The sequence below is a fragment of the Rhinopithecus roxellana genome, chromosome 5, assembly GCF_007565055.1.
Source record: "Rhinopithecus roxellana isolate Shanxi Qingling chromosome 5, ASM756505v1, whole genome shotgun sequence".
Classification (NCBI taxonomy): Eukaryota; Metazoa; Chordata; class Mammalia; order Primates; family Cercopithecidae; genus Rhinopithecus; species Rhinopithecus roxellana.
This window is the reverse complement of record NC_044553.1, coordinates 1,322,620-1,466,798: the sequence shown is the minus strand read 5'-3', so window position 1 is coordinate 1,466,798 and position 144,179 is coordinate 1,322,620. Positions and strand designations below refer to the sequence as shown.

Genomic DNA, 144,179 nt, shown 5'->3' with positions numbered 1-144,179 from the left:
TACCTTAGAGTTTGCGGGATTGCATCTTGGGCATTTGGTGAATTATATAATAAATAATCTATCTCCATGGATGTGGGTAACAGGAGAGTCATCAGAAGTTGGGTGTGTTTTAACATCAGGACAAACCTGGGCTGTCTTGTTAGGACCTGAACAAGTGAGCTGATCTGTAGGACAACAGAGGAAAAGACACAGAGCCAACATCCAGAGCCAGGTGAGCTCCTGACCTACCAGGTGGTCTCTGGACATTTTGTTTAAACAGATCCAGAAAGACCTTCCTCACCTTCAGGAGAATTATGGACATTGAAGGAAATTGAGATAAATTTTTATTTACAGAGAATAATTCATAGGTTTGTAGACATCTATGTGGGTGTGTGCAGGATTGCTAGGATATGCTCATACACAGAACAGAAGAAATAATTCTATTTAATGGAAAGAAAACCAAAGAGCTTCTGAATCGGTAGGTATTCTTTGCCACAAATATGTCAGGTCACTAGATCATGTTATGATGCTGGAGGTAACACTTCCCAACCTTGTCCTGGAGACAAAATGCAAAAGAGTAAAGATTCAAGTGAGATTCCTTTGAAAAATACAAGTAATGAACAGACCAAAACAAATGAACCATTATGTAAAGAGTGCTAATGAAATGAAACAATACATTCCATGTGGAGGTGATGGGGAAGTTCCATCTGACAGCTCATTTTCACCTTTATGGCTACCGAGTGCCCCCTGCAGCCCAGCTCCCACCCTGAAGGGAGGATTCTGTCTGAGCTCTGTGAGTGAGCTGGAGTCATTGTGAGCCACTCAGAAAAGTAGTTGATTCTACTTCTTCAAACGGGAATTTAAACAATCAACTCCTGACCTTTCCCAGTCTATTTTTGTAACTGTGCATGACCCTTGGGAATGCAGTCACCATTTCTTTCATAATGGAAGTTGACTGTGTCATGAAGGTAACAGGAAGATGGGTAAGTTTAAAGTCTGGGTACATAAACTGCTGAATTATCAAAGCCTGGAGCCAATCACATTCTGTCATCTTGCTTAATTAGTTGTGAATTTGTTTTCAGTTGTTTAGTTGCAGTTCCCATAACTCACTTTCTGATAAAATAGTCACATATGATAATCTTGAGATATTAAAATGAAAATAATCACTAATTCCAAAATGAACCCAACTTCCAGGAGAGATGAAAATTCCTTTGTGGTGAAGGGTGTGAAGGGTGTGAAGGGTGGAGACATGGTTGAATACTGAGGTTGTGTTCACAATTGTATTATTTTAATTAGGGAACTTCTGTACATCCCTTATACTTATTAGAAACTCCCATTGAGAACCTTGATGTAATGTAATTAGTTGGTGGGTCACACAAAAACAATGAAGCTGAAGGTTACTGAGCAGGACTTGCTATTGCAACTTCAGCTTTCCTTTAGAACACATTCCTCTACCTGATGTGAAATTAGCCCAGGTGCACTGATGAGCGTTTTACAGTTAACCAAAGACCAGGAAATGGGCACTCATGTGTGTGGAGCAGAGCATGGCTCTGGGATGCTTTGCAAACAAAGTGGCTTCTCACATCTTCTGGAAAACCCATCAAAATGGGCAAGTTATGGATCTCTTAGGAGCACCCGTCTATCCCACATTCATGGCTAATATAAAAGTGGAAATTGACTTTACATTTTGACATGTTTTTGCAATGGCTGGTACCTGTTGTTCCTTTCCATGTTTAGTGCTTCCTTTAGGATCTCTTGTAGGGCAGGCCTGATGGTGACAAAATCTCTAAGCATTTGCTTGTCTGTAAAGTATTTTATTTCTCCTTCACTTATGAAACTTAGTTTGGTTTGATGTGAAATTCTGTGTTGAAAATCCTTTTCTTTAAGAATGTTGAATATTGGCCCCCACTCTCTTCTGACTTGTAGAGTTTCTGCCGAGACATCTGCTGTTAGTCTGATGGGCTTCCCTTTATGTGTAACCCAACCTTTCCCTCTGGCTGCCCTTAAGATTTTTTCCTTCATTTCAGCTTTGGTAAATCTGACAATTATGTGTCTTGGAGTTGTTCTTCTCGAGGAGTATCGTTGTGGCTTTGTTCCATTGTACATACATTGTACAATGGAACATTGTGGCATACTTGAACATATTGTTTTATTCTAAACATCACTCTTCCTTAAATAAAGTCATTTTTATTTCAGGATAAATGTTATCATACAAGATTCTTTCTCATATAATTGTTTTAACTTTCCTTATTGAAAATACTCCTCTATTTCTGTAACTTTCTTTAAATCTCTCTTATTTACTGGTTATGTTTATGATGTTTTATAAGAAATCTTTGAATTAAATAAGTTCTTTTTGTAAGAACAAATTTTTTTTTTTTTTTTTTTTTTTTTTTTTTTTTTTTTTCGAGACGGAGTCTCGCTCTATCGCCCAGGCTGGAGTGCAGTGGCCGGATCTCAGCTCACTGCAAGCTCCGCCTCCCGGGTCCACGCCATTCTCCTGCCTCAGCCTCCCGAGTAGCTGGGACTACAGGCGCCGCCATCTCGCCCGGCTAATTTTTTGTATTTTTTAAGTGGAGACGGGGTTTCACTGTGTTAGCCAGGATGGTCTCGACCTCCTGACCTTGTGATCCGCCCGCCTCGGCCTCCCAAAGTGCTGGGATTACAGGCTTGAGCCACCGCGCCCGGCCAATTTTTTTAAAAAATAAGTTTTTATAGCAATATTTTTTAAAACAATGAGTAATGACTTAAACATTTAGTCAATATTTATTACTTAATTAAACTTCACATTTTTAAATTGTAGAACAAGTTTATGCAAAAGGTTTACTTTATTACATTTACCTAGTTTATTTTTAAGCAGTTTACCTAGATTATTTACGAAAGTTATAATACTCACACTTTAAAGTCTTTTCCTTGTTAACCATGTTATAACCCATGAACTTCATGTATTTACCTAAGTAAAAATCTTATGTTTAATTAAATGATTGTTTTTCTAATAACTATTTACCTGTTTTTTATAAAAACAACAATATTAAACATACTATTTGCCAAATAACAAAAATCATTCTGGCTTTAACTAGGTTTATAATTTTATAATCTTTATAAAAAATTTGCACACCATATAATAGCTAGCTGTGATTTTAAATAGAAAATCACTTGATCAATTAATATAAACAATAAGGTGAGCTGATAATTCTGAAAATATCTCTAATTTTGCTTTAACAATGATTTTAAAGGCAGCTCATTTATTAAATATTAATTTATGTCACAGGTACTTAAAATGTATTTAGGGCTCCTTTATTTAAAAATAGTTACTTATTTTATGGCCGGGCACGGTGGCTCAAGCCTGTAATCCCAGCGCTTTGGGAGGCCGAGACAGGTGGATCACGAGGTCAGGAGATAGAGACCTTCCTGGCGAACACGGTGAAACCTCGTCTCTACTAAAAAATACAAAAAACTAGCCGGGCGAGGTGGCGGCGCCTGTAGTCCCAGCTACTCAGGAGGCTGAGGCAGGAGAATGGCGTAAACCCAGGAGGCGGAGCTTGCAGTCAGCTGAGATCCGGCCACTGCACTCCAGCCTGGGCGACAGAGCGAGACTCCATCTCAAAAAAGAAAAAAAAAAAAGTTACTTATTTTAAAGGCAATTTTGTACCTTGTAGCCACAACGCATAACAACATATATATACATACATATTAACACATACATATCAGCACACATTCACAGTAATATGAAGATACTAGAGGTTTTACTTCAAAACTCCAGCTATGGAATATTAATAAAATCTCAGCAGTTGGTTTTAAAAAGGCATAAGACGTAAACAGTGGTTGTTAATTTAAAACCAGTAGAAATGCCCTGTAAACTGGAAAACAAAATATTTTAAAGCAAAAAACATATCCTCATCTTTCTTTATAAACTTCACAAAAATTTCATTATACTCTCTTACTATTCTAATGTTTAGAAACCTTAATTCACAGTGAGAAACCTCAGATTACTTAATATGACATGGCTTTGAGATTTTAAATTACTGAAGATAATTATGAGATTATATTTACCAAATTAATATTTGTAAAGCAATGTAAAATTTAAAGCTGACTCTAATAAAAGATGCATATTTTCTTTACAAAGTTTCGTTAAACAGACTTCACTTGATTGGTGGTCTTTGAAACCCAGCTTGATTAGATTATTGGCCTTAGAGTGGAGCCATGTAAGAAAAAGGGACAAGAAAGTATGCAGCTTTTAGTGCATTAACTGCAATTGTTTATGCAAATGTGCAAAGAAATGAGTAGCCTTCTATAGTAATGACCATTTCCTGTAAACTGTCCTCAGCCACTCCTAACAGCTTTCAAAGCCACCCTAACATCGCAGCTTTCACTCACTTGTGCACACACCAAGAATAAATCCTCTCACAATACTATGTAATTCTGGCAGCCTCCAAAGCTAAAAACATTACATAATACAAGAAAGCAGAGTTTTATACCTGAGAAGAATCTGCCAATGATTGAATCCACAAAGGAAGCAGGAAAACTCCCAACAGGTTAGTGTCCAGATCCAAAAGGAACCCTCATCCTCCTCCCTGCCCTAACCCAGGGACCTGATGTGGAGCTGCCTCCTAAGGGAGCAGTGTTGTCCTCAGTGCCTCCAGCCACCCCTCCCCCCCACCATCGTGTCCTCAGTGTTCCCTGGTGTTCTGAGCCCCCCCTTCCCTGGTGACCTAAGCTCCCCCTGGTGTCCTGAGAGCCCCCTGCTGTCCTGAACACACCCTGGTGTTCTGAGTCCCCTGGTGTCCTGAGCGCCTCCTGAGGACTCTTTCTGAGATGCCCCTGGTTTCCTGATTGCCCCCTGTAGCTCTTGTGCACAAGCACTCCCTGGTATCCTGAGCACCTCCTGGAGGTCGTGAGAATCCCCTGGTGACCTGAGCCCTCCCTGGTGGTTTGGAGAGCCCCCAGGTGTCCTGAGTGCCCCCTCATGTCCTGAGCACCCCCTGGTGTGCTGAGTGCCCCCTGGTGGTTTTGAGTGTCTTCTGATGTCTTGCGTGCCCCCTGGTGATTTGGAGCGCCCCCTGGTGTCCTGGGTGCCCCCTGGTGGTTTTGAGTGCCCCCTGCTGTCCCGAGCGCCCCCTGGTGTCCTGACTGACCCCTGGTTGTTCTGAGGACCCCCTAGTGTCCTGAGCTCCCCCTGGTGTCCTGAGTGCTCCCTAGTGGTTCTGAGCCCCTCAGGTCCTGAGCACCCCCTGGTGATTCTAAGCGCCCCCTGGTGTCCTGAGCGTCCCCTGGTGGTTTTGAGTGTCCCCTGGTGTTCTGAGCGCCCCCTGGTGGTTCTGAGCACCCCATGGTGTCCTGAGAGCTCCCTGGTTTCCTGAGCAACCCCTGGTGATGCTGAGCAGCATCTACCATGCTGTCCCCTCCTGTTTCCCTGCAGAGAGGTTTGGGTCTGCTCTCACGCAGATGTTTCCTCACTGTGTCCCTCACAGTAATACAGGGACTTTTCCTGAGCTCTCAGGTTAATTATCTTTTTTTTTTTTATATACATTATGTTGTAGGGTACATGTGCAGAATGTGCAGGTTTGTTACATACGTATACATATGCCATGTTGGTGTGCTGCACCCATTAACTCGTCATTTACATTAGGTATATTTCCTAATGCTATCCCACCCCCCTCCCCCCACCCCACAATAGGCCTTGGTGTGTGATATTCCCCTTCCTGTGTCCAAGTGATCTCATTGTTCAATTCCCACCTATGAGTGAGAACATGCAGTGTATGATTTTCTGTTCTTGCAATAGTTTGCTGAGAATGATGGTTTCCAGCTGCATCCATGTCCCTACAAAGGACATGAACTCATCCTGTTTATGGCTGCATAGTATTCCATGGTGTATATGTACCACATTTTCTTAATCCAGTCTGTCATTGATGGACATTTGGGTTGATTCCAAGTCTTTGCTATTGTGAATAGTGCCGCAATAAACACACGTGTGCATGTGTCTTTATAGGAGCATGATTTATACTCCTTTGGGTATATAACCAGTAATGGGATGGCTGGGTCAAATGGTATTTCTAGTTCTAGATCCTTGAGGAATTGCCACACTGTCTTCCACAATGGTTGAACTAGTTTACAGTCCCACCAACAGTGTAAAAGTGTTCCTATTTCTCCACTTCCTCTCCAGCACCTGTTATTTCCAGACTTTTTAATGATTGCCATTCTAACTGCTGTGAGATGGTATCTCATTGTGGTTTTGATTTGCATTTCTCTGATGGATAGTGATGATGAGCATTTTTTCAGGTATCTTTTGGCTGCATAAATATCTTCTTTTGAGAAGTGTCTGTTCATATCCTTTGCCCACTTTTTGATGGGTTTGTTTGTTTTTTTGTTGTTGTAAATTTGTTTGAGTTCCTTGTAGGTTCTGGATATCAGTCCTTTATCCGATGAGTAGATTGCAAAAAATTTCTCCCATTCTGTAGGTTGCCTTGTTCACTCTGATGGTAGTTTCTTTTGCTGTGCAGAAGCTCTTTAGTTTAATTAGATCCCATTTGTCAATTTTGGCTTTTGTTAACATTGCTTTTGGTGTTTTAGATATGAAGTACTTGCCCATGCCTATGTCCTGAATGGTATTACCTAGGTTTTCTTCTAGGGTTTTTATGGTTTTAGGTCTAACATTTAAGTCTCTAATCCATCTTCAATTAATTTTTGTATAAGGAGTAACGAAGGCATCCCATTTTGGCTTTCTACTTATGGTTGCCAGTTTTCCCAGCACCATTTCTTAAATAGGGAGTCCTTTCCCCATTTCTTGTTTCTGTCAGGTTTGTCAAAGATCAGATGGTTGTAGATGTGCGGTATTATTTCTGAGTACTCTGTTCTGTTCCATTGGTCTATATACCTGTTTTCGTACCAGTACCATGCTGTTTTGGTTACTGTAGCTTTGTAGTATAGTTTGAAGTCAGGTAGTGTGATGCCTCCACTGTGTCCCTCACAGTAATGCAGGGGCTTTTCCTGAGCTCTCAGATTAATCATCTTAAAAGAGATTTTCTGATAAGAGCATCTCTGAGGAATGTTAATCTTCTTTGTACTCAAGGAGAGTCTCAGTGGGAACTTCCACTAAAATTACTTATGTTATTACCCACACGAATTGCTCTCATGAAGACTGCTGGACCAAGCTTATGCTGTTTTCATTGAAAGCGAATCCAGAGGCTTTGCAGAAAGGTCTGAGAATTCTTGGTCTATAGTATTTCTCTGTGTGACTCCACCAGTTAACTTCACAGGGGACTTCTGCACACACAGAGGCAACAGCTGAGCCTGATCCATGGGGAATATGAATATTGAGAGTGATGACAAGGGAAGCTCAGATCAGCACACACCCCATTGTGTGGACACTGAGGAAGAGCACAGATGTGGGGTGGCTCGTCACCAGGGCCTGCAGGAACAGGGGATGAGCTGCTTTTCATTTGCAGGGGAGGGACCTCATTGCCATGTCTTTCTCCCTGGGGACATGAGTGCACTAGTCAGCAGGGCTCATCCCGTCTCTGTCTCTGGATTCCAGGGAGGGCAGGGTCAAAGGATTCCTGGGACTGGATTTTCAGGGTTGATCTGCCCATTACTCTTTTTCTCATATGTGGACCCCATTAGCGTATCTTTATAGTATCAACGTTTATCAACAGTACAGTAAAAATAAATAAATAAACCTTACCCACAGGAAATAGAATCCTGCCTGTAGGCTGTGTAATTAGAGCTGTAAGCCCATGTTGTCTTCAGTTAGAGTTTTAAAATGACAATTTCTACAAATTGTCAGAGCTGGAGTCCATAATTACCTCTATCCTGAGCTCATTTTAAAACACAGTTTTTCAGTGTCCAATATTTGTGCTTGCCTGAGGAAAATTCAATGTGTATGCTTGCTTATCTGAGGGAAGAGTTCACATGAGGAAAGGTGTGCTTGTCTGAGGGAAGAGTTAACATGAGGATACATATGTTTGTCCAAGGGAAAGGTCCTCGTGGGGACAGGTGTGTGTATTAACTGATAGTAAATGCCCATTCAGAGACAGTGTGTGCCTGAACCGAGCTGAAGTTTAAGGGAAATCTTTCTTGGCCAAGGGAAGATGCTAATCATCTGGATTATTTGCTTGTCAGGAGGGAAACTTGACTGCACGTCAACCTGATTAAAGTCTCATGTGAATGGAAACATATGCAAATGGAGAAAGTTACTTCATTCTTTGTTGCCTGCATCTCATGCAATTCCCTCCCCACACTATGTAAAGTTATTACGTATTTTGCTTTTATACTCTCTGCATTTTACCCTCGGGTTCATGATGTGCTAAATAATTCTGTAAGTTGTATATATTTCGATTCACACTTTACATCATAAAATTGCGAGACGTAACAAATTGTGTCATGTGTTCACTACTGCAGATCATAAAAACGTTTCACTTTTTGTAAAAAGTGCCTGTTTCTCATAATGCATACCCTCTCTCTAAATTTCTAGAAAACCCTCGTATACTTATATGATCTACAGTTTTGTCTTTTACAAAATGTCAAATAAAAAGTGCACAGCGTATTTGAAATAACCTCACTGAAGAAAGTGGCACATAAAATTTCTCACCTAGATAACTTGGGAAATTAAGGTGCTTTGTAAATCAAAGTATAAAGAAACTGCACTTAAATACTGTATTCTAGTTGATAAACATGCTTCAAACAGGGGTACCAGTTAACAATTCTAATACCACTGTGCAGATATCCTGAACTTGTACAACTAATGAAATGAATGGCATATGGTGGGAGGGGGTTCCTCACTTTGCAGTTGGTGGTTATGCACAGGCAAGGAAGGAAGGCTAGAAACATCCGTGTGGCATCATAGTAGATTGTTGATTCCAGTGCTTTCTAAAGTTTGATGTAATAAAGGTATAGAAGATAAGGCACATAAATAGTTCAGATGTACATATACACATGGGTTAATATACACATGCACATTTTCCAGGGCTGTTAGCTTAGAGATCCTAAAAACACTGAAACCACATTAACAACACACACACCCAATATCACAATTTTGTATTTTAATCTAATTATTTAATATGAGGAACCAGAAATCCTTGGAGAAATAACCGATTCTATGTACACAGAAGATAATAAAGAAAATGAGCTTGGAATTTCTTGTAAGACCAGGACAAAGGAACATGTTCAAACACAAAAGGATGGGGTGTGCTGTGAGGAAACAGAATCCAAACTAAATGAGCTCACAGGACCTAAAAATGCTGTGGTGATTTGAGCAATAAAATGAATAATGTAGCATCAAATTTTCTCCATAGTAAAAAATAAATGTCAGTGAACCAACACTGATATTAACAGATAATTAAACTTTTAAAAAGTTGAAAAAAAGACATTTTTCATGCAGAGAATTCCAAACATCTTAAGTTAATAATCCTCCCATAAAGTAGCTGAAATTTAAAGAATTATGCAGTGATTGTGGCCAGAGATTAGAGACACAAGTTTTTCTCTTAGAGTTGATTTCGTAATTAGTTTTAGAATAATACCAGAAGTATAATATATGGAAAAATAAAATTATTTTATCCAAGTTTATATATGCATGCACACACACACATAAGTGTGTATATGTGTGTATATGAACATTTTTCTGCCACAGACACTGATAAAGCAGTGAAAAAACAACTACAGACTTGGAGAATACACTTCCAAATCACATATTTGTTAAATGGCTTTATGTTAACTTGGAAAATGAATTTTATATTGGGTATGTAAGGAAGTATACAACTGATCAAAAGAAAACAGTTACATTAAAAATGAGCAGAATATCAAAATAGACACTTCATCATAATTATATAAAAATAATTAAATATAAAATTTTAATTAGAGACGTGCATTTAAACAACAATGGGATACCACTAATAATCTAGTAGAATGGTTAAAATACACAATATTCATAGTGCTAAATGGCAATAAGAATGAGGAAGAACCGATATCTATCATGCATTACTGGCATGAGCCCGAAATCATAACTGCACACTATGGAAAACATTAAAACATTTTGATATTTCATATAATGGAGGTAAACAGAGAGATAAAATGTGATCTCGCAGCTGTGTTCCAAAATATTGACAACATGGATTCAAAAACTCATGCTCACACTAATATCTTCAGAGCAATTCCTATAACAGTTTTATTAATTTGATTGTTTTCTACTCCTTGAATTTCACTTACAGAGTAAATATTGTACGGAAAATTTCTCAAATAATTAGAGTGCATACACATTTCTCTTGTTCCTTTTCTTCAATGACTTAACCTCACTTTCTAAGAAAGTCTGCAATCAAATACTCCCTGTCATCTCTTCATGCCCAGCACAACTTTCCCCTCCCTCAGGCCCTCAGACTCTCTCAGGCTGTGGGTTTTCACACTGTGTGTTGTGCAGAGTAATACACGGCCGTGTCCTCAGATCTCAGGCTGCTCAGCTCCGTGTAGTCTGTGCTCCTGGACGTGTCCCTGGTCATAGTGAGTCTGCCCTTAAACTTCTGTGTGTAGACTCTGTTACCATTGCTAGGGTTGTTCCATCCCATCCACTTAAGCCCTTGTCCAGGGGCCTGTCGTGCCCAGTGTATACTGTAGCTCGTGATGATGAACCCAGAAAAATTACAGGAGACCTTCACTGAGGCCCAGGCTTCCTCACCTCAACCTCAGACTGCACCAGCTGCACCTGGGAGTGGGCACCTGTGGAGAGGACACAGAAGAGCGGATAAAATTCTTTTTGACTGAAAAGAGTTCCCCTCTCATCCCAGGGAATAGGCGTTTCTTTACCTGTAGTTACTGCCACCAAAAAAACGATCCTTCCGGCCCAGTCCATGGTGAGAAGCTGAGCTCTCAGGGGATTCTCTAGAGGAGGGATTAGTTGTTGGGTGATGGTCTCAGGGCACAGACATCCAGTGGATGTCAGATTATTTACTTCAGTGGATCTCAGCTTATTTGCATATTCATGAGGCAGAACATTTCGTAGCTCAAAGCCTGATCCATGATAAGAAAGGGAAGGTAAATGACACATTAGCCTTATGAGAGTGAGATGCAGATGGTCTGAGCCCTAATCCTGTTTGATGAAATGCATGTCCTGCTCCATTTATGAATGTTTGTGGACAGAGGTCCTTTCACTGAAGAATAAGCCCCCTCAGAACACGCTCCTCATTGTGAACTTTCATTTTATAAGCACAGAGACTGCCTGGAAGATTTCTGGAACCATCCCTCTCCATGACACTGAGAAGAGGCCTTGGCCCTATTCTGGACCTGTCAGGCACCAGCACAGCTCACTGGTGATCTGAGACAGTGACTGCTGATCTCCTATATGAGCGTCCAGCAGGTCCCTCTGAGATTCGCTGGGTACTCCTGATCCAGTGTCTCTAGCACCTGCCCCACGTCTGATTCCCCAGCATCTTCAATGGAAGCACTCTTGGTTTAGAGATTTGCCCTGTGATGTGTAATCAGAGCTTATTTTCTCATCTCAGGAACAGTAGGAATCAGAAGTTGAAACAGTAGTTTGGAGTTCTTTATGAACTCACTGCTCCCAATATAATTGTCAAGGAATTTGTGTTTTTAATAATTTTGGGTTAATTTTGAACTCCACTTGTTAGTATTTTATGAATTATTTATATACTTTCAGTTCATATCCATTGATCCTCATTTTTGCATATTGATTTCTGACTCACTTGTTAAATGTCCCTGCCACACTCCAAGATCCACCACTGCCCTGTCACTCACACAATGTAGGCAACATTACTTAACACTGAAATCTGAATTTCTTATTCATAGAAATATAGTGGCTACCACAATTCTGTATTCATTGAATTAGCAAAACCATCCCTAATCTTCATATTCTCACTATTAAGACATTAATAATCCCAGAAGCCTACTTTAAAAATAGTTCTCAATGCCTTAAATTGTACGAATGGTTCGGATATCTACTGGGGTCCGTGCCGGGGGTGGTGGAGAATGAACAGACACAAGAGACAAAGACAAATAGAGAACATGGCGGCCGCGCCTAGAGCCTCCACCTCACTTTATTTATACTCCATAAATCCCACGTCAGCAAAAATAACACAATGTAAAACAAACTTTCTGCACCCAGATGTAACCTTTTGCTTAGTTCTTTGTCTCTAAGTTCTTTCTTATTTTGTCTGCCTTCTTGGCGCCTACTAGAGTTCATTAAAAGTTCAACTAGAGATACTGTCCTTGACTACTGGAGTTCATGGAAAGTGCAACTAGCTAGAGATACTGTCCTTGAGCCTTATCTATTCTCAGCATATTATTTTCAATGGCTCCTGCATTTCCCCCTTTTTGTTTTGTCTCAATCCTAGAAAGGTGGCCCATATTTGTTTTTGTGTTTTTCTTTGTTTTTGGATGCGATGGAGGGCGCATCGGATCACCATGAGAAGTAAACCCAATCCCAGCACCCAAAGCAAGATACTTCCAGAGATGGTAGAAATCCATGTTTTCGTCTGGGTCCATGGGTTAAGGGCAGCAAAACTTTGACCAGCTCCTGCAAGGTAGCGGCCCCGGACAATACATGGAATTGTTGTCGAAATGTTTCGGAAATGTTTTGAGTGAGTTTTTGGATGTCCAAACTAATATTTTTATGGCCTATTAATAATCTTCGGATTTCGGTCCAATTCTGAGAAACATTAAAAGGCACAGGTGTTACGCAAAATTGAGTGGAGTTCCAATCACATTGTAATATTATTTGAGTACTGAGGACAGTGAGCTGATTTCCAAGCCACGTTAAGGCTTGCTCTACGTTGTCTAATCTTTCAGCGAGTTGAGAGTCAATGTTTCGTTGTTGAAGTCACAACCGATGAGATTGCTCATGCCATTGCTGCACAAATTCAGCATTTTGTATGCTTTGATGTAGAGTGAGTCCTGTTACAGCTGCGGTGGAGGTGATGGCGACAAGACCCATTATCGAGGCGACTATAAGTCCAAGGGCATGACGGGTCTGCTGGAGGGAAGTCCAAATATAAGTTTCAAGAGGTGATGCCCCCCACGGTCGCGTAAGGTTGACAGGTAGCCAAATTTCCTTACGAGTCCTGAGGATATAAATATCCCCAGTAAAGTTGTGTCACCAGGAATGATTGAGGCAAGACAAAAATGTACATGTATCTGTATAATTAACAATTCCCATATCATTATCCCATGTTAAATTCCCCGCTAACAATAGGTAAGGCTTTTGGACACAAGCAATAATATATCGGGAGATATTCCGATGTATTTTAATATGAAAGGGGTTATTCGGGTTAGAAAGATTAAGGGACATATTCCCCACAAAAGTACTAATGGCATCACCTGCAGCTAATAACTTCCAAAGATGACTTTGTATTTGTAAAGAGCATCTAAGATGAGGCATAGGTGGCGACAAGCCTCCTTCACGCCATACCAAAGTTTCATTATCATCAGCAGTAATACTTTTATTTACCCGGTGCCATTGTAAAGGTATGTGACTAAATTTTGTTTGAAAATCTCCGTGTACACTCCAATCAATTATTTGCAGCCCATTATATTCTAATAAAATCCGGGGCTTAGTTCCCCAACAATGTTGCCACTCCAATACCTCAATATTAGGAGAAACCTCTGGAATAGGACAAAAAGGTAAGGAACTAGGAATAGTCTCATTAATATATACAGTATGATTATAATGAAAACTTCTAGTTACAATAATAACAGTATTGGCAGCTACATGGCTATGATTATAGCGAACAGCCCAAGCTTCATGCGATTTCCGGAGACAATGAGGACTATTTCCCATGCAAATTGGAAGTCCTTCCACTCCAAATTGGTATGTGCTGTTTATTATTCCCGTTTCCCGTTCTATGTTGTCCTTGTCCATATAGGGGGATGGCATCCAAGTAGTGTCATTGGTGAAAACCTTAACTTCTGCCTCCCCCCAGGTGACTCCCTGATACAAGGGTGGAAAGGGAATATAAGTTTAATATTCATACAAAGCCTCACTAAGGGAAATAAGTCTCCCGCTGAGGCACATCCAACAAAGGAAGACATGCATGCTGAGTCCAGTTTTCTTTTCAACAGGGTTTCAATCGCCTTGTAGGAAACCACTCAGGTCCGCTCCCTGTAAGGACAAGAGTATAGCCCCGTCCCTGTTTTAGAACTTGCCCCTGAGCATACTTACCTTCTTCATTAGGATACCAAACCTTTAAATTGTCGGTGGGGACTATCGCCAAGGGAGGTGAGGAAAGATGAGTTACGGCAGCGGAGTCCTGCAATTGTCTCCATTGATTCAAAAAATTTAAGGTAAACAAAACCTTTAAAATCTGATTTCTGGGGGACTCATTTCCCCCTTTTTGTTTTAGCAGTTGAGTTTTTAAGGTTAAATTTGCGCGCTCAATGATGGCTTGACCTTGACTGTTGTCTGGGATACCGGTGAGATGTTGAATATTGCATTGCTGTAAGAAAACTTGTAACTTACAAGAAACATAGGCAGGGGCATTATCAGTTTTAAGTATTAGAGGAATGCCCATGATGGTGAAACAAGCTAAGAGATGAGTAATAACAGAATCAGCTTTTTCAGATGGCAAAGGAGTTGCCCATTGAAAATGAGAGAAAGTATCAATGGTATGATGAACATATTTTAATCGTCCAAAAGAAGGGACGTGTGTGATATCCATTTGTCAAATCTGATTAACTTGAGTACCTCACGGATTAACCCCAGGATGGAAAGATGGAATGCTCAAAGGAGCACAAGAAGGACAAGCTCGAATAAGAGAATGAGCTTGTTTACGAGTTAAATGAAATCGTCGTTGAAGGCCAGAACTATTAGTGTGATGTAGAGCATGTTCTTGTTCTGCAGCCTGCAGGTGGCCGATTAAAAGTGAATCAATTTGAGCATTACCATGAACTAACGGTCTAGGAAGTTGAGAATGAGAACGAAGATGAGTGATGAATAAAGGAGCTCGACGTTGGCTCAAAGTAGAGGACAACAAAGAAAAGAGTTTCGGAAGAGAAGAAGTAGCACAAAGAGGTAGAGTGGCTTGAGAAATATAAGAAGTAACATATACGGTGTATTGAGAATCACTAACAATGTTACAACTGGTGGAAGGGAAATCAAGCAAGACCATGAGAATAGCAAACAGTTCTCTCTGTTGCACCGAGGGATAAGGATAAACTGTAACTCGAGACTGATGAACACTCCAATATCCAGCTTTACCATTGCTATTAGCATCAGTAAAAAAGGTAGGGCCTTGAACAGGAAATAAAGATATTGGTGAGAAAGGCAACACAGAATGCTGTCTAAAAAATGAAAAGATCGGAGACTTAGGATATTGGGTAGAAAATTGTCCGACAAATGAGGCACAAGCAACTTGTCAAGAATTAGAAGTGGCAAGAAGATAAGTAATCTGACTATGAGTGAATTGAGAGATAATGAAGGAAGGATCTCCTCCCCAGAGTTGTCGACAGCGATGTCGTCCTTTGATGATCAATTCAGCTAAACGGTCGATATAAGTAGTCAAGCGTTTAGATGTTTTGTTGGATAAAAAAATCCATTCTAACGGCTGATTTGTTTGATGAATCATACCTGTAGGAGAATGTAAAGTATGAAATAAACAAAAGGAAAGGGGAACGTCGGGAAGGATATAATGTAGATGGGCCTTTTGAAGTTGTTCTTCTACAAGCTGGAGTTCCTGTAAAGCCAAAGGAGTTAAATGACGTGAGCTGTCCAAGTGACTGCCTTCTTCTAGAATAGAAAAAAGATGTTGTAACTGATACGTTGGTATTCCTAAAACAGGACGCATCCAATTAATATCTCCTAAAAGTTTTTGAAAGTCATTTAATGTTTTTAAATGATAGCGTCGAATTTGAATTTTTTCGGGTCGAATATTTCGCGCTCCCAAGCTATAACCTAAATATTGAATAGGAAAATCTATTTGAATTTTTTCTGGGGCAATATTAAGTGAGTATAAAGAGAGCTGCGTTTGTAAGGATATAAAAGCATCTTGCTGCTCTTTTTTGGTGGGTGCAGCAAGAAGAATATCATCCATATAATGATATAAAAGAACAGAAGGATGACATTTTTGAACAGGATTCAGAGCTCGATGGACAAATTCTTGACACAAGGTAGGGCTGTTTAACATACCTTGAGGTTCCACTTCCACTGATATCGAGAAAGTGGCTGAGAATTATTAAAAACAGGGACAGAGAAGGCAAAACGCTCACAATCTTTTTGATCCAAAGGAATAGAAAAAAAACAATCTTTTAAATCAATAACCATAAGTAACCAATCTTGAGGAATCATAGAACGGTTAGGAAGGCCAGGTTGTAAGGATCCCATGGGTTGAATACATGCATTAATAGCACAAAGATCTGTCAATAGTCTCCATTTACCGTTTTTGTTTTTTTTTTTTTAATCACAAAGACAGGGGAATTCCATGGAGAAGTACTAGGTTCTATATGACCTAGGGATAATTGTTTTTGAACTAAGTTTTTCAAGGCCTCAAGCTTCTCACGTGTTAAAGGCCACCGTTCAACCCACACAGGAATATTAGTTTTTCATGTCAAGGGAAGGGCTTGAGGCTGCTGAACAGTGGCTACATGTTTAAAGATTTTTCAAGGGGATTGTAGCCCATGCGGAACATCATATTCTTGGCAGAATTAGAGACATGAGGAATAGAAACAAAAGCTCCAAATTGTTGCAATAAATCTCGCCCCCATAAATTTAGGGCAATAGGAACAATATAAAACTGAACTTGGGCCATTTGACCATCCGGCCCTCAACAATTCAAAGATTGAGAACTTTGATACACCTCAGAGGCAGAACCTAATCCTGTAAGAGAAACAGCAACAGGCTGTTTAGGCCACTGCAAAGGCCATTGATCAGAGGCAATAATGGAAACGTCAGCTCCAGTGTCGACCAAGCCCTGAAAAATTTGTCCCTCTACTTTGAGGGGAAACAAAGGTTTTTGTTGAGTTACTAAAATTTTCCAAAAAATATGTTTACTCGTGTTTCTAAAACCTCCGGTTCTTTCTTGCCTCCGTGAAGGAAATTGAAAATAGGGTAGTACAAGGAGTTGTGCAATTCGCTGCCCCTCTTTCAGGGATATAGGTTTATGAGCCTGAGCCATAATTTGAATTTCCCCTTTATAATCAGAATCTATAACACCCAAATGAACTTGTAAACCCTGTAAAATGTTACTATTGCGTCCTATAAGTAATCCAACAGTATGTGGAGGTAATGGCCCAAAAACACCTGTAGCCAATTTAACAACTTCCATTTCTGGGGTGAGTTCAACAGCCTGTAAAATCGCCACATCAGCAGCGGCGCTACCGGAAGTAGCAGAGAAAAGCTGAGCTAATGAAAATTGGGGGTTAACATTGGCTGACTGGCCTGCTGATGCTGGACCCCTGAGCTGACTGGAAATTGCAAATGAAGAGGGCTTGTATTGTTGTTGAGGCCCCAAGCTGAAGGGCCCCTCTGCAAGTTTCCCGATCCGGAGGTGAGAGAATTACCGTTTTTGTCCACTTTAGAGTGACATTCATTAGTCCAGTGTCGCCCTTTGCCGCAACGACGACAGGGCTCAGTAGGAAGCTTTTTAAATTCTACTTTGGAGGAGTCATTCCTATTAGATAACTTACGGCACTCCTTTTTAAAATGACCGGTCTTTCCACATTGGAAGCAAACTTGCTTTTTTCCCATGAATGCCTTAGATAAAGCTCCAGCAAACAACTGAGCATTGTAGGCAGCCCCTCCCACTCCTGCACAGGCTCTAATAAAATCTTCTATTTGTAAGTTTCCAGCAGCCTTTAGAGGACACAACAACCTCTGACATTCCTGATTAGCATTCTCAAAACCTAGTGTGGTTACCAGGATTTGGCCTGCAGCCCCACTACCCACAGTCTTTATTACAGTATCTTGGAGCCGAGCCACAAAGTCAGGATAAGGTTCGTTTGTGCCCTGCAAAATCTTAACAAAAGACAAGGCAGTTTTTCCTGATGGTTCTACTTTACACCAAGCCTTTAAAAAAAGTGCTTTAACTTGTGATAATGTCACGTCCTCAAGTCCAGATTGAGCCGCTACGGTTGCAAACTGACCAGTGCCTGTTAATTGCTCCTCTGTTGGTCCTGGAGGATTTCTAGCGGCATTGCAGCGGGCCTGCTCTTTGGCATCTTCCAGCCACCAACTGCGTAGCTGAAGCCACTGAGAGCGGTCCAAAACAGCCTTCCTCAAAGTCTCCCAATCAAGAGGCAAAAACAAATTCTTAGAGGAGAAAGAATCTAGAAGCCCCATGACAAAAGGAGATTGAGGGCCATAATTAGCAACAGCTGCCTTCATTTCTTTAAGAAATTTAAATTGAAGAACATTATACTGCACATTTATACCCCCTTGAGGAAATTGGTCATTAGGACCAAAAGGTTGCCTAATAATGGGGAACAATTGTAGAGGATCCTTATCCTCTTGAGAATCCAATACCTTAATTACAGCTTTAGCAGTAGAAGCGGGAACAGCAAAAACCGTGCCTGAACGAGGCAGCATTTCCACCTGCGGTGGTGGTGGTGGAAAACTATCCTCCTCCTCCGCCTTAGGTGTTGATGGGGGTGGATGAACCACGGGAAAAGTAAAAACAGGAGTGGGTGGAGGAGAAGGTTGAGGGGGAGAAAACTGCAATTGTAAAATTTGTTGTAACAATTGAACAACTGGCTGAAGCTCCTTTTGAATTTTTGATTCCTTTTCATGAGACACATTATCACATAAAGGACCTTCTCCTTCAGTTACAGGATTATCTAAAGGAGGGGAAATGGCTATCGGAGACTTCAAAGACGCCTCATCCCCGCCTTCCCCCTTTTCAGAGTCTGTCTCTAAGAGCTCCAAAGCCTGAGTAATAGAGGCACAAAGGGCCCACAAAGGTGCTGATGTTACATCGCCGCGCTGATGCGCTTGACGAAGGGTCTTAACAACCTGTTGCCACTCTCGCTTATTTAATTGTACTTCAGTCTGATATTGAAACCAAGAGCAATGTTGTTCCACATGAGCAAACAATTTCCGCAAAGTTCTCTCTTTTGCATCAACCCCAATCGAAAGTAAAAGCCCTTGTAATAATCTTAAATATTCTGAGGCCAAGGAACTGGAATTCCCCATAATGAAAGCTTAAGAAGGTTCCCCCTAACAATTCCCGGGTTTTACCCGCTCCTAGGGGGTTCCCCTTCTTGTTCCCCACTACTCACCCTGTGCACCGTGCTCGCTGCGCCACTTATTGGGGCCCGTGCCGGGGGTGGTGGAGAATGAACAGACACAAGAGACAAAGACAAACAGAGAACATGGCGGCCGCGCCTAGAGCCTCCGCCTCACTTTATTTATACTCCATAAATCCCACGTCAGCAAAAATAACACAATGCAAAACAAACTTTCTGCACCCAGATGTAACCTTCTGCTTAGTTCCTTGTCTCTAAGTTCTTTCTTATTTGTCTGCCTTCTTGGCGCCTACTAGAGTTCATTAAAAGTTCAACTAGAGATACTGTCCTTGACTACTGGAGTTCATTGAAAGTGCAACTAGCTAGAGATACTGTCCTTGAGCCTTATCTATTCTTAGCATATTATTTTCAATGGCCCCTGCAGATATCAGCAACTTGTTGAACTCATCTTATGGCTTTTTTTTCTGACAAAGGAAGACTCAGTCCTTCAGAAGAAAACTTCTCAGCAGCCTCCTGTGCACCTGCTCCAGGGCTGGAACCTGTGTTGTGTGGCTCCTGAGTGACTCTCCAGACCAGCCCTTGCCTTGCAAGGAGGTTCCTCTTGGGACTCAGAAACATTTACCCCCAGCTTCTCTAGGCCAACATGAAATGGCTTTGTTCTGGTTTAGAATACTCTCTCAGTGACACCATATGATGCTGACACCATTTCTTGAAACAATTGATTAGCCTTACTAAATCTGTTGAACTCTGCAGGGGGAACCAAAGCAAGGATTATATGATGAAAGAGGAAGTTCCTTCTCTGAAGCTCTGGATTCACTTCATTAGTGGATCCAAAATGAATACAGAAACTTACAGGAGTTTGGGGAGCGATGTGTTTCTTCAATGGGCTCCTGCAGTTGAATGTTGCACCTGAGAATACCGGCAGGTCCAGATACATTCAGATGACACCCCACTCCATATCCACTATTCCAGTAACACACATTTTCCCTCCTTCCCATTTTGTAGCTTATAGGAAGTGCCACCTACACTGACACTAGGCCCATGTATCTGACATTTTCCCTAGAAGTCTAAAGCAAACAGGATACAAGGGGAGACTTGGGAAGTGAATGCAGGTTGTTCTTTTCATTTTCTCAGCTAGGAATCCAGCAAAGGCTTCATGATAACAGAAGCTGAGGTCAGTCAGGGAGTTTTCAAGACCTTGGTCTTAAAAATGGTGATAGCAGAGGCTTCGGATTCCTCTGCTGTCTTGTCTCACTCTCTGCCATTTTCCATTAGTTTCCCTATGTTCTCCTCAGATAGAGTCTGTGCATTGCTACACTTGCATCTTTAATTCAGAGCCATCATCCTTGTGAGAATAGATTGTGCAATGTGGGTAAGCACTGCCTGTTCTGACCATGAAAACCTAGAGACGCGATCGGCATCCTCTTCTGGGCGGTGACCTTGACCAAGCATCACCGGGGGAAAAGCTCATTTTTGGCAGTTAATCCCTTTGGTGGTTTTAGCGTCCCTGGACTATTTACTTTCCGGTAAGAGCCAGTGATGATCAGAATTCTTATCACTGTTGTTGCCCGACCCCTTAAATATCATAAAAATACCTGTGTGACCCCTCGTCTCAGACCTCAGATGACCACCTCGCAGAGAGCACACTTGCTTTGTTTCTGTCACAAACGTGGTATTAGAACTGGAAAGTATGTGTACCTTGTTATAGAATTTATATCTTAGTGATGTTACATTGGATGAAGTTAGAATTAGTAAGTGACAGAATTTTAGGGGGTCTGATGTCTAAGCAAACTGTCGATGGTGTGTCTTCATTTCTCCTTGCTTATTATAGATAATGTGAGAGGAGAGAGAAAAATTAAAGAGAAAACTATTGACCAATAGTCAGGTGTTTGATAAACAAAGGAGATTTTCACATCTTCTGGAAACCCCATTAAATTAAATAAATTAAAGAACTTTAAGACACTTTTCCACATTCTAGATGCGTGTCTAATACAGATTTAGATTTAAATGCACAGAGATAACGCAGAAAATGGAAATTCAGCAACAGATCAGTTTGCCAAATAGGCAGATTTAAATTAGTTTGTAATTTTACCTAAATACTCAAAGAATAAATCCCAGATTCAAATAAGAAATGATAAAATTTCAATGTTTAGTGACTGGTTGAGAGAAGCTTGAACTAACATTATTTTGATTAATCATACATCAATAACAAAACTTTGTCCAGTGGTCCAAATTTTCAAGGGGCTGCTTGAGTAAATAGTTTCTACCTCCCCACCTGTGATTTCTGGCAGAATCTATCATCCTCTAAAACCCGGGGACCATTAAGAACAGAGACAGAAGGTTGAATACTATGAAGTTTTGAGAGACCCAAATTGCTGCCTGGACTGCTTGATGAGGATGATCTCTATAAGCCTCGTCTTTGAAGAGTGTATGGTGGCTTTTGTTGTAATGAACAGGTAGCAGCAAAGACAGTCAAGGACAATGAAGGAGGAGGGGCACATGGTCCAAACAGAAGAACAACACAAAGATCTAGAAACTGATATCAATGAAAACGAAGCATATGGATTATCTGGCAGAAAATTTAAAGTAAATGTTAGAAACATGTTCAATGAGCTAGTGGCATCATGCAAGAACAATGTGAGAATTTTAATAGAGATAAAACATTTAAAAGATGACTAAACAAAAATATTGATGCTGAGGAATACAATAAGTCAGACAAAATTTTTAAGAGGATTTTAGACCAGACTAGATCAAGTCATAGAAGAAACAGTAAACTCAAAGAAAGATCATTTGAAATAGTAGAGACAGAGAAGAAAAACTTAAATGAAAGAAATAAAAAAGAGTTAAAGACTTATGAGTCAGGAAGCGCAGTGAAAATGAAATTATGCATTGAGGAGTTATGCAGAGATAAGACAAAAGGGGTAGTGAAGGAAGAGGGTGAGAGACAGAGAGAGAGACAGAGAGAGAGAGACAGAGCAAGAGAGACAGAGCTAGAGAGGCAGAAAGGTTTTTAAAGAAGTGATAGCATAGAAACTGTCTAAATCTGGAGAAGCAAATATTTGTCCACATCCATGAAGCTCTATACATCTTAAATAAGAAACCAAATGAGAAAAATCAGAGATAGTTTGAAACCACATTGCTAAAGGAAAGGTTTTTGAAAACAGAAAGTAAAAGAGCAGATTTAGCAGATTTCTCAGCAGATTTTCAGTTCCGAATGGAGAGGAATTATATTTGATAATGTATAGTTTATTGATAGAGATTATTTCTGAGAAATGTATTTCTAGTCAATGTCATCATTGTGCAAGTATCATAGGGAGAACCTACACAAACCTACAAGGAATATCCTAGTACACATAGAGTATGTGGAATAGCACAATGTTTCCAGACAAGTAACCTGTATAGCATGTTACTGCACCAAACACTGCAGGGAACTGAAATGCCGTGGTAAGTATCTCTCTATCTAAACACATCTAAATATGGAACATCCTTAGGGAAAATATGGTATTACAATGTTATGTGGCCACAAACATATATGTGGTCTATTGTTGACTGAAACATTGTTAGGTGGCCCATGACTGTATTCAAATTGCTGGGGGAAAAAAACTGAAAAACAAACAAAATTCTGCCAACCAAGAAACTTTAACATGTAAATCTTTTTGTAAAATAAAGGATAGGTAAGACCTTTCCTAGAGAAGCCAAAACTAAAGGAATTCTTCAACACTGGGCCTGCCTTAAATACCAAAGGGTCTCAACTAGGGCTGCAGAATAATGACATAGCTGCATCAGCTCCATTCTGGCCTCTGCCATGTGACAGTTTTGTGTGAATTTTCTTTCTGCTCTCTCAGGACTTTTTTTCTCTCTCATCTTCTAAGTCCATTCTCCTTTTAATTCTCAGTTTGTTGAAAAGATTCATATTTAGCTAAGAACATTAAAAACTTCAGAAACAAATTTCATCTTAAACTCAACAAATTTAATTACCTGTCTTCACGGATGCCCACCTGTTCTTTTCTTGTTTTCCTATGGGATATGGCCCTTGTTTCTAATTCAGTCCAGTCCTTAATTCCATATGCATGAGGCATCCAACCATCACACACCCAGGAACATCTTGGAGGAAGGGACCCTACCATTTGCCTCATCCGCCTTCAGGTGCACAGCGGCCATTCCTTCAACTGTTGTATGTGCTTTAGGGCTTTCCATTTAAAAGTGTATTTCACTATCCCCCAAATAAATTTCCTGGACCTTAAAAAGTGATGTGCTGTTGGGGGCATTGACAGCCAAATTTCCTTGAAAGCCTCTTCTGCCCTTGGTAATTGAGGAAGACTGGGAAGAAGGGGAAAAAACTCAGACCTCACGTAGCTCCTCATTTAGCACTAGATTCAGTGCAAATTTAGAAAGTTGAAGACATTGAGTAATGTTGGTGTGGTTTTCTGTGGCATACTGAGGAGACAGCAGAAGATGGTCAGTGGTCAGTCTCCATCCAGCTGGTACCCATTGTCCACTAGTTAGGTCATAAGAAAAGATAAAAGACAACTTTTGTGACAAAGCCCCAGGGGCTTTATTAAAACACTTTGCCCAGAAATTGGTCAACAGGGACATGACAAGTTTTTATATCACAGCTACAATTTTTGCCTACTTTATGTAGAAATCTGAGCGATGTGCCCAGCCTCAGGGGGCTGATTCTCCATCCAGGGGACAGCGCTAACAGAGTTATGAGTTATGTGGTATTAGTCTGTGGGTATTCCTAAGAAGACAACACGGAGTGGGTGGCTTAAACAACAAATATTGATTTTCTTACAGTTCTGAAGTCTGAATGTTGAAGATCAAGGTGCTGGCAGGGTTGGTTCTTGGTGCAGCTTCTTCCTGGCATGCACTGGGGCACCTTCTAATACACTGCGTCTCCACATGGCCTCTTCTCTGCGTGCACGTGAAAAGTGAGAGGTCTCCGGTGTCTCTACCTCTTCTTATAAAGACAGCACATCTATTGCATTAGGTTCTGACACTTATGACCACATTTAACCTTAATTGTATCATTAAAATTCCAATATAGATCCATTGAATTTAAGGGTTCAGCATATGAATTTCAAAGAGGGCAAAATTCAGTTGATGACACAAACCAAGAGGTGGTGAGAAGCATTAGAATATATATATTTTTAATCACTAAGGAATAATGGGCCATGCAGGAACTCGTAGGAAAGTTCCTAGTAATCGGTGAAACTTCAGTTGTAAGAGGAAAATGAGCCTTCCTCATTTCTTTTCTGGCACAAGAATGTGAGGAAGCAGAACCACAGATATCAAAGAAAGAGGAGCCCTGGGGACAGCTGAGGTGCTGGCGAGGAGGGAGAGCACTGAGCAGATGAGGAAGCCCCGCCCTCCCTGCACCTGCTCCTGACCCGGCCTCGGGGTCTGTGGTCCCTGCGCGCCCCCTGCTGGTCCTGAGCGGCACCTGCGCCCGCCCCCTCCGCCGCCCTGCAGGGAGGTTTGTATCTGGGCTCACACTCACCTCCCCTCACTGTGTCTCTCGCACAGTAATACACGGCCGTGTCCGCGGCGGTCACAGAGCTCAGCTTCAGGGAGAACTGGTTCTTGGACGTGTCTTTTGAAATGGTGACTCGACTCTTGAGGGAGGGGTTGTAGTTGGTGCTCGCACTATTACCATAGATATGCCCAATCCACTCCAGCCCCTTCCCTGGGGGCTGGCGGATCCAGCTCCAGTAGTTGTAACTGCTGATGGAGCCACCAGAGACAGCGCAGGTGAGGGACAGGGTCTCCGAAGGCTTCACCAGTCCTTCGCCCCACTGCTGCAGCTGCACCTGGGACAGGACCCCTGTGAACAGAGAGACCCACAGTGAGCCCTGGGATCAGAGACAGCCTCCCATATCGTCATATCTGCATCCCCAAGACACTCACATCTGGGAGCTGCTACCAGGAGGAGGAAGAACCACAGGTGCTTCATGTTCTTGCACAGGAGGTCCATGACTCTCAGAGAGCATTTCCCATGTGAGCTGGTCCCTGAATTTAAAGAAGTGTGTGGTGGTTTCCTGTGGGTGCCTAAGTGAGGATTTGCATGTGGGTGGTGCCTTTGTATGGAGTGGTGAAAAGGGATGAGGGAGGTCCAGTCTTTGGGACTCACCCTGAGAGGAGGATGCTGGCTGTGCCCTCTGAGAACTCAGTTCTCTTCCTGGGGCCTCCCCTCACCAAGCCCAGAGTCCTCTTCTTCCAGGTAGGGAGATGTGCTGAAGGAACTGGTCTGGGAGATGAGTGTGATCATGGATCAGGGACAGATTTTGGAATAGGTTCAATGCTGTTCTACCCGTGAAGATTTATATGAAACCAACCAAACATCCAGGTTATCTAAATTGTCAAATCTCCATTCAAAGCATTAGGGCAGCAGCTAAATATATTTGTCACAGTGAATTTATACAAACCTACATCCATGCAATGTTTATTGTAATTCAGAATATCCACCATGGTTAGAGGGAATGTATCTGTCCCAGAGAGTGAGTCATAAAAAAAAAAAAATCTGAGACCTTCCCTTTTGTGAACGTTTGAAGTTTGGGATTCTGTCTGCAATCTCAGGAGAAGGTAGTGGGACATATCTCCAACCATCTCAATGTGTGATGCTGAGAATGTGGCCTGACCTTTATATACTTCTCTGTGAATAGATGCAGATTGGGGATCACAGTGACAATTTCAGTCAAAAACGATAATAGGTCAGCACAGGAGCATAGTCTCATCATCAAGATTAGTGCAATTGCCTTTCCTGGGAACAAGGGAGGACATCTGCGAGCCCTCCCCTCTGAGTGCACAAGGAACTCTGGTTCTTCTCTGACAGGTCACACTTCTGAAACTTGGCTGGCTGGAAAATGACACTCAAGCCCAGAGTCCTTACCCACATATTTATCATTTCAGGTAGTCCGGTGTCTGAAAGACTTTCTCCTTCATTGAATTGCATGAACATAGCTTAGAGTTTGCGGTATTGCATCTTGGGTATTTGGTGAAGTATATAATAAATAATCTATCTCCATGGATGTGGGTAACAGGAGAGTCATCAGAAGTTGGGTGTGTTTCAACATCAGGACAAACCTGGGCTCTCTGGTTAGGACTGAACAAGTGTGCTGACCTGTGGGACACAGAGGGAAAGAGATAGAGCCAACATCCAGAGCCAGGTGAGCTCCTGACCTACCAGGTGGTCTCTGGACATTTTGTTTAAAAAGATCCAGAAAGACCTTCCTCACCTTCAGGAGAATTATGGACATTGAGGGAAATTGAGATAAATTTTTATTTACAGAGAATAATTCATAGGCTTGTAGACATCTATGTGGGTGTGTACAGGATTGCTGGGATATGCTCATACACAGAACAGAAGAAATAATTCTATTTCATGGAAAGAAAACTAAAGAGCTTCTGAATCGGTAGGTATTCTTTGCCGCAAATGTGTCAGGTCACGAGATCATGTTATGACGCTGGAGGTAACACTTCCCAACATTGTCCTGGAGACAAAATGCAAAAGAGTAAAGATTCAAGTGAGATTCCTTTGAAAAATACCAGTAATGAAGAGACCAAAACAAATGAACCATTATGTAAAGAGTGCTAATGCAATGAAATAATAAATTCCATGTTGAGGTGACGGAGAAGTTCCATCTGACAGCTCATTTTCACCTTTGTGGGCACCGAGTGCCCCTTGCAGCCCAGCTCCCACCCTCAAGTGAGGTTTCTGTCTGAGCTCTGTGAGTTAGCTGGAGTCCTTGTGAGCCATTCAAAAAATAGTTGATTCTACCTCTTCAAACGGGAATTTAAACCATCAACTCCTCACCTTACCCAGTCCATTTTTGTAACTGTGCGTGACCCTTGGGGGAATGCAGTCACCATTTCTTTCATAATGGAAGTTGACTGTGTCATGAAGGTACAGGAAGATGTGTAAGTTTAAAGTCTGGATACATAAACTGCTGAATTATCAAAGCCTGGAGCCAATCACATTCTGTCATCTTGCTTAATTAGTTGTGAATTTGTTTTCAGTTGTTTAGTTCAAGTTCCCATACTCACTTTCTGATAAAATAGTCACATACGATAATCTTGAGATATTAAAATGAAAAACAATCACTAATTTCAAAATGAACCCAACTTCCAGGAGAGATGAAAATTCCTTTGTGGTGAAGGGTGTGAAGGGTGGAGACATGGTTGAATACTGAGGTTGTGTTCACAATTGTATTATTTTAATTAGGGAACTTCAATACATCCCTTATACTTATTAGAAACTCCCATTGAGAACCTTGATGTAATGTAATTAGTTGATGGGTCACACAAAAACAATGAAGCTGAAGGTTACTGAGCAGAACTTGCTATTGCAACTTTAGCTTTCCTTTAGAACACATTCCTCTACCTGATGTGAAATTAGCCCAGGTGCGCTGATGAGCATTTTACAGTTAACCAAAGACCAGGAAATGAGCACTCATGTGTGTGGAGCAGAGCATGGCCTGGGATGCTTTGCAAACAAAGTGGCTTCTCACATCTTCTGGAAAACCCATCAAAATGGGCAAGTTATGGATCTCTTAGGAGCACCCACCTATCCCACATTCATGGCTAATATAAAAGTGGAAATTGACGTTACATTTTGACATGTTTTTGCAATAGCTGGTACCTGTTGTTCCTTTCCATGTTTAGGGCTTCCTTTAGGATTTCTTGTAGGGCAGGCCTGTGACAAAATCTCTAAGCATTTGCTTGTCTGTAAAGAATTTTATTTCTCCTTCACTTATGAAACTTAGTTTGGTTGGATATGAAATTCTGGGTTGAAAATCCTTTTCTTTAAGAATGTTGAATATTGGCCCCCACTCTCTTCTGGCTTGTAGAGTTTCTGCCGAGAGATCTGCTGTTAGTCTGATGGGCTTCCCTTTATGTGTAACCCGACCTTTCTCTCTGGCTGCCCTTAACATTTTTTCCTTCATTTTAACTTTGGTGAATCTGACGATTATGTGTCTTGGAGGTGTTCTTCTCGAGGAGTATCGTTGTGGCGTTGTTCCATTGTACATACATTGTACAATGGTTTGTGGCATACTTGAACATATTGTTTTATTCCAAACATCACTCTCCCTTAAATAAAGTCATTTTTATTTCAGGATAAATGTTATGATACAAGATTCTTTCTCATATAATTTTTTTAACTTTCCTTATCGAAAATACTTCTCTATTTCTGTAACTTTCTTTAAATTTCTCTTATTTACTGGTTATGTTTATGATGTTTTATAAGAAATCTTTGAATTAAGTTCTTTTTGTAAGAACAAATTTTTTTAAAAAATAAGTTTTTATAGTATATATTTTTTAAAACAATTGGTAATGACTTAAACATTTAGTCAATATTTATTACTTAATTAAACTTTACATTTTGAAATTGTAGAACAAGTTTATGCAAAAGGTTTACTTTATTACATTTACCTAGTTTATTTTTAAGCAGTTTACCTAGATTATTTACGAAAGTTATAATACTCACACTTTAAAGTCTTTTCCTTGTTAACCATGTTATAACCCATGAACTTCATGTATTTACCTAAGTAAAAATCTTATGTTTAATTAAATGATTGTTTTTCTGATAGCTATTTACCTGTTTTTTATTAAAACAACAATATTAAACATACTATTTGCCAAATAACAAAAATCATTCTGGCTTTAACTAGGTTTATAATTTTATAATCTTTATAAAAAATTTGCACACCATATTATATCTAGCTGTGATTTTAAATAGAAAATCACTTGATCAATTAATATAAACAATAAGGTAAGCTGATAATTCTGAAAATATCTCTAATTTTGCTTTAACAATGATTTTAAAGCCAACTCATTTATTAAATGTTAATTTATGTCACAGGTACTTAAAATGTATCTAGGGCTCCTTTATTTAAAAATAGTTACTTATTTTAAAGGCAAGTTTGTACCTTGTAGCCACAACGCATAACAACATATATATACATACATATTAACACATACATACCAGCACACATTCACACTAATACAAAGATACTAGAGCTTTTACTTCAAAACTCCAGCTATGGAATATTAATAAAAACTCAGCAGCTGTTTTTAAAAAGGGTTAAGATGTAAGCAGTGGTTGTTAATTTAAAACCAGTAGAAATGCCTTGTAAACTGGAAAACAAAACATTTTAAAGCAAAAAACATATCCTCATCTTTCTTTATAAACTTCAGAAAAATTTCATTATACTCTCTTACTATTCTAATGTTTAGAAACCTTAATTCACATTGAGAAACCTCGGATTACTTAATATGACATGGCTTTGAGATTTTAAATTACTGAAGATAATGATGAGATTATATTTACCAAATTAATATTTGTAAAGCAATATAAAATTTAAAGCTGACTAATAAAAGATGCATATTTTCTTTACAAAGTGTTTCATTAAACAGACTTCACTTGATTGGTGGTCTTTGAAACCCAGCTTGATTAGATTATTGGCCTTAGAGTGGAGCCATTTAAGAAAAAGGGACGAGAAAGTATGCAGCTTTTAGTGCATTAACTGCAATTGTTTATGCAAATGTGCAAAGAAATGAGTAGCCTTCTATAGTAATGACCATTTCCTGTAAACTGTCCTCAGCCACTCCTAACATAGCTTTCAAAGCCACCCTAACATCGCAGCTTTCACTCACTTGTGCACACACCAAGAATAAATCCTCTCACAATACTATGTAATTCTGGCAGCCTCCAAAGCCAAAAACATTACATAATACAAGAAAGCAGAGTTTTATACCTGAGAAAAATCTGCCAATGATTGAATCCACAAAGGAAGCAGGAAAACTCCCAACAGGTTAGTGTCCAGATCCAAAAGGAACCCTCATCCTCCTCCCTGCCCTAACCCAGGGACCTGATGTGGAGCTGCCTCCTAAGGGAGCAGTGTTCTCCTCAGTGCCTCCAGCCACCCTTCCCCCCCACCATCGTGTCCTCAGTGTTCCCTGGTGTTCTGAGCCCCCCCTGGTGTCCTAAGCTCCCCTTGGTGTCCTGAGAGCCCCCTGCTGTCCTGAACACACCCTGGTGTTCTGAGTTCCCTGGTGTCCTGAGCACCTCCTGGTTTTCTGAGATTCCCCTGGTTTTCTGATTGCCCCCTGTAGCTCTTATGCACAAGCACTCCCTGGTATCCTGAGCACCTCCTGGAGGTCGTGAGAATCCCCTGGTGACCTGAGGCCTCCCTGGTGGTTTGGAGAGCCCCCAGGTGTCCTGAGTGCCCCCAATGTCCTGAGCACCCCCTGGTGTGCTGAGTGCCCCCTGGTGGTTCTGAGTGTCTTCTGATGTCTTGCGTGCTCCCTGGTGATTTGGAGCGCCCCCTGGTGTCCTGGGTGCCCCTTGGTGTCCTGGGTGCCCCCTGGTGGTTTTGAGTGCCCCCTGCTGTCCTGAGCGCCCCCTGGTGTCCTGACTGACCCCTCGTTGTTCTGAGGACCCTCTAGTGTCCTGAGCTCCCCCTGGTGTCCTGAGTGCTCCCTAGTGGTTCTGAGCCCCTGAGGTCCTGAGCACCCCCTGGTGATTCTAAGCGCCCCCTGGTGTCCTGAGCGTCCCCTGGTGGTTTTGAGTGTCCCCTGGTGTTCTGAGCGCCCCCTGGTGGTTCTGAGCACCCCATGGTGTCCTGAGAGCTCCCTGGTTTCCTGAGCAACCCCTGGTGATGCTGAGCAGCATCTACCATGCTGTCCCCTCCTGTTTCCCTGCAGAGAGGTTTGGGTCTGCTCTCACGCAGATGTTTCCTCACTGTGTCCCTCACAGTAATACAGGGACTTTTCCTGAGCTCTCAGCTTAATTATCTTTTTTTAAAAAATATATATATACATTATGTTGTAGGGTACATGTGCAGAATGTGCAGGTTTGTTACATACGTATACATATGCCATGTTGGTGTGCTGCACCCAGTAATTCGTCATTTACATTAGGTATATTTCCTAATGCTATCCCACCCCCTCCCCCCACCCCACAATAGGCCCTGGTGTGTGATATTCCCCTTCCTGTGTCCAAGTGATCTCATTGTTCAATTCCCACCTATGAGTGAGAACATGCAGTGTATGATTTTCTGTTCTTGCAATAGTTTGCTGAGAATGATGGTTTCCAGCTGCATCCATGTCCCTACAAAGGACATGAACTCATCCTGTTTATGGCTGCATAGTATTCCATGGTGTATATGTACCACATTTTCTTAATCCAGTCTGTCATTGATGGACATTTGGGTTGATTCCAAGTCTTTGCTATTGTGAATAGTGCCGCAATAAACACACGTGTGCATGTGTCTTTATAGGAGCATGATTTATACTCCTTTGGGTATATAACCAGTAATGGGATGGCTGGGTCAAATGGTATTTCTAGTTCTAGATCCTTGAGGAATTGCCACACTGTCTTCCACAATGGTTGAACTAGTTTACAGTCCCACCAACAGTGTAAAAGTGTTCCTATTTCTCCACTTCCTCTCCAGCACCTGTTATTTCCAGACTTTTTAATGATTGCCATTCTAACTGCTGTGAGATGGTATCTCATTGTGGTTTTGATTTGCATTTCTCTGATGGATAGTGATGATGAGCATTTTTTCAGGTATCTTTTGGCTGCATAAATATCTTCTTTTGAGAAGTGTCTGTTCATATCCTTTGCCCACTTTTTGATGGGTTTGTTTGTTTTTTTGTTGTTGTAAATTTGTTTGAGTTCCTTGTAGGTTCTGGATATCAGTCCTTTATCAGATGAGTAGATTGCAAAAAATTTCTCCCATTCTGTAGGTTGCCTTGTTCACTCTGATGGTAGTTTCTTTTGCTGTGCAGAAGCTCTTTAGTTTAATTAGATCCCATTTGTCACTTTTGGCTTTTGTTACCATTGCTTTTGGTGTTTTAGATATGAAGTACTTGCCCATGCCTATGTCCTGAATGGTATTACCTAGGTTTTCTTCTAGGGTTTTTATGGTTTTAGGTCTAACATTTAAGTCTCTAATCCATCTTGAATTAATTTTTGTATAAGGAGTAACGAAGGCATCCCGTTTTGGCTTTCTACTTATGGTTGCCAGTTTTCCCAGCACCATTTCTTAAATAGTGAATCCTTTCCCCATTTCTTGTTTCTGTCAGGTTTGTCAAAGATCAGATGGTTGTAGATGTGCGGTATTACTTCTGAGGACTCTGTTCTATTCCATTGGTCTATATACCTGTTTTCATACCAGTACCATGCTGTTTTGGTTACTGTAGCTTTGTAGTATAGTTTGAAGTCAGGTAGCATGATGCCTCTACTGTGTCCCTCACAGTAATGCAGGGGCTTTTCCTGAGCTCTCAGATTAATCATCTTAAAAGAGATTTTCTGATAAGAGCATCTCTGAGGAATGTTAATCTTCTTTGTACTCAAGGAGAGTCTCATTGGGAACTTCCACTAAAATTACTTATGTTATTACCCACACGAATTGCTCTCATGAAGACTGCTGGACCAAGCTTATGCTGTTTTCATTGAAAGCGAATCCAGAGGCTTTGCAGAAAGGTCTGAGAATTCTTGGTCTATAGTATTTCTCTGTGTGACTCCACCAGTTAACTTCACAGGGGACTTCTGCACACACAGAGGCAACAGCTGAGCCTGATCCATGGGGAATATGAATATTGAGAGTGATGACAAGAGAAGCTCAGATCAGCACACACCCCATTGTTTGGACACTGAGGAAGAGCACAGATGTGGGGTGGCTCATCACCAGGGCCTGCAGGAACAGGGGATGAGCTGCTTTTCATTTGCAGGGGAGGGACCTCATTTCCATGTCTTTCTCCCTGGGGACATGAGTGCATTAGTCAGCAGGGCTCATCCCGTCTCTGTCTCTGGATTCCAGGGAGGGCAGGGTCAAAGGATTCCTGGGACTGGATTTTCAGGGTTGATCTGCCCATTACTCTTTTTCTCATATGTGGACCCCATTAGGGTATCTTTATAGTATCAATGTTTATAACACAGAAGAGTGGATAAAATTCTTTTTGACTGAAAAGAGTTCCCCTCTCATCCCAGGGAATAGGTGTTCCTTTACCTGTAGTTGCTGCCACCAAAAAAACGATCCTCCCGGCCCAGTCCATGATGAGAAGCTGAGCTCTCAGGGGATTCTCTAGAGGAGGGATTGGTTGTTGGATGATGCTCTCAGGGCACAGACATCCAGTGGATGTCAGGTTATTTACTTCAGTGGATCTCAGCTTATTTGCATATTCATGAGGCAGAACATTTGCTACCTCAGAGCCTGATCCATGATAAGAAAGGGAAGGTAAATGACACACTGGCCTTATGAGAGTGAGATGCAGATGGTCTGAGCCCTAATCCTGTTTGATGAAATGCATGTCCTGCTCCATTTATGAATGTTTGTGGACAGAGGTCCTTTCACTGAAGAATAAGCCCCCTCAGAGCATGCTCCTCATTGTGAACTTTCATTTTATAAGCGTAGAGACCGCCTGGAAGATTTCTGGAACCATCCCTCTCCATGACACTGAGAAGAGGCCTTGGCCCTATTCTGGACCTGTCAGGCACTGGCACAGCTCACTGGTGATCTGAGACAGTGACTGCTGATCTCCTATATGAGCGTCCAGCAGGTCCCTCTGAGATCCGCTGGGTACTCCTGGTCCAGTGTCTCTAGCACCTGCCCTGTGTCTGATTCCCCAGCATCTTCAATGGAAGCACTCTTGGTTTAGAGATTTGCCCTGTGATGTGTAATTAGAGCTGATTTTCTCATCTCAGGAACAATAGGAATCAGAAGTTGAAACAGTAGTTTGGAATTCTTTATGAACTCACTGCTCCCAATATAATTGTCAAGGAATTTGTGTTTGTAATAATTTTGGGCTAATTTTGAACTCCATTTGTTAGTATTTTATGAAGTATTTACATACTTTCAGTTCATATCCATAGATCCTCATTTTTACATATTGATTTCTGACTCACTTGGTAAGTGCCACTGCCACACTCCAAGATCCACCACTGCCCTGTCACTCACACAATGTAGGCAACATTACTTAACACTGAAATCTGAATTTCTTATTCATAGAAATATAGTGGCTACCACAATTCTGTATCCACTGAGTTAGTAAAACCATCCGTATTCTTCATATTCTCACTATTACGATACTAATAATCCCAGAAGCCCACTTTAAAAATAGTTCTCATTGCCTTAAATTGTATGAATGGTTCAGATATCAGCAACTTGTTGAACTCCTATTTTAGCTTTTTTTTCTGACAAAGGAAGACTCAGGCCTTCAGAGGAAACCTTCTCAGCAGCCTCCTGTGCACCTGCTCCAGGGCTTGAACCTGTGTTGTGTGGCTCCTGAGGGACTCTCCAGCCCAGCCCTTGCCTTGCAAGGAGGTTCCAGTTGGGGCTCACAAACATTTACCCCCAGCTTCTCTAGGCCAACATGAAATGGCTTTGTTCTGGTTTAGAATACTCTTTCAGTGACACCATATGCTGCTGACACCATTTCTTGAAACAAGTTATTAGCCTTACTAAATCTGTTGAACTCTGCAGGGGGAACCAAAGCAAGGATTATATGATGAAGGAGGAAGCTCCTTCTCTGAAGCTCTGGATTCACTTCATTAGTGAATCCAAAATGAATACAGAAACTTACAGGAGTTTGGGGAGCGATGTGTTTCTTCAATGGGCTCCTGCAGTTGAATATTGCACCTGAGAATACCAGCAGGTCCAGATACATTCAGATGACACCCCACTCCATATCCACTATTCCAATAACACACATTTTCCCTTCTTCCTATTTTGTAGCTTATAGGAAGTGCCACCTACACTGACACTAGGCCCATGTATCTGACTTTTTCCCTAGAAGTCTAAAGCAAACAGGATACAAGGGGAGACTTGGGAAGTGCATGCAGGTTGTTCTTTTCATTTTCTCAGCTAGGAATCCAGCAAAGGCTTCATGATAACAGAAGCTGAGGTCAGTCAGGGAGTTTTCAAGACCTTGGTCTTAAAAATGGTGATATCAGAGGCTTCGGATTCCTCTACTGTCTTGTCTCACTCTCTGCCATTTTCCATTAGTTTCCCTATGTTCTCCTCAGATAGAGTCTGTGCATTGCTACACTTGCGTCTTTAATTCAGAGCCATCATCCTTGTGAGAATAGATTATGCAGTGCGGGTAAGCACCGCCCATTCTGACCATGGAAACCTAGAGACATGATTGGCATCCTCTTCTGGGCTGTGACCTTGACCAGGCATCACCAGGGGGAAAAGCTCATTTTTGTCAGCTAATCCCTTTTGTGGTTTCAGTGTCCCTAGACTATTTACTTACTTCTTACCCCTATTGGCTAACTTTGCTCATTTGTATAATCATGGAAAGATGGAAGAAAAATCTGGAATGGAAGATTTGTCTTCATTCACATAAGATAAGGTTCTGGAAACGTCCTTCCCTGTAGAAGCTCCTGAAGCAGGCTCCTCGTATGTTTCTCAGTAATTAATCATCTGCAATTCTGATCCATAGGAAATGCATTTGGATTTTATTTTTTAGAAACCTGAGGTTTCTGGAGAGAAAGTAGAGAAACTTTAGAAGTGAAAGACCCTCTGGAATGTTGCATTTACCGAGTCCACATCTGTCTTTCAGATGTCTATAGTGCTTGTCACGCAGTGCCCTCAATATCTTGTGGCTTCTGCAACCTCTGTTCCAGTTAAGTAAGTGTCAACTGCCATTTTAGGCATGTCCGTCTATCCAGTTTTTGGAGTGGGTAAGATTTCTTGTTACTTCAGTTACTTGATAGATTCCAAAAAGTGTTGACATTCAGATAATGCAGATTTCTTTTGACATAAAAATGAGGTTGATTAATTTTATAATCTACATTTAGGAGCCTAAACCAAAAGCACAATCAAGTGTCACCTCAGATGTGTTACTGGAGGCAGAATTCTGATCTCATTACATATAAGTGGTACCTGGTCTGACATAAATGAACAGGCAAGGAGACAGAAAAAGGACATGGCACAAGGTTTATGAAAAAGTCTCAGCAATTTTAATTTTCTTCTGAGGAAGCTGAAATTGTGCAAGTAAAACAGTGTGACTGGTCATGTGTCAGGTGAAGTTGTGTTCTGGAAAGTATCTCCAGTCCTGGGCTGGATCCAGTAGGTGCACTCAGGCCCCAAATCCTAAAGCAGGGAATTGTATTCCTTAAACAGATGATATTCCAATGAGAAAACTGTTCTCAGCTGAGCTGCAGAGCAGGGAGCAGGAGACGGAGGTGACCTTGGCTTCCCAGAATTGCTGAAACTTGAAGACCAAGGCCACCTCCTCATAGATGGAGCAGAGATCTACCTATGAGTACATCACATCGGCTCTGTCTTCAGGAATCTTGAGCTGTGGGGGAGGTGAAGGAATGTGATTTATTCCTTTCTGCTAATGCAGTGTGCTTCAGAGAAAATGAATTGAAAATTTAATACGTATGCTTTTTGCCATAATAAGGGAGAGAATATGAATAATTCATGGCAATGCAAGTGGTCACTTCCGAGCTGGCAGAAGGAGCAAGTGCCCAACTGAGAGAAGGAAGCACCCTGCCCCAGGAAGCAGGTGGGCTAAGACCATCCCCTGAGAACTGCTCTCCAGATGCCACGTGTCAGTGGAACGTGGGCCCGTGCCTGGGATCTTGTGCATAGTGTGGAGAGCAGAGCACAGCTCCATTCCTCCTCTCTGTGTGACCTAGGATGTGACCTCTTCCTCTGAGCTTCATTCTAACTAGGTGTTAAAATCAAATAACAGCAGTAACTTTACCTGTAAACTTTCCGGTAAGAGCCAGTGATGATCAGAATTGTTATCACTGTTGTTGTCCAAACCCTTAAATATCATAAAACTACCTGTGTGACCCCTTGTCTCAGACCTCAGATGACCACCTCACAGAGAGCACACCTGCTTTGTTTCTGTCACAAACGTGGTATTAGAACTGGAAACTATGTGTACCTTGTTATAGAATTTATATCTTAGTTATGTTACATTGGATGAAGTTAGAATTAGTAAGTGACAGTTAGAATTTCAGGTGATGGGATATCTAAGGAAACTGTCGATGGTGTGTCTTCATTTCTCACTGCTTATTATAGATAATGTGAGAGGAGAGAGAAAAATTAAAGAGAAAACTATTGACCAATAGTCAGGTGTTTGATAAACACAGGAGATTTTCACATCTTCTGGAAACCCCATTAAATTAAATAAATTAGGGAACTTTAATACACTTTTCCACATTCTAGATGTATGTGTAATACAGATTTAGATTTAAGTGCACAGAGATAACACAGAAAATGGAAATTCAGCTACAGATCAGTTTGCCAAATAGGCAGATTTAAACTAGTTTGTAATTTTACCTAAATACTCAAAGAATAAACCCTAGATTCAAATAACAAATGATAGAATTTCAGTGTTAGGTGATTGGTTGAGAGAAGCTTGAACTAACATTATTTTGATTAATCATACATCAATAACAAAAGTTTGTCCAGTGGTCCAAATTTTCAAGGGGCTGCTTGAGTAAATAGTTTCTACCTCCCCTACCTGTGATTTCTGGCAGAATCTATCATCCTCTAAAACCCAGGGACCATTAAGAACAGAGACAGAAGTTTGAATACTATGAAGTTTTGAGAGACCCAAATTACTGCCTGGACTGGTTGATGAGGATGATCTCTATAAGCCTCGTCTTTGAAGAGTGTATGGTGGCTTTTGTTATAATGAACAGGTAGCAACAAAGACAGTCAAGGAAAATGAAGGAGGAGGGGAACATGGTCCAAACAGAAGAACAACATAAAGATCTAGAAACTGATATCAATGAAAGCGAAGCATATGGATTACCTGAAAGAAAATGTAAAGTAAATGTTAGAAACGTGTTCAATGAGCTAGTGGCAACATGCAAGAACAATGTGAGAATTTTAATAGAGATAAAACATTTAAAAGATGACTAAACAAAAATATTGATGCTGAAGAATACAATAAGTCAGACAAAAATTTTAAGAGGATTTTAGACCAGACTAGATCAAGTAATAAAGGAAACAGTAAACATAAGAAAGATCATTTGAAATAGAGACAGAGAAGAAAAACTTAAATGAAAAATAAAAAAGAGTTAAAGACTTATGAGTCAGGAAGCACAATGAAAATGAAATTTTATGCATTGAGGAGTAATGCAAAGATAAGACAAAAGGGGTAGTGAAGGAAGAGGGTGAGAGAGAGACAGAGAGAGAGAGACAGAGAGAGAGAGACAGAGAAAGAGAGACAGAGCAAGAGAGGCAGAAAGGTTTTTAAAGAAGTAATAGCATAGAAACTTTCTAAATCTGGAGAAGCAAATATTCATCCACATCCATGAAGCTCTATACATTTTAAATAAGGTAAACCAAATGAGAAAAATCAAAGATAGTTTGAAACCACATTATTAAAGGAAAGGTTTTTGAAAACGGAAAGTAAAAGAGAAGATTTAGCAGATTTCTCAGCAGAAGATTTTCAGTTCAGAATGGAGAGGAATTATATTAGATAATGTACGGTTTATTAACAGAGATTAATTCTGAGAAATGTATTTCTAGTCAATGTCATCATTGTGAAAGCATCATAGGGAGAACTTACACAAACCTACAAGGAATATCCTACTACACATAGACTATGTGGAATAGCACAATGTTTCCAGACAAGTAACCTGTACAGAGTGTTACTGCACCAAACACTGCAGGGAACTGAAACGCTGTGGTAAGTATCTCTCTATTTAAACACATGTAAATATGGAACATCCTTAGTGAAAATACGGCATAACAATGTTATGTGGCCACAAACATATATGTGGTCTATTGCTGACTGAATCATTGTTAGGTGGCCCATGACTGTATTCAAATTGCTGGGGGGAAAAGAATGAAAAACAAGCAAAACTCTGCCAACCAAGAAATTTTACCATGTAAATCGTTTTGTAAAATAAAGGATAGATAACACCTTTCCTAGAGAAGCAAAAACTAAAGGAATTATTCAACACAGGGCCTGCCTTAAACACTAAAGGGTCTCAACTAGGTCTGCAGAATAATGACATTGCTGCATCAGCTCCATTCTGGCCTCTGCCATGTGATAGTTTTGTGTGAATTTTCTTTCTACTCTCAGGACTTTTTTTCTCTCTCATCTTCTAACTCCATTCTCCTTTTAATTCTCAGTTTGTTGAAAGGATTCATATTTAGCTAAGAACATTAAAAACTTGGGAAAAAATTTCATCTTAAATGCAACAAATTTAATTACCTGTCTTCATGGATGGCCATCTGTTCTTTTCTTGTTGTCCTATGGGATGTGGCCCTTGTTTCTACTTCATTCCAGTCCTTAGTTCCATATGTATGAGGCGTCCAACCATCACACACCCAGGAACATCTTGGAGGAAGGGACCCTACCATCTGCCTCATCCTCCTTCAGGTGCACAGCGGCCATTCCTTTAGCTGTTGTATGTGCTTTAGGGCTTTCCATTTAAAAGTGTATTTCACTATCCCCCAAATAAAGTTCCTGGACCTTAAAAAGTGATGTGGTGTTGGGGGCATTGACAGCCAAATTTCGTTGAAAGCCTCTTCTGCCCTTGGTAATTAAGGAAGACTGGGAAGAAGAGAACAAAACTCAGACCTCATGTACCTCCTCATTTAGCAATAGATTCAGTGCAAATTTAGAAAGTTGAAGACATAGAGTAATGTTGGTCTTGTTTTCTGTGGCATGCTAAGGAGACAGCAGAAGATGGTCAGTGGTCAGTCTCCATCCAGCTGGTACCCATTGTCCAGTAGTTAGGTCGTAAGAAAAGATAAAAGACAACTTTTGTGACAAAGCCCCAAGGGCTTCATTAAAACACTTTGCCCAGAAATTGGTCAACAGGGACATGACAAGTTTTTATACCACAGCTACGATTTTTTGCCTACTTTATGTAGAAATCTGAGCGATGTGACCAGCCTCAGGGGGGCTGATTCTCCATCCAGGGGACAACGCTAACAGAGTTATGAGTTATGTGGTATTAGTCGGTCTGGGTCTTCATAAGAAGACAACACGGAGTGGGTGGCTTAAACAACAAATATTGATTTTCTCACAATTCTGAAGTCTGAATGTTGAAGATCAAGGTGCTGGCAGGGTTGGTTCTTGGTGCACCTTCTTCCTGGCATGCACTGGGGCACCTTCTAATACACTGCGTCTCCACATGGCCTCTTCTCTGCTTGCACGTGAAAAGTGAGAGGTCTCTGGTGTCTCTTCCTCTTCTTATAAAGACAGCACGTCTATTGCATTAGGTTCTCACACTTCTGACCACATTCAACCTTAATTGTATCATTAAAATTCCTATATAGATCCATTGAATTTAAGATTTCAGCATATGAATTTCAAAGAGGGCAAAATTCGATTGATGACACAAACCAAGAGGTGGTGAGAAGCATTAGAATATATATATTTTTAATCACTAAGGAATAATGGGCCATGCAGGAACTTGTAGGAAAGTTCCTAGTAATCGGTGAAACTTCAATTGTAAGAGGAAAATGTGCCTTCCTCATTTCTTTTCTGGCAGGAGAATGTGAGGAAGCAGAACCACAGATATCAAAGAAAGAGGAGCCCTGGGGACAGCTGAGGTGCTGGTGAGGAGGGAGAGCACTGAGCAGATGAGGAAGCCCCGCCCTCCCTGCACCTGCTCCTGACCCGGCCTCGGGCTCTGTGGTCCCCGCGCGCCCCCTGCTGGTCCTGAGCGGCACCTGCGCCCGCCCCCTCCGCCGCCCTGCAGGGAGGTTTGTGTCTGGGCTCACACTCACCTCCCCTCACTGTGTCTCTCGCACAGTAATACACGGCCGTGTCCGCGGCGGTCACAGAGCTCAGCTTCAGGGAGAACTGGTTCTTGGACGTGTCTACTGACATGGTGACACGACTCTTGAGGGAGGGGTTGTAGTTGGTGCTCCCACCACTACCATAGATATACCCAATCCACTCCAGTCCCTTCCCTGGGGGCTGGCGGATCCAGCTCCAGTAGTTACTGCTGATGGAACCACCAGAGACAGCGCAGGTGAGGGACAGGGTCTCCGAAGGCTTCACCAGTCCTGGGCCTGACTCCTGCAGCTGCACCTGGGACAGGACCCCTGTGAACAGAGAGACCCACAGTGAGCCCTGGGATCAGAGGCAGCCTCCCATATCGTCATATCTGCATCCCCGAGACACTCACATCTGGGAGCTGCTACCAGGAGGAGGAAGAACCACAGGTGCTTCATGTTCTTGCACAGGATGTCCGTGACTCTCACAGGGCATTTCCCATGTGAGCAGGACCCTGAATTTAAGGAAATGTGTGGTGGTTTCCTGTGGGTGCCTAAGTGAGGATTTGCATGTGGGTGGTGCCTTTGTATGGAGAGGTGAAAAGGGATGAGGGAGGTCCAGTCTTTGGGACTCACCCTGAGAGGAGGATGCTGGCTGTGCCCTCTGAGAACTCAGTTCTCTTCCTGGGGCCTCCCCTCACCAAGCCCAGAGTCCTCTTCTTCCAGGTAGGGAGATGTGCTGAAGGAGGTGGTCTGGGAGATGAGTGTGATCATGGATCAAGGACAGATTTTTGGAATAGGTTCAATGCTGTTCTACCCGTGAAGATTTATATGAAACCAACCAAACATCCAGGTTATCTAAATTGTCAAATCTCCATTCAAAAACATTAGGGCAGCAGCTAAATATATTTGTCACAGTGAACTTATACAAACCTACATCCATGCAATGTTTATTGTAATTCAGAATATCCATCATGGTTAGAGGGAATATATCTGTCCCACAGAGTGCATCATAAAAAAAATAGAAATCTGAGACCTTCCCTTTTGTGCCTGTTTGAAATTTGGGATTCTGTCTGCAGTCTCAGGAGAAGGTAGTGGGACGTATCTCCAACCGTGTCAATATGTGATGCTGAGAATATGGCCTGACCTTTATACACTTCTCTGTGAATAGATGTAGATTGGGGATCACAGTGACAATTTCAGTCCAAAACTATAATAGGTCAGCACAGGAGCATAGTTTCATCATCAAGATTAGTGCAATTGCCTTTCCTGGGAACAAGAGAGGACATCTGTGAACCCTCCCCTCTGAGAGCACAAGGAACTCTGATTCTTCCCTGACAGGTCACACTTCTGAAACATGGCTGGCTGCAAAAGGACACTCAAGCCCAGAGTCCTCACCAACATATTTATCATTTCAGGTACACCTGTGTCTGAAAGTCTTTCTCCTTCATTGAATTGCATGAACACACCTTAGAGTTTGCGGTATTGCAACTTGGGCATTTGACATTAGTTTGGTGAATTATATAATAAATCTATCTCCATGGATGTGGGTAACAGAAGAGTCATCAGAGGTAGGGTGTGTTTTAACATCAGGACAAACCTGGGCTCTCTTGTTAGGACTGAACAAGGGAGCTGACCTGTGGGACAATAGAGGGAAAGAGACAGAGCCAACATCCAGAGCCAGGTGAGCTCCTGACCTACCAGGTGGTCTCTGGACATTTTGTTTAAAAAGATCCGGAAAGACCTTCCTCACCTTCAGGAGAATTATGGACATTGAGGGAAATTGAGATAAATTTTTATTTACAGAGAATAATTCATAGGCTTGTAGACATCTATGTGGGTGTGTACAGGATTGCTAGGATATGCTCATACACAGAACAGAAGAAATAATTCTATTTCATGGAAAGAAAACCAAAGAGCTTCTGAATCGGTAGGTATTCTTTGCCACAAATGTGTCAGGTCACTAGATCGTGTTATGATGCTGGAGGTAACACTTCCCAACGTTGTCCTGGAGACAAAATGCAAAAGAGTAAAGATTCGAGTGAGATTCATTTGAAAAATACAAGTAATAAACAGACCAAAAAATAGGAACCATTATGTAAAGAGTGCTAATGCAATGAAACAATAAATTCCATGTTGAGGTGACGGAGAAGTTCCATCTGACAGCTCATTTTCACCTTTATGGCTACCGAGTGCCCCCTGCAGTCCAGCTCCCACCCTCAAGTGAGGTTTCTGTCTGAGCTCTGTGAGTGAGCTGGAGTCATTGTGAGCCACTCAGAAAAGTAGTTGATTCTACTTCTTCAAACGCGAATTTAAACAATCAACTCCTCACCTTAGCCAGTCTATTTTTGTAACTGTGTGTGACCCTTGGGGGAATGCAGTCACCATTTCTTTTTCTTTTTTTTTTTTTTAAGAGACGGAGTCTCGCTTTGTCGCCCTAACTGGAGTGCAGTGGCCGGATCTCGGCTCACTGCAAGCTCTGCCTTTCGGGTTTACGCCATTCTCCTGCCTCAGCCTCCCAAGTAGCTGGGACTATAGGTGCCTGCCACCTCGCCCGGCTAGTTTTTTGTATTTTTTAGTAGAGACGGGGTTTCACCTGGTCAGCCAGGATGGTCTCGATCTCCTGACCTTGTGATCCGCCCTTCTCGGCCTCCAAAAGTGCTGGGAATACAGGCTTGAGCCACCGCGCCTGGCCCACCATTTCTTTCATAATGAGAGTTGACTGTGCCATGAAGGTAACAGGAAGATGTGTAAATTTAAAGTCTGAGTGCATAAACCGCTGGATTATCAAAGCCTGGAGCCAATCACATTCTGTCATCTTGCTTAATTAGTTGTGAATTTGTTTTCAGTTGTTTAGTTCAAGTTCCCATAACTCACTTTCTGATAAAATAGTCACATACGATAATCTTGAGATATTAAAATGAAAAACATCACTAATTTCAAAATGAACCCAATTTCCAGAAGAGATGAAAATTCCTTTGTGGTGAAGGATGTGAAGGGTGGAGACATGGTTGAATACTGAGGTTGTGTTCACAATTGTATTATTTTAATTAGGGAACTTCTGTACGCCCCTTATATTTATTAGACACTCCCATTGAGAACCTTGATGTAATGTAATTAGTTGATGGGTCACACAAAAGCAATGAAGCTGAAGGTTATTGAGCAGGAATTGCTATTACAGCTTTAGCTTTCCTTTAGAACACATTCCTCTACCTGGTGTGAAATTAGCCCAGGTGCACTGATGAGCGTTTTACAGTTAACCAAAGACCAGGAAATGGGCACTCTTGTATGTGGAGAAGGGCATGGCCTGGGATGCTTTGCAAACAAAGTGGCTCCTCACGTCTTCTGGAAAACCCATCAAAAAGGACAAGTTAGGGATCTCTTAGGAGCACCCGTCTATCCCACGTTCATGGCTAATATCACAGTGGAAGTTGATGCAAAATGAGATCACATGGAAGATAAAGAAACTGCTGCACCACTGCCTCAGCTCAGCACAGCTACCTCTTCCCTCAGGGCTTCTGACTCTCTCAGGATGTGGGTTTCCACACTGTCTCTCGTACGGTAATACACAGCAGTGTCCTCAGGCTTTATGCTGCTGATCTGCAGATGCGCTGTGCTGACAGAGGTGTCCATGGAGAAGACAAACCATCCTGTTTAGCCCTGGGCATAGGTTGGGTTCCCAGTGTTGGTGTTCATCCATCCCATCCACTCAAGCCCTTCTCCAGGGACCTGTCTCACCCAATTCATACCATAGGTGGTAAAGCGGTAACCAGAAACCTTGCAGAAGACCTTCACTGAGACCACAGGCTGCTTCACCTCAGGCCCAAACTGCACCAGCTGCTCCTGGGAGTGGGCACCGGTGGAGAGGAAACAGGATTGCGTGAAGTCTCACTTGACTTGCTTGGTTTCTCTCTCAGCCCTGGGACTGGGGAGCCCCTTAACTTTTGCTGCTGCTGCCACCAAGAAGAGGATCCTGTAGGTCCTGTCCATGGTAGGGTGTGGTCACAAGGAGGGGTGTGGTTGTTGGGTGATGCTTTCAGGGCACAGAGTTATCTGTATTAACCTCAGTGATTTGCATATTCTTGAAGGATGCTATTTAATAGCCCAATTCCTGACCCAGTATGAGAAACAGCAAATACATGACACGTGGATGACACAGTTGTAGAAGCTGAGGGTTCAAGCCGTAATCCTGTTAAAGGCCATGTGTCCCCTACACATCCTGAACTCTGTGTTGACAGAGCCTCCCCCACTGGAGAACAAGCTCCCCCGGGACACGCACCTCACTTTGAACCCACATTTGAATGAATCAGGGGCAACTTGAACCATTTCTAGACCTTAATATGTGAATTCGTAATTTTGGGAATGAGTGTGTTTGTCCAAAAATTGCACTGATTTAAAAGAAAGGATCGCCTCCTGACCTCCACTGCTTACTGTTAAGATAACTAGCAGAGTTTGACATCCCCATTGTGAAAGTGGTTCTCATTACAACATCCAGTTTGATAAATGCTCACAATTGAATGGAATATTTATACAAACATCAGAAGTCCTTGTGAAATACTTATATTAGATATTTTTAAAGGAAGTCCAGGGCCCTGAGAGGAATCCCTCCCCAGCCTCCTGTGCACCTGCTCTGGGGCGGGAGCCTGTGCTGGGTTTATCCTGAGCGCCCCCTGCAGCCCAGCCCCTACCCAGCAGGAGCGTTTCTGTCTGAGCTTACAGAGCATATTCCTACCAGTGTCTCTAGCCCGGTATAAAGTGGCTGTGCCCTGGCTCAGAATTCTCCTTTAGTGACACAACGTGCTTCTCACACCATCTTTTGAAATACTGAATTGGCCTTAGGAAACCCAGAACTCTACAGGGGGACCCAAGGAAAAGAAGTCCTGCGTCACTGGGGAGCCCTTTCCTGGAGCTCCAGAGGCACTGAATCGTTTGACATATGGTGAACCCAAAAACTCTTCAGGGATTTGGCGGGGGATTCTTATTTTCTTTAGGGTCCTGCAGTTGATTATTGCACCTGAGAATACCTGCAGGTGCAGTTGCACGTGGACAGAAGCCCAATTCAACTCTAGTATTCAAATAATACACACACACACACACACACACACACACACACACAATGTGGCTAATTTTAACATTAATCGGCCCATTTTTTTCCTTTCTTTTCTGGTATCCATGTCAAGGAAAGCACTCCCTACACTGGCACTAAGGCTGAGTATGTGTCTACTTTCTGCAAACAGAAGTAAAGGAAACAGAATACAAGTAGACACCTGGGAAGTGCATGCACATTGAATTCACCTGGTCTCAGTTTGGAACCCTGCAGATGCCCCATGAAAAGTAAATTTGAGGCAATGAGGGTGAAATCATTTCCTTGGTGCTGAAGTTGCTGTTGTCAGAGGCTTCAAATTGCTCTATTTTCCTGAACATTTTTTATCCTCTTTTCCTCCTCAGGTAGAGTTTGTGCACTGCCACACTCTCATATTTAATCCATATTGACTAAACTATGAGATGTAATGTGTGGAACACGGAAGCATTACCTGTTCTTACAGATGAATCTTAATACTCTGGTGATCTTCTTTCTCTGGACTGTGCCCGATACAGGAAGTCTCCAGGTGTGAAGCTGATTTTTGCCCTTTTCTCGATGGAACATCACAGGACAATTTTTGTAAATGTGTCCCTTTTGGCTAATTGTAGCCATTTTCATGATAAAGGAAGCCTGTAGGTATGGGCTTGTAATGGGGATGGATTTCCTTTCCCCACATACATAAGGATATAAAAATGGGTTGTCTGCCTGAAGAAGGTCTCAGTGTTTTATCAGAGATTTGATCTCCTGGTAATGCAGCCATGCAGGGATCTAGGTGGATTCTCACCCTGAGAACCTGGAGGTTCCTGGAGGAAAGGGCGATAAGAGTATGGGGGGGTGGGGCCCCCAGGATCTCTCACCCTCATGCTAGGCCACACATGCTCTTTATGTTTATTTAGTTCAGATTTTCATATAACAAATCACACAGCCAGGCTCATTTAAATTATCCATATTCAGGCCATATGGGACCAGCAGCTGGGTATAATAATTACATTGAACTCAGACAAATCTGGTCGTAATCCAATGTTTACCGTAGCTCAGAACACCTATAATGACTCACCTAACTTGGAGATTATTTCTTCCTTGAAAGAACTGTAAGGGTTGCTGTGGAGCCTCTGTGGGGTTGGATTTTTTTTGAATCAGCCTGTCATGCAGGGTATTCTGAGTGATGTAGACCTTTACACTTAGGAGGCAATTATTCCTAGTGACATGGAAATGGCTGGCAGCCCTCAATTCAGTTAATTCCTTTGGTTCACCTGAGTGTCTACAAGTATCTGATGAACCTCAGGACTCTTCTTCATGGATGACTCTGAAGATTGTCAATCAATTCAGTGCTACAGACAGGCAGCTAATGGAGGATTCTCAGTCCACTGATACGTTGGGCCAGAAACTGAGGAAACATCCAAGAATGAAACATTTTTGTCAATGCCAATCAATATTAAATTCAAGAGTCAGGATTTTCAGTAAACTGGAGTGTAAAGTTTTCATGATTCTTGACAATGGGGTCTCAAACTTCATGGTATGCAGAAGAAATGAGCTCATCATGGTTAGACAGAGGCTTCTTTTCCTAGGATGTTAGTCTTTCAAACTAAAGCAACAGAGAAGTGGTTTCCTGAGATCTTGTGAACTCCAGCCATGAAACTCCAAAAAAACTCCAGTCAATTTTTTGGTTCATGTCTTACAACTCAAGAAGTAATGAAAAATCTACAAAATAGGAAACCTACTCAAACAGAGATAATTTTCCCTAATTGAAAAATAGACCAGTATTCATAAAGAGATACTTTTTCATGGGACCCACAACTTACACAGATTTCTGTGACCTGAAGAACCACCTTCCTCAGGCACACAGCCCAAGAGCTTGCAGTGTACCTAATCCACCTCTAGGGCATTATACATGGAGTGTCTCATTGCCAGGGTCTCTTATTCTCATGAAAGGATATTCATTATGGGATTCACCAGAATTTTCAGGTCTTTTAGAGACACGAACCTACCTCTAAAATCTAAAAAATCTTAGTCTCTGGGAAGGAGCATTGTAAACCAGAAGTCAGATAATCTGTAAATTAATATATATTTTGTGGATTTTGGAAGAAAGAGTTCAAATAGTAATAGCCTCACTCAGTTTTCCTCTGACTAATATCAGTTCCAGAAAGCACTGAAAAAACCTGTGGTGCTCTGAAATATTTTAGGTTTGCTATATTAGGGCATCACCAGAAAAAGAAGGAACCAAGCGTCCTTGGAGATTGATCCATTGTAGCAGATTTGTGCCTGTGGTGCAGGATGGTCGTGGTGGAGGAGGCTGTGCCTGTGTAGGGCAGGGATTAGTGGGAATCCTCAAAACTTCTGCTCAATTTCTTTGTAATCCTAAAACTGCTCTAAAATAAACTTTGTGATAAGGAGGGACAGAAACATTTGAAAGACATTTTTGCCACTTTTTAAGAATCATTCTTAGTCTCACCATGTGATCAAATAACCTTGCTCCAAATCATGTATTCATCCCTCTGGAAAACTTGTTCACAGTAGCACCTTCATGGAATGTTGGTATCAACTTTATTGAGTGTGGCCTTTCCCACTCCGTGAATCTGGCTTATATGATGACTCTTGAATGGAATATTTATCTTAAAATTAGAGTATGTACGTGTTTCTATTGTTCTTTTTTTCTCCAATATATAATCCATTTTGTAAACAGCCTTAAACCTAATAACCCCTGTCATCTCCTCAGCCCCGCACAGCTGTCTTCTCCCTCAGGGTTTCTGACACTCTCAGGATGTGGTTTTCACACGGTGCCTCTCGCACAGTAATACACGGCCGTGTCCTCAGATCTCAGGCTGCTCAGCTCCATGTAGGCTGTGCTCGTGGACGTGTCCGCGGTAATCGTGACTCTGCCCTGGAACTTCTGTGCGTAGTTTGTTATGTCATAATCAGGGACGATCCATCCCATCCACTCAAGCCCTTGTCCAGGGGCCTGTCGCACCCAGCTGATAGCATAGCTGTCGAAGGTGAATCCAGAAGCCTTGCAGGAGACCTTCACTGAGGCCCCAGGCTTCTTCACCTCAGCCCCGGACTGCACCAGCTGCTCCTGGGACTGGGCACCTGTGGAGAGGACACAAGATTGAATAAAATCCTCTTTAACTAAACCAGGATCCCTTCCTCAGCTTTGGGACTAGGAAGCCCCTTACCTGTAGCTGCTGCCACCACAAAGAGGAGCCTCCAGGTCCAGTCCATGGTGATGAGCTGTGCTCCCAGGGGCTTCTTTAGAGGAGGGATGTGGTTGTTATGTGATGCTCAGGGCACCAAAATGTCTATATTTATCTCAGGAGACCTCAGGTTATTTGCATATTCATGAGGCAAGATATTTCACAGTTCAAATCCTGAACCAGGATGAGAAAGAAAACACAGACGCCACATCAGCCATACAAGAGTGGGATACTGAGAGACCAAGCCCTAATCCTGCTTGAGGAAATGCACCCCCTGCCCCATTTCTAAGCTTTTTGTGGACAGCACTCTTCCTAATGAAGAACAATCCCCACTCCCAGGATGTGCTCCTCACTGTGAATCCACATTTTATTGGCATAGAGATTACCTCGATTGTTTCTGGGACCATCGCTGTCTCTGACAGTGAGCAGGCACCTTGACTCCATCCTGGTCCCATTAGGAACAGTCAGAGCTCACTGGTAACTCTGAATAAGTGGCCACTAGTTATCCTACATGAGTGCCCAGCAGGCCCCATGGAGAGTTCCGAGATCTGCTGGGCACTCCCAAGACAGAGTCTCCAGCACCTGCCTGAGAGTCCTGAGCTCCCAGACCCTTCCGTGGAAAGACTCTTAGTTGACAGATTTGCCCTGTGATGTGTGATTGGCTCTGAGTTTTCCCTCCCACTGAGAGGAGGAATCAGGAATTGAAATGGAAATAGGAATTGGAATTTCTTGATAAACTCATAAATCCAAAATAAATACTAAGTCATTTGTGTTCTGAATAAGTTTGGGTTTTATCTCAAACTCCATTAAATAGAATTACTTGAAGTCTTCACATACTTTTAGTTCATGTCCATAGATGGTCATCATCTTTACATGTTGATTTCTGATCCACCTGGTCTGTGCACCTGCCACACTCTCAAATCCACCACTGCCAAGTCAAACACACAACGTAGGAAACATTACTTAGCTCTGAAATCTGAATGTCTTCCTCATAGGAACATAGTGTATCCCACAGTTATGTACTCATTAAATTAATAAACCATCTATATCTTTCATATTCTCACTGTTAAGATATTTATTATCATAGAATCTCACTTTTACATAGAGTTCTCTTGACTTTATTGAGTGATATAAATGGTCCAGATAAAATAGGATATTTAAAGGCATATTGGCAACTTGTTGAACAGTTATTATAGAATGATTTTTTGAGTAAACAAGACTCAGGCCTTGAGAGAATATTTCTCATTATTCGTCTCCAACAAATAAGTGAGAACATATAGTGTCTGGTTTTCTGTTCCCAAATTAGTTTGCAAAGAGTAATGACTTCCAGTTCCCTCATGTTCCTACAAAGGACATAACTTCATTCTTTTCTTAGCTGCATAGTTTTCCATGGTTCTATGTACCACGTTTTTCTCTATCCATTCTGCCACTATGAGCATTTAGGTAATTCCGTGTGTATGCTATTGTGAATAGTGCTGCAGTGAACCTACATGTTTATATTCCTTTAGGTGTCTGTCGAGCTGCGGGGTTGTTGGGTCAAATGAAACTTCGGTTTTAGGTTATTGGAGGGATCACCACACTGCTTTCCACAATGGTTGAATTAATTTATATTCCCACCAAAGGTGTATAAATGATCGCTTTTTCTTGCAACCTTAGCAGCATCTGTTATTACTTTTTTTAAGATTAGCCATTCTGACTGATGTGAGATGGTACCTCCCTGTAGTTTTAGTATGTATTTCTCCAATGACAGTGATATTCAGCATGTTTCCTATGCTATTTGGTCACATGTAGGTCTTTTTGTAAGTGTCTTTTCATGTCTTTTGACCACTTTTTCTTTTTGTATGTTTGTTTAATTCCATGTATATTATAAATGTTAGACCTTTGTCAGATGTATAGGTGGCAAATACTTTACTTCCCATTCTAGAGGTTGCCTGTTTACTCTGTTGATAGTATATCTTGCTATGCAGAAGCTCTTTAGTTTACTTAGGTCCCATTTGTCAATTTTTGATTTTGTTAAAATTGCTTCTATTGTTTTCAGAATAAAGTCTTTGCCAGTTCTTATGTACTAAATTGTATTGCCTAGGGTATTATCCAGAGTTTTTATAATATTAGGTTTTACATTTAGATCTTTAATCCACATATTATCATTTTTTCAATTAATGCTGAAAAAGTATTTGATGAAACTCAACATCCTCTCAGAAAAAAATAAATAAATAAAAATGGGTATAGAAAGAACACATCTCGACTTAACAAAAAGTTGTATTCCAGAGACTTTCAGGCAGTATTATATGAATGAGAAATAACTAAAAGTCTTTTCTCTAAGATCTGGAACGTGACAAACTTCCCACTTTAACCAGTGGTAAAGCGTAAATCCTTCTGCTGCCCCCATAGCGGCTCTTACCTGCACGCGCCACCTACTGGCCTGGTGTTCAAACTGCATGACCTAATACAAAGCCGCTACCACCAGTGCACAGCAGTTGAAAATGAGATTAGCTTCTCAATACTTCTGTGATTCCAGCTCCGCAAAAGACCACGGGTCTGCTCACATGCTCAGTATGTTACTACTAAAGCTGGAATTTGGAAAAGGCACAACACTAAAACTATTAATAACAAAATAAATCACACTGAGTAGATGCCCCTCACCTGGCCATGTCCATCAAGGCTGGTGCTTTTGCTTGCCAGGCTGCGTGGCTCATGTTTGTCCCCCTCTCAGGAGCTCAGCAGAGAACTCAGGTCACTGTGCATTTCATAGACCAGCCCATTGCCTGAGGCAACGGAGAGCTTCTCCCTGTGCACAGATATCAAGCATGTACTCATCTGCTTCTGCCACAGTCAGCTCAAACCTGTAAGGCCACCTACTAATGTGAAGGGTAAACTTAACAACCCAACATAAAATCTGCTGAAACAAATGCATCCCAAATGAGAAACAGTTCCTGAGGCCTCCACTATCTAGGACCTGCAGGAGGCAGTGAGCCTGCTCACAGGCCCAGTACATTGTTTTACAACCGTCATTTCAGAAAGCCACTAAATAATGACCATCTATAGACAAGAAACAATTACAGAGTCTTTGCCACTGAGTAAACCAAAACCAAATAAAAAGACCCACCCTATATGCATGATATTCACATTCTAAAGGGAATGAAATTTTCATTAAAATCAAAATGAATTCAAAAATAGTAACAGATAGTTTAGCCAATGAAAAGCAAACAGATAAGCAATCCTGGAAGTATCAAAAAGCAGAATTACAAGACCCTGGATATCACCTTAGCTCTCCAGCAATAGAATCTAAACAATATGATATATTTGAAATCTCAGATAAATAATTCAAAATGTTTGTTTTAAAGAAGCTCAATTAAATTCAAAAGAGAGTTGAGAACCAACACAAATAAATTAGAACCACTCAGGCCAGGCATTGTGGCTCATGCCTGTAATCCTAGCACTTTGGGAGGCCGAGGAGGGGAGATCGTGAGGTCAGAAGTTCCAGACCAGTCTGGCCGACATAGTGAAACCCCATCTCTACTAAAAATACAAAGCACTGGCTTGGTGTGGTGGTGTGTGCCTGTCATCTCAGCTACTCAGGAGGCTGAGGCAGAATTGCAAGAACCTGGGAGGCAGAGGTTGCAGTGAGCCAAGATCACACCGTTGCACTCCAGCCCAGGCGACACTGCAAGACTCTGTGTCAAAAAACAAAAAAACAAAAATCAGAACAATTCCAGATTTACTTAAGACTTTGATTTTTAGAAAATGATCTTCAGGGAATAAAAACTTCATTGAATTATAATTAGAAAATAGAGTTTAAAACTTTAACAATGGACTACACTAAACTGAAGAAAGAATATCAAACCTAACAGATATTTCAAATTAACCCAGTCAGATAAAAATGAACAGAATCATTGGGAAGTTTAGGATTATGTAACACAATTGAAACAGTGGATCATGGATATTCCTGAGGGAGAAAATTAGTAAAAATATTTAGAAGACCAAATTGATGAAATAATTGAGGAAAATATCCCTAGTCTTGCTAGAGATTTTCACATGCAGATAAAAGAAGTTCAGAAAACTCCATGACAAGACACTGGAAAACAGACATAACCAGGATCTACAGTCCTCAGTCTATCTAAAGGAAATAGAAAGAAAAACATTCTAAAATTCACAAAAAAAGTGTCTATTTATCTGAAATTCTATTATACTAACAATGTACTTCTCAGCATAAACTTATAAGATAGAAAAGATTGGACTCTCAATTTCAGACTATTTAAAGAAAAAAATAAAGGAAAAAAATTCTATGTCAATAATTAATTTTGTATCCTGCTAAGCTAAGCTTCATAAATGAAGGAGAAATAAAGTGTTTCTAAGGTAAGAAAATGCTAAGGATATTTATTTACACTAGACCAGAACTATAAGAAATGCTCAAGGGAGTCCAAATATGGAAGCCATAGGTCAATACTCACCATCATAAACAACACAAAATTATAAAATTCACTCATAAAACTATTACACAATTAAGACTACAAAGTCACTAGTTAATAATTAACATAACAACAGGAGCCAAACTTCACATATCACATTGGTAGAAAGAATAAAAAAGAGTTTTGAAATTTATGCTGCTGACATGAAACTCCCTTAATTGGTAAAAACACATAGATTCAAGATCAAGAGAGTGAAAAAAGATATTTCATGCAAATGGAAACCAAAAGCAAGCAAGAGTAGCTATGCTTATATCATATAAAACAAACTTTCAGTAAACACCAGTACTTAAAGACAAAGTCATTACATAATGATAAAATGATTGATTAAAAATACCAATTCTAAATATATATGCGCTCTACACCAGAAAAGCCATGTTCATAAAACAAATACTATTAGACCTAAGGAAGAACATAGATAACAATACAATTGTGATGGACTTCAATGCCCATCTGACAATCTAGACATATCATTGAGACAGAAAATCAACAAGGAAACACTAGACTTAAATTGGACTCTAGACCAAATAAACCCAAAAGATATTAACAGAACATTCAATTCTGATGACTGCAGAATATACATTATTCCCATTAGCAAGGAATATTTTCTAAGATGGATTATATACTATGCCAGAAATAAAAGTCTCAATATCTTTTTAAACAATGAATTATCTTCTCAGACTACAGTAATACAAAACTAGAAATCAAACCCTAGAAGAATACTCAAAACTACACAAACACACATGAAAATTAAACATCCTGCTACTGAATGAACTTTGGGTCAATGATAAAATTAAAAAGGATATTATAACATGCTTTGAAATGTATAAAAATAGAGAAACAGCATACCAAAACCTTTGCAGCAAAAACCTGTTGTGAGGGGGAAGATTATAGTGTTAAATGACCTCATCAAAAAGATCTAAAGATTACAAATTAACAACCTAACATTACATATCAAAGAATTAGAAAAACCACAACAAACCAAACACACAGTAGAAGAAAACAAATAACAAAGACCAGAGCAGACCTAGATAAAGTTAAGAACCAAGAAATACAAAGAACCAACAAAATAAAACGTTGGGTTTTTGGGATGATAAACAAAACTTACAGACCACTAGCTAGATTAGGCAAGTAAAGTAGACAATTTAAATAAGCAGAATGAGAAACAAAAAAGAAAAGATTACAACTGATGCCACAGAAATATAAATGATCAACACAGACTACTATGAACATCTCCCGGCTAACAAACTAGAAAATTTAGGGTGAACAGATAAATGTCTGAAAACATGCAATCTCCCAAGATTGAAACAGGAAGAAATAAAAATCCTGAAGAGACCAACAAAAATTAGTGATATTCAAGAAGTAATTTTAAAAACTCTCAACAAAGAAGCCCTAAAACAGATGATTTTAAATGGTGAATTCTGCCCAATATACAGAAAGATCTGCTAGCAATTCTACTGAAACTTTTTCAAAAAGTTGAGTAGAGGGTGTTTCTCCCTAACTCATTCCACAAAGCCACTAACAGCATGATACCATATCCATGCCAGGACCCAAAAAGGAATACTACAGATATATATCACTGATGACTATAGATGTAAAAATCCTCAACAAGACCCAAGAAAATTGAATCCAATCACATATCAAAAAGATAAAATGCCACAATCTACTAAGTTTTGTTTCAGGGATGCAAGGATGGCTCAACATTCATGTATCAATAACTGTGATCCACCACATGAACAAAATTCAAAACAAAAAACATATAATCATGTCAATAGGTCCAAAAAAAGCATTTGATAGCATTTAGGATTTATTTATGATAAAAACCCTCAACAAAATTAGAATAGAAGGAAAACATACCTCAAATGAATAAAAACCATATATGACAAACTCACACACAAGATTATACTGAATAGGAATATGTTGAAAGTATTCCTCCTAAGACTCAGAACATATCAAGGATGCCCACTTTCACCACTGTTAATCAATATAAAACTTGAAATCCTGGCCAGAGAAATCAGGCAGGAGAAAGAAATAAAGACACCCAATTTGGAAAAGGGAAAGTCAAATTATTTTGTGTTTGCTGATAATATGATTTTGTACTTAAAAAACTAATATTCTTTAGAAATACTCCTAGAGTTGATGTATTAATTCACCAAAGTTTTAAAATAATGGAAAAAACATACAAAAGACAGTGGTATTTTTATATACATGTAACAATCAAGCAGAGAACCATAGATGTGTGGAACAGAATAGACATACCAGAAATAAAGTCACAAACCCTGCAACCAACCGACTGTGACCAACTAGACAAAAAGCATATCCTGGGAAAAGGTCACCTTGTTCAATAAATTGTGCAGGAAAAACTGAACAGCTATTTGCAGAAGAATAAAACTGGACGCATATCTCTCACTATGTACAAAAGTTAAGCCAAAACCTATAAAATACTTAACTGAGAGACCTGAGAGTCTGAAGGTTGTAGATGAAATCCTAGGAAATGTTTTTCTGGATATTGTCCTAGGCAAAGAATTCATGACTACAACCTTAAAAGTAAACAGTACTAAATCAAAATAGACAATTTAGACTTAATACAAATTAGAAGCAAAGCATGTGTTCAGCAAAATAAAAAATCAATAAAGTTAGCAGAAAACCTACAGAATGATGAAAAATATTTGTAAACACTACGTCTGACAAAGATCTAATATTTGGAATGTGCAAGAAACAAATACAACACAAGAAAACACAAATAAACTCCTTTAAAAGTGAGCAAATAACAGACATTTATTTTTCAAAACAGGACATAAAAATCATCCACCAGCATATGAAAAATCAATGGCATTAATCATCACAGAAATGCAATTTAAAGTCACAATGAGAAACCATATTAAACCAGTCAGACTAGCTATTATTAAAAATAAAAACTAAACTGAACAAAAAACGGATGATGTTGGTAAGGACACAGAGAAACAGTAGTGCATATACGCTGTTGGAGAAAATGTAAATTAGTACAAGTTATATGGAAAACAGTATGGAAACTTCTCAAAGAACTAATAATTGAACTAATATTTGATTCCGCAACCCCACTACTTGGTATCGGCTCAAAGGAAAACAAATTTTATATTAGACAGATCCCTGAACTTATGTTTATTGTTGCCTTATTCACAGTAGCACATACATGGTACCAAATTTAGTGTCTATTTATTATGATTAGATACAGAAAACATGTTGTGTATGTATATGTGCTTATATATACACACACACCCGCGCAAATACACTATATATATTTGTGTATATGTACACACATTTAATTACTACTCAATAATAAAACATGAAATGATGTGTTTTACATTAGCATGGATGAAACTTTAGGCCACTATCTTAAGTTAAATAACTCAGAAGAGTAAAGTGGAATACCACATGTTCTCACGTAAGTAAGAACTAAATAATATGTGCCCAAGAATATAGAGTGTGGAATAATAAATATTGGAGACTTGGAGGTCTGGAGGATGGGAGCAGTGTGTGGGATGAGAAGATACTTAATGAGCACAACATACACCATCCAGATGATGACTCCCCTTAAAGCCCTGACTTCATCACTAAACAATATATCCATGTAACAAAATTGCACTTTCACCCATGAATTTATACAAATAAAAAGATAAGTGGGATGCATATTCCAAGTTATCATTAACCCATATTAGAATGTTTAACAAATACAGCATTACAACTTCTTTATTTGGAGTGTTCTGTTTTTTTTCAATTACAAGAGAAAGGCAATCTCAATTCTCAGGGTAAACACACTTTGGAGAAGTTGTTGTGCGGTAGAGGAGGGCAGCTGTCCCATCAGCAACAAGAGGCTTTGTGTTTGGGTCATGTTCAAGCATCTACTATTGTTCTATAGTAATCTCTGGGCACAACATTGACCCCTGCCTAGTCCTCCATTCTGAGAGACTCAAAAAAGTGTCCATTATTACAGTAGTCATTATCTAAGTCCAGATTAACAAAAAATATTAAGCTAAAGATAAAGCTCAAAAGCAGAGCCCCTTGTCACTATCCTCCCTCATTTCAGTTGTTTTATGGTTCACCCTCCCCACGTCACCACCTGAGCCACCTCCTGGGTGGATAGAGTTTGTGAAGCTTTGGTCTGTCATTGCAGCATAATTGCCCCCTTAGGGAGTGCTCTGGAGCCCGTCAGCCAGAAATGAGATCGGCCAAAATCTGAGGTGGGTGCAGTGCCACTTCCCTGCAATCACTCTCCCAGATGTTCACTTAGTTCTCACAAATAATAACTGCATATTTAGGCTAATTCTTCTCATTTTATGGTTCCTTATGTATCGACTGAGCCAGCTCTTTGGGAGTATGAGTTATCATTTCTAAATTGCATTTACCTGCAGACATCTACTTCGGTTCAGCTGCTGTCTCAGACCGGGTAATTCTGTTTCCATCTAGGTATCAGATTTTGTCACTTCACACCTGAATACTTACATTTCCAAACAATGCTTCAGCCACGTGTCATTGATTCACAGGTCTCTCTAGGAAATCCTTCTTCTGATACAACCGCATTGAGAGGTTGCATCTGCCACCCTCAGGCTCAGAACTCAGTAAAAACACAGGACTCAGGCGAACTGTCATATTCACAGGAACAGTTTATTACAGCAAAATGATACAATTGAAAATACTTGAAAAAAAGGCACAAGGAGTGAAGGCCTGGAGAATCCAGGCACAAGCTCTCAGGGGTCGTCCCACAGTGGAGCCTCCTGCACATGTGTAATTGTCCAGCTGTGCTGTAAGATGACATGTGTGAAGTGTTGATACCCAGGGGAGTGCCCCGAGCTTTCTTGTCCAGGGCTGTGTTCTGGGAATGAATCATAGACTATGGAACACCTGGGTAACTGACCACAATACTCAGACAACAGCCCTCCCCAGCATAACAACAGCAGGCACTCACTATAAATCCCTGTGATTAAACTCGTACCGCATGTCCCAAGGCTGCAGACATCCACAGACACTGTTATCAGGTGGAATATTTTATGGTCTTGGAGACCTCATCCCAGGAGGTAACAGAGAGCCATAAATGAAGAAAAGTTCTTTTTAAATGTTTTAGTTACTTACTTTTTTAGGAACATGCAGGTTTTGACCAATTCAGGCCTGCTGAGTTAACCCACTGCTGTACACAAATCCCGATGGGATGGATTGTGGATGGTTAGGCTCAGCAGAGAGGGTAGAGATGGCCGAGTTAGGACCACAGGGAGGAGCTGAGGGACTGTAGGAGGAAAGTTGAGAGGCTCTGGAGGGACCCATGAGTGTGCCTGAGCTGTGAGTTAAACCAAAGCTGTTGGGTTTCCCAGGAACCCAAGAAAATGGTGCTGGAGTGAAGGGTGTGGGGAAGGGGCGGTAAATAGGCAGTGGATGGGTGCGGGAGGGGAAGGGGGTTAAAGGGGTTAGGAACCAGGAAGGAGAGCAAGGGATCTGGGCATTCCCTACAGAAGCAGGTTCAGAAATAAGCTGTCAAATGCCTCTTGCCTGGGCTTCCATCCGTATGTCAAAGATAAATTCTAGGCATGTTTCCCATCTGACAAATACCACAGAGTGAGGAAGGGATGGAGGCGTTGCTAGGAGAGAACACCCTGGACGAGGCAGCAGCCCCACCTTGTCCTCACACAGCCCTGCCTTTCCTCCATCCTCACAGCTCAGAGGTTCTCATCCTTGTGCTATGGTGAGAAAAATGTCCTGTTCTTGGAACACGAAGATCTCCAGACACATGTGGGTGGTTAAGTCTACCATAAATCTGGCATTTCCAAACAAGTCCTCTGTCTACTTTTCATCATTGTGTTCATGAAGACTCAGGGTAAGTGAAATAAGTCAGTCACTAAACAGTAAAAACACACAAAAAATTCACCTATTTACCCATATTGGGATGACTACGGGGTTTCAGAATCGATGAATTGGACAGAGAAGCACAAATGTTGGTGCTCAGGACTTCTGGACACCACACATGGAAATTGAAATTCACACATACAAATATGATAGTAAAATGGAGATCCTCACTTTCATTCAATGTTTGAGGTTCCTTGATCAATTAGGAAACACTAAAGGTCAATTTGTTAAAGAAAAAATACATATACAAAGACACTTGTTCCAGCACAGTAAGGAAGACTTTATCCAGGGCCCTTGTGATAGGTGTAGGGACCAGGGCAATGGGATTTTGCAGTGGGGTGAGAGATTCAGCAGAACTGCAAATATAGAATGAGAACGTGGGGGTTTGTAGGCCTGCAGCAAGGTTGGGGTAAAGAATGGAAAATCACCAAGAAGAAACATCAGGAGGGAGGGAAATCCCGCTTAAGGCAGACTGCCAGGGTTTTTGTTGAAGTTAGAACAGGGTGATCAGATGTTACCCAGTTTGTTTACTGATAAAACTGCTCATTAATATTTGGATTGTTTTCAGTTTCTGTGTATTTCAAACAAAATTGCTGTTCAGCTTAGAGGAGTACACAGCTGAGAAACATGTTCCTAATCTTCCAACAACATGAACAACAGCTAAACTGGTCAGGTTGCAACTAAATCAGTTTTCTTTAATGTAACAGGTGTTTAAAGTTTAGCACCCCATTTGTTTATAAGTGTGTGTGAAAGAAAGGAGGAAAGGAGGCTGGAAAAGAAAATGATTCTACGTAATTACTGATTTATGAGGTCCTCAAATGCAGGGACTTATTCCTAATGAACAGGGTCCACATAAGTTGAAGAGGGTAACTTGATGCGCTCACATTTGGCTATAGATTTATAATATAAATATTATTCTCTAAACACATAAACACTCATACACATTAGAATAGATGTAGTGGAGAGTGTCTAGTGGTGCATTGAGATGGTGACACTAAACCATGTCTCTGGGGCCTTTCCCTGCCTGCTGCACCTGCCCTGATGGTGAGCCTTTAACCTGCCTGACCATTGAGCTCCACGATGGTCCTGAGCCCCCATGAGGTGCCAAGTGCCCCCTGGGTTTCTCTGCTGGTTCCTGAGTGCCCGCTTCTGTCCTCAGAACCCCGTACTGTCCTGTGAACCCCCACAGGTAGGTTTGTGTCAGGGCTCACACTGATGTCCCCTCACTGTGTCTTTTGCTTAAAAATACATGGTTGTGGCCCAGCACGGTGGCTCACACCTTTAATCCCAGCACTTTGGGAGGCTGAGGAGGGCAGATCATGAGGTCAGGAGTTCAAGACCAGCCTGGCCAACATAGTGAAACCCCATGTCTACTAAAAATACAAAAATTAGTCAGGCACGGTGTTGGGTGTCTGCAGCCCCAGCTACTTGGTAGCCTGAGGCATGAAAATCGCTTGAACCCAGGAGGTGTTGTAGTGAGCCAAATTCGCCCCACTGCACTCCAGCCTGGGTGACACAGCAAGACTCTGTCGAAAACAAAAAACAAGCAAATAAAAACATGGTTGGGTGCTTGCTGATCCCATAGCTCAGCCATAGGAAGAACTGTTTTTGGACACAGATCTGGAGGTGGTGACTAGACACTTGAGGAGTGGGCTGGAATTTGTGCTTCCTTCATGACCTGTGCACCTGACCCACTCCTGTCCCCTCTGTGGGGGCTGATTGATCCAGATCCAGCAGGAAGCACTGGTTGTGATGAGGAATCCAGCGTTTAAACCGAAATGTTATTGTTGTTGATTCACTAAACAAAATGTGGCACTCGTTTTTATTGTGTTGAGATACACATAACATAGAATTTACCATTTTAGCCCTCATTAAGTGTACTTGTCAGTGATACTTTACACATTCGCAATGTTGTGTAACCATCACCACTATTTGGTTTGGGAACGTTTTCATCATCAAAAAGGAAGCCTCACCTCCATTAAGCGGTCATTCTGTTACCCCTCCACAGACTTCCTGAGATCTGTCTCTTGGGGTTTTCCTGCTCTGCATACTTCGTATCAATGGCACGATTTGGAATGTGGACTTCTGTGTCTACCTCAGTTCACTCACCCAATGTTTTCAAGGCTCATCCAAGTTGCAGCCTATGTCGGTGCTTCACTCCTGTTTAAAGCTGGGTTACACACAGACAAACCACAGCATCTTCATTCCCGTGGGTTACAGACACACAGACACACCGCAGCGTCTACATCCCTGTGAGTTATGGACACCGCAGCATCTTCATCCCTGTGCGTTACAGACACACAGACACACTGCAGCGTCTTCATTCCTGTGGCAGTCGATGAACACTGGAGCTATATTCTCCATTTGACTACTGTGAGTGGTGACACTAGGTACATTTGTGTATGAGATTTTCTCTGAAGAACATTTTCCAAAGTTGCTGTACCATTTCAATACCAACCGGCAACCCATGACCATTCCAAATTCAGTATATCTTTACCTACAAGTAATTATGTTTTTCTATTCATTTTTCTTATTTGAACACTGGCTATCTTAGTGTGTGTAAGGTGGTAATCCATAGGGAACTTAATCATCAGCACAAATCAAATAACCCCATTAAAAATGGAGAAAGGACACGCACAGAAACTTCTCAAGTGCAAACATAGAAGTGGCCAACTAATGTATAAAAATGCTCAGCATATTCAATTATCAGATAAGTACAAATCAAAACCAAATGAGATACTATCTCACGTATGTCAGAATTGCTATCAGTAAAAGATCAGAAATTAACAGATGCAGGCAAGGCTATAGAGAAAACGGACCACTTACACACTTTTGGTGAAAAATGTCATTTGGCCCAAGCACTGTCGAAATCAGTCTGGAGATTTCTCAAAGAACTTAATACAGAGCTACCATTTCCCTCAGCAATCTCATTACTAGGTATATGTCCAAGAGAAAACCAATCACTGGAAATAAAAGACACATCAACTAACCTGTGCTATTGACAGTACCAAAGACATATAATGAAACTAAATGCCAATCAGTTATAGACTGGAAAAAGAAAACGTGGTACTTACACACAGTGGAATACCATGCAGCTGTAAAAATGAATGAAATCATGTTTTTGCAGCAACTTGGATTCAGCTAAAGGCCAAAATTCTAAGCAAACTGAAACAGAGACAGCTGATAAGAGACAATGGGAGATGAAATGGACAATTTGGGTGTTTCTTTGTGTAAAAATGAGAAGAGAAATCCCCTGGGTGCATGAACTCTACAAAATAGAAAAGTCTGGAGACACTCATGTCCTGACATCCATTACATTAGATTGTGCTTTCTCTCTTTTTCGGTCAGTTAACCTTGCTTTCCTTCACTCTGGGCTAGAATAGCCACACATAATAATCTAGAGACATCAAAATAAAAATAACATATTTGAACATTAGAACAAGTGCTAACTTTTGGCTCAAAGTTAGTGTGGATTCAGTATGATAGCCAGGAGACTTGGCTGAATACTAGCAATGTGCTCACAGTAATATTATCTAAATTAGGAAAGCTTGTTTACATCTTTTAGATTAGATTCTGATTGAAATCCTTTATCTAATATCATCTCTGATGAATCATATGTCAGTAATAAAACTGGAGGTTATGCACTCAAATGAGTAGTGCATTCAGAATGTGTCCTTCCACCTGATGAGTAGTGCATTCAGAATGTGTCCTTCCACCTGATGTAAAGTCAGCCTGCATGACAGAAGTTATTGTGGTCAACAGAGCTTGTCAATAAGCCAAAGGCAAGGATTAAGTACATGTTTTAGAGGAGTGCCTGACTTTGGGATGTTTTTCACGCAAAGAAGCTTCTCACATATTCTGGAACCTGTAAAAAGTCTCAACAAAAGAATAAATTTTAGATGCACGGCTACATTTTAGGGACCTGAGTAATGTAACTTGGAATGTAAAATCCTAAAGGAAACTGAAATGGCAAAACAACTAAAAGAATATGTATTGTAGTGGATCATCACACCAAACAGTCTTGTTTATAATACCATCTAAACTCAGAAGGCATCAGCGTTACTCATATAACTCAGCATCAGTCCCATCCACAATCTTCTGAAAATGATGAAGAAAATTGTCATCCTTGAACTAAAATTGTCAAAACCTTAAGAAAATCCTGAACTTTCTTGGCCAAACGTTCTCTCCCTAGCACCAAAGTGTTATCATCAACTCCCTCAGGGAGACATCAGTTTTTAGCCTGTGGTTTGGTAGCTGGAAGGCACATACACTTAGAGATTTACCTTCAGTGCTCACCTCTTCCTATTAACATGCACACATGACAAAGTATTGAAAGTGATGACGGTATTTTACACACTCCATTCATCAACAGGTTAAAGCTACCATTTTCCTACATCTTTTCAATAGCCTCTAATGACATTGAAACAGGGAATTATAGCTAGTGGAAGAAACATCAGGGTGGAACACTGCTCTAAACTACTTTGGAAGGAATCTTACCAGGTGATTTCAACCACAACCCAGCAGTGAATTTGCACAATGTCAATACCTGGGTTCATACTGATGAACTGTAAACTAAAAATAAAATCCTAAGTGCCCCAACTGACTAAATAGTCCATCTGTTTGTCTAAGGGACTCCAGAAGAGCCTAAAAACTGAGTTCCCAGCCATGACAAGATCAGACATGCCTCTTCTACCCACTCTCCTTTTCGGTTTAGACACAACAATGACCAACACTAATGTTAAAATAGAGATCATAAGACTGACTGAACAGAATCCCTGTGGCAATGTCAAATTATAAACAAGACCTAAAGCCATGTCAGGCAAGGGTTTTGCCACTCACTCCTACACTTGAAAGATAAACTATGTTCTAACGGCCAATAGGTGATTCTTTTTCTCTAGTGGTTCAGTAGTCACGGGCACTGAGACAAGCACTGTGAGGACAATTGCAGCCCATCCCCTGATGAACTGACCCCTGTTCCACAAGCCATAACCCCAGCTTTGATTGAACACTAGACTCATATCACGATCTTTCTCCTGATCAGAGACCACTGACCCTGGCCTGGCTCTGGCAGTTTACAGAGGCTGCTCACTGAGTACCTTTGTGTCTGTGCTTCTACTTTTGGCACATAGGTCCTAACTGTAATGAATTTAAATGCTAAGTCTTCACTGGTAAGTAAATAGGGGTCATAAGTTACATGCATGTGTGTCCAGTGTGCATGTGTCAGGACCACCTCCATGAACATCCATAGCCCCTCCTGTAACCTGTCGATTGTGTCTGTTTAGCCAACCCCTTCTTCGTGGGAGTGCCTTTCTCTCATCTTTACCAAAAGCTATGCTTTCCAGCATACGGGATGGCTGTAACCCTTGATAAAAAATAAACTCTCACTTTCCTAAATTGTAGATTGTGTTTTGTTTTTTATTTAACATAACTGGAGATTAAATTCAGAAGTTCATCTAATTATCAGGCTACTTTAGTGAAGAACGACAAACCGAGCGTTTTCACGTATACTCTAAGGGCCTGTGATATTTTGAAGCAGGAAGCTGACCTGAGACCTTCAGAATAAACTGATGACTGTGGATAAAGAAAAGGCCCCACACAGGGCATTGATTCAGCACTTCTGCCTGTCTCATTCATTCTTCTCTTTCTTTTTATTATGTACTCATAGTAATAAAATTTTTATTTTCTTTAGACCTGTTTGCTTTTCACACATAGTGGACTCTTCTTTCTCTTTTTCACTCGTTGTCTTAAGCTGCTAGGGAGAATAAAGTGCCAGGTCCTAGTTTTTGTGCCTCAATGCTAATGAATTAAGGTTTATTCTTCCTCCTCCTTGTCCTCTGCATGTGGTAAATCTAGTTAAGAAATCACCGAAGCTCCCTTATCTGATGCCAGTGTGAGGTTTAAATCATGCAAGCTCCTTCTCCTGAGTAGAAACACACCCCTTGACCCCACCACCAAATCATTATAAACCCTGAGCCAGCCTCCTTTCCTGCTCTAATGAGGAAATTCCAGTCTGTAATTTCTTGAGAAGCCTGTGCTGCTCTCAGCAGGCACCCGAAAAACAGAGTTAATAAAACTTCTTATATTCACCTGGGGTGTGAGTGTGGAACCATCAGACTCGACATCCACACTAAACATTGGTGGGGTCTCTCTTCCTTTGCCAGGGATCACCTACAATTGGAACGGTGGGCTTTGAGTCCTGACAGTGACCACCACGCAGCCTTTCTTCTCTTGCACTGGATGGGAACCCCCCTCTGCCCCAATGCCCGGCATGCACTTTATCCTGCCTGCTGCTGGCTGACTGGCCCTTGGAGTTCTGTTGAGCTGGGCTGCAATGCTGAGTTAAACACAGCATCTTTATAGATTTAACCGATTAACTTCAGAAGCACTGATAGTTTATAGATGTGGAGAAACAGGAGTAAATGACTGTAGGTGACTCTGCCTTTGGTGCATGTGAGAAAGTTTTTCTCTTGTTACGACAAATGCTTCTTTTTCAGAGACTTCATAGGAAGAGCAGGATAAATAATTCAGAGAAGTGCCCCAGAGGAATCTGTTTTATGGAGAGGAAGCCACAGTGCTGACAGGAAACCAGACCTTAACCCACATCTGCACCTGCTCTGAGGCTGGCTCTTGTGCTTAGTGGGTTCTGAGCGCCCCCACGTGGTTCTTCACTCACATCATGGAGGCTCCTTTCTGGGCTCATACAGGTTTTTTTTCCAATTGTTTTCACAAAAATGGAGACAGAGTAAACAATGAATCCATGCATCTCAAAGAACACAAAACAGCATGATAACACCCCTCGACACACACACACATTTAGGTAAATCTCATTAACACTGCTGAAAATCAAAGACAAATAGAAATACGTGCAGGCAAGTGGAGGTGAGTAGAGGGGGGATTCCTTCCAAAAGAACAGAAAAGATGACAGCATTCTTCTGGTGAAAACCTTACAAGCAAGAGGAAAAGTGATGGTGTCTGTCAAGTGTTGGAAGAAAAGCCAACCCATTCTTTTATAGCCCATGGATGTTCTCTAAAAAGTGAAAAAAGTTTTATTTCTCTTTGACAGCATGAGGGGCTCAATGAATCCATGCCCTCAGGAGACCAGTGAAAATTATTTTGGAAAATCACATGGTTTGGAAAGGCTCTGACAGCATACAGCAAGTGAAGAAACATTTATTCAGGAAAATCTAGAAAACTCAGTAAGGTCAGTCATTATATTTTATCTAAGATGCTCCTACTTCCTTCCACATCTAAGCTCAGCATCCTAACTTCAGTAACAACAGAATGTGGAAAAGTTCAAAGCCTGCCAGTGCTCTCAAAAACAGTGGAAGGTGTAGTGGAAGGCCCTTGGAACGAGACGGGTGGATGTATGGGAGATGCAGACTAAACTGCAGGGCTGCTGGCTTGCAGGAGAGAACTGAGGAGGGAGAGAGCAGGGGGACGTTCTCTTGTGGTTGGAACAAATGCCAGACACTGTTCAAAGGAGCCCGTCACTTGTTATTTTTTTATTGCTGATGGTGTTCGATTTACAGATGCTTTCTAGTTTCTCTATCTCACTTCCCAAAAGAGGTTGTCCATCTTTGCTAAATTTAGAATGACACTGACTTGCCCAGTGATGGCCTTTTTCACAACAGGGGCACACACTGGGGCTTTTCTGTTGTTTGGTGGTAGTAGTTCTTGCCTTTTGACTTCCTTTTCTACATTCCTTTTTTTGTGTCCAAATTGCCCACAAGTAAAGCAAGAGCCTGAGAAATGGGGCATAATTTTTCCAACTCTTAATCCAGCCATAGCCTGAGCTAAAAGAGTAGCCTTAGGTAAGTTACCTCCAATGCCATTGCAAGCCTTAATATATTCAGCTAAGTGAGGCTTCCCTCTCAGGGGTCTAATAGCAGTTTGACACACTGCATTAGCATTATCATATGCAAAAAGCTGTATTACAACATCTTCAGCTGTTTTATCCGTTATGGCTTTATTTACAGCCTCTTGGAGCTGAGCAATAAAAATCAGTATATGGTTCCTCAGGTTCATGTCTGACAGAACTGAAAGGATATTATTCCCCTTTAACATTTATCCTTTCCCATGCCCGTAAGCACACCGAGTGCAGCTGAACAATGGCAACATCCTACATTACTGCTTGATTTTCTAATCCACCCCAGTTAGGGCCGACTCCCATTGACTGTTCAAAGGAAACTGGCACAGGTGGCTGTGCTTGTGTATTTTCCCTTACCCGAGTTTGAGCTTCATCAGACCACCAGATTTTAAACTGCAAGTACTGAGATGGAGTGACAACAGATTTTATCAAAGTATCCCAATCACATGGTATTAACCTGTTATCAAGAGCCACATTTTTTAACAAACTTTGCACAAAAGGAGAGTTGGCCCATATTGACGAATGGCCTGCACGAATACCTTTAACAGTTTAAATGGAAAGGTGGTTCAATTAGAGAAACTGAAATTGCCACGCTTCAAGGTGTCTGTCAGCTCTAGCCTTTTGAATGGAATTTTGTATAGCACCACCAATTGCTCCAGGTTTTAAGGTTGTAACTACAGGAGCAGTAAGTTTTCTAGCAAATACATGTTCTTGCCCATTAAGGGGAGAGAGAGGAGGTGGCCATTCACTTAATTCAGCAGATGGAGCTGATGGGCTAGTAAAACATACTTTAGTTTTCCTTTCTTTTATTTTCCTCTGGTTTCTATTCTTCACAGTCAGAATCTGTGGTTTTTTTACACTTGTCCTCCTCTTTCTCATCTGAATCTGCCTCATCATCTGTTTGAAATGGCTCATAAGCTGCCTTTATTAGTGCCCACATTGACCAAAGTGAGACTGGAATTTTGCTCCATCTTTATATGCTTTTTAAAAAATATCTGCAAGTTCTCTCCCATTCATCCAACTCCATAGTCCCTTGTTCCGGGAACCATGGGCAAAAACTGCTTGCCTCTACTAATCAGTGATAATATATTCTGAGCACTAACTTTCACTTCCCTTCTTCGTAATAAATGCCTTAAGAAATTTAAATAAGCAGAATGTTTGCTTTCACTTTGTTCCATTGTTACCCTGGTTCTGCTGAGCTCTCAGCTTTCCCTCCGAGATTGTTTTCATCATGATCAGTTGTCCTTTGATGATGCAGCCTCCACTTTTACATGCTCTGCTGTTCCTTCACCGGGGTCTTTGTCGCCCCACATTGGGTGCCAGAAATGTTGGGGTGATCAAGCACAACACCAGGTCATTGGGGCTACGAAGTCCAGCAGAGTCAAAGGAATGAGAAAAAGACAGTTTGAGAGAGAAAGTGTGACCAGGGGACCACCACAAGTGTGGAGCCTGTGAAGGCCCTGAGCTCTGGAAGCCAAGACTATTTATTGGTGATCAAACAAAGAAACAGGTGATGAGAATGTAGGGGTCGAAAGGGCAAACACACGATCTACAGCTGTGATGGTTTAGTATTTATATGGAACATGTTCTGCTACTTGAGATAATGGGAATACAATTGATCTAGGAGCCTGGGAGGGCTAGAAGCAAGGAGCCAGCAAGTCTAGACACATTCCAAAGGCCGCGAGGGGTTTTGTGCCCTGAGCCCTGGATATCATGTCAGATATGCAAGCCCTGCCTCAGCTTCTTTCCCAACACTTGGCTTTTTCCCAACACATTGATTTCTGTATGTTTGAGCGTGAAATACAACACAGTCATAACAAGAATAAGAACGTGTTCTTTGCAGCAACGTAGTTGGATCTGGAGGTCATTATCCTAAGCAAATTAACAGAGTAACAGAAAACTATATACCACCTGTTCTCACTTATATGCGGGAGCTAATCCTATTGACATAAAGAAGAAAACAACACACTTTGGGACCTACACAAGTGTGGAGGATGGGAGAAGGGTGAGAACTGAAAAACTACCCATTAGGCACTATACTTATTACCTTAGTGGCAAAACAATCTGTATATCAAACCCACATAACTCACAATTTACCTATGTACTAAACCCTGCACATGTACCCCTGAACCAAAAATAAAAGTTTAAAAACGTTTTAACTAGTTTTTAAAATGATTACTAACAGGACACCTAAATAGACCACAGGCATTTCAAATGCTCTCTGGAATTTTTTTTTTTTTTTAAATAGCATTTCGCTCTTGTTGCCCAGGCTAAAGGGCAGTGATATGATCTTGGCTCACTGCAAATTCTGCCTCCCAGATTCAAGAATTCTCCTGCCTCAGCCTCCCCAGTAGCTAGGATTACAGGCAGCCACCATCATGCCCAGCTAATTTTTATATTTTTACTGGAGATGGGGTTTCCCCATGTTGGCCAGGGTGGTGTCAACCTCCTGACCTCAGGTGATGCACTCGCTTCAGTCTCCCAAAGTGGTGAGATTACAGATGTGAGCCACTGCACCTGGCCTATGACTTTTTTTTTCATTTGTGAGTTTTTCTGTTAACTTTTAACATGAAAAAAACCCAAACTTAGATTTCTATGATTATATAAGTTAATCATCTGTTTAAAAACTTTATAGTCACATACACAAAAAAACACCCACACTCAGCAATGAAACATATATGAGCACAGGCAAAAGTGAGCACATTTCTGAACACCAAAGCAACACACCTTTGTTTCTGTATTATTCTAATTACTTAATTGATTTAAATTTATTTGTATTTATATTTGAGGTTTTAGTCCAAAATAATATTCTTCTATGAATGTCTGTATATTCCAATATCAATTATGAAATATATGTAAATGTATGTTTTAGTAAAAACACATTGTGTAATTTTATTACACAATGTGTTGAAATAACATTGTAGTTTGAAAAATGTGTCAGCTTTTTCCAATTTAAATAACATTTAAATATTAAAGTAAAATAAAATATTAAGTATTAAATTTAAAAGATAGCGTTTTGCAATTTAAATAATGTTTTTTTCTGCAATTGTTTTACATGAATTTTTAACATAAACTCTGTATGTTGCTTATTTTACAATATTCCTGGATGCTAGAGAATCTCCATAAATATAGAACTAAAGTCACCCCAGGATTCCCAGGATTCACTCACAATGGCAGCTTGCTAGAGGGTGGTCAGAAAGTGTGCAAAGACAATAGGGATTTGGGCTTTATCATCAAAGCTGTAGTGAGCCCCAGGGCTGAGCACACAGAGGGCAGCAGAAGCTGCAGAGCCCACTCTGGGGTACTTAGAGAAGGGGGAATGGGATGGGGTGATGTCTGCAGGACCCTGGAAAAGGGTGAGGAGAGCAGGGATTCTGCAGGTAGATGAGCATATTCTAAGGACTGTTACCTTCCCATACTTGGGTGACTTCAGTGATCATGAAGGGAAGGGAACTGATTCACCAGACATGGATGAGACAAAGTAAATGGACTTGCCGATTCCTTGAGCAGAAACCGAGTAATAGCAAAAGTGTGAACAGAAGGGAAGGTAGAGAAACAGACTGAGGGTCAGAACTCCAGGAACCACCAAAGTGGAGGACAGAAGCCCTTAAAGTGATGTTTCATCTCCATAAACAGCAGATGAAAGGAAAATAAACTCAGCACATTCATATGCTGAGTTATTGTTAGAAAAGTATTTAAAATAATGTGACTGACACAGTGCAGGAAACAGAAATCTGTTTGTGGAAATAGTTTAAAGTAAACATATACAATTTCTTCATTTTAAAATTTACTTAGATATTATTGCTAGTATTATTATAAAAATATAAAGAATTGAATTACGGTTCTAAGTTAAGATTTTGTAGAGGAGAGAAACATGCATTCCAAGAAATAAATGGCAAGAGATCCTGGGAAGACTTTTGTTTCACCAGGTGAGAAATTACAAAGCCTAAAAAAAGAAACACACCATCCCCAAGCACTTGATAGGGAGCCACCTCCCAAGAGAACCCTTGAGTCCTGAGTGCCCCCTTGTGTCCTGAGCGCCCCCTGGTGGTTCTGAGCGTTCCCTGCTATCTTGAGCTAACCCTGGTGTCCTGAGGTCTGCCTTATAGTCCTGAGCGCCCCCTGGTGGTTCTGAGAGCCTCCTGGTGTCCTGAGCGAGCTGTTGTCCCGGGCATCCCTGGTGGTTATGATCGTCCCTTGGTGTCCTGAGCGTCCCCTGGTGGTTCTGAGAGTCCCCTGGTGTCCTGAGCGCCCCCTGGTGTCCTGAGCACCCACTGCTGGTTGTCAGCGCCCCCTGGTTTCCTGGGCGCCCCCTGGTGGTTCTGAACATCCCCCAGTGTCCTGAGCGCTCCCTGGTGGTTATGATCGTCCCCTGTTGTCTTGAGCGCCCCCTGGTGGTTTCGAGCATCCTCTGGTGTCCTGAGCAACTGCTTGTGTCCTGCGCGCCCCCTGGTGGTTCTGACCATTCCCTGTTATCTTGAGCTAACCCTGGTGTCCTCAGCACTGCCTTGTAGTCCTCAGCGCCCCCTGGTGGTTCTGAGAGCCTCCTGTTGTCCTGAGCGCCCCTGGTGGTTATGAATGTCTCCTGGTATCCTTTGTGACCACCTGGTGGTTCTGAGTCCCCTGGTGTCCTGAGTATCCCCTGATGTCCTGTGCCCCCCCTGGTGGTTCTGAATATCCCCTGGTGTCCTGAGCGCCCCCTGGTGGTTCTGACCATCCCCTTTTGTCTTGAGCACCCTCTGGTGTCCTGAGCCTCCCTTGGTGCCCTGAGCGCCCCCTGGTGGTTCTGAGCGTTCCCTGCTATCTTGAACTAACCCTGGTGTCCTGAGCACTGCCTTGTAGTCCTGAGCGCCCCCCTGGTGGTTCTGAGAGCCTCCTGGTGTCCTGAACAAGCTGTTTTCCTGAGCACCCCTTGTGGTTAGGATCGGCCCTTCGTGTCCTGATGCCCTGTGATGGTTCTGAGAGTCCCCTGGTGTCCTGAGCGCCCCCTAGTGTTCTGAGCACCCCCTACTGGTTGTCAGCGCCCCCTGGTGGTTCTGAACATCCCCTAGTGTCCTGAGCGCCCCCTGGTGGTTCCGAGCATCCCCTGGTGTCCTGAGCATCCCCTGGTGTCCTAAGCACCCTCTGGTGGCTCTGAGTGACCCCTCGTGTTCTGAGCGCTCCTTAGTGGGTCCTAAGCGCCCCCTGGTGTTTCATAAGCCCTCCCTGGCATCCGCATTGCCAAGACTAGCTCCGTCAGGGAGACCCAGTGGCACTAGAGGAATTAAAGATACACACACAGAAATATAGAAGTGTGAAGTGGGAAATCAGGGGTCTCACAGCTTTCAGAGCTGAGAGCCCCGAACAGAGATTTACCCATGAATTTATTAACAGCAAGCTAGTCATTAGCATTGTTTCTATAGATTTTAAATTAACTAAAAGTATCCCTTCTGGGAAACAAAGGGATGGGCTGAATTACAGGAATGGGTTGGGCTAGTTAACTGCAGCAGGAGCATGTCCTTAAGGCACAGATCACTCATGCTATTGTTTGTGGCTTAAGAATGCCATTGAGCGGTTTTCTATCCTGGGCGGGCCAGGTCAGGTGTTCCCTGCTCTCATTCCAGTAAACCCACAACCTTCCACTATGGGCTTTATGGCCATCATGAACATGTTACAGTGCTACAGAGATTTTGTTTATGGCAGGATTTAGGGCCAGTTTATGGCCTTATTTTGGGGGGCTTCTTCCCAACACATCCCCCTTCTTTGATTTGGAAATTGATAAAGGCAAAGGCAGCTTGGTCACTGTGAGCTTCTTCTCACAGGAGTCAAGAGCCACATCTGCAGACTATGCAAAGACAAACAACACAGATTAAAAGCACAATTGTCATTGAAATCACAGAGTTTCCGAGTGTTTTTATCCATTTTAATGGGTTACTAGCTGCTAATTTGTCTGTAACTCCTTTAAGCACTCCAGTTCCTGGCATTAAGGTCAGGTGTGCCTGGGATGCTATACATATTTGTTCTTTAATTTTGCAATATCCAAGACAAGTTTGTAGAGTGCCTTTCTAGATGCTTTTTGAATATTTCCCAAATTTTGATCTTATTAGGAGCTATTAATTGTTTTCACAAATCCTTACGTTTAGTTCCTACAACGAGCCATATCATTTGAGGTTGAGGTGCTACTATACTACCATGGCTCCAGATAATAGGAACTTTGGCCATACTTCTTATCATTTCTACCATCTGACTGTTTTGTTGAGACCAGCTGAACACAGTGTGGCCATGGCATGACTGAGAGGTGCAATTTAAGCTAAACATCCCTTTAGGTGACCAATTAATAATGATTCCATAGGAATCATTGTGCAACACCTGTGCCTGTTCTGCAATGCAATCTTCCTAGTGAAAAGACAACTACAGACTTGGAGAATACACTTCCAAATCACATATTTGTTAAATAGTTTTATGTTAACTTGGTATATGAATTTTATATTGGGTATGTAAGGAAGCATACAACTGATCAAAAGAAAACAGTTAAATTAAAAATGAGCAGAATATCAAAATAGACACTTCATCATAATTATATAAAAATAATTAAATATAAAATTTTAATTAGAGACGTGCATTTAAACAATGGGATACCACTAATAATCTAGTAGAATGGTTAAAATACACAATATTCATAGTGCCAAATGGCAATAAGGATGAGGAAGAACCGAGATCTACCATGCATTACTGGCATGAACCCCAAATCATAACTGCACACTATGGAAAACATTAAAACATTTTGATATTTCATATAATAGAGGTAAACGGAGAGATAAAATGTGATCTCACAGCTGTGTTCCAAAATATTTACAACATGGATTCAAAAACTCATGCTCACACTAATATCTTCAGAGCAATTTCTATATCAGTTTTATTAATTTGACTGTTCTACTCCTTGAATTTCGCTTACAGAGTAAATATTGTACAGAAAATTTCTCAAATAACTAGAGTGCATACACATTTCTATTGTTTCTTTTCTTCAGTGACTTAATCTCACTTTCTAAGGAAGTCTGCAATCAAATGATCCCTGTCATCTCTTCATGCCCAGCACAACTGCCCCCTCCCTCAGGCCCTCAGACTCTCTCAGGCTGTGGGTTTTCACACTGTGTGTTGTGCAGAGTAATACACGGCCGTGTCCTCAGATCTCAGGCTGCTCAGCTCCGTGTAGGCTGTGCTCTTGGACGTGTCCCTGGTGATAGTGAGTCTGCCCTTAAACTTCTGTGTGTAGACTCTGTTACTATTGCTAAGTTTGTTCCATCCTATCCAGGTAAGCCCTTGTCCAGGGGCCTATTGCGCCCAGTGTATACGGTAGTTCGTGATGATGAACCCAGAAAAATTACAGGAGACCTTCACTGAGACCCAGGCTTCCTCACCTCAGCCCCAGACTGCACCAGTTGCACCTGGGAGTGGGCACCTGTGGAGAGGACACAGAAGAGCGGATAAAATTCTTGATGGCTGAAAAGAGTTCTTCCCCTCTCATCCCAGGGAATAGGTGTTCCTTTACCTATAGTTGCTGCCACCAATAAAACGATCCTTCCGGCCCAGTCCGTGGTGAGAAGCTGAGCTCTCAGGGGATTCTCTAGAGGAGGGATTGGTTGTTGGATGATGCTCTCAGGGCAAAGACATCCAGTGGATGTCAGGTTATTTCCTTCAGTGGATCTCAGCTTATTTGCATATTCATGAGGCAGAACATTTCGTACCTCAGAGCCTGATCCATGATATAAAGGGAAGGTAGACCGGGCGCGGTGGCTCAAGCCTGTAATCCCAGCACTTTGGGAGGCCGAGACGGGCGGATCACGAGGTCAGGAGATTGAGACCATCCTGGCTAACACAGTGAAACCCCGTCTCTACTAAAAAAATACAAAAAACTATCCGGGCGAGGTTGCGGGCTCCTGTAGTCCCAGCTACTCGGAAGGCTGAGGCAGGAGAATGGCGTGAACCCGGGAGGCGGAGCTTGCAGTGAGCAGAGATCCGGCCACTGCACTCCAGCCCAGGCGACAGAGCGCAACTCCGTCTCAAAAAAAAAAAAAAAAAAAAAAAAAAAAAAAAAAAAAAAAGAAAGGGAAGGTAAATGACACATTAGCCTTATGGGAGTGAGATGCAGATGGTCTGAGCCCTAATCCTATTTGATGAAATGCATGTCCTGCTCCATTTATGAATGTTTGTGGACAGAGGTCCTTTCACTGAAGAATAAGTCCCCTCAGAGCATGCTCCTCATTGTGAACTTTCATTTTATAAGCGTAGAGACCGCCTGGAAGATTTCTGGAACCATCCCTCTCTATGACACTGAGAAGAGGCCTTGGCCCTATTCTGGACCTATCAGGCACCGGCCCAGCTCACTGGTGACCTGAGACAGTGACTGCTGATCTCCTATATGAGTGTCCAGCAGGTCCCTCTGAGATCCGCTGGGTACTCCTGATCCAGTGTCTCTAGCACCTGCCCTGCGTCTGATTCCCCAGCATCTTCAATGGAAGCACTCTTGGTTTAGAGATTTGCCCTGTGATGTGTAATTAGAGCTGATTTTCTCATCTCAGGAACAATAGGAGTCAGAAGTTGAAACAGTAGTTTGGAATTCTTTATGAACTCACTGCTCCCAATATAATTGTCAAGGAATTTGTGTTTGTAATAATTTTGGGCTAATTTGAACTCCATTTGTTAGTATTTTATGAAGTATTTACATACTTTCAGTTCATATCCATAGATCCTCATTTTTACATATTGATTTCTGACTCACTTGGTAAGTGCCCCTGCCACACTCCAAGATCCACCACTGCCCTGTCACTCACATAGTGTAGGCAACATTACTTAACACTGAAATCTAATTTCTTATTCATAGAAATATAGTGGCTACCACAATTCTGTATCCATTGAATTAGTGAAACCATCCCTATTTTTCATATTCTCACTACTAAGATATTAATAATCCCAGAAGCCCACTTTAAAATTAGTTCTCATTGCTTTAAATTGTATGAATAGTTCGGATATCAGCAACTTGTTAAGCTCGTATTTTAGGTTTTTTTCTGACAAAGGAAGACTCAGTCCTTCAGAGGAAACCTTCTCAGCAGCCTCCTGTGCACCTGCTCCAGGGTTGGAAACTGTGTTGTGTGGCTCCTGAGTGACTCTCCCGCCCAGCCCCTGCCTTGCAAGGAGGTCCTGTTGAGGCTCACAAACATTTACCCCCAGCTTCTGTAGCCCGACATGAAATGGCTTTGTTCTGGTTTAGAATAATCTCTCAGTGACGCCATATGTTGCTGACACCATTTCTTGAAACAAGTGATTAGCCTTACTAAACCTGTTGAACTCTGCAGGGTGAAACAAAGCAAGGATTATATGATGAAAGAGGAAGTTCCTTCTCTGAAGCTCTGGATTCACTTCGTTAGTGGATCCAAATTGAATACAGAAACTTACAGGAGTTTGGGGAGCGATGTCTTTCTTCAATGGGCTCCTGCACTTGACTGTTGCACCTGAGAATACCAGCAGGTCCACATACATTCAGATGACACCCCACTCCATATCCACTATTCCAATAACACACATTTTCCCTTCTTCCTATTGTGTAGCTTATAGGAAGTGCCACCTACACTGACACTAGGCCCATGTATCTGACATTTTCCCTAGAAGTCTAAAGCAAACAGGACACAAGGGGAGACTCGGGAAGTGCATGCAGGTTGTTCTTTTCTCAGCTAGGAATTTTCTCAGCTAGGAATCCAGCAAAGGCTTCATGATAACAGAAGCTGAGGTCAGTCAGGGAGTTTTCAAGACCTTGGTCTTAAAAATGGTGATAGCAGAGGCTTCGGATTCCTCTACTGTCTTGTCTCACTCTGCCATTTTCCATTAGTTTCCCTACGTTCTCCTCAGATAGAGTCTGTGCATTGCCACACTTGGGTCTTTAATCCAGAGCCATCATCCTGGTGAGAATGGATTGGGCAGTGCGGGTAAGCACTGCCCGTTCTGACCATGGAAACCTAGAGACGCGATCGGCATCCTCTTCTGGGATGTGACCTTGACCAGGCATCACCAGGGGGAAAAGCTCATTTTTGGCAGTTAATCCCTTTTGTCGTTTCAGCGTCCATGGACTATTTACTTACTTCTTACCCCTATTGGCTAAATTTGTTCATTTGTATAATAATGGAAGGATGGAAGAAAAATCTGGAAGGGAAGATTTATCTTTATTCACATAAGATAAAGTTCTGGAAAGGTCCTTCCCTGTAGAAGCTCCTGAAGCAGGCTCCTGGTATGTTTCTCAGTAATTAGTCATCTGCAGTTCTGATCCATAGGAAATGCATTTGGATTTTATTTTTTAGAATCCTGAGGTTTCTGGAGAGAAACTACAGAAACTTTAAAAGTAAAAGACCCTCTGGATCTGCTGCATTTACCGAGTCCACATCTGTCTTTCAGATGTCTATAGTGCTTGTCATGTAGTGCCCTCAATATCTTGTGGCTTCTGCAACCTCTGTTCCAGTTAAGTAAGTGTCAACTGCATTTTAGTCATGTCTGTCTATCCAGTTTTTGGTGTGGGTAAGATTTCTTGTTACTTCAGTTACCGGATAGATTCCAAAAAGTGTTGACATTCAGATTATGCAGATTTCTTTTGACATAAAAATGAGGTTGATGAATTTTATAATCTACATTTTGGAGCCTAAACCAAAAGTACAATCAAGTGTCACCTCAGATGTGTTACTGGAGGCAGAATTCTGATCTCATTACATATAAGTGTTACCTGGTCTGACATAAATGAACAGGCAAGGAAACAGAAAAAGGACATGGCACAACATTTATGAAAAAGTCTCAGCAATTTTAATTTTCTTCTGAGGAAGCTGAAATTGTGCAAGTAAAACAGTGTGACTGGTCATGTGTCAGGTGAAGTTTTGTTCTGGAAAGTGTCTCCAGTCCTGGGCTGGATCCAGCAGGTGCACTCAGGCCCCAAATCCTAAAGCAGCGACTTGTATTCCTTAAACAGATGATATTCCAATGAGAAAACTGTTCTCAGTTGAGCTGCAGAGCAGGGAGGAGGAGACGGAGGTGACCTTGACTTCCCAGAATTGCTGAAACTTGAAGACCAAGGCCATCTCCTCATAGATGGAGCAGAGATCCACCTATGAGTACATCACATCGGCTCTGTCTTCAGGAATCTTGAGCTGTGGGGGAGGTGAAGGAATGTGATTTATTCCTTTCTGCTAAGGCAGTGTGCTTCAGAGAAAATGAATTGAAAATTTAATACATATGCTTTTTGCCATAATAAGGGAGAGAATATGAATAATTCATGGCAATGCAAGTGGTCACTTCAGAGCTGGCAGAAGGAGCAAGTGCACAACTGAGAGAAGGAAGCACCCTGCCCCAGGAAGCAGGTGCGCTAAGACCATCCCCTGAGAACTGCCCTCCAGATGCCACCTGTCAGTGGAACCTGGGCCTGTACCTGGGATCTTGTGCGTAGTGTGGAGAGCAGAGCACAGCTCCATTCCTCCTCACTGTGTGACCTAGGATGTGACCTCTTCCTCTGAGCTTCATTCTAACTAGGTGTTAAAATCAAATAACAGCAGTAACTTTACTTGTAAACTTTCTGATAAGAGCCAGTGATGATCAGAATTGTTATCACTGTTGTTGCCCAGTTCCTTAAATATTATAAAAATACCTGTGTGACCCGTCATCTCAGACCTCAGATGACTACCTCGCAGACAGCACACCTGCATTGTTTCTGTCACAAACGTGGTATTAGAACTGGAAACTATGTGTACCTTGTTATAGAATTTATATCTTAGTTATCTTACATTGGATGAAGTTAGAATTAGTAAGTGACAGTTAGAATTTTAGTTGGTGGGATATCTAAGCAAACTGTCAATGGTGTGCCTTCATTTCTCCTTGCTTGTTATAGATAATGGAAGAGGAGAGAGAAAAATTAAAGAGAAAACTATTGACCAATAGTCAGGTGTTTTATAAACAAAGGAGATTTTCACATCTTCTGGAAACCCCATTAAATGAAATGAATTAAGGAACTTTAAGACACTTTTCTACATTCTAGATGCATGTCTAATACAGATTTAGATTTAAATGCACAGAGATAATGCAGAAAATGGAAATTCAGCAACAGATCAGTTTGCCAAATAGGCAGATTTAAACTAGTTTGCAATTTTACCTAAATACTCAAAGAATAAACCCCAGATTCAAATAACAAATGATACAATTTCAGTGTTAGGTGACTGGTTGAGAGAAGCTTGAACTAACATTATTTTGATGAATCATACATCAATAACAAAACTTTGTCCAGTGGTCCAAATTTTCAAGGGGCTGCTTGAGTAAATAGTTTCTACCTCCCCTACCTGTGATTTCTGGCAGAATCCATCATCCTCTAAAACCCAGGGACCATTAAGAACAGAGACAGAAGTTTGAATACTATGAAGTTTTGAGAGACCCAAATTACTGCCTGGACTGATTGGTGAGGATGATCTCTACAAGCCTCGTCTTTGAAGAGTGTATGGTGGCTTTTGTTGTAATGAACAGGTAGCAGCAAAGACAGTCAAGGAAAATGAGGGAGGAGGGGAACATGGTCCAAACAGAAGAACAACATAAAGATCCAGAAACTGATATCAATGAAAACGAAGCATATGGATTACCTGGAAGAAAATGTAAAGTAAATGTTAGAAACATGTTCAATGAGCTAGTGGCATCATGCAAGAACAATGTGAGAATTTTAATAGAGATAAAACATTTAAAAGATGACTAGGCAAAAATACTGATGCTGAAGAATGCAATACGTCAGACAAAATTTTTAAGAGGATTTTAGACCAGACTAGATCAAGTAATAGAAGAACCAGTAAACTCAAAGAAAGATCATTTGTAATAGTAGAGACAGAGAAGAAAATCTTAAATGAAAGAAATAAAACAGGGTTAAAGACTTACGCTTCAGGAAGCGCAGTGAAAATGAAATTATGCATTGAGGAGTTATGCAAAGATAAGACAAAAGGGCTAGTCAAGGAAGAGGGTGAGAGACAGAGAGACAGAGAGAGAGACAGAGCAAGAGAGGCAGAGAGAGAGACAGAGAGAGAGACAGAGCAAGAGAGGCAGAAAGGTTTTTAAAGAAGTAATAGCATAGAAACTTTCTAATTCTGGAGAAGCAAATATTCGTCCACATCCATGAAGCTCTATACATTTTAAATAAGGTAAACCAAATGAGAAAAATCAAAGATAGTTTGAAACCACATTATTAAAGGAAAGGTTTTTGAAAACGGAAAGTAAAAGAGCAGATTTAGCAGATTTCTCAGGAGAAGATTTTCAGTTCCGAATGGAGAGGAATTATATTTGATAACGTATAGTTTATTGATAGAGATTATTTCTGAGAAATGTATTTCTAGTCAATGTCATCATTGTGCAAGCATCATAGGGAGAACTTACACAAACCTACAAGGAATATCCTACTACACACAGACTATGTGGAATAGCACAATGTTTCCAGACAACTAACCTGTACAGAGTGTTACTGCACCAAACACTGCAGGGAACTGAAACGCTGTGGTAAGTATCTCTCTATCTAAACACATGTAAATATGGAACATCCTTAGTGAAAATACGGTATTACAATGTTATGTGGCCACAAATATATATGTGGTCCATTGCTGACTGAATCATTGTTAGGTGGCCCATGACTGTATTCAAATTGTTGGGGGAAAAGAATGAAAAACAAGCAAAACTCTGCCAACCAAGAAACTTTACCATGTAAATCTTTTTGTAAAATAAAGGATAGGTAAGACCTTTCCAAGATAAGCAAAAACTAAAGGAGTTCTTCAACACTGGGCCTGCCTTAAACACCAAAAGGTCTCAACTACGTCTGCAGAATAATGACATTGCTGCATCAGCTCCATTCTGGCCTCTGCCATGTGACAGTTTTGTGTGAATTTTCTTTCTGCTCTCAGGACTTTTTTTCTCTCTCATCTTCTAACTCCATTCTCCTTTTAATTCTCAATTTGTTGAAAGGATTCATATTTAGCTAAGAACATTATAAACTTCGGGAAAAAATTTCATCTTAAACTCAACAAATTTAATTACCTGTCTTCACGGATGCCCATCTGTTCTTTTCTTGTTTTCTTATGGGATGTGGCCCTTGTTTCTACTTCATTCCAGTCCTTAGTTCCATATGCATGAGGCGTCCAACCATCACACACCCAGGAACATCTTGGAGGAAGGGACCCTACCATTTGCCTCATCCACCTTCAGGTGTACAGTGGCCATTCCTTCAGCTATTGTATGTGCTTTAGGGCTTTCCATTTAAAAGTGCATTTCACTATCTCCCAAATAAAGTTCCTGGACCTTAAAAAGTGATGTGGTGTTGGGGGCATTGGCAGCCAAATTTCATTGAAAGTCTCTTCTGCCCTTGGTAATTGAGGAAGACTGGGAAGAAGGTAACAAAACACACATCCCATGTAGCTCCTCATTTAGCAATAGATTCAGTGCAAATTTAGAGAGTTGAAGACATAGAGTAATGTTGGTGTGGTTTTCTGTGGCATGCTAAGGAGACAGCAGAGGATGGTCAGTGGTCTGTCTCCATCCAGCTGGTACCCATTGTCCATTAGTTAGTCTGTCAGAAAAGATAAAAGACAACTTTTGTGACAAAGCCCCAAGGGCTTTATTAAAACACTTTGCCCAGAAATTGGTCAACAGGGACATGACAAGTTTTTATATCACAGCTACAATTTTTGCCTACTTTATGTAGAAATCTGAGCGATGTGACCAGCCTCAGTGGGCTGATTCTCCATCCAGGGGACAGCGCTAACAGAGTTATGAGTTATGTGGTATTAGTCTGTCTGGGTCTTCATAAGAAGACAACACGGAGTGGGTGGCTTAAACAACAAATACTGATTTTCTTACAATTCTGAAGTCTGAATGTTGAAGATCAAGGTGCTGGCAGGGTTGGTTCTTGGTGCGGCTTCTTCCTGGCATGCACTGGGGCACCTTCTAATACACTGCATCTCCACATGGCCTCTTCTCTGCGTGCACGTGAAAAGTGAGAGGTCTCTGGTGTCTCCTCCTCTTCTTATAAAGACAGCACGTCTATTGCATTAGGTTCTCACACTTCTGACCACATTTAACCTTAATTGTATCATTAAAATTCCTATATAGATCCATTGAATTTAAGGTTTCAGCATATGAATTTCAAAGAGGGCACAATTCGATTGATGACACAAACCAAGAGATGGTGAGAATTATTAGAATATATATATTTTTAATCACTAAGGAATAATGGGCCATGCAGGAACTTGTAGGAAAGTTCCTAGTAATTGGTGAAACCTCTGTTGTAAGAGGAAAATGTGCCTTCCTCCTTTCTTTTCTGGCAGGAGAATGTGAGGAAGCAGAACCACAGATATCAAAGAAAGAGGAGCCCTGTGGACAGCTGAGGTGCTGGCGAGGAGGGAGAGCACTGAGCAGAAGAGGAAGCCCCGCCCTCCCTGCACCTGCTCCTGACCCGGCCTCCTGCTCTGTGGGCCCCGCGCGCCCCCTGCTGGTCCTGAGCGGCACCTGCGCCCGCCCCCTCCGCCGCCCTGCAGGGAGGTTTGTGTCTGGGCTCACACTCACCTCCCCTCACTGTGTGTCTCGCACAGTAATACACGGCCGTGTCCGCGGCGGTCACAGAGCTCAGCTTCAGGGAGAACTGGTTCTTGGACGTGTCTGTTGAAATGGTGACTCGACTCTTGAGGGAGGGGTTGTAGTTGGTGCTCCCACCACTACCATAGATCTCCCCAATCCACTCCAGTCCCTTCCCTGGGGACTGGCGGATCCAGCTCCAGTAGTAACCACTGCTGATGGAGTAACCAGAGACAGCGCAGGTGAGGGACAGGGTCTCCGAAGGCTTCACCAGTCCTGGGCCCGACTCCTGCAGCTGCACCTGGGACAGGACCCCTGTGAACAGAGAGACCCACAGTGAGCCCTGGGATCAGAGACAGCCTCCCACATCGTCATATCTGCATCCCCGAGACACTCACATCTGGGAGCTGCCACCAGAAGGAGGAAGAACCACAGGTGCTTCATGTTCTTGCACAGGATGTCCATGACTCTCAGAGAGCATTTCCCATGTGAGCTGGACCCTGAATTTAAGGAAATGTCTGATGGTTTCCTGTGGCTGCCTAAGTGAGGATTTGCATGTGGGTGGTGCCTTTGTATGGAGAGGTGAAAAGGGATGAGGGAGGCCCCAGTCTTTGGGGCTCACCCTGAGAGGAGGATGCTGGCTGTGCCCTCTGAGAACTCAGTTCTCTTTCTGGGGCCTCCCCTCACCAAGCCCAGATTCCTCTTCTTCCAGGTAGGGAGATGTGCTGAAGGAGCTGGTCTGGGAGATGAGTGTGATCATGCATCAAGGACAGATTTTGGAATAGGTTCAATGCTGTTCTACCCGTGAAGATTTATATGAAACCAACCAAACATCCAGGTTATCTAAATTGTCAAATCTCCATTCAAAAACATTAGGTCAGCAGCTAAATACTTTCGTCACAGTGAATTTATACAAACCTACATCCATGCAGTGTTTATGGTAATTCAGAATATCCATCATGGTTTGAGGGAATATGTCTGTCCCAGAAAGTGCATCATAAAAAAAATAAAAATCTGAGACTTTCCCTTTTGTGACCGTTTGAAATTTCGGATTCTGTCTGCAATCTCAGGAGAAGGTAGTGGGACGTATCTCCAACTGTCTCAATGTGTGATGCTGAGAATGTGGCCTGACCTTTATACACTTCTGTGTGAATGATGTAGATTGGGGATCACAGTGACAATTTCAGTCAAACACTATAATAGGTCAGCACAGGAGCATAGTCTCATCATCAAGATTAGTGCAATTGCCTTTCCTGGGAACAAGAGAGGACATCTGTGAGCCCTCCCCTCTGACAGCACAAGGAACTCTGGTTCTTCCTTGACAAGTCACACTTCTGAAACATGGCTGGACAATGACACTCAAGCCCAGAGTCCTCACCCACATATTTATCGTGTCAGGTGCCCCTGTGTCTGAAAGACTTTCTCCTTCATTGAATTGCATGAACATACCTTAGAGTTTGCGGTATTGCAACTTGGGCATTTGACATTAGTTTGGTGAATTATATAACAAATAATCTATCTCCATGGATGTGGGTAACAGGAGAGTCATCAGAAGTTGGGTGTGTTTTAACATCAGGACAAACCTGGGCTGTCTTGTTAGGACTGAACAAGGGAGCTGACCTGTGGGACACAGAGGGAAAGAGACAGAGCCAACATCCAGAGCCAGGTGAGCTCCTGACCTACCAGGTGGTCTCTGGACATTTTGTTTAAAAAGATCCAAAAAGACCTTCCTCACCTTCAGGAGAATTATGGACATTGAGGGAAATTGAGATACATTTTTATTTACAGAGAATAATTCATAGGCTTGTAGACATCTATGTGGGTGTGTACAGGATTGCTGGGATATGCTCATACACAGAACAGAAGAAATAATTCTATTTCATGGAAAAAAACCAAAGAGCTTCCGAATTGGTAGGTATTCTTTGCTGCAAATGTGTCAGGTCACTAGATCATGTTATGATGCTGGAGGTAACACTTCCCAACATTGTCCTGGAGACAAAATGCAAAAGAGTAAAGATTCAAGTGAGATTCCTTTGAAAAATACAAGTAATGAACAGACCAAAAAGTATGAACCATTATGTAAAGAGTGCTAATGAAATGAAACAATAAATTCCATGTTGAGGTGACAGGGAAGTTCCATCTGACAGCTCATTTTCACCTTTATGGCTACCGAGTGCCCCCTGCAGCCCACCTCCCACCCTCAAGTGAAGTTTCTGTCTGAGCTCTGTGAGTGAGCTGCAGTCATTGTGAGCCACTCAGAAAAGTAGTTGATTCTACTTCTTCAAACAGGAATTTAAACAATCAACTCCTCACCTTAGCCAGTCTATTTTTGTAACTGTGCATGACCCTTGAGAATGCAGTCACCATTTCTTTCATATTGAGAGTTGACTGTGCCATGAATGTCACAGGAAGATGTGTAAATGTAAAGTCTGGGTACATAAACCGCTGGATTATCAAAGCCTGGAGCCAATCACATTCTGTCATCTTGCCTAATTAGTTGGGAATTTGTTTTCAGTTGTTTAGTTCAAGTTCCCATAACTCACTTTCTGATAAAATAGTCACATACGATAATCTTGAGATATTAAAATAAAAAAATCACTAATTTCAAAATGAAACCAACTTCCAGGAGAAATGAAAATTCCTTTGTGGTGAAGGGTGTGAAGGGTGGAGACATGGTTGAATACTGAGGTTGTGTTCACAATTGTATTATTGTAATTAGGGAACTTCTGTACCTCCCTTATATTTATTAGAAACTCCCATTGAGAACCTTGATGTATCGTAATTAATTGATGGGTCACACAAAAACAAGAAAGCTGAAGGTTATTGAGCAGGAATTGCTATTACAGCTTTAGCTTTCCTTTAGAACACATTCCTCTACCTGATGTGAAATTAGCCCAGGTGCACTGATGAGCGTTTTACAGTTAACCAAGACCAGGAAATGGGCACTCATGTATGTGGAGAAGGGCATGGCTTTGGGATGCTTTGCAAACAAAGTGGCTTCTCACGTCTTCTGGAAAACTCATCAAAAAGGACAAGTTAGGGATCTCTTAGGAGCACCCGTCTATCCCACGTTCATGGCTAATATCACAGTGGAATTTGATGCAAAATGAGATCATATGGAAGATAAAGAAACTGCTGCACCACTGCCTCAGCTCAGCACAGCTACCTCTTCCCTCAGGGCTTCTGACTCTCTCAGGATGTGGGTTTCCACACTGTGTCTCTCATACAGTAATACACAGCAGTGTCCTCAGCCTTTAGGCTGCTGATCTGCAGATGCACTGTGCTGACAGAGGTGTCCATGGAGAAGACAAACTGTTCTGGTTAGCCCTGGGCATAGGTTGGGTTCCCAGTGTTGGTGTTCATCCATTCCATCCACTCAAGCCCTTCTCCAGGGACCTGTCTCACCCAATTCATACCATAGGTGGTAAAGCGGTAACCAGAAGCGTTGCAGAAGACCTTCACTGAGACCACAGGATGCTTCACCTCAGGCCCAAACTGCACCAGCTGCACCTGGGAGTGGGCACCGGTGGAGAGGAGAGAGGATTGTGTGAAGTCTCACTTGACTGGCCTGATTTCTCTCTCAGCCCTGGGACTGGGGAGCTCCTTAACTTTTGCTGCTGCCACCAAGAAGAGGATCCTGTAGGTCCTGTCCATGGTGAAGAGCTGTGCTGTTGGTGGGGTGTGGTCCCGAGGAGGGGTGTGGTTGTTGTGTGATGCTCTCAGGGCACACAGTTATCTGTATTAACCTCAGTGATTTGCATATTCATGATGGATGCTATTTAGTAGCCCAATTCCTGACCCAGTGTGAGAAAGAGCAAATACATCACACATGGACAGCACAATTGTAGAAGCTGAGAGTTCAAGCCGTAATCCTGTTAGAGGCCATGCATCCCCTACATATCCCTGAACTCTGTGTTGACAGAGCCTCCCCCACTGGAGAACAAGCTCCCCCAGGACACGCACCTCACTTTCAGCCCACATTTGAATGAAGCAGGGGCAAGTTGAACCAGCTCTAGACCTTAATATGCGAATGCGTTATTTTGGGAATGAGTGTGTCTATCCAAAAATTGCACTGATTTAAAAGAAAGGAGCTCTTCCTGACCTCCAGCTGCTTACTATTAAGATAAATAGCAGAGTTTGGAATTCCCATTTTGAAAGTGGTTCTCATTACAACATCCAGTTTGATAAAAGCTCACGATTGAATGGAATATTTATACAAACATCAGAAGTCCTTGTGAAATACTTACATTAGATATTTTTAAAGGAAGTCCGGGCCCTGAGAGGAACCCTCCCCAGCCTCCTGTGTACCTGCTCTGGGGCAGGAGCCTGTGCTGGGTTTATCCGGAGCGCCCCCTGCAGCCCAGACCCTATCCAGCAGGAGGGTTTCTGTCTGAACTTAGAGAGTATATTCCTACCAGTGTCTCTAGTCCAATATAAAGTGGCTGTGCCCTGGCTCAGAATTCTCCTTTAGTGACACAATACGTTTCTCACACCATCTTTTGAAGTACGGAATTGGCCTTAGGAAACCCAGAACTCTACAGGGAGACCCGAAGAAAAGATCTCATCCATCACTGGGGAGCCCTTTCCTGGAGCTCCAGAGGCACTGAATCGTTTGACATATGGTGAACCCAAAAACTCTTCAGGGATTTGGGGGGAATTCTTATTTCTTTTATGGTCCTGCAGTTGATTATTGCACCTGAGAATACCTGCAGGTGCATGTGCACGTGGCTAGAAGCCCACTTCAACTCTAGTATTCAAATAACACACACACACACACACACACACACACACATATTGTGGCTAATTTTTACATTAATCGGCCCCATGCTTTTCCTTTTTTTTCTGGTATCCATGTCCTGAAAAGCATTCCCTACACTGGCACTAAGGCTGAGTATGTGTCTATTTTCTGCAAACAGAAGTAAAGAAAACAGAATACAAGTGGACCCCTGGGAAGTGCATGCACATTGCATTCACCTGGTCTCACTTTGGAACCCTGCAGATGCCCCATGACAAGTAAATTTGAGGCTAATGAGGGTGAAATCATTTCCTTGGTGCTGAAGTTGCTGTTGTCAGAGGCTTCAAATTGCTCTATTTTCCAGAACATTTTTTATCCTATTTTCCTCCTCACATAGAGTTTGTGCATTGCCACACTCTCATATTTAATCCATATTGACTAAACTGGTGAGACGTAATGTGTGGAACACGGAAGCATTACATGTTCTTACAGATGAATCTTAATACTCTGGTGATCTTCTTTCTCTGGACTGTGCCTGATACAGGAAGTCTCCAGGTGTGAAGCTGATTTTTGCTCTTTTCTCGATGGAACATCACAGGAAAATCTTCGTAAAAGTGTCCCTTTTGGCTAATTGTAGCCATTTTCATGATAAAGGAAGGCTGCTGGTATGGGATTGTAATGGGGATGGATTACCTTTCCCCACATACATAAGGATGTAAAAATGGGTTGTCTGCCTGAAGAAGGTCTCGGTGTTTTTATCAGAGATTCAGTCTCCTGGTAATACAGCCATGCAGGGATCTAGGTGGATTCTCACCCTGAGAACCTGGAGGTTCCTGGCGGAAAGGGCGATAAGAGATTGGGGGGGGTGGGGTTCCCAGGATCTCTCACCCTCATGCTAGTCCACACATGCTCTTTATGTTTATTTAGTTCAGATTTTCATATAACAAATCACACAGCCAGGCTCATTTAAGTTATCCATACTCAGTCCATATAGGACCAGCAGCTGAATATAATAATCACATTGAACTCAGACAAATCTGGGCCCAATCCAATGTTTACCATAGCTCAGAACACCTATAATGACTCACTTAACTTGGAGATTATTTTTTCCTTGAAAGAACGGTAAGGGTTGCTTTGGAGCATCTGTGGGGTGGGGTTGGATTTTTTTTGAATCAGCCTGTCATGCAGGGTATTCTGAGTGATGTAGACCTTTACACTTAGATGGTAATTATTCCTAGTGACATGGAAATGGCTGGCAGCCCTCAATTCTGGTAATTCCTTTGGTTCACCTGAGTGTCTACAAGAATCCGATGAACCTCAGGACTCTTCTTCGTGGATGACCCTGAAGATTGTCAGTCAACTCAGTGCTACACACAGGGAGCTAATGGAGGATTCTCAGTCCACTGATACATTGGGCCAGCAACTTAGAAAACATCCAAGAATGAAACATTTTTGTCAATGCCAATCAATATTAAATTCAAGAGTCAGGATTTTCAGTAAACTGTAGTGTAAAATTTTCATGATTCTTGACAAAGGGATCTCAAACTTCATGGTATGCAGAAGAAATGAGCTCATCATGGTTAGACAGAAGCTTCTTTTCCTTGAAAGTTAGTCTTTCAAACTAAAGCAACAGAGAAGTGGTTTCCTGACATCTTGTGAACTCCAGCCATGAAACTCCAAAAAATCTCCAGTCAATTTTTTGGTTCATGTCTTACAACTCAAGAAGCAATGAAAAAATCTACAAAATTGGAAGCCTACTCCAATAGAGATAACTTTCCCTAATTGAAAAATAGACCAGTATTCACAAAGAGGCACTTTTTCGTGGGACCTACAGCGTACATAGATTTCTGTGACCTTAAGAAGTTTCTCTAAGAGAATCATCCTCTAGACATCTATGTATGCAAAATACACGGTGTATATTTGTGTATGATTAATCTGTACAAGCCTTTGGCATATTAAACAAATCTCATGTTAAACATGATAACTTTATCCCTTTCTGTGAACTCACACTTTACTGGTTTCAAAAGTTCATCGCCCTTGTGAAGCAGCAGTAGGTGCCTTTGAGAACGTGCTGATGCTTCAAGTGAACACGTTCTAGATCCTCACTTGACTTCATGGTTTCATATTTAGAATTGGCATGTCTGTGAATGAAAACCCACCATTTTTATCCAACTGAGTTTCATCTTACAATGTCATTCTGAACCTTGCCAACAGCCTCCATCATGCATGCGCCAAATCTTTTGCTTTTAAGGGAATAAGGGAGCAAATTCATCCTGCTTTCAGGTGAGAAGCTTTATCGACTTCTATCATATTTATTAGAAGCTCTCATTGAGAGCCATAACCAAACATTATTTGTTTATGGATCATACCTCAAAACTGAAACTGTTTTTCCTAGTGGCTATATCATTCTATATTTTCACAATTATGGAAAGCATTATAAAGGGTCCAAATGAATTAAAACTGGAAATATTGTATGACCAGAAATTCTGCTTCTAGAAATAAACCCAAAGCAGATGAAATTACCACTTGTTAACATATCTGAATCCTATGTTTATTGAAACACTATTAATAACAACCAAGATATGGAAACAATCTGAGTGTCAGTAGATAGACAAATGGATAAAGACAATGCTGTATGTATACACAATAGAATACTATTTAATCTTATAAAAGAAGAAGATGCTGCCATTTTCCACAAGATGGATCGAATCCCATCACTACTAACAGGGCATGCCATCCATTCTAGCTCCTTCCTAGGGGATGGCAGATCCTTATTCAGCAGTAAACACTGCCTGTGATGGGAAGTAGACTTTTATGAACTCTTGAATTTTTCAGCATAAGACATCAGTGTCTTAAAATATTCTGCGGTGTCTGCATGTGATAAAGTGCAGTCTAATATTACAGGTAAAATTAAAAGTGCAGGGGACTTCTAGACACCAAGTCATAGGATGATCTTGGCTGTGTACTTGAGGGTCTGGGCTGTAGGTCATACATATTAGTTGGAGTACTTTTGGCAAAAGATGTTGCAGGTGTATGAGTTTCTTGAACTGACCAGAGAGTGCACAGGTGAGGCAGAGGGTCAGTGAGGCACTTCCAGTCTAGGGCTGACTCCTGTAGCTACTCCTAGGACAGGACACTTAGAGATAAAAAGACTCAGTCCCTGTCAGTCACATGCAGTCACAACCATCCCTATAGGCCATGTCTCACATCTGAAACACTCAACTTGAGAGCGGTCACTGGGCAAAGGAGAAGACATAACAATGTCGTCTTCTTCATGAACACAACTCTGCATTCCTCTCAGACCTTCGCCTTTTCTAAGGAGAAAGTGATTAGCTTTTCCATTCCCAATGTTGACTCTGTCTGAGAGCTTGAAGAAAAATCTTGATGTGGCACAGCTTTTTGTTTATAAGAGAGAGAGACTGGGGTCGGACTCCCCTGTGTTTGAAAGTTTTATTGTCGTCTTTCTTTCTGGCTGAATTGAAGCACTGCCTTGCCAAAAACTACAGCCATTAAGGTTGACGAAAACTTCTTGATTCTGATATTTCAACTAGGGACACATGAACTTCCATATCGATTCACTCACGCAAATCTCAGGAGAATAATTACAAACTAACTCTCTAACTCATGAGTATTACTCCAATACTAGGCTGTTCTTACTGCCAACAATCTTCTGGGAATGTTGATGAATAAATAAATAGTAAATTCTATTTTTAAATTAAAATTATCAAAACTTTCAGAAACCCCTGAGCACCCTCTGCCAAAGGTACTGCCACTAGTGTGTATGACCTCTGGTTCACTGCCTCAGGGACTCAGGCATAATTAACCTATGACTTAATATCTGAAGGTCCATGGATTATTTGTTTTACCTCTCATATGAGACTCTACTATGTTACATGCAGAACAATAAAATATTTTAAGAGATTGATATTTGCTCTATTAGTCTGTTTTCACACTGCTAATAAAGACACACACAAGACTGAGTAATTTATAGAGGAAAAAGATTAATAGACTTACGGCTACAAATGGCTTGGGAGGCCTCAACATCATGGTGGAAGGCAAGGAGGAGCAAGTTACATCTTACATGGAGATGGCAGCAGACAAAGAGAGGACAGGGAAACTCCCGTTTTTCAAAACCATCGGATCTCATGAGAGTCATCCACTATCAAAAGAACAGCACAAGGAAGAACTCCCTCCATGATTTAATCACCTCCCACTGGGTTTCCCCCATGACATGTGGGAATTGTGGGAGATACAATTCAAGATGAGATTTGAGAAGAGACACAGACAAACCATATGATTCTACCCCTGGCGGCTCTCAAATCTAATGTCCTTACATTTCAAAACCATTCATGACTTTCCAACAGCACCCTTAAGTCTTCACTCATTGGAGCCATAACTCAAAAGGCCACAGGCCATGGTCTCTTCTGAGAGGAGGCAAGTCCCTTCCATCTATGAGCCTGTAAAATAATAATAATAAAAAAAATCCAGTTCCTTCCTAGATACAATGGGCGTTCAGGCATTGTGTAAATACAGCCATTCCAAATGGGAGAAATTGGCCCAAACTGCAGGCCTCATGCAAATCTGAAATCCATCTGGGCAGTCAAATCTTAACTGTCCAAAATAATCTTCTTTGACTCTGTCTCTCAAATCCAGGTTACCTGATGCAACAGGTGGGTTCCCATGGTCTTGGGCAGTTCTGTCCCTGTGGCTTTGCAGGGCACAGTCTCCCTCCTGGCTACATTCATGAGTTGACATTGAGTGTCTGTGCCTTTTCCAGGCACACGGTGCAAGCTCCCACTGGATCTACCATTCTGGGTTCTGGAGGACGGCGGCTTTCTTTTTACAGCTGCACTAGGTGGTGCCCCAGTAGGGACTCTGTGTGGGATTTCTGACCCCACATTTCCCTGTCGCACTGGGACTAAAGGCATGTGCCTCAACACCTGGCTAATTTTTGTATTTTTAGTAGAGATGGGGTTTTGCCATGTTGGCAAGGCTGGTCTTGAACTCTTAATCTCAAGTCATCTGCCTGCCTAAGCCTCCCAAAGTGCTGGGATTACAGTGCCTGGCCAAGGTTAATACAACTACGTAATTTAACGATGTATTTAAAACTCCATGGTCATACAAACACACATACATACACAACATCCCAGCAAAGACACATACATGTACCCTTGCAAAAGTGAATGTATATCTGAAAACCAAAACAACACATCTATTTGTTTCATATTATTCTAATTATTTAGTTGAATTTAAATTGTGTTTGCAGTTTGAGGTTGTAGTGTAAAATAATGCTTTTCTACATTTATGTCTGCCTATACCAACATTAAAAAGACAAATATATTTAAATAGATGTTTTGGTAAAAATGTATGTAAATGCCATTCTTGTCAAATATGTCACTTACATGTGTAATCGAATTTATTTTAAATATCATTCTGTTTTCAATAAATTAAATAATAAGATGAACATCGCCTTTAAAATTGTACTACATTATTTGTTGAATTTACATTGTAGTTTTCAAAGTAGGCAGGAAAAACTGTTTTATTTCAAAAATTTTGAAAGAAATCTTTTTTGGCATGAATATTCAATGCAAACTCTAGCCTTATTTGCCAGTATTCCTTTAAAATAGAGAAGATCCAGCAATATGAAACTGAACACAGCCCATGCTTTTCAGGACTCACTCACAATGGCATCTTCCTAGAGGGTGGTCCAAGCACATGGGGATTTAGACTTCATCATCACAGCACTAGCGAGCCCCAGGGCTGAGCACATGGAGGGCAGCAGGAGATGCAGAGCCCCCTCTGTGGTACTTTGGGAAGGGAGGGGTGGGATGAGGGTGATGTCTGCAGGACCCTAGAAAAGGTTGAGAAGGGCAGAGAGTCTGCAGGTAGATGAACATATTCTAAGGAGAACTATTACCCTCCTAAACTTTGTTGGTTTCAGTGATTATGAAGAAAAGGGAACTGATTCCCCAGTTTTGGAGGACAGAAAATAAAGGGACTTCCTTTATCCTGCGTGGAGACTGAGGAAGAAAAGAGACTTTCAAAGAAACAGGGAAGATAGAGAAATAGTCTGACAAACAGGACACCTGAAGTAAACCAAAGGGGAGAACAAGAGCGTTTAAAGTGGTGTCTCATTTCCAAAAACAGCAGATGAAAATAAAAGAAACAAATCACCATGCATATGCTGAGTTAAAGTTAGAAAATACATACAATTGTTTGATTATTACAGCACAACAACACAAAGCTCTATTCATTGAAACAGTTCGTATTGAGGAGATGCACTTTTAAGAAAGGGTCTCGCTCTGTCAACCAGGCTGGAGTGCAGTGGCACAATCGCAGTTCACTGCAGCATCAACCTCCCAGGCTTAAGGGATCCCCCCACCTCAGCCTTTCAAGTAGCTGATTCCAGAGGTAGCACCACACCTAGCTGTTTTTTGTTGATGTTTGCTTGATCTCACTGTGTTGCCAGGCTGTTGTAAAACTCCTGAACTCAAGTGATCTGCCTGCCTCAGCCTTCCAAAGTGGTGGAGTTACGGGTGTGATTTTTAAAATTGTACTATTTTAAAGATAGTATCATTTTACATAAATAAAATATACAAATAACCTATTTTAAAATTGTCCTGAGGGATCATTGCCAGTATTACTTGGAAAATCTGCACATTAAAAGTTGAATTAAATCCCTGTTCTAAGGTAATGTTTTGTAGGTAAAAGAAATCATGGATTTACAAAGAAGAAATGGTGAGAGATGCTGGGAAAGACTTTTGCTTGACCAGGTCAGGAATCACCAAGATTTAAAAGGAAACCCCAACCTCTCAGGCTCCTGATGTGGAGCTGCCTCCTAAGAGAACCCTCATGTACTGAGCAGCCCCTGGTGGTTCTGAGCACCCCCTGGTGTCCTGAGCCCCCCCTCGTGTTCCTGAGCCCCCCCCCCCCCCGGTGTTCTGAGCACCCCCTCTTGGTCCTGAGCGTCTCTGATGTCCTGAGCACCTGTGGTGGTTCTGAGCATCCCCAGGTGTCCTGAGCGCCTCCTGGTGGTCCTGACTGCCTCTTGTGGTTATGAGGAGCATTTACAATGCAATTCCCTCCTGTCTTCCTGCAGGATTTTTGTATCTAGGCTCACACAGATGTTCCCTCTCCTTTGTCCCTCACAATAATACAAGGCCTTGTCCTTGGCTTTCAGGTTGGGCAGTGTAAGGTAGACTGTACTTGAAAGGGTGTCACTTGGGACTGTTAATTTATTTGTACTCATAGAGAGTAATATGAGAACTCCAACTTGATCACTCACTGTTTCCACCCACACCAGTCTCTGTCATGAAGCCTGCTGGACCAAGCTCATGCTGCAGCTGGTAAAGGTGAAATCAGAGGCTTTTCAGGAGAGTCTCAGTGAACTGCTGGGCTGTACAATTTTCCTCCTGTGACTCCATCAATAAACTTCACACAGGACTCCCACAAACACAGAGGAAATGGAAGAACAGCCTCATCTGGAGCAACCACATCTGTACCTGATTCTTGAGGGACCCTAATACTGAGACTGATGAGAAGGGAAGCCCAGATCAGTGCAGACCCCATGGTGTGAACACTGCAAAAGGGCACAGACATGGGGTACCTCCTCACCAGGGCCTGAAGTAACAGGGGATGAGCTCCCTTTCTTGAGGTGGGGAGGGGACACATTTCCACATCTTTCTTTTTGTGATCATGGGCACACCACGCAGTATTGCTCATCCACCCTCTGTCTCCATTTCAGGGAGGGCAGGGTCAAAGATTCCTGTGTCTGGATGCACAGGGTTAGTGTATGGACAGTGTTCAGGTATCTTCATAGCAGCTAACATTATCAAAAAATATGTCCAGTAAGAACATAAAAATACACTTCCAGAGAAAAGGGATACCTTTCTCACAAAACAGCTCAATATTGGATATATGTGCTTGTGTAAGCAAACAGTGAATGTGGAAATGTGTGTACTTATCTTACTGAAGAGTTCACATGGAGACATGTTTGCTTGTCTGAGACAAGAGTCCACATGAGGAAATGTCTGTTTCTTGAAGAAAGAGTAATGTAAGGGCATATGTGGTGGTCTGAGGAAAGAGTCCATGTAGGGACATATGTGTTTGTCTGAGGGAAGAATCCACATGAGGAAAGGTGTGTTTGTCTGACAGAAGAGCCTACATGCTGACAGGTGTGTGGACTCATCTGCGGGTACATGCCCATTCAGGGACAGTGCATGCCTGACATGTGTTGAAGCTTGTGGAAAATATTTCTCAACCAAGGAAAGAAAAGAATCCTATGGGTTATTTTCTTGTCAGAAGGAAAAAACCTGGATCATACAGAAAATTGATTTTTTATTAAAGGTCTTTAGTGAATGGAAATATCTTATATGTAAATCAGGAAAATTTCTTCATTCTTTGTTGCATGTGTCTCATGATAACCCCACCCTCAGAAATAAGTTATTAGATAGTTTTATACAGTCTGTGTTTAATCCTGGAATAATGAACTGCTAAATATTTTTTTACAAAAATTGTATATATTTAGGTTTATATTTTCTGTCACAACAGTATGAGCTTAGCCAAATTAATTCTGCCATGTCTTAACCATCGTATGTCACTAAAAATAATTTCACTCTTCTTAACCAGTGCCATTTTTACTTATTTTATACCCACTCTCTAAATTGCTTGAATATGCTCTATATGTTTACCTGACTATAGTTTTGACTTTGAAAGAATTTCAAATACATGCCATTATACATTGTCATTGAAATGACTTCACTGAAGAAAGTGGAAAATGAAGTTGCTGACCCAAGCAACTTTGAAAATGAGGAAATTCTATATGTTTATAGTGTAAAGAAACTGCACATAAGCAGTCTGTTCTAGTAGATAAACATGTTTCCAATGAGCTTTACATTTCTGATTCTGTTATGCATGGTTCCTGAAATTGTGCAGCTAAGTAATAAAATGACATATGTTAGGATAGGATTCCTCACTTTGCAGTGGGTGGTTATGGACAGTCAAGGAAGGAAGCCTGGAAAGGTCCATGTGGTAGCATAGTTGGGTGGAGACACCAGTGTGTTCTCATTTTTAATGTAATCAAGTTCCAGAAGATTAGATACATAAATAGTTTCGATGTGTCCATATACATGGGTTCATATAAACATGGACATTTACTAGGCCAATTGGTTGAGAAGTCCTAGAAGTACTTACAACACATGAACAACACACATACTAGTATGACATTTTTAAAATTTTAATACTATTCTTTAACATCGGAAACAAGCAGTCTTTAGAAAAATGGCTGATTCTATGTACAAAAAAGTGAACACAGAAAACAAGCTTAGAATTTATTGTAATACCTGGAAACAGGGAATTGTCCAAAAACAAAAAGATGAGGTTTGCTGTAAGGATGCAGGAATCAAACTACATGAGCTCCCAGCACTAATAAAGCTGTGATGATTTGAACAATAAAACAAAGAATGTAGCAAGGATCTTCTTCAGAGTATGAAACAGACATCCATAAACCAATACAGACATCAATGGTTGACTAAATAAATAAATAATTGGAAAAAGAACACGTCTCCTTACAGAAGTATTGCAAATATCTCAGGTGGAGGATCCTTCACTCAGGTAGGTGAAGGTTAAACACTCATGAGTTGATTGTGTCCTGAGATTAGAGACATGGAAAAATAATCACTATTAGTGTATTTTATAATGAGATATCAGATATAATGCCGAAGACATGATCTTTGAATGAATAAAAATTTACATGTTTTTCATGTAAATTTGTACACACATACACACACATGCGTGCGCACACACACATTTTTCTGCAATACACAGGCATAAGGGAGTAAAAGACAACCGGAAACATGGAGACAAAAACTCCAAGTCACATATTTGTTAAATGAATTATTTTAATTTGTTAAATGACTTTTGTAATCAGTATGCAAATATACATACAACTCATAAAAAATGCAGTTAAAAAATGAATCAAATATCATGAGAGGCATCTCACCAATAATTATACAAAAATTGTTAAATATGAATTTATTTAGGGACCTGGGCATTTAAATAAAAATTAGATAACATTACTCACCTAGTAGAAGGGTTAAAACACACAATACTCTTAATGATAAATGGCAATTTGAATGAGGAAAACCAAGAGCTATAATGCATTGATGGTGGGAATTCAAAATGGAACATGCACAAAATAAGATTCTTTTTGGCATTTTTAAAAAATAGAGATAAAAGTAGACTTAAAATGTGTTCTTGTGTCGGTGTTTCAAAATATTTACAACACTGATTTAGAAATTGACGTTTAAAAGATACCTTCAGAGGAAGTCTATATCAGCTTAATTAATTGGATTCATATTCAAATCCCCGAAATAGTGAACAGAATAAACGTATGAAAAATCTCTCAAATAATTAAAATTTCTCAAATATACACTTATGTTGTTCCTTTTCATTAATGCCTTAATGTCATTTTCTAAGAAAATCTTCAATCTAATAATCTTTGTCATCTCCTCCATGCCAGCACAGCTGCCTCCTTCCTGGGGTTTCTGACACTCTCAGGTTGTAGGTTTTCACACTGTGTCTGCCGCACAGTAATACACGGCCGTGTCCTCGGATCTCAGGCTGCTCAGCTCCATGTAGGCTGTGCTCGTGGATGTGTCCCTGGTAATGGTGACTCGGCCCTGGAACTTCTGTGCGTAGTTTGTGTTACCATTCCCAATGACGATCCATCCTATCCACTCAAGGTCTTGTTCAGGGGCCTGTGGCACCCACTGCATAGCAGAGCTAGTAAAGGTGTATCCAGAAGCCTTGCAGGAGACCTTCACTGAGGACCCAGGCTTCTGCACCTCAGCCCCAGACTGCACCAGCTGGACCTGGGAGTGGGCACCTGTGGAGACAACACAGGAGTGGATGAGAGCCCCCCTGACTGCACTCAATCCCATCCTCATCACTGGGTCTTGACAGCCTCTTACCTGTCACTGCTGCCACCAAGAAGAGGATCCTCCAAATCCAGTCCATGGTGAGGAGCTGTGCTGCCTGGGGCTTCTCTAGCTGAGGGATGTGGTTTCTGGGTGATGCTCTCAGGGCTGAGACATATCCATATTTACCTCAGTGGATCTCAGGTTATTTGCATATTCATGAGACAGAGCATTTCATAGCTCAAGACAGTGATTCAGGATAAGGAAGGGAAGGTAAATGACACATCACCCTTACAAGAGTGGGATGCTGATGGTCCAAGCCCTAGTCCTCCTTGAGGAAATGCAGGCTCTGCTCCGTTTACAAACGTTTGGTGTCCAGATGTCCTTTCACTGAAGACCAAGCACCCAGAGGACGTGCTCCTCACTGTGATCCCATATTTGATTAGCGTAGAGACTGCCTGGATGATTTCTGGAACCATCACTCTCCATGACACTGAGAAGGTGCCTTGACCCCATCCTAGTCCCATCAGGCACCAGCACAGCTCACTGGTGACTCTGAGAAAGTGACAGCTAATGTCCCACGTGAGTGTCCAGCAGGTCCCCCTGAGATCATCTGGGCGCTCCTGAGACAGTGTCTCCAGCACCTGCCTGGCTTCCTGATCCTCCATGATCTTCAATAGAAACACTCTTGGTTTAAAGATTTGCCCTGTGATGCATAGTTAGAGCTGATTTTCTCATCTCATGGACAATAGGCATTAGAGGATGTAAGAGAAGTTTGGGGTTCCTGATTAACTCACTGCTCCCAAAATAATCGTAAAGGAATTTGTATTTTGGATAAGTTTGGGTTTTATTTCCTACTCCATTTAATAGAATTTCATGAACTGTTCACATGCTTTCAGTTCATATCCATAGATCCTCATCTTTCCATGTTGATTTCGGACTCACTAGGTCTGTGCACCTGCCACACTCTGAGATCCATCACCGCCCTGTCACTCACACAATGTAGGCAACATTACTTAACACTGAAATCTGAATTGTTTATTCATGGGAATATAGAGACTCCCACAATTCTGTATCCTTTCAGTTAGTAAAACCATTCCTGTCCTTTATATCCTCACTATTAAGATATTTACAGTCCTTGAAACCCACTTTAAAAAATAGTTCTGGTTGCCTTAAGTTACATGAATGGTTCTGATGTAACAGGATATTTAAAGGCACATCAGCAACGTCCTGAACACTCAGGGTGTTGTTGTTGTTGTTGTTGTTGTTTTGCTGTTGACAAAGGAAGACACAGGCGCTGAGAGGAAACCTCGTCCACAGACTCCTGTGCACCTGCTCCGGGGCTGGAACCTGAGCTGGGTGGCTCCTGAGTGTCCCCTCCAGCCCAGCCCTTGCCTTGAGAGGAAGTTCCCATGGGGCTCACAAAGCATTTTCCCTCAGCTTCCCTAGCCTAACATGAAATGGCTTTGTCCTGGCTTAGAATACTCCTTCAGTGACAGCATATGCTGCTGACACTGTCTCTTGAAACATCTCTTGATTAGCCTTACTAAACCTAATGAACTCTACAGGGAGACTCAAAGCAAGGATTCTATGACCCAGGAGGGAGCTCCTTCTCTAAGCTCCAGATGCACCGAATCAGTGGAAAACGAATCCAAAACCTTACAGGAGATTTGGGTGTGCCTTGTTCCCTGCAGCTGAATGTTGCATCTGAGATTTCCAGCAGGTGCAGATGCTTTCAGATGAGAGCACACTTCATATCCAATATTCCAATAACACATGTTTTCCCTTCTTCCTAGTGCCTCACCTGTAGAAAGTGTCTCCTACACTGACACTAGGCCCAGGTATCTGACTTTTCCTCCTAGAGATCTAAAGCAAACAGGATACAAGTGGAGACTTTGGAAGTGCATGCAGGTTGTTATTTTCTTTGTCTCAGCTAAGAACCCTGCAAAGGCTTCATGATAAAAGAAGCTGAGATGAACGAGGGAGTTTCCAAATCTGTTTTCAAAAATGTTGAAGTCAGAGGCTTCATATTGCTCTACTGTCCTTGTCTGAGTCTGCCATTGTTTTTTTTTTTTAAGTTTCTGTATGTTCTCCTCAGAGTCTGTGCATTGCCACACTCTCATCTTTAATCCAGAGCCATCATCCTGGTTAGAATGGATTGTGCAGTGCAGGTCAGCACTGCCTGTTTTGACAATGGAAACCTAGAGACGCGATCGGCTTCCTCTTCCGAGCTGCGACGTTCACCAGGAATCTCCAGGGGAAAAGCTGTTTTTAGCCATTACTCCCTTTTGTGGTTTCAGTGTCCCTGGACTATTTACTTTCATCTAACCCTATTGGCTAACTTTACTCATTTGTGTAGTAATGTAAGAATGGGGGAGAAATCTGGAATGGGAGGTTTGTCTTCCTTCATGTAGGATAAGTTCTGGGAAAGTTCTTTCCTGTAGAAGCTTTAGAAAAAGGCTCCTGTTACATTTCTCAGTAATTAATCTTTTCCAATCTGACCAATAAGAAATGTATTTGGATAGTATTTTTTAGAATCTGGAGGTTTCTGGAGAGAAAGCCCGTAAAACGTAGAAGCATAAGACCCTCTGGAACCGTCACGTTGACCGAGTCCACATCTGTCGTTCGGACATCTATAGTGCTGACCACGAAAGTGTCCTCAACAGCTTGTGGCTTTTGCAGCTTCTCTTCCAGTTAAGCAACTGTCAGCTGCCATTCTGGACCTGCCTGTCTATCCAGGTCCTTGACTGGGTATTTATTTTTCAATTTCAGTTACTTAGTGGATTCCAAAAAGTATTGGCATTCAGATTATGCATAAAAATGAGGGTGATAAACATTATAATCTACGTGTCGGACCATAAACCAAAAGTCCAATCAAAGGTCTCCATTGATGCGTTACTGGGGGCAGAGTTTTGATCTTATTACGTATAACAGGCACCTGGTACGACATAAATGAACAGGCAGGAAAACAGAGAAAGGACATGACACAACGCTTACGAAAAAGTCTCAGCAATTTTAATTTTCTTCTGAGGAAGCTGAAATTGTGAAAGTGAAGCGGTGTGACTGCTCATGTCGCAGGTGATGTGTTCTGTTCTGGAAAGTATCTCCAGTCCTGGGCTGGATCCAGTAGGTGCACTCAGGCCCCCAAACCTGAAACAGGGACTCTTTTTCCTTAAACACAAGATATTCCAATAAGAAAGCTGTTCTCAGGTGAGCTGCAGGGCAGGGAGGAGGAGATGGGGGTGTCCTTGGCTTCCCAGAATTGCTGAAACTTGAAGACCAAGGCCACCTCTGAGAGGCAGAGATCCACCTATGAGTACATCACATCAGCTCTGTCTTCAGGAATCTTCGGCTGTGTGGGAGGATAAGGAATGTGATTTATTTATTTCTGCTCACCCAATGTGCTTCAGAAGAAATTAAACTGAAAATTCAATAATTATTTTTTTTTTTGTCGTATTAGGGGAGAGAACATGTATAAACCATGGCAATACAAGCGCTCCCTCCAGAGCCTGCAGAAGGAGCACGTGGACGATTGAGAGAAGGAAGTGCCCTGCCCCAGGAAGCAGGTGCCCTAACATCATCCCCTAAGAACTGTGCTCTAGATGCCGTGCGTCAGTGGAACCTGGGCTAGTGCCTGGGATTTGTAGGTAGTGTGGGGAGCACAGCACAGCTCCATTCCTCCTCACTGTGTGACCTGGGATGTGGCCTCTTCCTCTGAGCTTCATTCAAACAAGGTATTAATATAACATTGCAGCATTAAATTGACCTATAACCTTTCAAGTAGGAGCCAGTGCTGTTCAGAATTGTTATCACTATTGCTGTCCCCAGCCTTAGAAACCAGAACAATACCTATATGATCCCTCATCTCAGGTCTCAGGTGACCATGCTTCAGAGAACACACATGCTTTGTTTCTGTGACAAACATGGTATTGGATACTGGAAACTATGTGTACCTTGTTATAGATTTATGTTAATTATGTTACAATTGGTAAAATTAGAATTAGTGAGTGATATTTAAAAATTTAGCTTTGGGGATTTCTAAGCAAAGTGTGGATGGTGTGTTTTGATTTCTTCTTGCTTAATATAATATTATGTGAGAGGAGGAGATAAATTAAAGAGGAAACTATTCAGCAGTGTGGAATCAGGGATTTTATAAATAAAGAAGGTTCTCACATCTTCTGGAAAACGCATAAACTTTAAAAAATGAAGGAATTTTAGGACAGATTTCTATATTCTGGATACATGACTAATAAAAGGTTAAGTGCAAAAAGAGATACACAGAAGATGAAAATTCTGCAACAGATACTTTTGCAAAATAGACAGCTTTGTACTAGTTTGTAATTTTACCTAAGTATTCAAAAGATAAACTCCAGAGAGATCCAAATAAGAAACTATAATATTTCAATGTTAGATGACTGATCAAGAGGAGCTTGAACTGACATTATTTTGATGAATCATACCTCAATAATAAAACTGTGTCTAATTGTGCACCTATTCATGAGGCTGCTTGAGTAAATAGTTCCTACCTCTCCTACTTGGCAGTCCTGGCACAACCCAACATTCTCTAAACCTGGGGGCCACTGAGAACAGAGACAGAAGTTTGGATATTTTGAAGTGATTATGAAGTTTTGAGAGATCCACAATCACGGAGTGAGGTGACTGGTGAGGGTGGTCTCTATGAGCCTAGTCTTTGAAGAGTGTGGCTGTTTGTTATGATGAGCAAAGAGCTGCTTGTTATGATGAACTTAAAGCAACAAAGACAGTGGAGGAAAATGAAGAAACGGGGAACATGGTACAAACAGAGGGACAAGATAACGTTCCAGAAACTGGCAAGAATGATTTAAAAAGCATATGGATTACCTGGCAGAATATTTAAATAAATACTAGGAACATGTTTAATAAGCCAGTGGCAGCATGCAAGAACAATGTGAGAATTTTAATAGAGATAAGAAATTTAAAAGAGGACTAGACAAAAATTTTGTGTCGAAGAATACAATAAGTCAAAGTTTTTAACAGAGCACACTGTGGAGAGGCTCAGGCTTTTCTTTCCCCTAGAGCAGGTACTCCTGAAATTTCCCGAGACATGAATCACTGTTTGCTCCCTCCCACCTTCTAGATTCTCCTCAGAGATGCCCAGGACTCCAGAGTCCAGGTTCTCTCATGTTGTGTGACTTTGGGTTAAAACACACCTGAAACAGTGTGACTGTTGTCCTTTATCAATTCATCATCATCCACATTTTAGTTGATGAAATTTTTTTTACTTCATTTTGAAGAAATGAAAATAAATCTGTAGACTCTATCTAGGCGAGAATTTTTTTTTTTTTTTTTTTTTTTTTTTTTGAGACGGAGTCTTGCTCTGTCGCCCAGGCTGGAGTGCAGTGGCCGGATCTCGGCTCACTGCAAGCTCCGCCTCCCAGGTTCACACCATTCTCCTGCCTCAGCCTCCCAAGTAGCTGGGACTACAGGCGCCCGCCACCACGCCCAGCTAATTTTTTGTGTTTTTAGTAGAGACCGGGTTTCACCGTGTTATCCAGGATGGTCTCAATCTCCTGACCTCGTGATCCACCAGCCTCAGCCTCCCAAAGTGCTGGGATCACAGGTGTGAGCCACCGTGCTTGCCCTAGGCCAGATTTTCTTATGTCTCTTCTCTCTCTTTCCCTTGGTAGATGCGAATGTGGCCCCAACTATGATAGGAATCAGTAAACACTGCAGCTCTTACAACACTTTCTTGGTCAGCGGGTCCAACAGTGTGAGGACCACAGTAGCACAATTATTTATGAGACTAATTCTGTGTGCAATGCAGACACATTTTTTTTAATGTACCAGGACCTCCAGTCCATTGCAGCCTATGATTATGGAGAAGGAAAAAAACACTCTTCAAATTTCCATCATACACGTGGTAAGAGAAACTAACATTTCTGTCCACTGGTTTCCAGACCCAGCTGTTGCAGCCCCTGGCCACTGGGCACTGTAGTGCTCTCTGTTTTGGGGGAATTTAAGCATCCTGGAGAATGGTATTATCCCCAAAATGGGCCTTCTTTAGAGATTACATTTCCTACTATAAAGCAGAGGCAAAAAATACCTGCTGTTTATCTCACATCAGACTGTGGAGACTTAAGTCAGTGCCTCCATTGTTCTTCTGGGGTCTTTGTTTCTGGGCAAATGTGAAGGAGCAAGAACTGCTGGATCTCAGACTCATGTTCCTGTGATCACATCTCCTATCCCTTAACTATAGCTACGTTCCCTCATGTCAGAACACATTATGCAGTGTCTCATTCTAGGAATAAGATATCCAGTAACTTGGACAGTGGCACTAGTAGCATCTCTATCATTAAAAAAAAGCATGTGCAGATAAAGTTAATTCTTCTAAGTACAAATTACTACCTATCAGGTTTGGGCTTTAATTTTTTCGAATTGTCTCCATATGACTGGTGTGTATCCTTACAGGGTGTAATTCTTTTTAGACAAATGTGATGTCTATTGCTGTCAGTTCAGGCACTTGGTCAGAGGTGCTGGTCAGTCTGGTTGGAGGTATCTGGGCTCAGTCTTCCTTGCACATGTCAGGGAAAGCTCTGATATAAAGAGAGTGGATGCTGTCACTTATGTACCAGTATGGATTAAACTGCAGAAGATCATCACACTATGAGGTCTCCATACACTTTCACACAGCAGAGTAGATTTCCCCTGCTTTCAGCTGCCTCCTTACTTATATTAAATATTACTGCATGTACTTTTATTTTACATTGTTTTCTATTCTAAGCTATTGCCTGCTTGTTTAATTAAAGTCAGCAACAGTAAATTTTAAAACTAACAGTAAATTACCTGTACAAGTAACATAACATGGGCGTGGTGAACAAGCCAAGTAGAGACACCAGAAAACAAAACTCATAAAGACACACCTTGTGTGAGTTGAGAGTTGTCAGTGAGCACAGAAAACGAGAGAAGCTTGTGTTCACTTTTACATGAAGAAAGTCAATTATATTTGACACCCAGAAGGCTGGTCACACCCGTGAGAGAAATATGTAGAGTGATCCACATAACTCAGAAATTAGAAAGTGATAAAGTCACAAACTTGCAAAACCAGCAAAAACAACATTCAGTGTATTTAGTATTCAGCTCTGTTTCTTCAGGGAAAGGGATGGGTTATATCTGCATGGAGAAAGGGACAAGTAGTTTTCAGCTGATTCTCCTGGGAAGTTGCTCATGAAATCACTCAGGCGATGCTCTGACACAGGATTGTGAGGAGGACGTTGACCCCTGGTGGTCACCGTTAGCAACACGGGATGCTCAACCCTGGTGGGTGCCTTTGTTACTGTTTTGTCCACAAGAGATTTTAAGCTGTGATGAACTGCATGAGTGTGAGTTTTTAACCCTCAGGTGAGGAAAATACCATGACTACACAGAAGATGAGAAAATTGAAGACTTCACTTCATCAACCACATTCCACTGATGAGAACTGTTTACACAGAGAGCCAGGGATGAGCTGGGAAGAGGAAGGCGCTGGGGAAGATCATCCATAGAAGGACACATCCAGCCTGCTTGAACTCCCTGTGGAAGTAGGATTTAAATGTTTGTTCTCAGCTAATCGCAGGCATTTCAAGACCTTCACAAGCTTCCAGAAAAACAGTTTTCATGAACGAATGCCCATACGTTACTCAGTTGTATTTTTTCATATTTATTCTTCCCCTCTAGGCAGCACCGCAGCAGGGTGTTCTCAGAATTCTCCCTGATTCTTCTTGAGTTCCTGGTGCAGCTCCTGGAGGAAAAGCCTGCATGGGGAGGGAGCCCTCCTCATGCGCAACCCTGAGGCTGCCCCGTCACCTCACCTGTCACTGCCCTTCAGTCAATTTGTAAACATTTCTGAGCTAATCTTCCTGAAACATGTGGTGTTCAGCAGTATATTCACCAGGTAATAAAATCGTTAAGCTCTGTTTATTCCCACAGGGACATATCCCTCTCTAGAGCCCAGGTTTGTTCTGAGTATGCGGTAGTGGATAATTCGTGAGAGGAGGTTTACGTGCATCTTGCCATCTCCCCAAGTGCGCCCTCCATGGGGTTGACACGGAAAAACAAGCAGATGGACTTGCTCAACTGGAGGATGACACATATTTTCATAACCTGTGACCTCAGTGGTGCTTTTTACCTGCAAGACCAGTTGTGATCATGCCTCTGGCTAATGTGCACTCATCAAGGGTGAGCAGTGACCACCTCTGTGAGGGCTCCTTCAGGTGCACAGTCCCTTTGTAAAGGGAAGCTTTTGTTCCTACCTGGGTCCCATGAATGTGTTTGTATTTGCTGCACAAACCTCCTTATTCAGACGCACCACCCAAGAGCTTGCAGTGTACCTAATCCAACTGTAGGGCATCGTACACGGAGTCTCTCATTGCCAGGGTCTCCAATTCTCATGAAAGGATGTTATATTTTGTGGATTTTGGAAGAAAGAGTTCAAATAGTAATAGCCTCACCCACTTTCCCTCTGACTAATATGTTCTAGAAAGGACTGAAAAAACCTGTGGTGCTCTGAGATACTTTAGGTTTGTTATATTAGGGAATCACCAGAAAAAGAAGGATCCAACTGTCCTTGTAGATTCATCCATTGTAACTGATTTGTGCCTGTAGGGCAGGATAGTTGTGGTGGAGGAGGCTGTGCCTGCATAGGGAAGGGATTCATGGGAATTCTCATACCTTCTGTAATTCCTTTGTAATCCTAAAACTGCTCTAAAGTAAACTTCGTGATAAGGAGGGACAGAAACATTTGAAAGACATTTTTGCCACTTTTTAAGAATCATTCTTAGTCTCACCACGTGATCAAATAACCTTCTCCAAATCATGTGTTCATCCCACTGGAAAACTTGTTCACAGTAGCACCTTCATGGAATGTTGGTATCAACTTTATTGAGTGTGGCCTTTTCCACTCTGTGAATTTGTCTTATATGATGACTCTTGAATGGAATACTTATCTTAAAATTAGAGTATGTACGTGTTTCTATTGTTCTTTTTTAATCCAATATATAACCCATTTTGCAAACAATCTTAAACTTAATAACCCCTGTCATCTCCTCAGCCCCGCACAGCTGCCTTCTCCCTCAGGGTTTCTGACACTCTCAGGATGTGGGTTTTCACACTGTGCCTCTCGCACAGTAATACACGGCCGTGTCCTCAGATCTCAGGCTGCTCAGCTCCATGTAGGCTGTGCTCGTGGATGTGTCTGCGGTAATCGTGACTCGGCCCTGGAACTTCTGTGCGTAGCTTGTTCTACTACGGATAGGGATGATCACTCCCATCCACTCAAGCCCTTGTCCAGGGGTCTGTCGCACCCAGCTGATAGCAGAGCTCCTGAAGTTGTATCCAGAAGCCTTGCAGGAGACCTTCACTGAGGCCCCAGGCTTCTTCACCTCAGCCCCGGACTGCACCAGCTGCTCCTGGGACTGGGCACCTGTGGAGAGGACACAAGATTGAATAAAATCCTCTTTAACTAAACCAGGATCCCTTCCTCAGCTTTGGGACTAGGAAGCCCCTTACCTGTAGCTGCTGCCACCACAAAGAGGAGCCTCCAGGTCCAGTCCATGGTGATGAGCTGTGCTCCCAGGGGCTTCTTTAGAGGAGGGATGTGGTTGTTATGTGATGCTCAGGGCACCAAAATGTCTATATTTATCTCAGGAGACCTCAGGTTATTTGCATATTCATGAGGCAGGATATTTCACAGTTCAAAACCTGAACCAGGATGAGAAAGAAAACACAGATGCCACATCAGCTGTACAAGAGTGGGATGCTGAGGGACCAAACCCTAATCCTGCTTGAGGAAATGCATCCCCTGCCCCATTTCTAAGCTTTCTGTGGACAGCACTCTTCCCAAAGAAGAACATGCCCCAACTCAGGATGTGCTCCTCACTGTGAACCCACACTTTGTTGGCTTAGAGGTTACCTGGGTTGTTTCTGGGACCATCGCTGTCTCTGACATTGAGAAGGCACCTTGACTCCATTCTGGCCCCATTAGGAACAGTCAGAGCTCACTGGTAACACGGAAAAGGTGGCCACCAGTTATCCCACATGAGTGTCCAGCAGGGCCCATGGAGACTTCTGAGATCTGCTGGGCACTCCCAAGACAGACTCCCCAGCACTTACCTGAGGGTCCTGACCTCCCAGGCCCTTCAGTGGAAAGACTCTTGGTTTACAGATTTGCCCTCTGATGTGTGATTGGCTGTGAGATTTCCCTCCCATTGACAGTAGGAATCAGGGGTTGAAATAGAAATAGGAATTTGAGTTCTTGATCAACTCATAGCTCCCAAAATAATTACCAAGTAATTTGTATTTTGAATAAGTTTGTGTATTATTTCAAATTCCATTAAATAGAATGATTTGAAGTATTTGCATGGTTTTAGATCATATCCAGAGATTATCATCTTTATATGTTGATTTCTATTCCGCTTGGTCTGTGCACCTATCACACTCTTCAATCTACCACGTCCAAGTCACAAACACAACGTAGGAAACATTATTTATCTCTGAAGTCTGAATAACTTATTCATAGGGATATAGTGTCTCCCACAGTTATGTGCCCATTGAATTTAAAAAACCATCTATATCCTCTGTATTCTCACTATTCAGATATTTATTATCCTGGAATCCTACTTACATTGCTTTTTGAGTGATATAAGTGGTCCAGATGAAATATAATATTTAAATGAATATCAGCAATATGTTGAACACTTAATCTAGAATGACTTGTTGAATAAGGAAGACTCAGGCCCTGGAAGAATATTTCTTTTTATTTATCTCCAACAAATAAGTGAGAACATATAGTATCTGGTTTTCTGTTCCTGAATTAGTTTGTTAAGAATAATGACTGCCAGTTCCATCATGTTCCTACAAAGGACATAATTTCATTCTTTTCTTAGCTGCATAGTATTCCTTGGTTGTATGTAGCACATTTTTCTCTATCCTTTCTGCCAGTGATAGGGATTTAGGTAATTCCATGTCTATGCTATTGTGAGTAGTGCTGCTATGAACCTACATGTTTATATTCCTTTAGGTATCTGTCCAGGTGTAGAATTGTTAGGTCAAATGAAACTTCTGTTTTAAATTATTTGAGGGATCACCACACTGCTTTCCACAATGGTAGAACTAATGTATATTCCCACCAGAAGTGTATAAATTTCCCCTTTTTTCTGCAACTTTAAAAATTTGTTATTTTTTTTTAAGGTTAGCCATTCCAACTGATGTGAGATGGTACCTCACTGCGGTTTTGACATGTATTTCTCTAATGATAGTGGTATTCAGCATTTTTTCCTATGATTGTTGGCCACATGTAGGTCTTTTTTGAAGTATCTTTTCATGTCATTTGGTAGCTTTTTATTTCTTGAATGTTTGTTAAAGTTCCACGTGTATACTAAATATTGGACCTTTGTCAGATGTATAGGTTGTAAATATTTTATTTCCCATTCTATAGGTTGCCTGCTTACTCTGTTGATAGGATCTTTTGCTATACAGAAGCTCTTTAAGTTACTTAGGTCCCATTTGTCAATTTTCGATTTTGTTGCAACTGCTTCTAGCATTTTCATTATAAAGCATTTGTCAGTTCTTATGGACTAAATTGTATTTCCTTGGTTATTATCCAGAGCTTTTACAGTTTTAGGTTTTGCATTTAGATCTTTAATCCACATTTTTTCAGTTGATGCTGAAAACGCATTTGATGAAACTCAACATCCTTTCATGAAAAAAACATTAAAAAAAGGGTATAGAAAGAACACATTTCGACAAAATAAAAGTTATATTCAAGAGACTGTCAGGCAGTATCAGACTGAACGAGAAATAACTACAAGTCTTTTCTCTAAGATCTGGAACATGACAAATCTCCCACTTTAATGGCTGGTAAAGCATAAACCCTTCTGCTGCCCCCATAGCGGCTCTTACCTGCAAGCGCCACCTACTGGCCTGATGCTCAAACTGCATGACCTAACACAAAGCCGCTACCACCAGTGCACAGCAGTTGAAAATGAGATTAGCTTCTCAATACTTCTGTGATTCCAGCCCCGCAAAAGACCACGGGTCTGCTCACATGCCCAGTGTATTACTACTACAACGGGAATTTGAAAAAGCCACCACACTAAAGCTCTTAATAACAAAATAAATCACACTGAGTAGATGCCCCTCCCCTGGCCATTTCCATCAAGGCGGATGCTTTTGCTTGCCAGGCTCGGTGGCTCATGTGTGTCCAGCTTGGTTCCCCTCTCAGGGGCTGAGCAGGGAACTCAGGTCACTGTGCATTTGATAGACCAGCCCATCGCCTGAGACAACAGAGAGTTTCTCCCTGTGCACAGATATCAAGCGTGTACTCATCTGCTTCTGCCACATTCAGCTCAAATCTGTAAGGCCACCTACTAACATGAAGGGTGAACGTAAGGGAGAAAATTAGTAAAAAATTTTAGAAGACCAAATTGATGAAATAATTGAGGAAAATATCCCTAGTCTTGCTAGAGATTTTCACATGCAGATAAAAGAAGTTCAGAAAACTCCATGACAAGACACCGGAAAACAGACATAGCCAAGATCTACAGTCCCAGACTATCTAAAGTAAATAGAAAGAAAACCATTCTAAAATTCACAAAAAAGTGTCTAATAATTTATCTGAAATTCTATCATACTAACAATGTACTTCTCAGCATAAACTTACAAGACAGAAAAGATCGGACTCTCAATTTCAGACTACTTAACGAAAAAAATAGAGGAGAAAAATTCTATGTCAATAATTAATTTTGTATCCTGCTAAACTAAGCTTCATAAATGAAGGAGAAATAAAGTATTTCTAAGGTAAGAAAATGCTAAGGATATTTATCTACACTAGACCAGAACTACAAGAAATGCTCAAGGGAGTCCAAATATGGAAGCCATAAGTCAATACTCACCATCATAAACAACATAAAATTATAAAATTCACTCATAAAACTATTACACAATTAAGACTACAAAGCCGCTAGTTAATAATTAACAGGACAACAGGAGCCAAACCTCACATATCACTATTAAGTTTGGATATAAATAAGTTAAATTCTTCACCTAAAATACATACATTGGTAGAAAGAATAAAAAAGAGTTTTGAAATTTATGCTACTGACATGAAACTCATTTAATTGGTAAAACCACATAGCTTCACAGATCAAGAGGGTGAAAAAAGATATTTCATGCAAATGGAAACCAAAAGCAAGCAAGAATAACTATGCTTTATATCATATTAAACAAACTTTCAGTAAACACCAGTAATTAAAGACAAAGAAAGTCATTACATAATGATAAAATGATTGATTAAAAATACCAATTCTAAATATATATGCATCTCTACACCAGGAAACCCATATTCATAAAACAAATACTATTAGACCTAAGGAAGAACCTAGATAACAATACAATTGTGATGGACTTCAATGCCCCTCTGACAATCCCAGACACATCATTGAGACAGAAAATCAACAAGGAAACACTAGATTTAAATTGGACTCTAGACCAAATAAACCTAAAAGATATTAACAGAACATTCAATTCTGATGGCTGCAGAATATACATTATTCCCATTAGCAAGGAATATTTTCTAAGATGGATTATATACTATGCCAGAAATAAAAGTCTCAATAACTTTTTAAAAAATGAATTATCTTCTCAGACCACAGTAATACAAAGCTAGAAATCAAATCCTAGAAGAATACTCAAAATTACACACACACACAAATGAAAATTAAACAACCTGCTACTGAATGAACTTTGGGTCAATGATAAAATTAAAAAGGATATTGTAACATGCTTTGAAATGTATAAAAATAGAGAAACAGCATACCAAATCCTTTGCAGCAAAAACCTGTGCTAAGGGGAAAGATTATAGTGTTACATGACCTCATCAAAAAGATCCAAAGATTACAAATTAACAACCTAACATTACATATCAAAGAATTAGAAAAACTACAACAAACCAAACACATCAGTAGAAGAAAAATAACAAAGACTAGAGCAGAACTAGATGAAGTTAAGAACCAAGAAATACAAAGAACCAACAAAATAAAACATTGGGTTTTTGAGATGATAAACAAAACTTACAGACCACTAGCTAGATTAGGCAAGTAAAGTAGACAACAATTTAAATAAGCAGAATGAGAAACACAAAAAGAAAAGATTACAACTGATGCCATAGAAATATAAATGATCAACATAGACTACTATGAACATCTCCAGGCTAACAAACTAGAAAATTTAGGGGGAACAGATAAATGTCTGAAAACATGCAATCTCCCAAGATTGAAACAGGAAGATATAAAAATCCTGAAGAAACCAACAAAAATTAGTGATATTCAAGCAGTAATTTTAAAAACTCTCAACAAAGAAGCCCTAAAACAGATGATTTTAAATGGTGAATTCTGCCAATATACAGAAAGATCTGCTAGCAATTCTACTGAAACTTTTTCAAAAAATTGAGTAGAGGGTGTTTCTCCCTAATTCATTCCACAAAGCCACTAACAGCTCCATACCACCTCCATGCCAGGACCCAAAAAGGAATACTACAGATCAATATCACTGATGATTATAGATGTAAAAGTCCTCAACAAGACACAAGAAAATTGAATCCAGTCACCTATCAAAAAGATAAAATGCCACAGTCTACTAAGTTTTGTTTCAGGGATGCAAGGATGGCTCAACATTCATGTATCAGTAACTGTGATCCATCATATAAACAAAATTCAAAACAAAAAACATACAATCATGTCAATAGGTCAAAAAAAGCATTTGATAACATTTAGGATTTCTTTATGATAAAAACCCTGAACAAAATTAAAATAGAAGGAAAACATACCTCAAATGAATAAAAACCATATATGACAAACTCTCACACAACATTATACTGAATAGGAATATGTTGAAAGTATTCCTCCTAAGACTCAGGACATGTCAAGGATGCCCACTTTCACCACTCTTAATCAATATAAAACTTGAAATCCTGGCCAGAGAAATCAGGCAGGAGAAAGAAATAAAGACACTCAAATTGGAAAAGGGAAAGTCAAATTATTTTCTGTTTGCTGGTAACATGATTTTGTACTTAAAAAACTAATATTCTTTAGAAATACTCCTAGAGTTGATATATTAATTCAGCAAAGTTTTAAAGTAATGGAAAAAACATACAAAAGACAGTGGTATTTTTACACACATGTAACAATCAAGCAGAGAACCATAGATGTGTGGAACAGAATAGATATACCAGAAATAAAGTCACAAGCCTGCAACCAACTGACTGTGACCAACTAGACAAAAAGCACATCCTGGGAAAGGTCACCTTGTTCAATAAATTGTGCAGGAAAAACTGAACAGCTATTTGCAGAAGAATAAAACTGGACGCATATCTCTCACTATGTACAGAAGTTAAGCCAAAACCTATAAAATACTTAACTGGGAGACCTGAGAGTCGACGGTTGTAGATGAAATCCTAGGAAATGCTTTTCTGGACATTGTCCTAGGCAAAGAATTCATGACTATGACCTTAAAAGTAAACAGAACTAAACCAAAACAGACAATTCAGGCTTCATACAAGTAAGAAGCAAAGCATGTGCTCAGCAAAATAAAAAATCAACAAAGATAACAGAAAACCTACAGAATGACGAAAAATATTTGTAAACACTACGTCTGACAAAGAGCTAATATTTGGAATGTGCAAGAAACAAATACAACACAAGAAAACACAAATAACCTCATTTAAAATTGAGCAAATAACAAACATTTATTTTTCAAAACAGGACATAAAAATCATCCACCAGCATATGAAAAAACAATCAATGGCATTAATCATCACAGAAATGCAATTTAAAGTTACAATGAGAAACCATATTAAACCAGTCAGACTAGCTATTATTAAAAAGTTAAAAATAAAAACTAAACTGAACATAAACAGAGGTTGGTAAGGACACAGAGAAACAGTAGTGCATATACGCTGTTGGAGAAAATGTAAATTAGTACAAGCTATATGGAAAACAGTATGGAAATTTCTCAAAGAACTAATAATTGAACTAATATTTGATTCCACAACCCCACTACTTGGTATCGGCTCAAAGGAAAATAAATTTTATATTAGACAGATCCCTGCATTTATGTTTATTGTTGCCTTATTCACAGTAGCACATACATGGTACCAAACTTAGTGTCTATTAATGAATGATTAGATACAAAAAACATGTTGTACATGTATATGTGCTTATGTATACACACATATACACCCTCACAAATACCCTATATGTATTTGTGAATATATATGTACACACATTTAATTACTACTCAATAATAAAAAATGAAATGATGTATTTTACAGCAGCATGGATGAAACTTTAGGCCACTATCTTAAGTTAAATAACTCAGAAGAGTAAAGTTGAATACCACATGTTCTCACGTAAGTAAGAACTAAATAATACGTGCCCAAGAATATAGAGTGTGGAATAATAAATACTGGAGACTTGGAAGGTTTGGAGGGTGGGAGTGGTGTTTGGGATGAGAAATTACTTAATGGGTACAATATACACCATCCAGATGATGACTCCTCTTAAAGCCCTGACTTCATCACTAAACAATAAATCCATTTAACAAAATTGCACTTTCACCCACGAATTTATACAAATAAAAAGATAAGTGGACACATATTCCAAGTTATCATTAACCCATATTAGAATGTCTTACACATACAGCATTACAACTTCTTTATTTGGAGTGTTCTATTTTTTTTTTTTTTTTTCACTTACAAGAGAAAGGCAATCTCAGTTCTCAGGGTAAACACACTTTGGAGAAGCTGTTGTGTTGTGCAGCACAGGAAGGCAGCTGTCCCATCAGCAACAAGAGGATTGGTGTCTCAGTCATGTTCAACCATCTCCTATTGTTCTATAGTAATCTCTGGGCACAACATTGACCCCTGCATTCTCCTCCATTCTGAGGGACTCAAAACAGAGTCCACTTTTACGTTAGTCATAGTCCAGGTCCAGATTAACAAAAAATATTACGCTAAAGATAAAGCTCAAAAGCAGAGCCCCTTGTCACTATCCTCCCTCATTTCAGTTGTTTTATGGTTCACCCTCCCCACGTCACCACCTGAGCCACCTTCTGGGTGGATAGAGTTTGTGAAGCTTTGGTCTGTCATTGCAGCATAATTGCCCTCTTAGGTAGTGCACTTGAGCCCGTCAGCCAGAAATGAGATTGGCCAAAATCTGAGGTGGGCACAGTGCCACTTCCCTGCAATCACTCTCCCAGATGTTCACTTAATCCTCACAAATAATAATTGCATATTAGGCTAATTCTTCTCATGTTTCCTTATGTATCGATTGAGCCAGCTCTATGGGAGTATGAGTTATCATTTCTAAATTGCATTTACCTGCAGACATCTACTTGGGTTCAGCTGCTGCCTCACACCGGGTAATTGTTTCCACCCAGGTATCAGATTTTGTCACTTCACACCTGAATACTTACGTTTCCAAACAGTGCTTCAGCCATGTGTCATTGATTCACGGTTCTCTCTAGGAAATCCTTCTGATACAACTACCTTGAGAGGTTGCTTCTGCCACCCTCAGGCTCAGAACTCAGTAAAAACACAGGACTCAGGAGAACTGTCATATTCACAGGAACAGTTTATTACAGCAAAATGATACAATTGAAAACACTTGAAAAAAGGCACGAGGAGTGAAGCCCTGGAGAATCCAGGCACAAGCTCTCAGGGGTCCTCCCACAGGGGAGCCTCCTGCACATGGGTAATTGTCCAGCTGTGCTGTAAGATGACATGTGTGAAGTGTTGATACCCAGGGGAGTGCCCCGAGCTTTCTTGTCCAGGGCTGTGTTCTGGGAATGAATCATAGACTATGGAACACCTGGGTAACTGACCACTATACGCAGACAACAGCCCTCCCCAGCATAACAACAGCAGGCACTCACTATAAATCCCTGCGATTAAACTCGTACCGCATGTCCCAAGGCTGCAGACATCCGCAGACACTGTTCAATCAGGTGGAATATTTTATGGACTTGGAGACCTCATCCCAGGAGATAACAGAGAGCCATAGATGAAGAAAAGTTCTTTTTGAATTTTTTAGTTACTTTTTTAGGAACATGCAGGTTTTGACCAATTCAGGCCTGCTGAGTTAACCCACTGCTGTACACAAATCCCGATGGGATGGATTGTGGATGGTTAGGCTCAGCAGAGAGGGTAGAGATGGCTGATTTAGGACCACAAGGAGGAGCTGAGGGACTGTAGGAGGAAAGTTGAGAGGCTCTGGAGGGACCCATGAGTGTGCCTGAGCTGTGAGTTAAACCAAAGCTGTTGTGTTTCCCAGGAGCCCAAGAAAATGGTGCTGGAGTGAAGGGTGTGGGGAAGGGGCGGTGAATAGGCAGTGGATGGGTGCGGGAGGGGAAGGGGGTTAAAGGGGTTAGGAACCAGGAAGGAGAGCAAGGGATCTGGGCATTCCCTACAGAAGCAGGTTCAGAAATAAGCTGCCAACTGCCTCTTGCCTGGGCTTCCATCCGTATGTCAAAGATAAATTCTAGGCATGTTTCCCATCTGACAAATACCACAGAGTGAGGAAGGGATGGAGGCGTTGCTAGGAGAGAACACCCTGGACGAGGCAGCAGCCCCTCCTTGTCCTCATACGGCCCTGCCTTTCCTCCATCCTCACAGCTCAGAGGTTCTCATCCTTGTGCTGTGGTGGGAAAAATGTCCTGTTCTTGGAACACAAAGAGGATCTCCAGACACATGTGGGTGGTTAAGTCTACCATAAATCTGGCATTTCCAAACAAGTCCTCTATCTACTTTTCATCATTGTGTTCATGAAGACTCAGGGTAAGTGAAATAAGTCAGTCACTAAACAGTAAAAACACACAAAAAATTCACCTATTTACCCATGTTGGGATGACTACGGGGTTTCAGAATCAAAGAATCGGACAGAGAAGCACAAATGTTGGTGCTCAGGACTTCTGGACACCACACATGGAAATTGAAATTCACACATACAAATATGATAGTAAAATGGAGATCCTCACTTTCATTCAATGTTTGAGGTTCCTTGATCAATTAGGAAACACTAAAGGTCAATTTGTTAAAGAAAAAATACATATACAAAGACACTTGTTCCAGCACAGTAAGGAAGACTTTATCCAGGGCCCTCGTGATAGGTGTAGGGACCAGGGCAATGGGATTTTGCAGTGGGGTGAGAGATTCAGCAGAACTGCAAATATAGAATGAGAACATGGGGGTTTGTAGGCCTGCAGCAAGGTTGGGGTAAAGGATGGAAAATCACCAAGAAGAAACATCAGGAGGGAGGGAAATCCCGCTTAAGGCAGACTGCCAGGATTTTTGTTGAAGTTAGAACAGGGTGATCAGATGTTACCCAGTTTGTTTACTGATAAAACTGCTCATTAATATTTGGATTGTTTTCAGTTTCTGTGTATTTCAAATAAAATTGCTGTTCAGCTTAGAGGAGTACACAGCTGAGAAACATGTTCCTAATCTTCCAACAACATGAACAACAGCTAAACTGGTCAGGTTGCAACTAAATCAGTTTTCTTTAATGTAACAGGTATTTAAAGTTTAGCACCCCATTTGTTTATAAGTGTGTGTGAAAGAAAGAAAGAAGGAGGAAAGGAGGCTGGAAAAGAAAATGATTCTACGTAATTACCGATTTATGAGGTCCTCAAATGCAGGGACTTATTCCTAATGAACAGGGTCCACATAAATTGAAGAGAGTAACTTGATGTGTTGTTCACATATGGCTCTAGATTTATAATATAAATATTATTCTCTAAACACATAAACACTCATACACATTAGAATAGATGTAGTGGAGAGTGTCTAGTGGTGCACTGAGATGGTGACACTAAACCATGTCTCCAGGACCTTTCCCTGCCTGCTGCACCTGCCCTGATGTTGAGCCTTTAGCTTGCCTGACCATTGAGCTCCACGATGGTCCTGAGCCCCCATGAGGTGCCAAGTGCCCCCTGGGTCTCCCTGCTGGTTCATGAGTGCCCGCTTCTGTCCTCAGAACCCCGTACTGTCCTGTGAACCCCCACAGGTAGGTTTGTGTCAGGGCTCACACTGATGTCCCCTCACTGTGTCTTTTGCTTAAAAATACATGGTTGTGGCCCAGCACGGTGGCTCACACCTTTCATCCCAGCACTTTGGGAGGCTGAGGAGGGCGGATCATGAGGTCAGGAGTTCAAGACCAGCCTGGCCAACATAGTGAAACCCCATGTCTACTAAAAATACAAAAATTAGCCAGACATGGTGTTGGGTGCCTGCAGCCCCAGCTACTTGGTAGCCTGAGGCAGGAGAATCGCTTGAACCCAGGAGGTGTTGTAGTGAGCCAAATTCGCCCCACTGCACTCATCCTGGGTGACACAGCAAGACTCTGTCAAAAACAAATAACAAACAAATAAACAAAAACATGGTTGGGTGCTTGCTACTCCCATAGCTCAGCCATAGGAAGAACTGTTTTTGGACATAGATCTGGAGATGGTGACTGGACACTTGAGGATTGGGTTGGAATTTGTGCTTCCTTCATGACCTGTGCACCTGACCCACTCCTGTCCCTTCCATGGAGGCTGATTGACCCAGATCCAGCAGGAAGCACTGGTTGTGATGAAGAATCAATCCAGCATTTAAACCGAAATATTATTGTTGCTGATTCACTAAACAAAATGTGGCACTCATTTTTATTGTGTTGAGACACACATAATATAGAATTTACCATTTTAGCCCTCATTAAGTGTAAGAGTCAGTGATACTTTACACATTCGCAATGTTGTGTAACCATCACCACTATTTGGTTTGGGAACGTTTTCATCATCAAAAAGGAAGCCTCACCTCCATTAAGCGGTCATTCTCTGTTTCCCCTCCACGGACTTCCTGAGATCTGCCTCTTGGGGTTTTCCTGCTGTGCGTATTTCGTATCAATGGCACAATTCGGGATGTGGACTTCTGTGTCTACCTCAGTTCACTCACCCAATGTTTTCAAGGCTCATCCAAGTTGCAGCCTATGTCGGTGCTTCACTCCTGTTTAAAGCTGGGTTACACACAGACACACCACAGCGTCTTCATTACCGTGGGTTACGGACACACAGACACACCGCAGCATCTTCATCCCTGTGGCGGTTGATGGACACTGGAGCTGTATTCTCCATTTGACTACTGTGAGTGGTGACACTAGGTACATTTGTGTATGAGATTTTCTCTGAAGAACATTTTCCAAAGTTGCTGTACCATTTCAATACCAACCGGCAACCCATGACCATTCCAAATTCAGTATGTCTTTACCTACAAGTGATTATGTTTTTCTATTCATTTTTCTTATTTGAACACTGGCTATCTTAGTGTGTGTAAGGTGGCAATCCATAGGGAACTTAATCATCAGCATAAATCAAATAACCCCATTATAAAAATGGAGAAAGGACACACACAGAAACTTCTCAAGTGTAAACCTAGAAGAGGCCAACTAACGTATAAAAATGCTCAGCATATTCAATTATCAGATAAGTGCAAATCAAAACCAAATGAGATACTATCTCACGTATGTCAGAATTGCTATCAGTAAAAGATCAGAAATTAACAGATGCAGGCAAGGCTACAAAGAAAACAGACCACTTACACACTTTTGGTGCAAAATGTAATTTGGCCCAAGCACTGTCGAAATCAGTCTGGAGATTTCTCAAAGAACTTAATACAGAGCTACCATTCCCCTCAGCAATCTCATAACTAGGTATATGTCCAAGAGAAAACCAATCACTGGAAATAAAAGACACATCAACTAACCTGTGCTATTGACAGTACCAAAGACATATAATGAAACTAAATGCCAATCAGTTATAGACCGGAAAAAGAAAACTTGGTACTTACACACAGTGGAATACCATGCAGCTGTAAAAATGAATGAAATCATGTTTTTGCAGCAACTTGGATTCAGCTAAAGGCCAAAATTCTAAGCAAACTGACACCGAGACAGATGATAAGAGTCAATGGGAGATGAAATGGACAATTTGGGTGTTTCTTTGTGTAAAAATGAGAAAAGAAATCCCCTAGGTGCATGAACTCTAGAAATAGACAAGCTGGGAGACACTCATGTCCTGACTTCCATTACATTAGATTGTGCTTTTTCTCATTTTTAGTCAGTTAACCTTGCTTTCCTTCACTCTTGGCTAGAATAGCCACACATAATAATCTAGAGACATCAATATAAAAATAATGTATTTGAACATTAGAACAAGTGCTAACTTTTAGGTCAAAGTTAGTGTGGATTCAGTGTGATAGCCAGGAGACTTGGCTGAATATTAGCAATGTGCTCACAGTAATATTATCTAAATTAGGAAAGCTTGTTTACATCTTTTAGATTAGATTCTGATTGAAATCCTTTATCTAATATCATCTCTGATGAATCATACGTCAGTAATAAAACACGCTCAAATGAGTAGTGCATTCAGAATGTGTTCTTCCACCTGATGTAAAGTCAGCCTGCATGACAGAAGTTATTGTGGTCAACAGAGCTCATCAATAAGCCAAAGGCAAGGATTAAGTACATGTTTTAGAGGAGTGCCTGACTTTGGGATGTTTTTCACGCAAAGAAGGTTCTCACATCTTCTGGAACCTGTAAAAAGTCTCAACAAAAGAATAAATTTTAGATGTACGGCTACATTTTAGGGACCTAATTGTAACTCGGAAAGTAAAATCCTAAAGGAAACTGAAATGGCAAAACAACTAAAAGAATATGTATTGTAGTGGATCATCACACCAAATCATCTTGTTGATAATACTATCTAAACTCAGAAGGCATCAGCAGCATTACTCTTATAACTCAGCATCAGTCCCATCCACAATCTTCTGAAAATGATGAAGAAAATTGTCATCTTTGAACTAAAATTGTCAAAACCTTAAGAGAATCTTGAACTTCCTTGGCCAAAGTTTCTCTCCCTAGCACTAGAGAATTATAGTCAACTCCCTCAGGGAGACATCAGTTATTAGCCTATGGTTTGGTAGCTGGAAGGCACATACACTTAGAGATGTACCCCTAGTGCTCACCTCTTCCTGTTACATGCACGCATGACAAAGTATTGAAAGTGATGACTGTATTTTACACACTCCATTCATCAACAGATCAAAGCTACCATTTTGCTACATCTTTTCAATAGCCTCTAATGACATTAAAACAGGGAATTATATCTAGTGGAAGAAACATCAGGGTGGAACACTGCTCTTGAACTACTTTGGAAGGAATCTTACCAGGTGATTTCAACCACAACCCAGCAGTGAATTTGCACAATGTCAATACTTGGGTTCATATTTATGGAACTGTAAACTAAAAATAAAATCCTAAGTGCCTCAACTGACTAAATAGTCCATCTGTTTGTCTAAGGGACTCCAGAAGAGCCTAAAACTGAGTTCCCAGCCATGACAAGATCAGACACGCCTCTTCTACCCACTCCCCTTTGCGGTTTAGACACAACAATGACCAACACTAATGTTAAAATAGAGATCATAAGACTGACAGAACAGACTTTCTATGGCAATGTCAAATGATAAACAAGACCCAAAGCCATGTCAGGCAAGGGTTTTGCCACTCACTCCTGCACTTGAAAGATAAACTATGTTCTAACTGCCAATAGGTTATTCTTTTTCACTAGTGGCTCAGTAAGCATGGTCACTGAGACAGGCACTTAGACAAGCACTATGAAGACAATTACAGCCCATTCCCTGATGAATTGACCCCTTGTTCCACAAGCCATCCCCAGCTTTGATTGAACACTAGACTCATATCACGATCTTTCTCCTAACTAGAGACCACTAACCATCGCCTGGCTCTGGCAGTTTGCAGAGGCTGCAGACTGAGTGCCTTGGTGTCTCTGCTTCTGCTTTTGGCACATAGGGCCTGACTGTAATGAATTTAAATGCTAAGCCTTCACTGGTAAGTAAATAGGGGTCATAAGTTACATGCATGTGTGTCCAGTGTGCATGTGTCAGGACCACCTCCATGAACATCCATAGCCCCTCCTGTAACCTGTCGATTGTGTCTGTTTAGCCAAACCCTTCAGCATAAAGCTTCTGCCCAGCCTCTTCTTCGTGGGAGTGCCTTTCTCTCATCTTTACCAAAAGCTATGCTTTCCAGCATACGGGATGGCTGTAACCCTTGATAAAAAATAAACTCTCACTTTCCTAAATTGTAGATTGTGTTTTGTTTTTTATTTAACATAACTGGAGATTAAATTCAGAAGTTCATCTAATTATCAGGCTACTTTAGTGAAGAACGACAAACCGAGCGTTTTCACGTATACTCTAAGGGCCTGTGATATTTTGAAGCAGGAAGCTGACCTGAGACCTTCAGAATAAACTGATGACTGTGGATAAAGAAAAGGCCCCACACAGGGCATTGATTCAGCACTTCTGCCTGTCTCACTCATTCTTCTCTTTCTTTTTATTATGTCCTTATAGTAATAAAATTTTTATTTTCTTTAGACCTGTTTGCTTTTCACACATAGTGGACTCTTCTTTCTCTTTTTCACTCATTGTCTTAAGCTGCTAGGGAGAATAAAGTGCCAGGTCCTATTTTTGGTGCCTCAATGCTAATGAATTAAGGTTTATTCTTCCTCCTCCTTGTCCTCTGCATGTGGTAAATCTAGTTAAGAAATCACCGAAGCTCCCTTATCTGATGCCAGTGTGAGGTTTAAATCATGCAAGCTCCTTCTCCTGAGTAGAAACACACCCCCTGACCCCACCACCAAATCATTATAAAGCCCTGAGCCAGCCTCCTTTCCTGCTCTAATGAGGAAATTCCAGTCTGTAATTTCTTGAGAAGCCTGTGCTGCTCTCAGCAGACACCCGAAAAACAGAGTTAATAAAACTTTTTATATTCACCTGGGGTGTGAGTGTGGCACCATCGGACTCGATATCCACACTAAACATTGGTGGGGTCTCTCTTCCTTTGCCAGGGATCACCTACAATTGGAACGGTGGGCTTTGAGTCCCGACAGTGACCACCATGCGGCCTTTCTTCTCTTGCACTGGATGCGAACCCCCTCTGCCCCAATGCCCAGCATGCACTTTATCCTGCCTGCTGCTGGCTGACTGGCCCTTGGAGTTATGTTGAGCTGGACTGCAATGCTGAGTTAAACACAGCATCTTTATAGATTTAAATGATTAACTTCAGAAGACTGATAGTTTATTGATGTGGAGAAACAGGAGTAAATGACTGTAGGTGACTCTGCCTTTGGTGCATGTGAGAAAGTTTTTCTCTTGTTACGACAAATGCTTCTTCTTCAGAGACTTCATAGGAAGAGCAGGATCAAGAATTCAGAGAAGTGCCCCAGAGGAATCTGTTTTATGGAGAGGAAGCCACAGTGCTGACAGGAAACCAGACCTTAACCCACATCTGCACCTACCCTGAGGCTGGCTCTTGTGCTCAGTGGGTTCTGAGCGCCCCCACGTGGTTCTTCACTCACATCATGGAGGCTTGTTTCTGGGCGCATACAGGTTTTTTTTCTAATTGTTTTCATAAAAATGGAGACAGAGTAAACAATGAATCCATGCATCTCAGAGAACACAAAACAGCATGATAACACCCCTCGACACACACACACATTTAGGTAAATCTCATTAAAACTGATGAAAATCAAAGACAAATAGAAATACATACAGGCAAGTGGAGGTGAGTAGAGGGGGGATTCCTTCCAAAAGAACAGAAAAGATGATGACAGCATTCTTCTGGTGAAAACCTTACAAGCAAGAGGAAAAGTGATGGTGTCTGTCAAGTGTTGGAAGAAAAGCCAACCCATTATTTTATAGCCCATGGATGTTCTCTAAAAAGTGAAAAAAGTTTTATTTCTCTTTGACAGCATGAGGGACTCAATGAATCCATGCCCTCAGGAGACCAGTGAAAATTATTTTGGAAAATTACAGGGTTTGGAAAGGCTCTGACAGCATACAGCAAGTGAAGAAACATTTATTCAGGAAAATCTAGAAAACTCAGTAAGGTCAGTCATTATATTTTGTCTAAGATGCTCCTACTTCCTTCCACATCTAAGCTCAGCATCCTAACTTCAGTAACAACAGAATGTGGAAAAGTTCAAAGCCTGCCAGTGCTCTCAAAAACAGTGGAAGGTGTAGTGGTAGGCCCTTGGAACGAGACGGGCGGATGTATGGGAGATGCAGACTAAACTGCAGGGCTGCTGGCTGGCAGGAGAGAACCGAGGAGGGAGAGAGCGGGGGGACGTTCTCTTGTGGTTGGAACAAATGCCAGACACTGTTCAAAGGAGCCCATGTTTGTTTCAGTCTGTGTAAACACTTCAAACCTCAGTGCATGATTGAAAATAGTGGGATTTTCCATCTGCAAGTGGCGGAGCTCAACATCGGGGCCTGGTCAGGAAAGAGACAGAGAAAGCCCCGCCCAAACCACTGACACCTAAGGATGACCGTGGTGCTGACAGCTGTGTCCCTTTGAGCTTTGAGACTGACTTCTCTCACTTAGCATCATGTCTGGAGTTCACCAGTAATGGTTTATGTATCGGTCACTTGTTATTTTTTTATTGCTGATGGTGTTCGATTTACAGATGCTTTCTAGTTTCTCTATCTCATTTCCCAAAAGAGGTTGTCCATCTTTGCTAAATTTAGAATGACACTGACTTGCCCAGTGATGGCCTTTTTCACAACAGGGGCACGCACTGGGGCTTTTCTGTTGTTTGGTGGTAGTAGTTCTTGCCTTTTGACTTCCTTTTCTACATTCTTTTTTTGTGTCCAAATTGCCCACAAGTAAAGCAAGAGCCTGAGAAATGGGGCATAATTTTTCCAACTCTTAATCCAGCCATAGCCTGAGCTAAAAGAGTAGCCTTATGTAAGTTACCTCCAATGCCATTGCAAGCCTTAATATATTCAGCTAAGTGAGCCTTCCCTCTCAGGGGTCTAATAGCAGTTTGACACTCTGCATTAGCATTATCATATGCAAAAAGCTGTATTACAACATCTTCAGCTGTTTTATCCGTTATGGCTTTATTTACAGCCTCTTGAAGCCAAGCAATAAAAATCAATATATGGTTCCTCAGGTCCTTGTCGGACAGAACTGAAAGGATATTATTCCCCTGTGACATTTATCCATTCCCATGCCCGTGAGCACACCGAGTGCAGCTGAACAATGGCAACATCCTACATTACTGCTTGATTTTCTAATCCACCCCAGTTAGGGCCGACTCCCATTGACTGTTCAAAGGAAACTGGCACAGGTGGCTGTGCTTCTGTATTTTCCCTTACCAGAGTTTGAGCTTCATCAGACCACCAGGTTTTAAACTGCAAGTACTGAGATGGAGTGACAACAGATTTTATCAAAGTATCCCAATCATATGGTATTAACCTATTATCAAGAGCCACATTTTTTAACAAACTTTGCACAAAAGGAGAGTTGGCCCATATTGACTAATGGCCTGCGCGAATACCTTTAACAGTTTAAATGGAAAGGTGGTTCAATTAGAGAAACTGAAATTGCCACGCTTCAAGGTGTCTGTCAGCTCTAGCCTTTTGAATGGAATTTTGTATAGCACCACCAATTGCTCCAGGTTTTAAGGTTGTAACTACAGGAGCAGTAAGTTTTGTAGCTAATACATTTTCTTGCCCATTAAGGGGAGAGAGAGGAGGTGGCCATTCACTTAATTCAGCAGATGGAGCTGATGGGCTAGTAAAACATACTTTAGTTTTCCTTTCTTTTATTTTCCTCTGGTTTCTATTCTTCACATTCAGAATCTGTGGCTTTTTTACACTTGTCCTCCTCTTTCTCATCTGAATCTGCCTCATCATCTGTTTGAAATGGCTCATAAGCTGCCTTTATTAGTGCCCACATTGACCAAAGTGAGACTGGAATTTTGCTCCACCTTTATATGCGTTTTAAAAAAATATCTGCAAGTTCTCTCCCATTCATCCAACTCCATAGTCCCTCGTTCTGGGAACCATGGGCAAAAACTGCTTTCCTCTACTAATTAGTGATAATATATTCTGAGTACTAACTTTCACTTCCCTTCTTCATAATAAATGCCTTAAGAAATTTAAATAAGCAGAATGTTTGCTTTCACTTTGTTCCATTGTTACCCTGGTTCTGCTGAGCTCTCAGCTGTCCCGACCTGCAGGACAGTCGAACGGGCCCTGGAAGGGGGAGTGGGAATGGAGGAGACAAGAAAACACAAGAAATGGAGACAAGACAAACAGCCTGATCAAGTCTCGTTTATTGAGTGTAGGGTCATGCCTTATATAGGCTGGCAGGGGAAGAGGTTGGGCCAGGGCGGTGATAGGGGCCGGATCTTCTCAAATTACAATCGCGCATGCGCCGTGGGTTTGTACTTTTCCCGGGCGCGGGATCGCACCTGCGCCCTGGGCTGCATATCTTCCTGGGCGGGAAAATGTTTGCGCGCGCGCGGGAAAGGTTGGCGCGCGCGGGAAAGGTTGGCGCGCGGGAACAGTTTTGGCGCGCGCGGGAGAAACTTAGGCGCGCGCGGGAGAAACTTAGGCGCGCGCGGGAGAAACTTTGGGCGCGCGCGGGAAGGGTTTATAAATAAAGAACCCGGGAATGCGCCCTCTTGTCTCCGCTTTGCGGAGATCAAGCAACAGAGGTCGGCTAATTCCGGGCCTCATGGCTCCGGACAGGTCCCCCTTTTTTATATATAATTATGGCTAGAAGATTGTCCCTCGGGAACTGCGCCTGTCTTAGGTTGGAGTAATGCATCTCATCACTGGTACCCGTCATGGGATTAGGCAGTAGCTTATGACGGCCCTCCTGTCTTAGGTTAGTGAGAGATGATACTCTCTTACCCGTCATTGGCTGTCCAGTTCAGCGCATAGGGAAGGTGGTCATAATGGGTGTGAGTATGAACCACCGCTATCTTCTTGTTCTAGGCGATGATAATGGACCTGTATAGGCTTCGCTTGGATAGCCTCGACTTGTTGCTTAATGAATGTCATGAGCTTATTGAAAACCAAAGGTCCTACAGAGAGTAAAAGCAATAGGCAAAGCAGGGGGCCCAGGAATGGCATAAGATAGGGAAGGAGTCCATGGAACCCAGTCCAAAACGGGTTATCGGTTATTTCCTTTCGTCGTTTTTCTAGGTCTTCTTGTAGACGCCTGATTTTGTCCCTGACGATCCCGGATTTGTTGGCATAAAAACAGCACTTCTCCTGTAAAGCCAAGCAGATGCCTCCCTGTTCTGCAGTTAGTAAATCTAGGCCTCTTCTATTTTGGAGCACTACTTCTGCCAGAGAATCTACCTGATCTTGTAAATCTTGTATAGTACTCGAAATGGCCTGCATATCTGAGATCAGTTGGCGAGACAATTTGGTGTATTGAGTAACAGAAACCCCTAGGCCTGTAGCCCCAGTTGCTACGGCAGTAGTTATGCCTAATCCTGCAAGTAAGGGGATAAATTGTATTGCCCTTTTGTTTCTTCCTAAAAAGTGATCTATAGCTGGGATAGGTACAGGTTCATCTCCAGGGATAATGTCTATGTCAGGTAAAAGTGTGGCTAAGACACAGCGTCCTGTCCAGTTAGTAGGTAAATAGGTATAAGCCCTATTATTGCCACATATAAAAACCGAGCTGTTTGGGGCACACAGCGATTGGAAAATATTTACTATGGTGGAACAATTATTGAATTGATTGAATCCTACATCGAGGTCGTAAGTGTTATTAAGGGGAGGGGAGTAGATGCAAGAGTTTGTGGCCAGTCAGAATTATAATATTTTGCTGCCCCTTCCTCCAAATTATCCCAGTTTACTTCTGAACAGTTAAGGTTATTTTTACTTTTGCTTTCATTAGTTGTAGGTAAAACTGGGTATTTTTTGAACTTTTCCTTATTTGATGTTTCTATATTTGTCATTGAGGGGACCCCAGCCTCTTCCTCGTCACTTTGTAGCGATATAAGGTCTATTTCTTTATTAGGTATGGGTTTTTCGAGGTCGGTTTGGGAGCTGCCTCTTAATATTTCCTCAGTCTGAGTAACCACTGCCATTACCTCAGGATCTTTTTCTTTTTCCTTTTTATCTATTATATCTCTGATTAGATTCCAATAAGAAAAAGCTGTCACCGGAACCTTTTCTGGTCCAAAAGTACTATAGTAATCTTGAAAACAGTCTCCCACTCTACGCCACCTCTTTACGTCAATGGTCCCTTCTTGTGGAAACCAAGGGCAGGTTTCTTTTACAAAATCAAAAAACTTAAACAAATCATTACTTTTAACCTTTACTCCTCGTGTTTTTAAAGCCTCTTTTAATTGCCCTACATAAATTTGATGCTGGCTTAATTCTTGTCCCATAATCAGACACTATTACTCACCTCTGGTTCCAACGCGGCAGGCTCCCGCGACGTCCGGGGGAATTTCTTTCCACTTTCACTTTCGGCCGACTTTAGTGCCTTCTTCCTCACTTTTTCCCCCGTGTCCAGGTCCCTGTTCGGGCGCCAGGTGTCCCGACCTGCAGGACAGTCGAACGGGCCCTGGAAGGGGGAGTGGGAATGGAGGAGACAAGAAAACACAAGAAATGGAGACAAGACAAACAGCCTGATCAAGTCTCGTTTATTGAGTGTAGGGTCATGCCTTATATAGGCTGGCAGGGGAAGAGGTTGGGCCAGGGCGGTGATAGGGGCCGGATCTTCTCAAATTACAATCGCGCATGCGCCGTGGGTTTGTACTTTTCCCGGGCGCGGGATCGCACCTGCGCCCTGGGCTGCATATCTTCCTGGGCGGGAAAATATTTGCGCGCGCGCGGGAAAGGTTGGCGCGCGCGGGAAAGGTTGGCGCGCGGGAACAGTTTTGGCGCGCGCGGGAGAAACTTAGGCGCGCGCGGGAGAAACTTAGGCGCGCGCGGGAGAAACTTTGGGCGCGCGCGGGAAGGGTTTATAAATAAAGAACCCGGGAATGCGCCCTCTTGTCTCCGCTTTGCGGAGATCAAGCAACAGAGGTCGGCTAATTCCGGGCCTCATGGCTCCGGACACTCAGCTTTCCCTCCGAGATTGTTTTCATCACGATCAGTTGTCCTTTGATGATGCAGCCTCCACTTTTACATGCTCTGCTGTTCCTTCACCGGGGTCTTTGTCGCCCCACATTGGGTGCCAGAAATGTTGGGGTGATCCAGCACAACACCAGGTCATTGGGGCTACGAAGCCCAGCAGTCAAAGGAATGAGAAAAAGACAGTTTGAGAGAGAAAGTGTGACCAGGGGACCATCGCGAGTGTGAAGCCTGTGAAGGCCCCGAGCTCTGGAAGCCAAGACTATTTATTGGTGATCAAACAGAGAAACAGGTGGTGAGAATGTAGGGGTCGAAAGGGCAAACACACGATCTACAGCTGTGATGGTTTAGCATTTATATGGAACATGTTCTGCTACTTGAGATAATGGGAATACAATTGATCTAGGAGCCTGGGAGGGCTAGAAGCAAGGAGCCAGCAAGTCTAGACACATTCCAAAGGTCGCGAGGGGTTTTGTGCCCTGAGCCCTGGATATTATGTCAGCTATGCAAGCCCTGCCTCAGCTTCTTTCCCAACACTTGGCTTCTTCCCAACACATTGATTTCTGTATGTTTGAGCGTGAAATACAACACAGTCATAACAAGAATAAGAACATGTTCTTTGCAGCAACGTAGTTGGATCTGGAGGTCATTATCCTAAGCAAATTATGAAAGTAACAGAAAAATATATACCACCGGTTCTCACTTACATGCGGGAGCTAATCATATTGACATAAAGAAGAAAACAACACACATTGGGACCTACACAAGTGTGGAGGATGGGAGAAGGGTGAGAACTGAAAAACTACCCATTAGGCACTATACTTATTACCTTAGTGGCAAAAGAATCTGTATATCAAACCCACATAACTCACAATTTACCTATCTAACAAACCCTGCACATGTACCCCTGAACCAAAAATAAAAGTTTAAAAACGTTTTAGCTAGTTTTTAAAATGATTACTAACAGGACACCTAAATAGACCACAGGCATTTCAAATGCTCTCTGGAATTTTTTTTTTTTTAAACAGCATTTCGCTCTTGTTGCCTAGGCTAAAGGGCAGTGATATGATCTTGGCTCACTGCAAATTCTGCCTCCCAGATTCAAGAATTCTCCTGCCTCAGCCTCCCCAGTAGCTAGGATTACAGGCAGCCACCATCATGCCCAGCTAATTTTTATATTTTTACTGGAGATGGGGTTTCCCCATGTTGGCCAGGCTGGTCTCAACCTCCTGACCTCAGGAGATGCACTCGCTTCAGTCTCCCAAAGTGGTGAGATTACAGATGTGAGCCACTCCACCTGGCCTATGACTTTTTTTTTTCGTTTGTGAGTTTTCTGTTAACTTTTAACATGAAAAAAACCCAAACTTAGATTTCTATGACTATATAAGTTAATCATGTTTTAAAACTTTATAGTCACATACACAAAAAAACACCCACACTCAGCAATGAAACATATATGAGGACAGGCAAAAGTGAACACATTTCTGAACACCAAAGCAACATACCTTTGTTTCTGTATTATTCTAATTAATTAATTGATTTAAATTTATTTGTATTTATATTTGAGGTTTTAGTCCAAAATAACATTCTTCTATTAATGTCTGTATATTCCAATATCAATTATGAAATACATGTAAATGTATGTTTTAGTAAAAACACATTGTGTAATTTTATTACACAATGTGTTGAAATAACATTGTATTTTGGTAAATGTGTCAGCTTTTTCCAATTTAGATAACATTTAAATATTAAATTAAAATAAAATATTAAGTATTAAATTTAAAAGATAGCATTTTGCAATTCAAATAATGTTTTTTTCTGCAATTGTTTTACATGAATTTTTAACATAAACTCTATATGTTGCTTATTTTACAATATTCCTGGATGCTAGAGAATCTCCATAAATATAGAACTAAAGTCACCCCAGGATTCCCAGGATTCACTCACAATGGCAGCTTGCTAGAGGGTGGTCAGAAAGTGTGCAAAGACAATAGGGATTTGGGCTTTATCATCAAAGCTGTAGTGAGCCCCAGGGCTGAGCACACAGAGGGCAGCAGAAGCTGCAGAGCCCACTCTGGGGTACTTAGAGAAGGGGGAATGGGATGGGGTGATGTCTGCAGGACCCTGGAAAAGGGTGAGGAGAGCAGGGATTCTGCAGGTAGATGAGCATATTCTAAGGACTGTTACCTTCCCATACTTGGGTGACTTCAGTGATCATGAAGGGAAGGGAACTGATTCACCAGACATGGATGAGACAAAGTAAATGGACTTGCCGATTCCTTGAGCAGAAACCGAGGAATAGCAAAAGTGTGAACAGAAGCAGGGAAGGTAGAGAAACAGACTGAGGGTCAGAACTCCAGGACAGAAGCCCTTAAAGTGATGTTTCATCTCCATAAACAGCAGATGAAAGGAAAATAAACTCAACACATTCATATGCTGAGTTATTGTTAGAAAAGTATTTAAAATAATGTGACTGACACAGTGCAGGAAACAGAAATCTGTTTGTGGAAATAGTTTAAAGTAAACATATACAATTTCTTCATTTTAAAATTTACTTAGATATTATTGCTAGTATTATTATAAAAATATAAAGAATTGAATTACGGTTCTAAGTTAAGATTTTGTAGAGGAGAGAAACATGCATTCCAAGAAATAAATGGCAAGAGATCCTGGGAAGACTTTTGTTTCACCAGGTGAGAAATTACAAAGCCTAAAAAAAGAAACACACCATCCCCAAGCACTTGATAGGGAGCCACTTCCCAAGAGAACCCTTGAGTCCTGAGTGTCCCCTTGTGTCCTGAGCGCCCCCTGGTGGTTCTGAGCATTCCCTGCTATCTTGAGCTAACCCTGGTGTCCTGAGGTCTGCCTTATAGTCCTGAGCGCCCCCTGGTGGTTCTGAGAGCCTCCTGGTGTCCTGAGCGAGCTGTTGTCCTGGGCACCCCTGGTTGTTATGATCGTCCCCTGGTGTCCTGAGCGCCCCCTGGTGGTTCTGAGAGTCCCCTGGTGTTCTGAGCGCCCCCTGGTGTCCTGAGCATCCACTGCTGGTTGTCAGCGCCCCCTGGTGTCCTGGGCGCCCCCTGGTGGTTCTGAACATCCCCCAGTGTCCTGAGCGCTCCCTGGTGGTTATCATCGTCCCCTGTTGTCTTGAGCGCCCCCTGGTGTTTCCGAGCATCCTCTGGTGTCCTGAGCATCCCCTTGTGTCCTGAACGCCCCCTGGTGGTTCTGACCATTCCCTGTTATCTTGAGCTAACCCTGGTGTCCTGAGCATCCCCTTGTAGTCCTCAGCGCCCCCTGGTGGTTCTGAGAGCCTCCTGGTGTCCTGAGGAAGCTGTTGTCCTGAGCACCCCTGGTGGTTATGATCGGCCCTTGGTGTCCTGATGCCCTGTGATGGTTCTCAGCGTCCCCTGGTGTCCTGAGCGCCCCCTAGTGTCCTGAGCACCCCCTGCTGGTTGTCAGCGCCCCCTGGTGGTTCTGAACATCCCCCAGCGTCCTGAGCGCCCCCTGTTGGTTATGATCGTCCCCTGTGTCTTCAGCGCCCCCTGGTGGTTCTGAGCGTCCCCTGGTGTCCTGAGCATCCCCTGGTGTCTTAAGCACCCTCTGGTGGCTCTGAGTGACCCCTCGTGTTCTGAGCACTCCTTAGTGGGTCCTAAGCGCCCCCTGGTGTTTCATAAGCCCTCCCTGGCATCCACATTGCCAAGACTAGCTCCGTCGGGGAGACCCACTGGCACTAGAGGAATTAAAGACACACACACAGAAATATGGAGATGTGAAGTGGGAAATCAGGGGTCTCACAGCTCTCAGAGCTGAGAGCCCGGAACAGAGATTTACCCATGAATTTATTAACAGCAAGCTAGTCATTAGCATTGTTTCTATAGATTTTAAATTAACTAAAAGCATCCCTTCTGGGAAACAAAGGGATGGACTGAATTACAGGAATAAGTTGGGCTAGTTAATTGCAGCAGGAGCATGTCCTTAAGGCACAGATCACTCGTGCTATTGTTTGTGGCTTAAGAATGCCTTTGAGCGGTTTTCTGTCCTGGGTGGGCCAGGTCAGGTGTTCCTTGCTCTCATTACAGTAAACCCACAACCTTCCACTATGGGCTTTATGGCCATCATGAACATGTTACAGTGCTGCAGAAATTTTGTTTATGGCAGGTTTTAGGACCAGTTTATGGCCTTATTTTGGGGGCTTCTTCCCAACACATCCCCCTTCTTTGATGTGCAAATTGATAAAGGCAAAGGCAGCTTTGTCATGGTGAGCTTCTTCTCACAGGAGTCAAGAGCCACATCTGCAGACTATGCAAAGACAAACAACACAGATTAAAAGCACAATTGTCATTGAAATCACAGAGTTTCCAAGTGTTTTTATCCATTTTAATGGCTTACTAGCGGCTAATTTGTCTGTAACTCCTTTAAGCACTCCAGTTCCTGGCATTAAGGTCAGGTGTGCCTGGGATGCTATACATATTTGTTCTTTAATTTTGCAATATCCAAAGACAAGTTTGTAGAGTGCCTTTCTAGATGCTTTTTTATTATTTCCCAAATTTTGATCTTATTAGGAGCTATTAATTGTTTCCACAAATCCTTACGTTTAGTTCCTACAACGAGCCATATCATTTGAGGTTGAGGTGCTACTATACCACCATGGCTCCAGATAATAGGAACTTTTGCCATACTTCTTATCATTTCTACCATCTGACTGTTTTGTTGAGACCAGCTGAACACAGTGTGGCCATGGCATGACTGAGAGGTGCAATTTAAGCTAAACATCCCTTTAGGTGACCGATTAATAATGATTCCATAGAAATCATTGTGCAACATCTGTGCCTGTTCTGCAATGCAATCTTCCTAGTGAAAAGACAACTACAGACTTGGAGAATACACTTCCAAATCACATATTTGTTAAATAGCTTTATGTTAACTTGGTACATGAATTTTATATTGGGTATGTAAGGAAGCATACAACTGATCAAAAGAAAACAGTTAAATTAAAAATGAGCAGAATATAAAAATAGACACTTCATCATAATTATATAAAAATAATTAAATATAAAATTTTAATTAGAGACGTGCATTTAAACAACAACGGGATACCACTAATTGTTATGCCCAGACCGTTTAGTCCCCGAAGAAGACCACCAGAGTCCAGAGTCAAAGCCAAGCGGCAAGGATCTTTAATGCAAGTTCAAACTTGGTCCCTCCGTTCCACAACATACAAGAGGGCCCCGAATGATGCATGTGCCCGCTTTTTATAGCCTGATGCATACAGGATATGTAAGGTTACAGAGGTACAAAGGAATTCTTTTGGTTGCAGCATCACAACTGGTAATTGGTTAATATTTTAAGGTATACAATTAACAGTTTTCTATTTGTTCCCGTGCATTTAGTAAAACTACAAACGGTTGTGACCTTATCAGGGGCTCTCTAGGTGGTGTTTCTGAGATGTGTGGGGGGGGGATGTGTTTGTGTTGGGCTCAGGAAGTTGGGAAAAATAGAGGAATGTGTTTGTACTGGGCCCAGGACTAAGATATGTGGCAGACACCGGTAATTAGAACAGAACAGAGCAGGACAGAGACTTTCACAACGTTGTCCTTACAATGTCTGGAGTCTATAGATAACCTAATCGGTTAGGTCCGGGGTCGATCTTTAACTAGGCTCAGGGTGCCGCCCGGGCTGTCAGGGTGCCGCCTGGGCTGTTTGCCTGTGGACTTCATTTCTGCCTTCTAGTTTTTTCATTTGATCTCTTTCATAATAATCTAGTAGAATGGTTAAAATACACAATATTCATAGTGCTAAATGGCAATAAGGATGAGGAAGAACCGAGATCTAACATGCATTGCTGGCGTGAGCCCCAAATCATAACTGCACACTATGGAAAACATTAAAACATTTTGATATTTCATATAATGGAGGTAAACGGAGAGATAAAATGTGATCTCGCAGCTGTGTTCCAAAATATTGACAACACGGATTCAAAAACTCATGCTCACACTAATATCTTCAGAGCAATTCCTATATCAGTTTTATTAATTTGATTGTTTCTACTCCTTGAATTTCGCTTACAGAGTAAATATTGTACGGAAAATTTCTCAAATAATTAGAGTGCATACACATTTCTATTGTTCCTTTTCTTCAATGACTTAACCTCACTTTCTAAGGAAGTCTGCAATCAAATACTCCTTGTCATCTCTTCATGCCCAGCACAACTTTCCCCTCCCTCAGGCCCTCAGACTCTCTCAGGCTGTGGGTTTTCACACTGTGTTGTGCAGAGTAATACACGGCCGTGTCCTCAGATCTCAGGCTCCTCAGCTCCGTGTAGTCTGTGCTCCTGGACGTGTCCCTGGTCATAGTGAGTCTGCCCTTAAACTTCTGTGTGTAGACTCTGTTACCATTGCTAGGGTTGTTCCATCCCATCCACTTAAGCCCTTGTCCAGGGGCCTGTCGTGCCCAGTGTATACTGTAGCTCGTGATGATGAACCCAGAAAAATTACAGGAGACCTTCACTGAGGCCCAGGCTTCCTTACCTCAGCCCCCAGACTGCACCAGCTGCACCTGGGAGTGGGCACCTGTGGAGAGGACACAGAAGAGCGGATAAAATTCTTTTTGACTGAGAAGAGTTCCCCTCTCATCCCAGGGAATAGGTATTCCTTTACCTGTAGTTGCTGCCACCAAAAAAACGATCCTCCCGGCGCAGTCCATGGTGAGAAGCTGAGCTCTCAGGGGATTCTCTAGAGGAGGGATTGGTTGTTGGATGATGCTCTCAGGGCACAGACATCCAGTGGATGTCAGGTTATTTACTTCAGTGGATCTCAGCTTATTTGCATATTCATGAGGCAGAACATTTCGTAGCTCAAAGCCTGATCCATGATAAGAAAGGGAAGGTAAATGACACATTAGCCTTTTGAGAGTGAGATGCAGATGGCCTGAGCCCTAATCCTGTTTGATGAAATGCATGTCCTGCTCCATTTATGAATGTTTGTGGACAGAGGTCCTTTCACTGAAGAATAAACCCCCTCAGAGCATGCTCCTCATTGTGAACTTTCATTTTATACGTGAAGAGACTGCCTGGGAGATTTCTGGAACCATCCCTCTCCATGACACTGAGAAGAGGCCTTGGCCCTATTCTGGACCTGTCAGGCACCGGCACAGCTCACTGGCGATCTGAGACAGTGACTGCTGATCTCCTATATGAGTGTCCAGCGGGTCCCTCTGAGATCCGCTGGGTACTCCTGATCCAGTGTCTCTAGGACCTGCCCTGTGTCTGATTCCCCAGCATCTTCAATGGAAGCACTCTTGGTTTAGAGATTTAACCTGTGATTTGCAATTAGAGCTGATTTTCTCATCTCAGGAACAATAGGAATCAGAAATTGAAACAGTAGTTTGGAATTCTTTATGAACTCACTGCTCCCAATATAATTGTCAAGGAATTTGTGTTTGTAATAATTTTGGGTTAATTTTGAACTCCATTTGTTAGTATTTTATGAAGTATTTACATACTTTCAGTTCATATCCATAGATCCTCATTTTTACATATTGATTTCTGACTCACTTGGTAAGTGCCCCTGCCACACTCCAAGATCCACCACTGCCCTGTCACTCACACAGTGTAGGCAACATTACTTAACACTGAAATCTGAATTTCTTATTCATAGAAATATAGTGGCTACCACAATTCTGTATCCATTGAATTAGTAAAACCATCCCTAGTCTTCATATTCTCACTATTAAGACATTAATAATCCCAGAAGCCTACTTTAAAAATAGTTCTCAATGCCTTAAATTGTACGAATGGCTCGGATATCAGCAACTTGTTGAACTCATATTTTAGCTTTTTTTTCTGACAAAGGAAGACTCAGTCCTTCAGAGGAAACCTTCTCAGCAGCCTCCTGTGCACCTGCTCCAGGGCTGGAACCTGTGTTGTGTGGCTCCTGAGTGACTCTCCCGACCAGCCCTTGCCTTGCAAGGAAGTTCCTCTTGGGACTCACAAACATTTACCCCCAGCTTCTCTAGCCCAACATGAAATGGCTTTGGTCTGGTTTAGAATACTCTCTCAGTGACACCATATACTGCTGACACCATTTCTTGAAACAATTGATTAGCCTTACTAAATCTGTTGAACTCTGCAGGGTGAACCAAAGCAAGGATTATATGATGAAAGAGGAAGCTCCTTCTCTGAAGCTCTGGATTCACTGCGTTAGTGGATCCAAAATGAATACAGAAACTTACAGGAGTTTGGGGATGTGTCTCTTCAATGGGCTCCTGCAGTTGAATGTTGCACCTGAGAATACCAGCAGGTCCAGATACATTCAGATGACACCCCACTCCGTGTCCACTATTCCAATAACACACATTTTCCCTTCTTCTTATTTTGTAGCTTATAGGAAGTGCCACCTACAGTGACACTAGGCCCATGTATCTGACTTTTTACCCTAGAGATCTAAAGCAAACAGGATACAAGGGGAGACTTGGGAAGTGCAAGCAGGTTGTTCTTTTCTTTTTCTCAGCTAGGAATCCAGCAAAGGCTTCATGATAACAGAAGCTGAGGTCAATTAGGGAGCTTTCAAGACCGTGGTCTTAAAAATGGTGATATCAGAGGCTTTGGATTCCTCTACTGTCTTGTCTCATTCTCTGCCATTTTCCATTAGTTTCCCTACGTTCTCCTCAGATAGAGTCTGTGCATTGCCACACTTGCGTCTTTAATCCAGAGCCATCATCCTGGTGAAAATGGATTGGGCAGTGTGGGTAAGCACTCCCTGTTCTGACCATGGAAACCTAGAGACGCGATCGGCATCCTCTTCTGGGCTGTGACCTTGATCAAGCGTCACCGGGGGAAAAGCTCATTTTTGGCAGTTAATCCCTTTTGTGGTTTCAGCGTCCCTGGACTATTTACTTTCCGGTAAGAGCCAGTGATGATCAGGATTGTTATCACTGTTGTTGCCCGATCCCTTAAATATCATAAAAATACCTGTGTGACCCCTCATCTCAGACCTCAGATGACCACCTTGCAGAGAGCACACCTGCATTGTTTCTGTCACAAACGTGGTATTAGAACTGGAAAGTATGTGTACCTTGTTATAGAATTTATGTCTTAGTGATGTTACATTGGATGAAGTTAGAATTAGTAAGTGACAGAATTTTAGGTGGTGGGATGTCTAAGCAAATTGTCGATGGTGTGTCTTCATTTCTCCTTGCTTATTATAGATAATGTGAGAGGAGAGAGAAAAATTAAAGAGAAAACTATTGACCAATAGTCAGGTGCTTGATAAACACAGGAGATTTTCACATCTTCTGGAAACCCCATTAAATTAAATAAAATAAAGAACTTTAAGACACTTTTCCACATTCTAGATGCATGTCTAATACAGATTTAGATTTAAATGCACAGAGATAATGCAGAAAATGGAAATTCAGCAACAGATCAGTTTGCCAAATAGGCAGATTTAAACTAGTTTGCAATTTTACCTAAATACTCAAAGAATAAACCCCAGATTCAAATAACAAATGATACAATTTCAGTGTTAGGTGACTGGTTGAGAGAAGCTTGAACTAACATTATTTGATGAATCATATATCAATAACAAAACTTTGTCCAGTGGTCCAAATTTTCAAGGGGCTGCTTGAGTAAATAGTTTCTACCTCTCCTACCTGTGATTTCTGGCAGAATCCATCATCCTCTAAAACCCAGGGACCATTAAGAACAGAGACAGAAATTTGAATACCAGGAAGTTTTGAGAGACCCAAATTACTGCCTGGACTGATTGGTGAGGATGATCTCTACAAGCCTCGTCTTTGAAGAGTGTATGGTGGCTTTTGTTATAATGAACAGGTAGCAGCAAAGACAGTCAAGGACAATGAAGGAGGAGGGGAACATGGTCCAAACAGAAGAACAACATAAAGATCTAGAAACTGGTATCAATGAAAACGAAGCATATGGATTACCTGGAAGAAAATGTAAAGTAAATGTTAGAAACATGTTCAATGAGCTAGTGGCATCATGCAAGAACAATGTGAGAATTTTAATAGAGATAAAACATTTAAAAGATGACTAAACAAAAATACTGATGCTGAAGAATACAAGAAGTCAGACAAAATTTTTAAGAGGATTTTAGACCAGACTAGATCAAGTTATAAAAGAAACAGTAAACTCAAAGAAAGATCATTTGAAATAGTAGAGACAGAGAAGAAAAACTTAAATGAAAGAAATAAAAAAGAGTTAAAGACTTATGAGTCAGGAAGCACAGTGAAAATGAAATCATGCATTGAGGAGTTATGCAAAGATAAGACAAAAGGGGTAGTGAAGGAAGAGGGTGAGAGAGAGACAGAGAGAGAGAGACAGAGAAAGAGAGACAGAGCAAGAGAGACAGAGCAGAGAGGCAGAAAGGTTTTTAAAGAAGGAATAGCATGGAAATTTTCTAAATCTGGAGAAGCAAATATTCATCCACATCCATGAAGCTCTATACATTTTCAATAAGGTAAACCAAATGAGAAAAATCAGAGATAGTTTGAAACCACATTGCTAAAGGAAAGGTTTTTGAAAACAGATTGTAAAAGAGCAGATTTAGCAGATTTCTCAGGAGAAGATTTTCAGTTCCGAATGGAGAGGAATTATATTTGATAATGAATAGTTCATTGATAGAGATTATTTCTGAGAAATGTATTTCTAGTCAATGTCATCATTGTGCAAGTATCATAGGGAGAACTTACACAAACCTACAAGGAATATCCTAGTACACATAGACTATGTGGAATAGCACAATGTTTCCAGACAAGTAACCTGTATAGCATGTTACTGCACCAAACACTGCAGGGAACTGAAATGCCGTGGTAAGTATCTCTCTATCTAAACACATCTAAATATGGAACATCCTTAGTGAAAATATGGTATTACAATGTTATGTGGCCACAAACATATATGTGGTCTATTGCTGACTGAATCATTGTTAGGTGGCCCATGACTGTATTCAAATTGCTGGGGGGAAAAAACTGAAAAACAAACAAAACTCTGCCAACCAAGAAACTTTACCATGTAAATCTTTTTGTAAAATAAAGGATAGGTAAGACCTTTCCTAGAGAAGCAAGAACTAAAGGAATTCTTCAACACTGGGCCTGCCTGAAACACCAAAGTGTTTCAACTAGGGCTGCAGAATAATGACATTGCTGCATCAGCTCCATTCTGGCCTCTGCCATGCGACAGTTTTGTGTGAATTTTCTTTCTGCTCTCTGAGGACTTTTTTTCTCTCTCATCTTCTAACTCCATTCTCCTTTTAATTCTCAGTTTGTAGAAAAGATTCATATTTAGCTAAGAACATTAAAAACTTCGGAAAAAATTTCATCTTAAACTCAACAAATTTAATTACCTGTCTTCACCGATGCCCACCTGTTCTTTTCTTGTTTTCCTATGGGATGTGGCCATTGTTTCTAATTCAGTCCAGTCCTTAATTCCATATGCATGAGGCGTCCAGCCATCACACACCCAGGATCATCCTGGAGGAAGGTACCCTACCATCTGCCTCATCAGCCTTCAGGTGCACAGTGGCCATTCCTTCAGCTGTTGTATGTGCTTTAGGGCTTTCCATTTAAAAGTGTATTTCACTACCCCCCAAATAAAGTTCCTGGACCTTAAAAAGTGATGTGGTGTTGGGGGCATTGACAGCCAAATTTCATTGTAAGTCTCTTCTGCCCTTGGTAATTGAGGAAGACTGGGAAGAAGGGAACAAAACCCAGACCTCATGTAGCTCCTCATTTAGCAATAGATTCAGTGCAAATTTAGAGAGTTGAAGACATAGAGTAATGTTGGTGTGGTTTTCTGTGGCATGCTAAGGAGACAGCAGAAGATGGTCAGTGGTCCGTCTCCATCCAGCTCGTGCCCATTGTTCATTAGTTAGGTCTTCAGAAAAGATAAAAGACAACTTTTGTGACAAAGCCTCAGCGGCTTTATTAAAACACTTTGCCCAGAAATTGGTCAACAGGGACATGACAAGATTTTATACCACAGCTACAATTTTTTGCCTACTTTATGTGGAAATCTGAGCGATGTGCCCAGCCTCAGGGGGCTGATTCTCCATCCCGGGCACAGCGTTAACAGAGTTATGAGTTATGTGGTATTAGTCTGTCTGGGTCTTCATAAGAAGACAACACGGAGTGGGTGGCTTAAACAACAAATATTGATTTTCTTACAATTCTGAAGTCTGAATGTTGAAGATCAAGGTGCTGGCAGGTTTGGTTCTTGGTGTGGCTTCTTCCTGGCATGCACTGGGGCACCTTCTAATACACTGCGTCTCCACATGGCCTCTTCTCTGCGTGCACGTGAAAAGTGAGAGGTCTCTGGTGTCTCTTCCTCTTCTTATAAAGACAGCACGTCTATTGCATTAGTTCTCACACTTCTGACCACATTTAACCTTAATTGTATCATTAAAATTCCTATATAGATCCATTGAATTTAAGGTTTCAGCATATGAATTTCAAAGAGGGCACAATTCGATTGATGACACAAACCAAGAGATGGTGAGAAGCATTAGAATATATGTTTTTTTAATCACTAAGGAATAATGGGCCATGCAGGAACTTGTAGGAAAGTTCCTAGTAATCGGTGAAAGTTCAGTTGTAAGAGGAAATGTGCCTTCCTCCTTTCTTTTCTGGCAGAAGAATGTGAGGAAGCAGAACCACAGATATCAGCCCTGGGGACAGCTGAGGTGCTGGTGAGGAGGGAGAGCACTGAGCAGATGAGGAAGCCCCGCCCTCCCTGCACCTGCTCCTGACCCGGCCTCGGGCTCTGTGGTCCCCGCGCGCCCCCTGCTGGTCCTGAGCGGCACCTGCGCCCGCCCCCTCCGCCGCCCTGCAGGGAGGTTTGTGTCTGGGCTCACACTCACCTCCCCTCACTGTGTCTCTCGCACAGTAATACACGGCCGTGTCCGCGGCGGTCACAGAGCTCAGCTTCAGGGAGAACTGGTTCTTGGACGTGTCTATTGAAATGGTGACTCGACTCTTGAGGGACGGGTTGTAGTTTGTGCTCCCACCACTACCATAGATATACCCAATCCACTCCAGTCCCTTCCCTGGGGGCTGACGGATCCAGCTCCAGCGATAACCACCGCTGATGGAGTAACCAGAGACAGCGCAGGTGAGGGACAGGGTCTCCGAAGGCTTCACCACTCCTGGGCCCGACTCCTGCAGCTGCACCTGGGACAGGACCCCTGTGAACAGAGAGACCCACAGTGAGCCCTGGGATCAGAGACAGCCTCCCATATCGTCATATCTGCATCCCCGAGACACTCACATCTGGGAGCTGCCACCAGGAGGAGGAAGAACCACAGGTACTTCATGTTCTTGCACAGGATGTCCATGACTCTCAGAGAATATTTCCTGTGTGAACAGGACCCTGAATTTAAGGAAATGTGTGGTGGTTTCCTGTGGGTGCCTAAGTGAGGATTTGCATGTGGGTGGTGCCTTTGTATGGAGCAGTGAAAAGGGATGAGGGAAGCCCCGGTCTTTTGGGCTCACCCTGGGAGGAGGACGCTGGCTGTGCCCTCTGAGAACTCAGGTCTCTTCCTGGGGCCTCCCCTCACCAAGCCCAGAGTCCTCTTCTTCCAGGTAGGGAGATGTGCTGAAGGAGTTGGTCTGGGAGATGAGTGTTATCATGGATCAAGGACAGATTTTGGAATAGGTTCAATGCTGTTCTACCCGTGAAGATTTATATGAAACCAACCAAACATCCAGGTTATCTAAATTGTCAAATCTCCATTCAAAACATTAGGGCAGCAGCTAAATATATTCATCACAGTGAATTTATATAAACGTACATCCATGCAATGTTTATTGTAATTCAGAATATCCATCATGATTAGAGGGAATATATCTGTCCCAGAGAGTGAGTCATAAAAAAAAAAATCTGAGACCCTCCATTTTGTGACCATTTGAAGTTTGGGATTCTGTCTGCAATCTCAGGAGAAGGTAGTGGGACGTATCTCCAACCATGTCAACGTGTGATGCTGAGAATGTGGCCTGACCTTTATACACTTCTGTGTGAATAGATGCAGATTGAGGATCACAGTGACAATTTCAGTCAAAAACTATTATAGGTCAGCACAGGAGCAAAATCTCATCATAAAGATTAGTGCAATTGCCTTTCCTGGGAACAAGAGAGGACATCTGTGAGCCCTCCCCTCTGAGAGCACAAGGAACTCTGGTTCTTCCCTGACAGGTCACACTTCTGAAACATGGCTGGACAATGACACTCAAGCCCAGAGTACTCACCGACATATTTATCGTGTCAGGTGCACCTGTGTCTGAAAGACTTTCTCCTTCATTGAATTGCATGAACATACCTTAGAGTTTGCGGTATTGCAACTTGGGCATTTGACATTAGTTTGGTGAATTATATAATAAATAATCTATCTCCATGAATGTGGATAACAGGAGAGTCATCAGAAGTTGGGTGTGTTTCAACATCAGGACAAATCTGGGCTCTCTTGTTAGGACTGAACAAGTGAGCTGACCTGTGGGACAACAGAGGAAAAGACACAGAGCCAACATCCAGAGCCAGGTGAGCTCCTTACCTACCAGGTGGTCTGTGGACATTTTGT

At 41.7% G+C, this 144,179-nt stretch overlaps 2 pseudogenes and 6 gene segments (V, D, J or C); all 8 read right to left on the bottom strand.

The window, feature by feature from the left end:
• Nucleotides 1–24,437: 24,437 nt before the first annotated feature.
• On the bottom strand, nucleotides 24,438–25,150 carry LOC104675809. The segment is given in 2 exon segments: nucleotides 24,438–24,970; nucleotides 25,054–25,150. Coding segments are annotated over 2 exon segments (600 nt in total).
• Nucleotides 25,151–36,371: 11,221 nt separating this feature from the next.
• LOC115897402 lies at nucleotides 36,372–41,371 on the bottom strand. The segment is given in 3 exon segments: nucleotides 36,372–36,453; nucleotides 40,866–41,186; nucleotides 41,270–41,371. Coding segments are annotated over 3 exon segments (381 nt in total).
• A 3,012-nt stretch (nucleotides 41,372–44,383) lies between these two features.
• LOC115897401 lies at nucleotides 44,384–44,846 on the bottom strand (annotated as a pseudogene). The gene is made up of 2 exons (XR_004057189.1): nucleotides 44,807–44,846; nucleotides 44,384–44,719 (listed from the first exon to the last, which is right to left on the bottom strand). The product of XR_004057189.1 is annotated as an immunoglobulin heavy variable 7-4-1-like (transcript).
• Nucleotides 44,847–48,355: 3,509 nt separating this feature from the next.
• On the bottom strand, nucleotides 48,356–49,217 carry LOC115891997. The segment is given in 2 exon segments: nucleotides 48,356–49,026; nucleotides 49,113–49,217. Coding segments are annotated over 2 exon segments (363 nt in total).
• Nucleotides 49,218–78,470: 29,253 nt separating this feature from the next.
• LOC115897534 lies at nucleotides 78,471–83,431 on the bottom strand. The segment is given in 3 exon segments: nucleotides 78,471–78,499; nucleotides 82,926–83,249; nucleotides 83,333–83,431. Coding segments are annotated over 3 exon segments (405 nt in total).
• A 2,695-nt stretch (nucleotides 83,432–86,126) lies between these two features.
• LOC104655040 lies at nucleotides 86,127–86,588 on the bottom strand (annotated as a pseudogene).
• Nucleotides 86,589–88,427: 1,839 nt separating this feature from the next.
• Nucleotides 88,428–98,685, bottom strand: LOC115897454. The segment is given in 4 exon segments: nucleotides 88,428–88,502; nucleotides 90,678–90,767; nucleotides 98,244–98,554; nucleotides 98,640–98,685. Coding segments are annotated over 4 exon segments (522 nt in total).
• Nucleotides 98,686–107,588: 8,903 nt separating this feature from the next.
• LOC104681966 lies at nucleotides 107,589–108,212 on the bottom strand. The segment is given in 2 exon segments: nucleotides 107,589–108,021; nucleotides 108,108–108,212. Coding segments are annotated over 2 exon segments (363 nt in total).
• Nucleotides 108,213–144,179: the final 35,967 nt, after the last annotated feature.